General features: G+C 43.6%; 2 protein-coding genes across 5 annotated transcripts; both read left to right on the forward strand.

Moving 5' to 3' along the window:
• Window positions 1-9,772: 9,772 nt before the first annotated feature.
• On the forward strand, window positions 9,773-68,084 carry LOC135204669 (zinc finger protein 239-like). 4 transcript variants are annotated; one of them, XM_064234824.1, is made up of 3 exons: window positions 9,773-10,278; window positions 57,029-57,089; window positions 66,669-68,084. In XM_064234824.1, the coding sequence occupies exon 3, from the start codon at window positions 66,743-66,745 to the stop codon at window positions 67,838-67,840; it is 1,098 nt and encodes a 365-aa protein (XP_064090894.1). In that variant the 5' UTR covers window positions 9,773-10,278; window positions 57,029-57,089; window positions 66,669-66,742; the 3' UTR covers window positions 67,841-68,084. The 4 variants fall into 4 exon arrangements, with proteins under 4 accessions (XP_064090894.1, XP_064090893.1, XP_064090895.1 ...); XM_064234823.1 differs by lacking the exon at window positions 57,029-57,089 and adding an exon at window positions 66,078-66,190; XM_064234825.1 differs by lacking the exon at window positions 57,029-57,089 and adding an exon at window positions 66,078-66,107.
• LOC135204407 (tigger transposable element-derived protein 1-like) lies at window positions 22,082-57,693 on the forward strand. The gene is made up of 3 exons (XM_064234620.1): window positions 22,082-22,918; window positions 53,053-53,144; window positions 57,591-57,693. The coding sequence occupies exons 1-3, from the start codon at window positions 22,082-22,084 to the stop codon at window positions 57,691-57,693; spliced, it is 1,032 nt and encodes a 343-aa protein (XP_064090690.1).
• Window positions 68,085-144,179: the final 76,095 nt, after the last annotated feature.

Genomic DNA, 144,179 nt, shown 5'->3' on the forward strand with positions numbered 1-144,179 from the left:
TGTGGACATATGCCACCACCAGGGTGTTATCGCTCATCAACATCACGGAGTGTCCCATCACTCGATCCCAGAACTCTAGGAGGGCTAGGAAGGCCTCCTTGAGTGCTAGAATGTTGATGTGAAGGTGCTTGTCATGTTGATCCCACACTCTTGCAGACAACAACTCCTCCAAGTGTGCGCCCCAACCCTTGGTTGATCAGTCTGAGAACAGAAGCATGTCCGGAGGGGGAGTATGCAACTTCACACCTATTAAGAGGTTCCTGTCGTCTAGCCACCAGGCTAAATCCTTCCTCACTTCCTCCTTTAGAGGGATGAGGAAAGATTAAAGATCCAAAGCCTGTGACCAACACTCCTTTAGTCTCCATTGAAGAGACCGCAGGTTAAGACGCCCGTGAGGGACACTTCTCTAACAATGACATGAGACCGATCACGACTTGCCAAAGCTGAGCTGGATGTTCCTGCTGAGACAGAAACCTCTGAGCTGCCTTTCTGAACTTGTTGATTCTTGAGTCTGCGGGGAAGACCCTAGTTGCTGCCGTTTCGATCAGCATGCCCAGATACTTTATCCTTCGCTTGGGAACAAGATCTGACTTCTCAAATTTATCATGATCCCAAGATCGTGGCAAAAATTAAGAAGTCGATCCCTGTCCTGTAGCAACCAGTTGTCGAGATACCTCAACAGATGGCCCCGACTGATTGGGTATCTGGAAATACTCATCCCTCAGATTCACCAAAAGAATGAAGTAGTTCTCCCTGATAGAGGCAAGCACAGAATGTGCCATCTCCATCATGAACTGAATCTGGCAAACGAATCAGCTCAAAGGAGAGAGATCTATCACCAATCTCCAGGCCCCCCTGTAGCCTTCTCTGCCAGGAAGACTCGGCTGTAGAACCCTGGTGACAGATCTACAACTTCCATAGCTCCCTTGCTCAGCATTGCCAGCACCTCTTCTTTCAGTGCCAGATCCTTGGCTGAACCAGGGATGTAAGTCTGTAGACAGACTGGAGCTTCAGTGAAGGGTGGCCTCGACTCAAAAGGAAGAAGATAACCCTCCTGAAGAACATCCACAACCCAGGTCTCAGCTCCATAGAGCTGCCATGTTGCCCAATGGCTCGCTAGTCACTCCCCCACCAGTGGCAGCTACTGAGGGGTGAAATGCCGTCCCTAGTGTTTCCCTCCCCTCCTCTTTTGCTTACCTCCATTCCCCTGAGAGAAAGGGCCCAAAAACATTGTGGTTGGTCCCCTTTTAATGTAAAAGAAGAAGGCTGGGTCTTTCCTAGTGCCTCCTTCGAAGGAGGAGTCGTCTTGGAGGCAGAGGAAGAGCTAGCTTGGCTTGAAGGCATAGCCGTAGTTGCATGAGACAGCCATGAAGTCTTCGCAGTTGCCTAGTGTACAAGTCGATCATTGTCTTCAGCTCTTCGCTTGTCCACCATAGTGTCCCACCATCTCTCTTGGTAAGAGAGAGGAGGAACCTAGCAACGTTCAATTCCTCATCATCAATACCAACTCTGGCCCTATAAAGCTGGAGACAATTCAGGACAGCATCCTTCCTAAGCACCAGGTTGGCCTACAGGTTTGCCATCTGGTGGGCCAGGTAGGAAAGTCTCCCAAAAGCCAAATCTTCTCCATGAAATATCGGTCCCGAATAAGCAGAGACTCTGGATATTGTGAGGGACCATAGGAGACTGCTTGGAAAGCTGCCATAGTGTAACTTCCAAGGCCACTGCCTCTTGCTGTGTGAACCAAGAGTTCTTCGTAGCAAGGTACTGCAGCAGCAAACAGGGAGTGAGACAAATTAGCTCTAGGCCCGCCTGTTTAGTCGGCAAAGGGTACTCCAAGAGTGAATAGAAACGTCTCTGTTAAGGTAAAGAAGGGGGAAGCAGCTTGTCTGATCTGTTGGTCCTAAGTGAATTTCCTGCCCTAAGACAAGATTGTTCACCTGGTCCAACACACCTTCTTAGACCCCAGAACGACTGCAACTGTGAAGGGTGGTCAGAGGAAGCTACCATGGGCCCTTCCCCTAGGTCATTATACTAACAAATCAGTGTAATAACCTCTGCAAATATCCTCTGAATCTCAGGAATGACTACATCCTGCGGGGAAGGACCATCAAGTCATTGTAGGATGTGCTGCTCCCTCAACCTTCTTCCTTCAGAAGGAAGAGCCTCAATAGACCCCCATGACCTTCCCGAACCACTCAAGCCTCTCGGGTCCGAAGACCATGCTGAACCCTGAGAAGATCACTCCCCAGGTTTCCCCTTGGTGACATCTCCCCTTCCAGTGTATCCCAAGGAAGTTGAAGGGGCAGGTGAGGAAGATCAGACGCTCCTGCTCGCCCTACTAGCATAACTAACAGAAGAAGCAGGCCGCGGTCAATCACCAACCTACGGTGGTGTTTGAGTCACAGGTCTAAAGAAGCACTCTCCCTCCTCAGAAGCGCTTCCCAAGGTCTGGAAAAATGCTTACGCACGTCAGGAGAAGCGCTATCCGACACAGGGACTGGTCGATCATGCTCAGGGTGAGGAATAGTGTCCACCTGCGTGATGAGAGTGGGAACAGTCCTCACAACACATCCCAGTCCTCAAAGAGGTCGGAACCTATCAAGAGGACGGAAGGGGGCACCTCCTACCAGTCTCACTGCATGCACAATCTCGCGAGACTATCACATCAACCCTGGGAGCTGAGCGATCACCAGTAAGGCTTGAGTCATGTGAGTGAGTCATCCCTTTCATCCACACTGTACCCGAGTCCTGACAATGAGCGGACTCAGTGTCACCGACTCTATCTGTACGCTCATCGGTAGACATGCGTGCACTCTGCCAAACTTACAAACAAGAACCCGAGACAGTACTAGTCCTAGAGGCAGAACCTCTAGGAATAGGTGCAGAAGTACTAGCCAAAGCTTGAACTCCTACGGTCCCTGACCAGTGCATCCCTGGGGACGATGAGGCAGTTCCCATTCCTGAAGGACCAGCAGAAGGCCCACCCACCTCACCGGAATGGTGAAACAGACCCTTAGAAGTCCCAGATCGACACTTCTTTGTGGGAGGGGAAGAGATAACCTTCTTCTCTGGCTGGGAATCCTCAGAAGATGAAGAAGAGGAGGCAGCAGACGACGACGAAGATGATGACGCCGTGCACTTCTCCTTGGACTTCTTCGTTAACTTCCTCAGTGCAGCAGTCATATCCATCATCAGACGTGCTACTGGAGGGGCTGCTGAAGCAGCAGGTTCCAGAGCAGCTGGGACAGAAGGCAGCGACACCACAGCAACTCTCACACGATCAGGGACTGGTACAATAGCAGGCACTGGAACAGATGAAACAGACTTGAAGGTAACAGCTGAAAGATCCAATAGGGATGTCACTCTCTGAGGATGTTCATAAGTCGCTGGGGGAGACAAGACCGCATAACCTGGAGGAAGAGGAGGAGGGGGCAGGAATGGATCTACCCTCTATGTATGTGACGGAAGATACCAGCACCAAAGGCGTTACGGTGGTAACATGCTGGGTGTATACTAGATGAGGAGGTGCCACATACCAAGAAACAGGCAAGGTTGTTGTCGTCCATGCAGCCGCGCCATGAGTCACAGGGGCTGACGAGAAATGATGCATTAACCCCTGGAGTGAAGGAATACTTGGCAGCCCCAGCTTCAGCCAAGCTTGCTGCAAGTCCCCAACCACGGGGGCAGCCACACCTGAGGGAGCAAAAGTCGGGTTAGTAAGAGGAGCCCCTACTCGCCTCGAGGGGCGAGAAATCCCTGCTAAAGTGATCACTGCCCCTGAGTACAACTGCAAGTCAGCTCCCCCCCCCCACCCCCCAACCCCCACCGAAGAGGAAACAGCAAGGTGAGGAAGCTTACAAGGAGGGAGAGAGAAAGACAAAGGATAGGTCACCAATGGAGTCATTGGAAGTGTACAACCCTCCAGTGAAGCCTTGGAAGACTTCCCCTGAAGTGTGAGGATCAATTTCAATTTTGGAGCAAAAGCTATCTCACTTCCTGCCCCCAAACCAGGACAAAGGCGCTGAGAGAATAGGGGGTGCTTAAGCTTATGCGATTTTTGGGTTTGCATGTTTGCATGTTAGCAACAAGGAAAAACAAACAGGCAAACAAATCACACAAACACAAACTAAAAGGAAAAATCTCACAAAGTTTTGAAAAATTCTTCAGACGTCAACGATCAGGCAGATTGAAGGCACGTCTGTTCACCACGGTGGCCGACGGCAAAGTGGAATGTTTGTCCATTCGGGAGTCCGACAATTGGACAAGCAGTTACTGCCTAACTACCTTGTTGTTATTCTTCTACGACAGATTTTCAGCCTACGCTGAAGGGAATTCCTAATGGAAAGGACTGAGGGTTTGTATAACGTATAGGAACAAATGCACTTCTTGTGATAAAACTATTGTAAAAACCAGGTATAAACATTTTTCCCAGGTTTTCTTGAGTTTTAACTAACAAAATAGGCAATTTTAAGCATTTTTATAGAGGTTTTAACTACTCGCGGTTCCTAGCTATTCTCAGGGATCTGGTACCCATCACCTGCAAATACGGTAGGAACACTGTATAATGTTACTAAAGATACTTTTATTATTCTTTTTGCTGTTTTAACTAATTTAACTATAAGATATAATAAATAGAGAGATGGAGGAAATTTTAGCAGCCTGAAAAAGGTGACTTTTTCTTTCTCCCTCCCTCTCTATCTCTCCCTCTAGGGCAAGATTTACCAATAAGTTCATCGAATCTCACATTAAAAATTTGTAGAACTACCATGCAGTATGTGAAGTATAAAGATGGATGCATGCCAGGTTAATACACCCTCAGGGAAGGGAACTTAAACCCATTTCCTCTAACTCGCTCTTCAGCTCCTCACACTCTACCCTCAACCTCTCATTCTCCACTTCCAACCTTTCCTTAGCTTCCCTCGCCAACCTCAGCTCCTCCTTCAGCCTCGCCATCTCCTTCAACCCTTCCATCCTCACTTTCTCCACCAATCACACAACTCACCACCTCAATCGTCCTGCAGCTGCTGCACCAACAGTCCCTGTTCGGGTGGCGAACAATAATGTGGCGGGATCACAAGCTTAAAACACAAGTAGCAAAATCCGCCCCCCCCCCCCCAATAAACTTAATCAATCCAGGTACCAAACTCACCCTCAGTCACACTTTCCTCTTTACACTACTGAATACATGCAGGACAATTGACCTACCTACACACAGAACAAACAAAAAACACAAACACGTGTATTCACCCAACTGCAGATACTCAGGGCTATGCTGTGCTGTCTGCTGGTCGAGGTCGCGGATATACCAACAACAACAAAGACAACAACCAAGACCCACAACCCCACAACCAAGGAACACAATGCTACAACACAACAACCAAGACCCACAACCCCACAACCAAGGAGCACAATGCTACAACCCAACAACAACACAACAACCAAGGTCCACAACCCCACAACACAACAACAACACAACATCCAAGGACCACAACCCCACGACTCAACAACACAACAACAACCAAGGAATACAACCACATCAAAAGGCCACTGCACAAACAATCACTAACACTAACACAAAAGACAACACAAAAAGGCAACACAAACACCCACTTACAACACCAAGGAATCACAGTAACTCACCAACAACAACCCTCAACAACTCACAACCACACCAAGAAACTACAACAGCCTCCAACAACAACAACAACCCTCAATCATAAACAACTCACATATAACTCAACAGAAACTCACAAGCACAACAATCTAACAGCACAGGCACAAAGCAAACAACATCAAAATCAGCAACAAGTAAATAACAACAAAACAAAACACAAAACTCAACTGACTTTCAATGCCTTCAATAGGCTGCTGCCAACACTACTGACTATCACAGGCTCTAACCCAAGACTGACCAAAAACTGCCTCTAAAACACAGAGCACCAGCAGACAACTCAACACTCACCAACAGCCAATCCAATCACTAACTATCCATACAGCAATTGCAGCCCCCCCCCCACTCTCTCTCTCTCTCTCTCTCTCTCTCTCTCTCTCTCTCTCTCTCTCTCTCTCTCTCTCTCTCTCTCTAGGATGTTGTCAAATTTAACTCCCACAACTCCTCCATAGCTTTAACAAATGTATCGTATGAAAACCGAAATAGAAAAGCACATTAGAAATATAGGGAAAACAAATGAGATGCGATCAGGCTTTACTACACAAAGAAGAGGAATTGGTCATTTGTATGTCTTAGAATATTGCATATAACAAACATATACAGAGGAAAGGACCCATTATGTATTTGTGGTGTCAATACACGTCCAAAAAGCATTTGACCACGTTAATAGAAAAATCTCATAGAGGTATTGATGGCTAATATACTTTCATTTGCAGATCTGCTGAGGGAAAGTTGAAAATAGGAAAGAATGCATAAAAGAATTATGGTATTGCACAGAAAAAAACGAACATAAACAAAGGAGGAATAAAAACAATTAGGGGAGCCATTTCAAAAACACATTCCACCTACGACTACATCGGCCGGAATACTTATCATCATTTATCCTAATTATCTCTTGATAAAATAAATTATCCATATTTTTCCATTACTTCTCCCATGAATATATCCAACTTCCCATTTTCATCAATTGGGTTTGAAACAAAATATCAAATTCAAACAGGAACCGCGAACGAGAAGTCCTCAGGAGACGACGCCCAAAACGTAAACAAACCACTATTACCCGAATCCATTATTTGCCTTCATAATCACCATTAAATGATCCAGTTTATTAGTAAAGTATCTGAATTTTTAATTATGTTTCCACCGATTGACTTATTAGAATGAAAGAAAGCAACCGAAACCACTACTAAACCAGAACAGCCACAAACATAAACACTGCAAAATAGAAGACGCCCAAAATATCAACAAAGCGACGCTAGAAAGAAATAAACAAATAATAAGTGCCTTACATGTAGCCATAGAAAAATCCACAGACCTGCCTATGATAGTCCTTGGGGATTTCAATGGGCACTTAGGTTTCGTAGGGACACAAGAACTTGATCAAAATGGAAAATATGTTATGGACCTAATGGAAAAATATGACCTAACGCTATTAAATGGAGATCCCAGCTGCAAAGGAGAGATAACCTGGAGTAGAGGAGATCAGAACAGTGCTATAGACTTTGCCCTAGTCAACCAAAATATGTATAAAAAATATGAATGTATGGAGATAGACGAGGGAAAATATGAATATGATCTATCAGACCATCACCTCATAAAGGTCCAATTCAAAATGAACACTAAAGTAAGGAAAACATTCAGAAATGAAACAAAAGAAATCAAATATTTGAAAGTTACAGAAGAGTCTACCAGGAAATACCTTGAATATATAGATTTAAAGTTTAAAGTAAGCCAACAAGACAGAGATCTAACCCAGTTGGAAGAAACAATGAGTGAAGCAAAAACAAATAACTTAGAGAAGATAATCAAAAGAAGGTTAAAGACAGGAAAGCAAGGAGAAATAGAACCAGTATGGGTCACCAAAGAAATAAAGAAAGAAATAAGCCAAAGAAGGGTATATAACAAATTAAAAAGGAAAGCCACAAGAATAGAAGAAAAAAGATACTATGAAGAAGCATATCTTAAACAAAAACAAAAAGTACAGATAATAATAAAGAAAGCATATGAAGAATATGAAGAAAAGATTAGAAATGAGATAATGAATGATAAAAACAGACACAGGAAAATCTGGGAATATATAGACATGCTGAGAGGAAAGACCACATCAGAAAAAGAATGGATAAGAATATTCGATGAAAATAAGCACGAGATGAAGGACGAAACCCTAGGGAAAGAGCTGGTAAAATTCTGGGAAACAATATACCAAAAAGAAGAAAACAAAATAGGAGAGATATGGAATGAAAGCAAGAAAGAACAGTACAAACATGACATGGAAGCAATAGTGAAAAGATTAGGACAGCAGATGAAATGCCATATATCTTTAAGAGAACATATGCATGGAGTGTATGACCAAACAGAGACAGAGATTAGACCCATGGAAGAAATCCACATAACAGAAGAAGATGTAAAAAATCAACTTGAGAAAATGAAGACAAAAAAAGCACCAGGACCAGATGGAATGAAGCCAGTACTGTTCAAATTACTCTTACAAAGTAACAACCTCCTAAAAGAATTGGCAGAATGTTTAAATGAAATACTGAAGGGCAGGAAAACGCAGAAAAGCTGGTTTAAGTCAAAAACAACACTCACGCCAAAAAACAAACCCCACAGTCAAAGATCTAAGGCCAATTGCTCTAACAAATGCATCATATAAAATCTTCATGGGGATCCTGAGAACCAAAATAGAAAAACATATTAGAAATATAGGAAAAATGAATGAACTGCAATCCGGCTTTACCGCACAAAGGAGAGGAATCGATAATTTATATATCTTACAATACTGCATACAAGAAACTTACAGAAGAAAGGACCCATTATTTGTAGTATCAATAGACTTCCAAAAAGCATTTGACTCGGTTAATAGGAAAAAGCTCATTGAGGTCATGATGAAATACAGACTACATGCGGAAGTAATAAATACAGTTGCAAAGATATATACAAATGATGTAACAAGCCTATGCCTTAACAATATAGAACAAAAAGAACTAAATGTAACTAATGGAATAAGACAGGGATGCAATGGCTCAACCATATTCTTTCTATTAATAACGTACCTGATAATAGAAAAATTAGAAAATACAACAGAAGGTTTCAGAAATGAAGTAATAAGGATAGTGGCACTACTATATGCAGACGACGGGTTAATACTAGGGCACACACTAGAAGAAATAACAAAATCAATAAAAACCCTTATGGAAATCGCGGGTGAATGTGGCCTAAACATAAACAAGGACAAGAGTAACATACTAATAGATATAACGACTGGTACAGTATCGATGATGTGGAGAATATGGAGCACATAGAAGGAATAAAAATAGTTAAGAATATTAAATACCTAGGAGTAACAATCAACAACATGAAAGACTGCTTCAGAGAACAAATAAAAAGGGCCCAAATTAAAGCAAAGCAGATGGCAAATATGGCTAATGCAGTCATCAATAAAAGCTGTAGCAGGGTAAAAATAGGAAAATTGTACTGGAAAGGACTAGCGATGCCTTCATTCATGTATGCGATGGAAGTCATGAAACTTGACAGGAAAACAATAAATGAATTGCAGAAGATAGATAATAAAGTATACAGAGCAATATTGAAAGCGCCAAGTTACACAGCAAGTTGTGCGTTAAGATCTGAAATAGGGGCCTCTTCCTGCCAATCTAGAGATATCAAGAATAAACTTTTCTATCTGAAACATACACTAAAGAATGGTGAAAATAGGCTCCTATATGAGATAACAATGGATCAGTATGAAGAAAAAAAAAACCTGGATAATGCAAGTAAAAGAGTATATGAAAGAACTAAACATAAACTTAAGTAAAATTGAAGCAGTTAAAGACAAACAGTTAAGAGAAATAATAAACAATTGGGACAGAAAAATATGGCAGAAAGAAATGAATGAAAAGTCAACATTAAGAATCTACAGAAAATATAAAGAAAGCATAAGAGAAGAAATCTGGTATGATAACACAAAAAACAATGCTGATCAGTAGGCCCAGACTAGGTATACTAGGATTAAATGATAGAAATAGGATAAAAGGAGAAGATACAAAATGTTTATACTGTGAGGAACAAAATGAAAATTTAGAACATTACTTACTTTACTGTCCAGCATACAATGAAATTAGAAATAGATATAGCTTTATGCAGCAACCATATCAAGAAAATAAAGAGGAATTAGTAGCAAATATAATCTTATTGGTAGTACTAATGAGGGAGGAAGTGGAGAATCGGAAAGATTTTATAAAAGAAATGTGGTATTTCAGAGAGAAGAAGCTCAAGCAAACACAAACAAAGGAGGAATAAAAGAAGCAAGGGAGCCGTTTCAAAGGCATATCCCACCCACTACTACTACTACTACTACTAACGTAACTTCTATTCAAACGTCTTTTATCTATAATAATAATTGTCATCTTCATAACCGAGACAAATCGTAATTAATCGTAATAATTGATAAACTACCAATACAACTGATAATTACTGTAATAATGTGGGCCCAAAAGGACTGTGAGAGTCAGGAACGAAGAGTGCAAGTGGTGTCGGGCTTGGCGCACTCAATCAATCAATCATTCAATCATTAAGTAACAATGGGATGGACAACCTTTGCTTCGGTGAGTTATAGATGTTTATAGGGTGTGTCATTAACTTCTAGAGTCATGTTAGTACTCCTAGGTTAGCCTATAGGGGAAACAACCGCCTTGATTCCATCTTACTCTTGTAGATCACCCTTATTCACTCGGTATTTAAATTGGGGAAAAAAAGAACGAACTGGATATTGGTACGGCAGCCGTACCCCGATCGCTGTAGATATTGGTACGGCAGTGGATTTGCGCATGCGCGAACCCTTGTTTACCGCCTCAGGAATATCAATGAGAGCAAGAAAAATGGCAAGGGAACAGCATGAACTGAAAACCGCAGAGTAATACATTAGTTTTCGCCGAAAAACAAAAGTTTTCAGGCTTTAACGAGCTGAAGAAGCCATAGACATCTATGAAGACTCGCTTTCAAAAATTGTGGGTAGGTTTATATTATAATCCATTCCTCGGCGGCCTAGACTATGGCAGTTGCGATTTTTCTGTGGTTTTACCTCATGAAAAAGAATTTTAAGTAATGTTTATTCGGAAGACTGTAATTAACCCCCCGGGGCTCGTACTAAACACGGCGAAATACATTTGACGTCCCAATTCCTGGTGGCTTTCGTATTCGCGGGGACGAACGACGCGGAAGGCTTCAACAGAAATACCAAATTGTATATACGTAGGTCAAGAACGATCGAATCGGCCCTGAAACGAACTCCGAAGAGGAGATTAAAAGAGGATTTGAAATACACAGAAATCGTGCTCTGCTGTATTCATGTTGGTAAGGAAAACTACCAAAGTCGCTCCTCTGGTAAATGGCCAAATCAATCTTAAGTAATTGCAGCTGACGGAGAAAACGTTAGAAGTTACCAGCTAGTGAAATGGCAAAATCAAACAAAATTTCAGCACTATTCCATCAAAATTGAGATATTTTTGTTTTAGTAGCACAAAAACGAGGGGCAAAATTCACAATAGCAAACAACAGGCGGGGGTGGGGGACATTTTGCTAACTAAAAAGTGGGAAAGATGTTCAAAAAGCGGAATTCTGGTCTTATAATACAGAATGATTAGCAAACTGGTAAACGGATACAGATAATTGCTGTACCTACAGCAAGTCAAGAGCACAAAACGGCATCAATAACAGAATCTGCCGTACCCCCACCACACTATATTGTTTGTACGGCAGGAAGTCTGAAATTGACGCATGCGCAATTCACTGCCGTACCAATATCTACCGCGATCGGGATACGGCTGCCGTACCTATAACCTATCCGCGGCGGCCCAGACTGTGGCAGTTGCGGTTTTTCTATGCAGTTTTACCCACTGAACAAGAAGTTTAAGTAATATTTATTCGGACGACTGTAATTAACCCCCAGGGGCCAGTACTAAACACGGTGAAATACATTGGACGCCCCAATCCCTAGTGGATGTCGTATCCGCGGTTACGTTTCTTGCAGGGTAATTCTGAAGAATAGTTCCAAATGAACTGCAATGAACGTAACCGCGGATACGACATCCACTAGGGATTGGGGCGTCCAATGTATTTTGCCATGTTTAGTACTGGCCCCTGGGGGTTAATTACAGACGTCGGAATAAATATTACTTTAAATTCTTGTTCAGTAAGTAACATAGGAAAACGTCAATTGCCATAGTCTAGGCCACCGCGGATTGCTTCTGTAGAAATACCAAGAATACAATTACATCTTTAAGCATATCATCCGAAAGATTGAAGTTTCGTCAACATAATGTGGTATACTATGAAAGCGCCATACGAACTAAATTAAGCGTATGGAGTCTTCGTAAAATATGTTTTCAAGGCAGTTTTTAAATCCAATATGGCGTCTTTCGCATCCGGTCCCTTTCGTGTTCGGCATCGATACCACTTCCTTCCAAGCGCTCATTTCAACAATATTAGCATATATATGCAACGTTTATTAATTTTACTTAAGAATGCAGTTGTAATCAGCACAATAAAACAACCTTTTGTTGCCTATATTAATGAAAGTATGAGATGTCTTATTCCTGGGGTCATGGTTTAAACTGAAATTCATTTTTACCTTGTAATCGGTGGTTTGTTCATGAAACTTACCTGACAGATATATATATAGCTGTATTTTCTGAAGTCCGACAGAATTTAAAAATTCGCGGCACACGCAGTGGGCGGCCAGGTGGTAGTACCCATTCCCGCCGCTGGGAGGCGGATATCAGGAACTATTCCCATTTTCTATTCATATTTTTTTCTGTCGCCGGTCGGTAAACAACTGTTTACAGACCTCCGCCTAGGATTTTGAAACTTCATTAGCCACTTAAGTATCCTAATTATTCTTTCGATTATTAACTTGGATTTGTGGCTAGGCATACGCTATCGTAAATTTTTTCATTGCATTTGATGTCTGAAGCTAGTTAGCCTAGTTTCAGACTTTGTTGTCTGCATGGTAAGGTGAGGCTACCGTAACTTTCGGTAGACACTCGCTTAGTATATATGACGTTTACATGTTTTCTTTGCATAAGGTAATTAGTGTAATGTGTGACTGATTACGGAAGAAGGAGGATTCATTTACGCATTTTAGAGCGTGTTAGAATCAGGAGTTTTCCTCCACAGTAAACAGAAGTTAGAAATAATGAACCTTCTAACCTCCTGTAGATTTTATTTTGCCTAACCCTGTGGTATGGCTTACGAGCCTAGAATAAGTGTCTGCTAAAGGATTACATCAAGTAATCTTAGACTAAAGTGCTCGCTCTCCAATCAGTGTTGTGAAGTGTAGTGCCCCTTGTGTTGTGGAGGGGGCGTCAGATCGGCCCCATAATGCCTCTAGGCCTGGACCTCTGTCGGACTCCCAGGACTCAGGGAGAGGGCATGTCGAAAGCCGCAAGAGGGTTTGGTTACGGGGGCTCCCCACCGATCTGGCGTCCCTTCGGCAGAACCTGTTGACTCTTCCCAGGCTGCTAAAGATCGTGCACGTGCACGAATCTTGAAGGATTGCTTCTCGTCCTCCGAGGCGTCCTCCCCACACAGGGGTTTGAGTTCTCGGAAGGACTCGCGCCCCCTAAAGAAGCTTTAGAGAGACGCGTTCACGTCCTCTCTCTCGTCACGAGAGGATGAAAGAGTAAAGAAGACCACATTTTCCCTTTTAGAAGAATGCACTGGCTCTTTGCCTAAGGGACATTTAAGGAGGCTCATTCATCTTGCCAGAAGATGATTTGAGCCTCCTGCGAGAACGCTCATGTATATATCATTTATACATTATTAAGGAGGCTCATTCATCTTGCCAGAAGAGTGATTTGAAGCCTCCTGCGAGTGACCGCTCATGTATACATCATGTATACATTATTTAAGGAGGCTCATTCATCTTGCCAGAAGAGTGATTTGAGCCTCCTGCGAGTGAACGCTCATGTATATGAACGCTCATGTATATATCACTTATACATTATTAAGGAGGTTCATTCATCTTGCCAGAAGAGTGATTTGAGCCTCCTGCGAGTGAACGCTCATGAAGTTAGAGCTGTTTCAACCTCGCTAGCATTCCAAAAGAATTTGGTAATCAAGGACATTCTTGATTCCACCCTTTGGAGGAGCAACTCAGTATTCGTCTCCTCTCCTCATTGCGCTCCGTATACGTTATGTAACGTTCGCTTTACTTCGATAAAGCAAGCTGATAAGTTTGACGGCCGGCAAGCTGCTTTGCACAGTCAAACAACTTATGTCTCTGGTCGGCATAAGAAGGGCAATTTAGACGTGAGGAAGCTTTTGGAGGTGCTCGACGTCCTATAAGTAGAGACATTCTCCAGGACGCTCGCAAGCACCTTGCGGAAGACGAAAGCCATACGTCTCCCTTTAGTGTTCACACTCTTCAGGAGCAGCGTGCGGCTCTCCATGGAGACTCGCATGAGGATCGTCCCTTAAAAATATTCAATGTCATACGCAAAACGCGGTTCGTCATAACATTGAGATGTTGGCAAGGTCGCTCGCCAGGACGCCTCTTGGCGGGCCTTGCATGCATCAAGGCGCTCAACGAGTTCCTCTCTGAAACGTCGTTAGAAGACTTTGGTGTTCTCTGCTCAAACACGCTCGTAGCTAAGCAGGACGTTTTTTGAGGACGCTCAGCAGGACGCTTTCCAGGACGCTAAGCAGGACGCTCGGCAGGACGCTTTTGAGGACGCTCAGCAGGACGCTCAGCAGGACGTTTTGTGGACATTCGCCAGGGACGCTTCGGTGGAAGCTCGGCATGGACGCTTTGCGAGAGAAAAGACTTGTTGAAGGCGTCTTATTTGCTGTTGAGGACATTTCTTTACAGAAATTTTTAAAAGGATTCGGAGTTAGCGGAGAGACATACCCGAATTTTTTCTTCGATCCCTCTTTCCTCTTTCCTCTTCATCGATTTCTTTGAGAATCGGGAAGATTATATACTCGGATTCCTGGGTGACTTTCGGTCATGTTAAAGGGTTTTCCCCTATTAGCAAAGTGCTAATAGTTTTGTCAAGTCAGGACGTTTTCCCCATTGTCATTTAAGTGGGGGACCCCTCATAAATGGGGTAGTTCTCATTGACATAGATTTTAACGTTTTTATCGTTTAAGCGGATAAACTCATTAACAAATTTCGGAAGAGCTCTCATTCATTTTCAGAGGCTCATCCGGGGTTAAGAGAAAGACTTGTAGACTATCCAGGAAGTCTTTTGTCCAATATCATAAGAACATTGAACGGTCTTTTTCGATCCACGGTTCTCTCTTGATGATCTCTATTCGAATGTTACTCCCTTTTCTTGGAAAAGAGTCTTGGCAAAGAGTCAAGGAGTTCTTTTAAAAGTCTCGTTCATTAGAACGTGGACAGTCGTTTTCCTTTCTTTCTCTCTTCCTCGTCCAGGAAAGATGTAGTAGAGAATTCGATGTTCAAATTACTACAATACTACGTAGTTTATCTTTGCGTCATTTTGCTAACGCATGGGTCGAGTCATATACGCATATCGTATTTACCTCTGCGGATAGAAGCCGAAAGAACTGTTGTCTAAGAATGTATTTATTTGACACTCCCTTCAACCTTCCAAGAGTTTTCGGAGTAAGAACAACTCTTCAGGTATTGTTACGACAACACCAACTCAGCTTCTGTATTTAGCGAATTCTGTTTCGTTTAAATAGGCCTGCTTGAGAGTTTCCTTTTGCTCGATAATATCATACCTATTCCTTCGTAAAGGAGTAGCTGGCAACTCAGGCAGATAGTATTCTGTTCACCATTGAAGCTTTCCTTCGAGGAAGACTTCTCCTTCACTCTTTTTGATAGAGATCGAAGGTGGTCGATCTCCAATCCTTATTTTGTTTTCTTGAAGGTAAGAATTTAGGATGGAGATCGTTGTTCAGAATACTATAAATATACTACGTATATTAACCTCGCGACATGATTCTACTAAGCAGTTGAATTGTCCGAGGGGTAGGCCGCATATCCTAGTTATTCTACAGATTGCGACTTAGACGAGAAGTATTCTAATTGAACTGCAACATCAACTCAGCTTCTGTATTTAGCGAATTTTGTTTCGTTTAAATATGCCTGCTTGAGAGTTTCCTTTGGCTCGATAATTTCATACCTATCCCTTCGTAAAAGGAGTAGCTGGCAACTCAGGCACATAGTGCGAGACGATGATCAAGGCTGCTGTTACTGTGATCTACGCAGTACCGGCTAGCTCGGTGTCATGCGCGGTTGGTTACGTCTCTCTCCCTTCCGGGAATGGCTGAATAAACCGTCTCTCTGCCCTACAATCATGGATTTTAGCCTCGGGTTGAGGAAATTTCTAGTAATCTTGAATGATCATACCTGCCGTTTACTTAGAAAATTTCAACAAGATATCTCTTATACTTGTTAGGTGCGGGTTTACCGCACGGTAACATTCTGTACGAATCTACCGCGGCATAGCACTATAATAATGCTCTCCTGCTTATGCAAAGCGCAGCCTTATTTAGGGAAGGAAGCAGGCTGAGTGAGGAATGGATGAGTTTGCTGGGGACCATTTCCTCGCTGGAGAAGCTTGTTTTCCTGAATAAACAGCAATTCAGACCTCTACAAATTTTCCTCACGAAGAAATTGGAATAACATCAAGATCTTGTAATTCTAATTTTTCTCTCAACGGCTTGAGGATCACCTCGGGTGATAGCGAGAGGGTGCCAGACATCCGAACAGAGAACAGATGTTCTGGCACATTGTCTGAAAGAATTGGAAGCCAAATTGGTCGGCTCTCCAGTTCCTCGAAGGGTGAGTTTGGATCGAGTGGCCCAAATCATCTCGGATAATTTCTCAGCTCTCTCATAGCTCGAGAAGAGAGAATTGGTTATGGGCTTGGGCACGGAACGTAACGATCCTCAAGAGGTTCGTTAAACTAGTGCACGTCCGTGCGGGTCTTCTCAATCGAAGGCAACAACAACTGACGTCTGAGTAATCCTCACTTAGAAGTATGTCGAAAGTGAGGAGAGACTGAGGGTGTCCTTTCGTTAAGTTTTTCGTAATATTGAAGACGAAGGAGCTTCCTCTTAAGTTGTTCCCTTATTCATGATCCTAGAGGATTAGCTTTAGTCGCCACATGTTGGCCTCTAAGAGGTTGATTCACAGAGGTCAGGTAATTCAGAGAATTGTCCAAAGACCCTTCCCGAGAGAATCTGTGTAATCTAACATCGTCACTTAGTGAAGTATCTAATATCTCTCCTCTCTGACTCTGAAGGCGTTCAGACTATCGAGAAGCGATAAGAGCTTCAAGATTAATGGCAGTCTCTTGGCCAAGGCAAAGCAGTGCTGCCTATTTTCAGTTTTCAATCGGAGGGGGCCGTTTCTGGAGATAGTGAAGGGAAATGACTGTTCCTCCACCTCGACCTCTGTGAATTTCGTTATGGTTCTATCTTTCCGTATGAAGTATGAGATAGATAGAAGTCCTAACTGTTGTAGAATATGCAAATATGTTGTTGACGGCCTCTAGGCTCAGAGATTCGGTTCTGTCAAACAACAAAGCTTCACGATCTTTGAGGTCTGTGGAGATCTTGAAATTCTCTGGATCAAAGGTTCCGGCATGGAACTTAGACGTAGTCTGAGTTTCTGATGCCAAAAGCATTTCGAACCTATCCTTTCTGCGAACTTAATACACGTGACCAGAAAGGCTAATATTCTAACCGCTCTAGCCACGGCAAGGATGGGTTAGTGAGGTTTTAGCCATCATCAGAGGTTTTGGCTTTAAAGGACATAATGCGGTCTGTCCGCTAAGCCTTCCGTTCTTGATAAGAACGAAAACCTGTCTAACCATTGACCCGAAGGCTTGGAGACCAAGGGTATGGCACAAATTATTGGGCAAGGGCATTAGAGAGTCCTGTGCCCTGTAGGGTCTCTCAAGTTTTATCTTGATAAAACTATAGAAAGTCAAGGTCAACAGACAATCTGCGGTGTTCCGTAAAAAGACCAGACTAGTTCATGTCCAAGAACACCCTGGCATGATAGCCAAGGAGTTCTTTTAAGAGGTCTCATTCATTATGTTTGCATAAAGATTTGAGATTTTTCTTAATATCAATGCTCAAGAGGTGAGGGCGCGGCCTCGGAAGCATTTCAACAGAGCATGACACTCAGTAACATCCTGAGTGCCACGCTTTTGCGAAGCAACTCTGGGTTCGCTTCACACTCCCGACAATCTGCGGTGTTCCGTAAAAAGACAGACTGGTTCATGTCCAAGAACACCTTGGCATTATAGCCAAGGAGTTCTTTTAAGAGGTCTCATTCATTATGTTTGCATAAAGATTTGAGATTTTTTTTTTTTTTTTAATATGAATGCTCAAGAGGTGAGGGCGCGGCCTCGGAAGCATTTCAACAGAGCATGACACTCAGTAATATCCTGAGTGCCACGCTTTAGCGAAGCAACTCTGTGTTCGCTTCACACTCCCGACGGGATGTGAAGACGACATTTCAGATCCGTAAGTCGCTAGGACCATACATATCCGTAGATATATTATTGGGTGCAAGAAGCAACACGAATCCTATCCTATAGAAAAGGGATAGGTGTGCTTTTAACTTTGAAGGGTTGGTCGCTTGAGGCGCGTTCCTTTTCTTTAGCCTAGAAGTTATGGAACTAACTTTGATAGGTTAGGTCAGGTGGTGGTTTTAGCTTCGGTGCCCTCAGAAGTATGGTCATATGGTCTAGTCACATTGTGGTCACGCCCCCGTTGACAGATCATCTAGAGCGCACCAGCATTACAGGTCTCTACTCGCTGGCAACTCTAGTAACGCAGAGCAGACTTTGGTGACAGTAATCACGAAGTCGGCTATGCTAACAGGTCAGGAACCAAGATGTATATCATCTACTTAATTTAGTTTCCCAAAAATCCTATTCTGTCTCTTCCCACCATCCGAAGGTGGGATTCAGCTATATATATATCTGTCAGGTAAGTTTCATGAACAAAATGTTATTCTTATAATACAATTAAGTTTGTTCATACTTACCTGGCAGATATATATAATTAAAGTGCCCACCCACCTCCCCTCAGGAGACAGTGGCACTGATAAAATATGAATAGAAAATGGGAATAGTTCCTGATATCCGCCTCCCAGCGGCGGGAATGGGTACTACCACCTGGCCGCCCACTGCGTGTGCTGCGAATTTTTAAATTCTGTCGGACTTCAGAAAATACAGCTACAGTAAGTCCTCGGGTTACGCTGGTCTCGACTTACGATGTTTCTCGGGTGGTTACGAACGCGCCCCCATAAAAAATATAAAAAATAATATTTTGCGTCGTTCCGTCTTACGCGGTTTAGCGTCGTAAGCAACGTAAACAAACGCGAACTAGTTCCGGGCGCACGGCGGAAGAATACGCTTTGTGGGGGAGAGGACGGCGTCGCTTCGCTACGCTCATTCCTCGCCCATACGCCATTTTGGTTGTTTACACTGCCTCTCTCTCCCTCGTGTTGTATCGTTTTTGTAACTTTTTGCTCTTTGTTATGGCTCCCAAGCGCAAGGCGGACTCTTCTGATGGTAGCGCATCGAAGAAAAGAAAGGCCATCACCATGGAAATTAAAGTGGACATTATAAAGCGATCTGAGAAGGGAGAAACGCCAACAAACATTGGCCGCTCGCTTGGCCTTAGCCGTTCGACCGTTGCTACCATTATCAAAGATAAAGAGCGCATCGTTGAACATGTGAAAGGATCTGCTCCTATGAAAGCGACAGTGATAACTAAGCAGCGTAGTGGTCTAATAATTGAATCACCTGCCTCAGCATCTCCAGCAACTTCTGGAGGTTCTTTTTCTCTTCACTAACCTCCCCCAGTCTCTCCAGCACCGCAGCTTCCTCTCCAGTGTGCAAGCCAATCAAACTAATAAAGGTAAGGAATTGTTCTCTCGTTGTTATTGATACGTAGGTATTTACATTAAATCATGTGGTATTTTTCAATGTTCCGACTTACGCTGAAAATCGTGTTACGACGCATCGTAAGAACGGATCAACATCGTAACTCGAGGACCACCTGTATATATATATCTGCCAGGTAAGTATGAACAAACTTAATTGTATTATAACAATAACATTTTTATCCTTACTGCCATCACAAATGAAACTCCACAGTGCTTATTTGATTGTAATTATACATATTTTGTTCTTAATTCACTCCAAATTGCACTTGAAATACATTGAGAGAGTGTTGACGGCGAAGCCATGGCGGGAACAATTTTTGTCTTAATGTACAGGGTGTCTAAAAAAGGCTCAGTATACCATACTACATAGAGTAATGCAGTTTTTTGTAGAATGAAGTGTTCTGAATGTAGAATTGGGACTTTATAGACACCCTGTACATCTGGCTGCCAAAAGCACTGGTGAATAGACGACAGATTAGTGAATTGTTTACGACAAAAATTTTGCATTTTTTATAGCAATTTTCATTGATTCAAGTCTACATAACTATTTGGTAGATCTATATTACTATTCCGCAGTGGCCTAGGCTATGGCAGTTGTGGTTTTTCTATGCAGTTTTACCTCCTGAACAAGAATTTAAGTAATATTTATTTGGACGACTGTAATTTACCTTTGAACTCTATCCAACAGAAAAGGAGACCCCCCACTGGGAACCAGGGTTTTGGGTGGGGACAAAACACTGGGGAGCATTATGCCGTTCAACTCTATCCTACGGTAAGGGGGGCCCCCAGTGGGAACCGGGGTTTTGGGTGGGGTTAAACACTTGGAGGGAGGATTTGCCGTGTTATTGTGGTATTTCCCCTTATGTATGACATTTAAAGCACTAAATACAAAAAAATAAGCGATAACAAAAAAACCGATAGTGGAGCCATTTCACATCCAAAGTCCACCTACTACTATTACTACTATTACGACTCCGAATCCTATTATGCAATTTGTTTTATAATCATGTTATATGAATTCAAGTTTTTATTTCTGTTTCGTTTATCATAGTATTTGTATAATATGTGTTTTGACATATTCTCACTTAATAATTTTGCCCTATATACCTTGAAATATTATGTTATAATTGAGGGCAGACACCTGAAAATGCTTACATCGTGGGACTAGAAGTGGGTTTTAGGACGATTCGATACCTACCTTCCTATCGGTTACGTGAAATTGCAAGTTGCTTGGGATATTCCATACATGATTTATACATGATTTATGCACAACTCACTCCCTTCCCTTTCCAGTATTCACGTCTGACTGTTTGGGTTTCGTCATTAAGAATGCATTTCTCACCCATAACAATTTCTTTGTTAAAATTTGACCTTATTATTGGAACATCTATATATATATATATATATATATATATATATATATATATATATATATATATATATACTATATAATATATATATATATATATATATATATATATACAGTAATACTTTGGGCTACGAACCGATTAGTATACGAATTTTTTAACTTACGAAGTGACGCCCTCATTCTGGAATACGAATTTCACTTGGAATACGAATGCGCAAATTTCCATCATGGGGGCCGCCTGCTTTGTTTACATCGGACATCGGATGAGCGTGGGATCTGCAAACGCATTTTTTCGGCCAAAACTTAACGAGGTCACGTGACTTCCTCCCACGCATCCCTTGACCCTTTTTAAACCATAACTCTTTCACTATCTCGCTGGCGTTAAGATTGAACGCATCTGTCCGTGATATGCTCTCAAATTTGCTTAGTGATTTGTGCACGTGTTGTGTTTCCGTGATAGTGCTTATACATTACTATTACCCAAATACTAAAGACAATGGCTCTCAAGATGACGAAGGCAAGCAGCAAGAAGGAAAGCATAAGAAAGAAGGAGATGATTACAGTCGAAATGAAGAAGGAAATTATCCAAATGCATGATAAAGGCGAGCGCGTGAAAGACATTGCAGCGTAATTCAAGCGGTCGCAATCAACGATCTGCACTATTTTGAAGAAAAAGGAAGAAATTAAAGCCAGTAAAGCATCAAAAGGTGTCACAGTATTGACGAAACAACGGCCTTATATTCTCGACGATGTAGAAAATTTGCTCATGGTTTGGATAAACGAGAAGCAGCTGGCAGGAGATTCCGTAAGTGAGAGCATCATTTGCGAAAAGGCTCGTAAGATCTACGAAGATTTGAGTAAAAATGAGCCAGGCACATCAGCGGACAGTGAAAAAGACAGTTTTAAGGTGAGCCATGGCTGGTTCGAGAATTTTAAGAGAAGGACTGGCATCCACAGTTTTGTTCACCATGGTGAGGCTGCAAGCTCAGATACGAAGGCGGCAGAGGCTTACGTAAAAGAGTTTAAAAGGCTCGTGGATTCCGAGAAATACCTCCCCCAACAAGTCTTCAATTGCGACGAGACATGGTTATTCTGGAAGAAGATGCCCAGGAGGACGTTCATTACGGCAGAAGAGAAGGCACTTCCCGGTCACAAGCCCATGAAAGACCGTCTAACCCTACTGTTTTGTGCCAATGCAAGCGGGGATTGCAAGGTTAAGCCTCTCCTCGTGTATCACTCGGAAAATCCACGCGCCTTTAAGAAAAACAACGTGCAGAAGAAGCTGTTGCACGTTATGTGGCGGTCTAATACCAAGGCTTGGGTGACGAGGATCTTGTTCGTCGAGTGGATGAACGAGGGTTTTGGTCCCGAGGTGAAGAAGTGTCTCCGGGAGAAGGACCTCCCATTCAAAGCCTTACTTGTGATGGACAATGCTCCTGCCCATCCTCCATCCGTTGAAGAGGACTTACTGGACGAATTCAAGTTCATTAAAGTCAAGTTCTTGCCCGCCAACACCACTCCAATACTCCAGCCCATGGATCAGCAAGTTATCGCCAATTTCAAGAAATTGTATACGAAGGCTATGTTCCAGCGCTGCTTTGAGATGACGGAAGGCACCAACCTTACCCTCAGAGAGTTTTGGAAGGATCACTACTCTGTTTACAACTGCCTCAATCTGATTGACAAAGCCTGGCAGGGAATCACCAGGAGAACCCTCAATTCTGCATGGAAGAAACTGTGGCCCAACTGCGTTGCTGAACGAGATTTTGAGGGGTTCGAAACCGTCGAGAAGGGGGCAGTTGAAGACGAGATTGTATCCTTGGGCATGTCCTTGGGGCTGGAGGTTGACACGGACGACATCGATGACCTCCTGACTGAGCATGGGCAGCAGCTGACGACCGACGAGCTGTTGGAGCTACACAAGGAGCAACAGAGACAGGTAACGGAGGAGATCTCATCTGAGGAGGAGGGGGAAGACGCTGCACAGTCGCTTCCTTCGAGCGAGATCAAGGATTTTTTGAAACACTGGGAAATTGTGAAAAGTTTTATCGAGAAAAATCACCCGAATAAGGCTGCGTCAGGGCGTGCAACAAATTTGTTTATCGATAATGGGGTGGGTCATTTCTATAGAATTTTAAAGAACAGGCAAAGGCAAGCCTCCATAGAAAAATATTTTTTCAAAATTGTGAAAGACGACACAGTGTCGCGTAAGCGTAAAATTAGTGATTGTAGTGAACGGTGCTCTCTAGAGAAAGAACCAGAAAGTCTTCCAGAAGTGTTCACGGAGGGAGATTTCCCCCCCAAGCCCTAACCCTCTCCCCCTCACCCTTCCCCTCCTCCCGTCTCCGTCAAGCCAGCAGCCACACTCGCCAAAGGTAAAGTTCAGGTTTTACTGTGCATGCATATTAAATCTAGAGTTTATATTTAATTTCATTCTTCAATTTTATCATTTTATGTAATTCCTACACGAATTTTCAACCTTAGCGAACAAAAATAAATGGAAAAATATGAATTGAAATGGTCATTCATGGTCGGGTGGAACGCATTATTTGCTTTTTATAACATTCTTATGGGAAAATCCATTTAGGTTACGAATTTTTTAAGTTACGAAGCAGGTTCTGGAACGGATTAAATTCGTAACCCAAGGTATTACTGTATATATATAATATATATATATATATATATATATATATATTCCATTATATCCTTTTACAGACATCTTAATTTATACCTTTTTCTCCTTTCTCTTCCCATTATCCACTTCTGTCTATTTATGCTCATAATTTTACAATCCTTTCTCACCCATAACAAATTTTTGGATAAAATTTTACTAATTATTTTCATTCATTTATTCTATTTTATACATTTGCAAACAGGGTTGGTGGAGTTAGTATTGTATTCTAATTTATATGTTAGCCTTCCTTCAAGTTTATCATTATAGAAGGGGGATGGGTACAGGGGTCCGGAGCCCCCCGCCCCAGGTAACACATCAGGTTAGGTTAGTTCAGGTTGGTTATATGTTAGGCTACCTTCAAGTTTGTCTTTCTTTAAGGGGGGGGGGGTTACGGGGGGGGGAGTCCCCCTGGTCGGGTATCACGTTAGGTTGGTTAGGTTAGGTTGGTTATATGTTAGGCTACCTTCAAGTTTGTCTTCCTTTACCCAGTCAGGTAATATGTTCTACTAGGTTAGGTTAGGTTAGGTTCGGGTGCTAGGTTAGTATGGTAACGTTATATGTTAGTCTTCCTTCAAGTTTGGTCTTTCTTTAAGGGGGGATACGGAGGGCAGAGCCCCCCCCGTCAGGTAACACGTACTACTAGGTTAGGTTAGTATGCTAAATTATATGTTGGACTTCCTTCAAGTTTGACTTTTTTTAAGGGGGTGTGCGGGAGGAGCCCCCCCTGCTCAGGTAACATGTTCTACTAGGTTAGGTTAAAGAATATTCTTGAATCTTTATAACATCCATTCCTTATTCCCTACTTTAACCTCCAACTTGTATTTATTTTATAATTTCTACTTAAATCGCATATGTACATATATATTATGTATGTATATATATATATATATATATATATATATATATATATATATATATATATATATATATATATAATATATATATGTATGTATGAATTAATAACTTATTCAAAATAGGTGTCCCTTCCACAACATTTCATTGCATTGTTATTTCCTTTAATAATAATACACAATATCTTTAGTTTCATGGAAATAAAAGAAACTACATTTTACGATTTCAGAGTTCGCATTGTCTCTTCAACTGGCCTCTCTGATTTCTTGTACTGTCCGTCCATTACAAGATCCTTTTCATGTATGTGTTATGCAGTATTGCATATTTTTCTCTTTTTCCTTTTCTGAAAATACCACTTTAGTTTCCACATACATGTGAAAATCTTTTTTCCCCCCCCCCCCACCCCCCCCCCCCCCCCCCCCCCCCCCCCCCCCCCCCCCCGCAATTTTGACATGTACCCGCCCACAATTCTTCCGACCAATCAGAGGCCTCATCACCAATGCGCTGCTGATACCTTCCCCTTAGTAAACATATGGCTCCATGGTGGTTGCAGAGTTCAAACATGGCGGGTTTGTTTACATTTCTCTGCCCGAACCGAACACTTGTTAGATCTATATAACTATTCTACTGCGATCTAGACTATGGCAGTTGACGTTTTCCTATGTTATTTTACTTGCTTTACAAGAGTTGAAGGGAATCATTTTTTCGTTCCACTGTAACTAAACTTTTATTTGCCTTTGAACTCTATACGTCAGTACACTGCACCCGTTGGCATTGTCATGTAGTCTTCAAAGGTAAATTACTGTTTAGTTACAGTCATCCGAATAATTATTACTTTCAAATCTTGTACAGCAAGTAAAATAACATAGGAAAACATCAATTGCCATAGTCTAGATCACTGCAGAATGCTTATATAGAAATACCGACTATTTTGACTTTTTTATTTTTAATAATTGTACTTACAACTAAAATAAATGTAACCTTTAATGCTTGCATGCTAGGAATGGCAGAATTTCATTGTTGCCAATTTAGTGGCGCTTCACACATATGCTGATACATTTGCAAACTGTTTTTTCGTGAATTCTAGTTGTCATAGTAATGTAATAATGATAAAATTGCTCTAACATTTATGTATATATACTGCAAATAGATATGCTAATTTCACTCATTTCCACAGTTTTGTGTAAGTCTTATACCCAGTTTAGAGGGTAAACACATACCAATTTGCAACACTGATAGACAATATGGGAGCGCGAACAACGCCGTAGGTACTGTTCACAGCAAAACTGTTGATAATTGAGTCAGGAATCTAGTTACTTTTTCAACAACAAATAAGGGATTTTGACGTAAGGAAAAATCTATTTCTGGGCGATTGGCTCGTGTCGCCAGCGAAATATCCTTTAATCTATTATTTCTAGGGTAAATGTACTAACACATACCAGAGAATAAATAAAATAAAGAAAAAGGTCAGTATAACTGACTCGCTCACCCTCCAAGAGGGTGTCGGTATGAACACTAGGCGAGTGAGACCACTACCACGAGCCAAATGCCAATAGAAATCTCCCACAACAAAAACCCTCCATGAGGAGAGCCGACCCACAGAGTGAGCAGCTCGTACTACTACTACTCCATCCCATGCCGCCGACTGCTGCGCCTCTAGTGGCCATCCTGAAGTTAGCAGACAATCTTGGGCGAAGGGATGGGTAGGGTGGGATTTCGCTGGCGACACGAGCCAATCGCCCAGAAATAGATTTTTCCTTACGTCAAAATCCCTTTTCTGGGCTCAGCTCGTGTCGCTGCGCGAAATCGTACCAGAGAAATAGCACAAGATTGTAACAAAAGAAATAAAATAAAACAGAATAGGTCTCAAATAAAAAATAAATTAAATATAAAAAAGAGTATAATTGCTAAAAAGATACAAATACACAGTGATACTAAATAGAAATATGCTTAAATTACCCTTAATTCTAAACATGTTTCTTATCATAAGGTAATTACATATGTACAGAGGTAAATTGGCTTACATGTAACAAAATAGTATCTGTGTAAAGGCATGTATCAAAATATATAACAGCAATTAAAAATGAACAAATTAAACAACGATGATAATATGTAAGGAATGCATATGACTTAATATACAAAACCCGTAACCATCATAATCGAGATGTATCCCCTAGCATAAAAATAAGGGGGTAACATCCATGAGATCAAAATCCATAATCATCTGTGAGTGTCCCTAGCAAAAAATAAGGGGGCACCCACTACATCATCATCAAAGCAGCTAAGACACCAGGTGAATGTAAATGAACACGGTAGGAATAGACGAACTGTTGGGTGAAGCAGGTAGAAAGGAGGACTGAATCTTCTACTACAATTAACTAGAATCAGGGGAAACTATGTTTCCCGCTGCTACTGCTGAAAATTTCAGAGCTTCCAAGGACTTAAGGTAATGGCGTTTGAACACTGTCGGCGATTTCCATCCGGTATACTTTTTCAACTCATCGAAGTTCATGTGTTGGAAATAATTAATTGAGGTGGCTACTGCCCTGACATCATGTGCTTTCGGGAAAGAGTCAGGATTGGCTTGCTTAATAAAGTACAGGATTTGTTGCCTGATGCCTTTAATGGATAAAGTTCCACCTTTTTTCCCTCCTAAAGAGGGGACCCGATGAGGATGAGGAGGTCCTGGACAGAAAGGCTCGTAAGGTTGTAACTGGGCAAAGAGATACATCTTGTGGAAGGGGTAGTACCTTCCAAGGTTCCCACCTCATCAAAGGATCTTCATTCTTTGCTAAAAAGCTACGTTCCGGAGAAAGTAGTACTTCCCCTGTGGGAAGGAATTGAATATGATCCGGATCTCTGGATAAAGCCGACAGTTCTGAAATTCTTGCTCCTGAAGCTAAGCTTAATAAAAACAGGGTTTTCCTTAAGAGCATTATAAACGAGCATGTGTCATTATCGGTTTCTGAAGCCAGTTTTAGAACATCGTTTAAGAACCATGAAACTGACGTAGGCCTTACAGAAGGTCTAAGTCTAGCACATGCCTTAGGAATAGACGAGAAGTAGGAATCCGTCAAGTCTATGTTGAATCCAAATTGAAATATCTTTTTCAAGGCTGACTTGTTTGTCGTAATCGTGCTAGCTGCTAAACCTTTTTCAAATAAGGATCTGAAAAAGGATATAGCTGAATTAACTGTCATGATTCTAATATCAGATTCTCTCAGGAAGATTGCTAACTTTTTGACAGCAGCATCATACTGTCTCAAAGTTGAATCCCTTTTATCGGATTCCAAGAAGAGAATATTCTGAGGGTCAATATTCGCATCTCTTTTGCCGCAAACTTCATGAAATCCATAAAGTTAGGGTTTTGAGAATCCCTGAGGAAGCGAACACAGTCTTCGTTTGTACTGACTGGAGAGCCTGGGATTGGGGATCCGAAGAGGACGAAGGCCCAGCTCCAGAATTAGGGGATACCAATTGCTCTTCGGCCAGTCTGGGGCTACTAGAGCCACTTGACCCTTGAACGTCCTGAGTTTGTTTAACACTTTCATGAGAAGATTCACTGGAGGAAAGACATAAATCTTCTTCCAGTTGTTCCAGTCCAGAGCCAGGGCGTCCGTGGCATAGGCCAGAGGGTCCAGGTTGGGGGCTACGTAACAGGGGAGCTTGTGATTTGCTTGGGATGCGAAGAGATCCACCTGTAGCCCTGGGACTCTTTGAAGGATCCATTGGAACGAACTGTTGTCCAGAGACCATTCCGACTCTAGGGGTACTGATCGGGATAACGCGTCTGCTATGACGTTTCTCACTCCAGCTATGTGAGTGGAGGAGAGATGCCACTGAACTTGTCTGCCAGGGAGAAGATGGCTACCATCACATGATTTAGATGACGTGACTTGGAGCCTCCTCTGTTTATACAATGTACTACCACTGCGCTGTCCAGAACTAGCTTTATGTGGGAGTACTTTGGTGGGTGGGCGCAACCTTTTTAGAGTCAAGAACACTGCCATTGCCTCCAGTACGTTTATATGGAACTGACTGAACTGAGGTGACCAAGTTCCTTGAACCTTTTGGACCTGGGAATACCCTCCCCAACCGCTTAAGGACGCGTCTGTGTGGATGGTAATCCCTGGTGGAGGGAACTGAAGGGGTACTGACACTGACAAATTCTTGACTTTCGCCCACGGCTGAAGTCGATTCTTTAGAATCAGAGGGACTGAGGATAGTTTTTGTCCCTGGACCTGACATTTGCTCGTGAGCGCCAGATTCTGGTTAGGTCTTTCAGTTTGGCTTTCATTAAGACGTTTGTCACTGATGCAAACTGGAGAGAACCCAGGATCCTCTCCTGAGCTCTCCTTGACGCCAGTTTGTGACTTAGAAATTGCTTGACTGACTTCGCTATTTCTTTCCTTTTGGTTGATGGAATCGAACAGAGTATGGGAGGATAGATTCCATTGAATGCCCAGCCACTGAAAGTCTGACTCTGGAGTGAGTCTTGACTTGGTCCTGTTTATCTTGAAGCCTAGATATTCCAGGAACTGAATCACTTTCAGTGTGGCTCTGTTGCATTCCTCGACTGTTTGGCGCCCAGATCAACCAATCGTCGAGATACGCTACTACCATAATCCCTTGTGATCTGAGTTGTTGCACTACCACTTCCGCTAGTTTCGTGAACACCCTGGGTGCCACGTTGAGTCCGAAGGGAACTACCTTGAAGGAGAATGTCTGGTCTCCTATCTTGAAACCCAGATATGGACGGAAGTGTCTTGCAATAGGGATATGATAGTAGGCGTCTGTAAGATCGATAGAGGTGGTGACGGCCCCACGGGGAAGTAGGGTCCGCACCTGTGAGATCGTGAGCATCTTGAACTTGTCGCAGCGGATGGCTAAGTTTAAGCGGGACAAGTCTAAGATTACTCTTCTTTTTTGTGAGCCTTTCTTTGGCACGCTGAACAAGCGACCTTGAAATTTTAATCTCTTGACTCTCACTATAGCTCCTTTCTGAAGGAGGTCCTCTGCGTACTCTGTCAATTCCTTGGAAGGAAGTTGACGGAAAGGTCTGGATGGAGGTGGGTTCGTCAACCAGCTCCAACCCAGGCCTTTTGACACTATGCTCTGAGCCCATTCGCTGAAGTTCCACCGGTGGCGAAAGTGGAACAGCCTCCTCCTACCTGAAGTTCTTCATTGTTCTGGTAACCGCCTCGGCCTCCTCTGAAGTTGCTTTCCCCTGTTAAAGGGGCCTCCCGATCCTCTCCCACGAAAGGAACGTTTACCTCTGCCTCCTTACCCGAGCGGTCATACTTCTGTGAAGCTTGACTCTCGAAGGCTTGATTGTAAGCTGGAGAGATGGCGTAAGAGGTGGAGGGCTGAGGTTGAGGGGATATCACATAAATTGGCTGTGATTGAGCCTTAGAGGTGGAAGGTTGGGCTGTTTGCACTAAGGGCACCGCTGGAACTTGCTGAGGAAAGCGTGACTGCTTCTTCTGGTAAGGATGGAAGCGCCTAGGTTTCACGACCCTTACCTTTAGGTGTTAGGTCTTGTCTCCTCTTAGCTGTAAGGCCCCAACGGTCCTTAAGGCTCTGGTTCAGCCTCGTAGCCTCTGACTGAACTTCCTTCACCATAGCTTCTGGGAAGAGATCTGCTCCCCAGATGTTAGACGAGAGCAACCTATTCGGTTCATGTCGAATGGTTGCCTCTTGTAGGACATGCTTCCGACAATTCGTTCTAGCAGTGGCAAACTCAAACATATCCGACTGTACCGTTTGAGTCAGTGCTTTGGTCATGAGCTTAAAAAAGCGGTTCTGAGCCATAAGCTATGGTTGCTACCTCGGACATAGCCATAGAGTTAATTGATCTGGCTAGTCGCGATTTTGCGTCAAATTCAGCCTGAATAAGGCTATCTGGGAGCCTGGGTAGCTTTTCACCAAACTGCTCCATAGCACAGTCCGGTTTGAGTTTGCCAGCTGAGAAGGTGTTGGCAAGTCCTCCCACAATTCTCCGGCTGAGGGGAGCAACGGAGATGTGGGATCTGCTTCCTTCAATTGAGGCATGGAGTCCCCCTTCTGGGCCGCTGGGATGGTAGACCTCGCGATCTTTGTCAGGAACGGGAGCGGGGTACTCTCATCCATTGTGAAAATGGTAAAGGGACTCTTGAAAGGTTGTATCCTGGTATTGGAACAATCCATGTCTCTAAACATCTGAGCCATTCTCTCTGAGCCTGGTCTCGTGAATAGAGGACTGTCTCCTTAGGCACCCTATCATCCCGAACCATGGCTGAAGCTGTAAGCCTTGCGTAGCCTATGAACGGAGGCTGGAGGTCTACCGGGAAGAACTCGAAGTCCTCATCCTCCGAGTTCCGAATTCCGGTATGGAAATGAGACCGTCTTGGAAGGGGGCGTATGACGCTACTCTCCATGGATTGTTCATCGAGAACGGAGGTAGCGAGTCATACGGAGGAAGCTGAGTTCCACTCGTATTGGAAGTAAGGAGAGGCTAGAGGAACTTCTCTCAGTCCGGCTATAATGGAGTCCTGGGAAGTAATCCTATCCGACAGACGAGAGATCATTTGCTCCATGCTACTCTTTAGGGACCCAACCAGGTCGCCCACCTGTTGCAACAGGCCAGCATTGGAGTCCAAGGCCGGAGCTGCTGCGGTGGGGGGAGGGGTGGCTCTGAATCGGAACCAAGGGTAGCGGAACTGGTGACTCTGCCGGAGTGCGAGATCTCTCTCTGGAGGATTTACTCCTCGAGGACTTAGAGCCGGAGCTAGAAGTTTTAGACTTGTCTGCTCCGGGATTCGCAGCCGGAGACTTACGTGAGGAGGATGACGCCGAAGTCGACTTCTTAGACGACGACGACGTCTTAGACAAGGATTTCACTGCTTGACCCTTGACCTTAGGTCTAACCGAAGCATCAGGAGGAGTATATAATTCATCACCTGTAAAGCCTTGGAAGGATGGAGAGGTTGCAGGAGTATAGAAGAAACAGTCACACCCAAGGGTGACCCTTGGGTGTCCACCCTACTTACCTCGACCAACAGGTCGTCTACACCTACCATAGGTTCTACATTAATATCTAAAGTCGCGACGTCTGTGGAGATATCCTGGTCTTGATCAGTTAATGATGGCAGCCAGCTGTTGTTGGATGAAGGCGATAGTAGGGGCCGCCTCTACTGGGTCGAACGTATCCTGTCGCCTTGCCTCCGGGGAAGATTAACAGCGCCAACCGCTTCTCCAAGATGTAAGGCATACCCTTGGCGGCGTTCTTCCCAAAACCGCCGACCCAGGCCCGCAGGGTTGCCAGTGCGGTATCCTTCACTGCCGGCGCCTGGAAGAGAGGGCGTAGGTTAGATTTAAGAAATCACTTAAAACTAAAACTTAAATATAACTTAAACTTAGATGCCTTAAGTTAAAGTGGATGATGAAAACTTAAGCACTAAAATAGAAGCGGAGCAGCTACCGGAGATGGAATACTCACCCCTTCTAAAAGCTGGCTCACCAGATCGTAACATATGGTACACGTCTCATGGTACCAGACCTGGATGTCCCCGTGCAGAGTCGCGCATGAGCATGGACCGGCAAACTTCGTGTCCACATGGGGTCCCTGAAGTGTGGCGGCGCATCCCGGATGCTCACAGTTGGTGGCCTGTAAGTGGGAAGACACATGAGTATCTTAAAGAATAACACTTACAGGCTAAAGGACAGAAGAACTCCGTTGCATGCCGGAGCTCGGAAAAAATTTTAGCATAACCCCCCCCTGCCCCGCCTGAATAGGCTATAATCCCGGAGAATCCGGTAAGACATGTAGGGGAGGGGGTGGGGGGAAGAGGTTAAGGTACTTAAGATAAACTTATAGTTAATCTAATAACTCTTAAACCTAAAACTCAAACGAACCGGAGCAAGTCCAGTGCGTAGCGGAGTGTAGTAACTCAGCAATACGGTACGGTTAGCAGGGACCCACTGTATGTTCCGGTCCACCCTACTGGGTGGACAAACAACTTCCCGCTGGATGCCAGGACTCCGATCATGAAAGGAGACCTAGTAAGGTCGGGAAGAGCGAGGAGACATACAGGCTCGAGCGAACCGGAGCGACCAGGAAGCAACGGATGGGGGGAAAGGCCAGTACCCCCCATCACATCACCACCGGGCCTCGGACCGAGAAGCCGGAGAGGTCGCGTCCAGTCTGGGTCTGTCCCCGTCTCCCTGGCCCCTCCGCCTGGGGGGAGAGAGAGGGAGGCATGCTCGGGTATGAGACCGCGAGCGTGGGCAGACTGCCCCACCCTCCCCCGACTCTATGGAAAGAGCGGGAGGAGGGGGGGGAAGGGGACTGGGCAGCGTCTGGCTGTCTCGTGATCGCGTAGTGACCACGAGACGGTAAGGCTAAAATAAGACAACTAAACCTAGGACCAACCAACTGATCAGAGAGATGCTATCGGGAAGCAACTGAACTGAAAAGCGGTAGCATAGAGACCCACTGGGCCAAAACCGACTGATCAGAGAGATGCTATAGGGAAGCAACCGAACTGATGAGCGGTAGCATAGGCTCAGAGCATAGGGAAGCTCAAGGAGGCCAGGACCTAGGCTAAGCCAGACGCCCAACAAACTAACCTAACCTAACATAACAAAATACATGGTGATAAAATAAAATAAAAGAAAGAAAACAATAAAGTAGGAGAAAAAATCCAGGAGTGTACGACTAACCCGAAGGAAAGTCTACCACCCTCAAAGCTAGTCAGAGGCCGATACTAAGAGCCGGGTGACTAAGGGTTCTGGAAAGAAAAGGCATCCTACATAAGGTAAAAGACATGCATGCATGACAAACCTGAGTAGACAGTACCCTAAGTAAAACGGATAATAAATATAGAGCGTACATAGAGAATGGGATGTTCTAGGTATGGGAGACCGAGAACGAACCCACCACGCGGCAGAACCATGCTGCCATGCTTCCGACCCCGAGTACGTATTTATACCTAAAAAACGGCAAATACTGACCGAGGGCCGGAAAAAAAACCAACTAACCATAAATACTGAGTACTTAACTTAGCTGCTGCAATAGCTGCACGCTCCATCATAGATAAATCCAACGAAAGGGCACAAAAAACACAGAGAGAAAAATATCACGTGTGCTCGTGAGGGGCTAACTGAAAAGGATGGCCACTAGAGGCGCAGCAGTCGGCGGCATGGGATGGAGTAGTAGTAGTACGAGCTGCTCACTCTGTGGGTCGGCTCTCCTCATGGAGGGTTTTTGTTGTGGGAGATTTCTATTGGCATTTGGCTCGTGGTAGTGGTCTCACTCGCCTAGTGTTCATACCGACACCCTCTTGGAGGTGAGCGAGTCAGTTATACTGACCTTTTTCTTTATTTTATTTATTCTCATTTCTCTGGTATTGTGTTCGTACCATTTACCTAGAAATAATAGATTAAAGGATATTTCGCGCAGCGACACGAGCTGAGCCCAGAAATTTTCAAATCAATTATCATGAATATATAATAAATTTATGTAATTCATAACTTTACACTGATGTTTAACTATTTATTTCAAAATTATCCAGCGCACTCTTCTTCTTTCCTCCCGAAAAATCGCACGTTTCCTTGGACTCAAGAGCGAACGTCGTCATCGTTTAAGATTGTTGTGGAGAAAGTGTCCCTGCATCTATGGTTGTGTGTGGTGTGTGGATTTAACACATGAAATGGAAAGTTTATTGCCACAAGTGACTCCGTAAACATTGAGATGGGGTCAATCTTCTGCACATAAGATGTTTTGAGTAAAAATTTTGAAAGCGTCACGGACGTAAGTTTGCACTGCGCATGGCTAGACTGTCATTAACCTCTGTTTAATCTTAAATTATGACATTATTTTGTACTTTGGGAGAAAAATCTTATTTTGAGAGGAAAGTAGAGGTCTCGAGGTGTTGCTTCCATGACCGATGACTTGTGACTCGTGTCCATCTCTGGTGTCAGGACGTATTAAATAACTTTTTCTGGAAGGTGGGTCAACAAGCGGGCAAGATTGGCCCAGGTAGGCCACTCGGTTGTTCCCCCTAGACCTTAGCCTTCTATGGGGCCTTAACTTAAGACTAAGTGAAATGAGATACTATATTTTATGATGACATCTCAGTGATTGACTGAAAGGCTAATGTTAAGTTTAGGGTGTAAGTTTCGGTATATTCAAGTGTCTGTATGATCTCTTTACCGTAGGCTACAGGATGCCTGTATCCTGGCCTACTTTATCCTAAGACTGTCTGGTTCAATGATACTGTATGATTTCTTAATGATCTCATGGAAGGTTTGGGTGGCAATTTAATCTGTAACCTTAGAGCCTAGGCTAGGCTATAGCCCTATGTCTTAGGTTATTTTTTCAGTTGATCAAAAGACGAGAGTAGAGGAGGATTTATGTTACGAAATTGGTGCAAATAGCATCTATCACCAGTTTTTGTGGTTTCTTTTTACAGGTATTCTCCTACTTACGATGGGGTTAGGTTCCAAAAAACCCATCGTTTGTTGGATAAATTGTACCTGGAATGTAACCTAGCCTACACTGGGGTAATTAGTACCATCCTTACATATGTGGTAGCCTAGTCTATGATACACTGTATACTCTATGCATATGTGGTATAGTAATTATTTAAATCAGCTAATTCTCTAGGGTCGATGCTGATTGACTTATGATAATTCACTACAAAGAGAAATTGAATAGCACTAACAAGAGTTTGCCTACCGTATACTATGGTATATTGTATACATATACAGCACATTATATACTACATTTACATTATAGTAATTATGTATGTTAGCAAATACTGGAGGGTCATTGCATTCTGATGTATGATAATTTTGTACAAAGAGAAATTGAATAAAGAAAGAGAATTTGATCATATGATAATTCAGTATTAAAAGAAATTGAACATGAAACACTAATCAGATTCAGTACGACATGTCATAATTGAACGGTGTAAGGCTGCTGATGGCTACGTATAATTGTAAAATACAAACATAACACATATGCATCTTTTCATTGAATCTTTTTAAAAGTTATATATAACTTCAATGTAACCAGTAATATCATATGTATTCTCATATTATTGTATTGTAAAATACTAAGATAGTGGTCATTGTTTGGGTTTAGAAATCAGCTGATGGCAAATATGAGTTTATTTCGCCATATCCAAATCAATTCTGAGTATATTTTTTTGGTAGTTAGAGTAAATCAATATCTAGATACTTTACTTATATGGAACGAGGTCATTTGCTCCTACTAATACAAACCCTCGGTCCTTTACATCAGGAATTACTTTCAGCAAAGCTGGAAAATCAGTTGTAAGAGAATAACAACAAGGTAGTTAGGCAGTAACTGCTTGTCCGATGGGAGTCCCGCCCGACGTAAACATTCCACTTTGCTTTTGGCCACCATCATGTGCAGACGTTCTCTCTGCCCGCTTCAGTCGTCAGATTGTGAGGGCATTCTTTTTTGCTTTTTTGTTTATGAGTGTGTTGTTTTGTTGTTTGCCTGATTTTATACAATGCAAACCCAAAACTTAGATAAGCCTCTTCTCCCCCCATGTTTACCCTGGAGTGGGGGAGCAGGAAATGCGGAGGTTTCGCTTGAACGTGTATGATGATCCTCACACCCTTTGCGCTAAGTGCCGAGGACGTGAGTGTAATCAAGATAATCCCTGTGATACGTGTATCTCTTGGTCGATGGAGTAGTGAGTGAGGTACGAGGGGAGGAAGCATTTACGGGGGAAGTCTTCCAGGTCTTCTTCGGATGGCTACACCTCCCCGTCGACTCCGTTGGTGGCTAACCCTTTGTCTTCCTTTCTCCCTCTGCGTAAGCTCCCCTGTCTTGCTCTTTCCCCTTCGGGGGAAATATCTCCTTCCACCTCGCTTGATTCATCAAGTGTAGAGGAGGGGGTAAGCATGCTTACCAGAGATGTATTTGGGAACTACTCGCTCCGGAGGGGATCCTTCTCTTTCGGGGCAAACAGTTCTCCCCACTAACCCAATGTTAGGAACAATCGTTTGCCGATTGTTCCCTTGGCTGATTTGTTCCCTCTTTTGTTTTTAATTGCTGGTGAGTTGACGTCTGTTTGGATGGCGTCACAAACTTCGTCAGTCAGGTTCTGGAGGGAGAAAACAACCAGTCATGGTTCTTTTTGGGAGGGCAGAACAACAGTCAGGTTCTAGAGGGCAGAACAACTAGTCAGGTTCTGGAGGGCAGAACAACCAGTCAGGTTCTGGAGGGCAGAACGACCAGTCAGGTTCAGAGAGTCAGCGCAGTTATTGGCAGCAGAGCAGCGGAGAGTATCTGAGGACGAGTTGGTGGTTGTATCAACCCTGTCTTGATCGTCCAGCATTCGGGAGGAAGGACTCCATCCACTGTAATCTGAGGACGAGATGGTTGTTGCATCAACTCTGTCTTGATCGTCCAGCATTCGAGGAGGATGCCCATATTGTTTCCAAGGACGAGGTGGTTGTCGTATCGGCTCTGTCTTGATCGTCCGGCATTGGACTGTTGTCCTCATTGTTTGAGGAAATGTTCCCGTTTTGCTGTGTATCAGTATGCCGCTTCAGTGTTCATTTTAATTATGTATTATGCTGCCTATTTCTATTTAATACATTTACAGATTGTGTATTTTTCATGACTTTGTTATTGTAGGGTGGATTTTATTGATTCTTCGACTGGTTTACATATTATTATTGTTAGTTGATTATTTTTTGTGTCTTTGCCACCCAGAACTTGACTCACTGTAGTTTATGTATTTAACTCTTGTAAATAAATTAATTTTAAGGTAACTTTTTGGTTTTGTTATGCTACTCCCTCCTTTGTTTGTCACCTGTCGTCAGTCATTACAGCCCAATTGCTTATTATTTTTAAGAACCTGTCGATCTCGAGAGTCGAGATCGTAATATTGGCGACCTTAGGCCAGGGTTGGTTCTGTTTTGGCTGACGGGGGTGTGGCAGCATCGGGGAAGAGTATTTTGTTTGTAAAAAAAAAATTTTTTTTAATAATAATTTTTTTTTCTGTTAGGTGGGGAGGTGTTAGGAACAATCGTTTGCCGATTGTTCCCTTGGCTGATTTGTTCCCTCTTTTGTTTTTAATTGCTGGTGAGTTGACGTCTGTTGGGCGGCTGGCGTCAAACTTCGTCAGTCAGGTTCTGGAGGGGGCAGAACAACATCAGGTTCTGGAGGGCAGAACAACCAGTCAGGTTCTAGAGGGCAGAACAACCAGTCAGGTTTCTGAGGCAGAACAACCAGTCAGGTTCTGGAGGGCAGAACGACCAGTCAGGTTCAGAGAGGCAGAGTCTTGGCAGCAGAGCAGCGGAGAGTATCTGAGGACGAGTTGGTGGTTGTATCAACCCTGTCTTGATCGTCCAGCATTCGAGGAGGACCTCCATACTGTATCTGAGGACGAGATGGTTGTTGCATCAACTCTGTCTTGATCGTCCAGCATTCGAGGAGGATGCCCATATTGTTTCCAAGGACGAGGTGGTTGTCGTATCGGCTCTGTCTTGATCGTCCGGCATTGGACTGTTGTCCTCATTGTTTGAGGAAATGTTCCTGTTTTGCTCTGTGTATCAGTATGCCGCTTCAGTGTTCATTTTAATTATGTATTATGCTGCCTATTTCTATTTAATACATTTACAGATTGTGTGATTTTTCATGACTTTGTTATTGTAGGGTGGATTTTATTGATTCTTCGACTGGTTTTACATATTATTATTGTTAGTTGATTATTTTTTGTGTTTTTTCCCACCCAGAACCTTGACTCCACTGTAGGATGTATGTAATTTAACCTCTTGGTTAAAAAATAAATTAATTTTAAGTAACTTTTGGAGTTTTGTTATGCTACTCCCTCCTTTGTTTGTTTCACCTAGTCGTCAGTCATTACAGCCCAATTGCTTATTATTTTTAAGAACCTGTCGATCTCGAGAGTCGAGATCGTAATATTGGCGACCTTAGGCCAGGGTTGGTTCTGTTTTGGCTGACGGGGGTGTGGCAGCATCGGGGAAGAGTATTTTGTTTGTAAAAAAAAAATTTTTTTTAATAATAATTTTTTTTTTCTGTTAGGTGGGGAGGTGTTAGGAACAATCGTTTGCCGATTGTTCCCTTGGCTGATTTGTTCCCTCTTTTGTTTTTAATTGCTGGTGAGTTGACGTCTGTTGGATGGCGTCAAACTTCGTCAGTCAGGTTCTGGAGGGCAGAACAACCAGTCAGGTTCTGGAGGGCAGAACAACCAGTCAGGTTCTAGAGGGCAGAACAACCAGTCAGGTTCTGGAGGGCAGAACAACCAGTCAGGTTCTGGAGGGCAGAACGACCAGTCAGGTTCAGAGAGGCAGAGTCTTGGCAGCAGAGCAGCGGAGAGTATCTGAGGACGAGTTGGTGGTTGTATCAACCCTGTCTTGATCGTCCAGCATTCAAGGAGGACCTCCATACTGTATCTGAGGACGAGATGGTTGTTGCATCAACTCTGTCTTGATCGTCCAGCATTCGAGGAGGATGCCCATATTGTTTCCAAGGACGAGGTGGTTGTCGTATCGGCTCTGTCTTGAACGTCCGGCATTGGACTGTTGTCCTCATTGTTTGAGGAAATGTTCCTGTTTTGCTCTGTGTATCAGTATGCCGCTTCAGTGTTCATTTTAATTATGTATTATGCTGCCTATTTCTATTTAATACATTTACAGATTGTGTGATTTTTCATGACTTTGTTATTGTAGGGTGGATTTTATTGATTCTTCGACTGGTTTTACATATTATTATTGTTAGTTGATTATTTTTTGTGTTCTTTGCCACCCAGAACCTTGACTCACTGTAGTTTATGTATTTAACTCTTGTAAATAAATTAATTTTAAGGTAACTTTTTGGTTTTGTTATGCTACTCCCTCCTTTGTTTGTCACCTGTCGTCAGTCATTACAGCCCAATTGCTTATTATTTTTAAGAACCTGTCGATCTCGAGAGTCGAGATCGTAATATTGGCGACCTTAGGCCAGGGTTGGTTCTGTTTTGGCTGACGGGGGTGTGGCAGCATCGGGGAAGAGTATTTTGTTTGTAAAAAAAAAATTTTTTTTAATAATAATTTTTTTTTTCTGTTAGGTGGGGAGGTGTTAGGAACAATCGTTTGCCGATTGTTCCCTTGGCTGATTTGTTCCCTCTTTTGTTTTTAATTGCTGGTGAGTTGACGTCTGTTGGATGGCGTCAAACTTCGTCAGTCAGGTTCTGGAGGGCAGAACAACCAGTCAGGTTCTGGAGGGCAGAACAACCAGTCAGGTTCTAGAGGGCAGAACAACCAGTCAGGTTCTGGAGGGCAGAACAACCAGTCAGGTTCTGGAGGGCAGAACGACCAGTCAGGTTCAGAGAGGCAGAGTCTTGGCAGCAGAGCAGCGGAGAGTATCTGAGGACGAGTTGGTGGTTGTATCAACCCTGTCTTGATCGTCCAGCATTCGAGGAGGACCTCCATACTGTATCTGAGGACGAGATGGTTGTTGCATCAACTCTGTCTTGATCGTCCAGCATTCGAGGAGGATGCCCATATTGTTTCCAAGGACGAGGTGGTTGTCGTATCGGCTCTGTCTTGACCGTCCGGCATTGGACTGTTGTCCTCATTGTTTGAGGAAATGTTCCCGTTTTGCTCTGTGTATCAGTATGCCGCTTCAGTGTTCATTTTAATTATGTATTATGCTGCCTATTTCTATTTAATACATTTACAGATTGTGTGATTTTTCATGACTTTGTTATTGTAGGGTGGATTTTATTGATTCTTCGACTGGTTTTACATATTATTATTGTTAGTTGATTATTTTTTGTGTTTTTTCCCACCCAGAACCTTGACTCACTGTAGTTTATGTATTTAACTCTTGTAAATAAATTAATTTTAAGGTAACTTTTTGGTTTTGTTATGCTACTCCCTCCTTTGTTTGTCACCTGTCGTCAGTCATTACAGCCCAATTGCTTATTATTTTTAAGAACCTGTCGATCTCGAGAGTCGAGATCGTAATACCCAACTTTTGCTCCCTCAGGTATGTCTGACTCCGCAGTCAGGGATCAGCAGCAGGCATGGGTGAAGCTTGGGTTGCCTGGCACTCCCTCACTCCAGGGGCTGATGGATCATTTTCTGTCAGCCCCTGTGACTCATGGAGTAGAGTCAAGGACTACAACTACCATTTCAATGCCTGTGTATTTGGCACCACCTCACTTGGTATATATGCAGCACATAACCTCGGTTACACCTGCTGCGGTAGTATTGTTGGTGCTGCATACTTCAAAGGTGGAATCTTTTCTACCTCCCCCTCCAGGCTATGCAGTCCTTCCTCCTCCCCCACTTGGGTATGATCGTGCTAAAATATCACCCCTTGATCTTTCACCTGTCTGTCCCCATGCCTGCTCCCCCTGTTCTTGACCGTGTGAGTGCTGCTGTGGAGTCGGCGTCCCTGGTCCAGGCTGTTCTGGAGCCAGCTGCTTCAGTGGGGCCCTGGATGGGGGATTTGACTGCAGTGCTGAGGAAGCTTACAAAGAAGGAGTCAAAGAAGAAGTGAAAGGTGTCGTCGTCTTCCTCCTCGTCTTCATCTTCGTCATCATCGTCTGCTGCCTCCTCCACTTCTTCTTCTAAGGCTCCTCCACTGAAGAAAAAAGCCTGTCTCCCCTCCCAAGAAGTGTCGTTCTGGAACTTCTAAGGGTCTGTCTCCCCATGCTGATGAGACAGTTGGGCCTTCCGCTGGTCCTCCCGTTCTTTCAAGAATGGGAACCGCCTTGCCACCCTTAGGGGCGTGCATGGCGGGGACCGCAGGTGTACATGCTACCGCAGGTACATCTGCCCTTAGTTCTGGAGGTTCTGCCTCTAGAACTGGAACCATCTCAGGTGCTTGTTCGCGAGTTTCCCTGAGTGTACGCTCGCCTACTGTTGAGCATGCAGCTAGAGTCGACGACGCTGAGTCCGCTCACCATTACAACTCGGACATGGTGCGGGGAGAAGGTGAACGACGCTCAGGTGACTTCCGTCTTGCTGATGACCGCTCGCATAGGAGGCTATGCTTTTCTCCCTCTTATGAATTGGTCCAGAGGTCTGACCATTGGTCTTGCAGTTCTCACACTCCGATTAATTGGACAGAGGCTAGATTTCCCCCCTTGCTCTTACAGTCAGGGTGGGAATCTTGGTTTAGTGAATACCAGTCTGTTCACATGACTCAGATTCCTCCCACTAATCAGTGAGTCTTCCTTATGTAAAGGACCAAGCGTTTGTATTACGTGTAGGAACAAATCACAATTTTAGAAAGTAAATTGTATTTTTCCTAATTATACAAACCTGAGGTCCTTTACTATAGGCCCACCTCATGCCACCCCTCAATCTGTTCCTGGGCCTAAAGTAAAGTGGAATGTTTATGTCTGGTTGGGCGACTTACGACTAGCAGACAAGTTACTGCTGAAAGTAATTCCTTATGTAAGGGACCTCAGGTTTGTATCGTTAAGAAAAATACAATTTAATTTTAAAAATTGTGATTTTTCATTATACAATGTGTTCTTAAGTCGAAATATGACTTGAATATATATCATGAACTAAATTATTTTCTTTGTAATAGATTGCGTTAGGACTATGTTTATTGTGTAAAAAAAATAGCTTCCATTCGCAAATTTCACTTGATTTCATTGTGATAGGCGTTTTACATCTTTTTTCTTTAATCGGCGTGAAAACAACGGTAAAATGTGTTCTTTCATGCCAGGTACTTTTGATTAAAATAGTTTTCAATTGATTTTATCTACAGTTGTGTTTAATGACATCAAAGTTTATGGTTTTTTATCCTTGTTGCCAATGCACGATAATACATAGTCATTAGCAGCTTGAACATTGTTTTCTCAGCTTCAGCTACAACTTGGAGTTTAAATTTAACATTATATTACCGTGCCGATCTTTTATCCATAGCAAATAAAATTATTACATAGAAATTTATTAGTCCTTTTCTACATAACGTCACTTATAACATAACCACAGTAATTGTTTACTATCGTATCTGATTCGGCTATACTTAGCAATAAAGTAGTTTCTTGTTCAGTTGTTCATGGCTGTACACATTCATGCAACGAGTATAACGCTAAAACTTTTTATTTGAGATGAATCTTACCTACTATTAAATTTAGCTATATTTCCCCGCCGATTAGGTGAGTCGGCATTCAAACAAAAAATCAAATGGCTGCCTGGATGGCTGCCTTGTTTACCTGTTCTACACCAGGTGTGTTTCGAATGTTTTAGCTCTTGTCAGAATTCTCCTTGCCGCCATTGCGGCTAGGCGATTGTTGGTATTCTATGAAGTTTGGCTGTTTTACACCTGGTTATGGTATTGTAATTTCATTTTCCTAGGATATCTTCCACCAGAAGCAAAACCAATAACATCAGGCTATGTAGGAATGTTGAAATTGGAAGTTGATCAACATTCGGTTTGTACTTGCTAGGGTACAGAGTGTGATCTTGAACTAGTTGATGTGAAGAATGTAGGGAATTGTTCTGAAAAATTTATGCCTGAATATTTCAGATATAGGTAAGACAGAAAACTAATAGATTGCGAAAGCAATTAGTCAGGTCAGAACTTAAACCTGTCAGGCTATCCCTACTCAGACTAGGTATTTTGGTAGCGCTAGTATTGATTTCCTTTGTAGCTCCACCTTCTGCTCCCCATTCGGTTCAGGAAAAGCGTAACTAGAAGTTAGAACATAACATTAAACCTATTTTTAGTTCTAATAAAAATTAAACTCACTTCGTGACGGGAATGTTCCGAATCCCTCCATAGTATGCGCTCTTTTTTTGCATTCCCTGTTAGAAGTAAGGTGTTGGTCCCCTCGTCTGAACGTAGCCCGAGCCTAGGACTGCCCTGTGACAGTTGGTGATGTCCGCTGCTAGGGAACCAGGTCGGTTCTCAGGACACTGGGGTTTTGTGCCCTCCAATACCTACTTTGCCCTTTTCATGATCTGAATCTCGTTTAAAGCGTTCACCAAAGGACCGTTAAAGCGATCGCCTAAGGACTCGTAAGCATTCACAAAGGACCATTTCAGTAAGCGTTAATGCTTCCTTCGTCCTCTCGTCTTCAACACCTAGTTTGAGGTGTTAGCATGTATAGGTTTAATAATATATAGTACAGGCGGCCCACGGTTAAGGGTGCAATCGCTTAGAGGCGGATCAGTTTTACGGCTGTTGTCAAAAATATTCATTAAAAAAATATGACATTTTAAGGTATTTTTACGCCACAATTTTTGGTTAACAGCGCCGTTATGTCTAACGAGTTCATACATTTGTAGAAATGCCGTTCAGACCATAAAGGTTATGCAAATGATATTAACACATTTTATGGAGAGTTGTTACATAGGTATTAGGGTAAAATATATGCCTCTGATGCTGTTCTATGCCGAAAATATCGAGTTACATAAGTGCAAATTTAGCTATGGATGTGTCGATTGATAAATGTTCATGCATTTATATTTAAAATTTGTATTAAAATGTATTATGTATAGGGTATTTCTATTTCTGCACAGAAATATGATACAAAGGCAGCTTTTGAACTGCCCTTCATGTTATCAAAGAGGATGTTTTTTCATGTTCTTTCTTGTGAGCCGCCGCCTGCCGCTCTTCTGAAAATATCGAGTTAAAAAAAGTGCAAATTTAGCGATCGATGTGTCGATTTTATAAATGTTCATGCTTTTATGTTTAAAATGTGTATGAAAATGTATTACGTATAGGGTATTTTTATTTCTGCGCAGAAATATAGTACTAAGGCAGCATTTAAAATTGCCCTTCTCGCTATAAATATGTTTTTTTTCATGTTCATTCTAGTAAGCCGCCCCCTCCTGCCACTCTTCCGAAAATATCGAGTTAAAAAGAGTGCAAATTTAGCGATCGATGTGTCGATTTTATAAATGTTCATGCTTTTATGTTTAAAATGTGTATGAAAATGTATTACGTATAGGGTATTTTTATTTCTGCGCAGAAATATAGTACTAAGGCAGCATTTAAAATTGCCCTTCTCGCTATAAATATGTTTTTTTTTCATGTTCATTCTAGTAAGCCGCCGCCTGCCACTCTTCCGAAAATATCGAGTTAAAAAGAGTGCAAATTTAGCCATCGATGTGTCGATTTTATAAATGTTCATGCTTTTATGTTTAAAATGTGTATGAAAATAATTACATAAAGGGTATTTTTATTTTTGTACATAAATATGATACAAATTAAGGCAGTTTTTGTAACTACCCTCCACGTTGTCAGAGGATGTTTTTTCATGTTCGTTCTTGTCCACCACTGTTCCTAAAATGCATGGTGTTATTTTATTAATTTGGGAGCTAATTATAACTCATTTTGTTAATGAAACTTCAGCTTTTTGTTATAAGTTCTTATGCATTTATGTTTAAAATGTGTTTTCATACAATCAACTTACCTGTCAGATATATACATAGCTAAGACTCCGTCGTCCCCGACAGAAATTCAAATTTCGCGGCACACGCTGCAGGTAGGTCAGGTGATCTACCGTCCTGCCCTGGGTGGCAGGATTAGGAACCATTCCTGTTTTCTATCATATTTTTTCTGTCACTTGGAATGTAAACAACGTTTGCAGTTCCTCCTGACTTGATTTTTGGATTTCATCGCCATCGATCTTCTGGGCTATCTTTTGCAGGGAAGTACTGGATCTTTGGTTCGGCATACGCATATTAATTTGTTTTGATAACTTTGGCTTCGAAAATTTCGAAGAATTGTTTACGTGTAACTACCGAACTTTTCGGTAGACAATCACATAGTTTGCAAGAAGGAAAATTTTAATATTTATTCATAATAACGTGTAGTAAATGTTAGAATTGATTGAGCTAACTTCCTTCTTGACGATGTAAGGAAAGAATAGTTACGCTTCCTTTAGAAGTTTATATAGCTCTCGTACTAACGAGCAGTTAGAGCATTAACATTACTAGTAGTGTGGTATCCTCATCTCCTTCTTACTTCACAGAATCTTCAAATTCATATTGCAATTTGAAGACAAAGGAAGGTAGCTCTAAATACGAGCTATTGAAAGGTAAGAAGTGATTTTACTGTTAGTGCAGTGGAGGGTGCGTTCTGTTCGGCTCTGTTTCGCTCCCAGGCCTAGACCTCTTCCAAGCTCACATACCCAGAGGAGAAGGAAAGTCGAAAGCCTTACGGAGGTTATGGAGAATCCCCACCGATCAGGCGTCCCTCGGCAGGATCTGTAGATCGTCCCAGACTGCCAAGTTCGCCATTGGAAAGGCGTCCTAATTAGTAGAGGGTGCGTTCGATCGGCTCTGTCTCGCTCTCAGGCCTAGACCTCTTCCAAACTCACAAGCCCAGAGGAGAAGGAAAGTCGAAAGCCTTACGGAGGTTATGGGAGAATCCCCCACCGATCGGGCGTTCCCTCGGCGGGATCTGTAAAACGTCCCAGACTGCCAGGGATAGCCATTGCAAAGGCAGCCTTTAAAAAGTGCGTCTGTTCTTCCGTTTCTTCATCTTACATCCGAAAAGACGAAGAATGTACATGTTAGAAGTTCGGACGATCTGGCTCGTTCTCTGAATAAGAGAACACTGACTCACTGAGCGAGAGGCTGAGAGCCAGCCAGCAAGCTAGCGCGAGCCACGTTCCAAACAGCCAGCAGCGAGCCGCATTCCAACAGACTAGCGCGAGCCGCGTTCCATCAGACTAGCGCGAGCCTCGTTCATACAGATAAACGCGAGCCGCGTTCCAGCAACTGAGTGAGAGCCGCGTTCCAGAACTTTTTCTTGGCGCAAGGCGCCTTCAAAGAGAAAACAGGCGGCTTAACTAAGGAGCCTTATAGTAGAATGGCAATGAGAAGGATGCTTCCATTGAACGTTTTCTGGCAAGAGGCTCGTATAACAAGACTAGAGGCGCTCGGATCTATTAGGGCGCACGGGACCTTCCACGCAAGCGGAACGTTCCAGGAGCGAGTCTCCTTTCTAGCGTGCGGAACATTCCAGGCGCGCGGAACTATCCAGACGCTAGGCGCTAGGCGCAAGGATCCAGACGCCAGGCGTCAGAAGATTTCAAAAATCTTCATTAGAGAGAGAGGTCAGTCGCGAGACTCCTCTTTGAATTTTTAACTTGAACAACTTTCCCCTGGCAAATGTGCAAGATGTCGCACAGGCGGCCGTTGCTTTTGTCAGAAGGATTCTGATACTAAGAGAAGCCCCTTTTCATTATTCAGAAGACTCCTTTGTTAGGCAGTTCCTCTCAATGCGGACTCTCTCCTTCATCCATGTCTTCCTGTTTTGAGGAGGCAAGAGCTTTGGGAGTTTTTCTTAATAAGATCTCATCGATGTTTGGGTATGATGGCGGATAGAAAATATCTACTTCCTTCCGTAAACCCTAGTGATGAACAGGAATTCTGTCTCTTCCGCGATTTATGAAGAAATCACGAAGATTTAAAGAGTTCCTTGATTAACTTCGTTCCTTAAGGATATATATATATATATATATACTCTTTCTATCGTTCTATTAACGAAAAGAACGAAGATAGTAGAAGGTAGTAGAGTTTCTGCTGTATGAGAATACGATACGGTCAATTCATAAACACATACCGTAGTTACTTCTTTTCTGTGCAACTCAATTACAAGTATCCTTCTACGTCTTTCCTAGGAAGGACTACGCTTAAAGGGATTGTTAAGACTACACCTACTTAGCTTCTAGATTTATCGAAGTCTTGTTTCGCTTAAATATGCTTTAATAAGAACTTCCTGAAGTTCGATAATAATTTTATTAAATTCCTTTATTAATTGGAGTAGCTGGCAACTCTGGAAGAGTAAGCGGGGACTGCTTTCGCTGAGAGCCTGAGACCAACGCAGTACGCCTATGCCAGTTACTGTCAGTACCATGTAGGTGTCAGTCATGAGCGGTCGGGCGAATCTCTCTCTCTCCTGCGGGAGGGAATAACTTTCCGTATCTTTCCCCTACAATCGCGGTCTTAACTTCGGATTGAGGGGATAATTAAGCTAACATAAATAAATATTGTATGCCTTTTGCTAAGAAGCTTTCAATAAGAGAGATAGTACAACCTTTCAATGCGGTTTACCGTAGGTAACATTATTAAAGGATTCTATCGCAGCAGAACATTATATTATGTAATGCTCTCAGGCTTACGAAAGCATAGCTTATTAGAGTACCTGCTCAGAAGAAGATGGATGAGTCGGATGGGAAACATTCTCTTTGGGACAGAACTTGTTTCCCTGAATGGACTATACTACGTATATAAAGTTTTTTCCTACTAAGAACGGAATTAACGTGAAAGGATGTCGGGTACCATAAAGGCACAGCTGTTCTGGCACATAACATAAAAAGAATTAGAAGAAAGCGCCAGTCTGGCGCAACGCGCCAGAAGTACCAACCTGGCGCAATGCTCCAGAAGCGCCAGCCTGGCGCAAAATTTGCGCCAGAAGCGCCAGCTGGCGCAGTGAGCCAAGAGCACCATCCAAGATTTTTTCGTTTTAGCGAGTTATTAACCTAGGAGTCCAGTAGACTCTCGGACACCAAGCTCGGTAACGGCAAGATTCGTTCCTGATTTCGTTACCCATTTAATCACTTAGGCCATTTCCACGACACTCTCATATCGCATAGAGCATCGAGAATCTCTTTTTTCGCTCCTATTCGCGTTAACAAAGAGATCCTTCTCGATCGACGATAATAACTGTTAACATGTTTAACATTTATTGGGAAGAGTTGTGAGAAGACGAACAGGCTTCCTATAGACTGCTTCCTTTTCCTACTTCTCCCCCGATTGAAGATGACGTGGGAAAAGCTTCAAGGAAGATTATCTTGCCAGTACAAGAGCAACTGGCCTCTTTGGTGGGAGTGTTAGCGCCTCGTAGGAAGGACGTTGCGCTTCCAATCAAGAAGTCTCGTCCTCTCTCCCCTGCGAAGCGAGAGGCGTCATGCAGACGTGAAGCTTCCACATATCGCAGAGGCTTCGGTTTCGAGAGCGAGATCGGGAGAATCTTACGGAAGACACGTAACGCCAGAGAGACGTGAGACGTCGTCAAGACATGAATAGTCATTTAAAGCTGCTTTTAGACGCGAGGCTCCAACCAAAATTTTGGCGCCAGTTAGGACGCCTTTTGAGAGCGAAGCGTCTTCCACGAGGCGTCATCCAGACGTCAGCAGCCACACAAACGGGAGGCGTCAGCCAGGACGCTTGGCTGACTAGAAGCGTCATCCAAGCTGGAAGCGTCATCCATTTATGGAGAGAAGCCTGGGCTGTTGGCGCCTTCCAGGACTATTAAAGCGGGGAAGAGGAAGGAATATCATTCCCTTAGCCCCTCTCCTTTTAGGAGTTTGTCTCCTCCAGAGGAAAGACGTACTGAATTAGCAACGGAGACTCATCTAGACCCCGAGTTAGAAGTAAACTCGGAGGAGGAGTTTCAAGGAAGAGAAGGACTGTCGAACTATAATGTTTTGACAGCCTTGCTTCTAGAGGAGTATGGAGACGACTTGACTCCTGCCTCTCCATCCTTCTCCGCGCTCTCTTTTCTCGAGTGCAAAGACGAAGTAAATCTTCGTTTTTTTTTCTTAGAATGAAGCCCGCCATTTCGATGAAGAGGGCTCTTCAGTCTTTAGACTCTTGGATGAAGTTGAAGAAGGTGTTAGTTAGAACGGTCTTCTGCATGCCTCCAGCGAGACTAGCTGGTAAAAGAGGCATTTGATATCAGACGGGAGAGAATAGGGGTATTTCTCTTCCGTCTACGTCAGAAGCGGACTTTTCGACCTTAGTTGACGCTTCACGTAGACAAGGTTTGAACTCTGCCCGTATAACTTGGGGCATTTCAGAACTGGACCATCTCCTCAAGGGACTCTTTCATGTATTGGAAGTTTTCAACTTCTTAGATTGGTCCCTTGGGGTGATGTCCAAGAAAGCCCATGATTCTGAAGGACTCGAACCAGAAGTCCTTCTGTGTATTTTGTCTTGTATAGACAAAGCGGTTCAGGATGGCTCGGTTGAGATCTCCTCTTTGTTTGGAGCAGGTCTTCTTAAAAAGAGGACAGTATATAGTGTCTTTTTAACCAAAGCGGTCTCCCACGCTCAGAGGGCAGCGCTTCTGTACTCGCCTTTTTGTCTGACTTTTTGTTCCCTTCTCAGTAGTGAAGGACATTTCTCGTTCATTAACTGAGAAGGCGACTCAAGACCTTCTGACACAGTCAGTAAGGAAGAAGAAACCTGCAGACAGCCCCAAGAACACTGTCATTGTCTGATGAGAGAAAGACCGGGCCTACAACCTGACTCAGATGCGCTAGATGCGAACATATAGGACAGATAAGAGTGTCCGATGTGGACATTGCCAGACATCCTCGAGACTCTACCAAGCTCGAAGCTCCGGCAAGTGGGGAGGAGCCAACCAGGCGCGACGGCGCCAGGCAGGAGCGAGGCGCCAGGCAGGCGCGAGGTACCAGCCAGCGGCGAAGCTCCAGGCAGGCGCAAGGCGCCACTCCAACCGGGCGCAAGACGCCAGCCAGGCGCGAAGCTCCAGGCAGGCGCAAGGCGCCAGGCAGGCACAAAGCGCCAACCTGGCGCGAGACGCCAGCCAGGCGCGAGGCGCCAGGCAGGCACAAAGCGCCAACCTGGCGCGAGACGCCAGCCAGGCGCGAGGTGCCAGCCAGCCGCGAAGCTCCTGGCAGGCGCAAGGCGCCACTCCAACCAGGAGCTAGGACGCCAGCCAGGCGCAAGGCGCCAGCCAGGCTCGAACGCTCCAGGCAAGGCGCGAGGCGCCAGGCAAGCACAAAGCGCCAGCCAGGCGCGAGCAGCCAGCCAGGCGCAAGCCAGGCTCTAGGCGCGAATCTCCAGCTAAGACGCGAAGCGTCATCCAGATGCGAGGCGCCAGTCAAGCGAAAGGTACCAGACAAGCGCTAGGCGCCAACCAAGAGCGAAGCACCAGCCAGGCGCGAGGTTCCTGCCAGGCTTCAGGCTTCAGTCGGGTGAGATCCATTTCAAGAAAGCCCTGGTCTTCTTTGAAACATGGAGATCTCCTAAGCACTTCATTAGTGACTTGATTCCTTCAAACAGCTGAGAATTAAAAGCGCAGGAAGTGCGCGCTTTTGCAAATTCTTGTTCTTTACATAACAATATGTCATATAAGACATATTAGCTGTGTTGTACGGTAGAGGCAACTCTGTGTTGACTTCTCATTACACAAAGGATGTCAAGTTAACCTACGAGAGATCCTTCTCTTTTGGTTTATACGTTTCTGCGGATACGTTACTGGGATAAGGAGCCGACACTGATCCTTAACTTTGAGTTAAAGTTTTTTAACTTAGTGAAATTATTGGGGTTTTTGAAAGGAGTGTGGGGATAACTCTTTCCAATTTGAGCGCGAACCCTCGTGTTAGGATCAGGTGATCGGGATCGGTGTTGCGCTCCTTCATAAGGTGTATTGTCATATAAGTGGATCAGCACCCATTGACAAAGTCCTTTCAGGCTCTGCCGAGTAAGTGGATAAGACCCCTTCGGCAGACCCACAAGAACTCTTGGCCATAGATCACATATCTCGCTAAAGTTTCTTGAGGTGATGCAGACTACTGGGCAAACACCCACGAAGTCTACCACCTATCAGGTAGGAACCAAGGTTTTATTTATACCTACAACATATGTTGTTTACCTGTCTATTCCATATAGTAGCTGTCTCTTACCCTCCACCGAAGGGTGCCAATCAGCTATGTATATATCTGACAGGTAAGTTGATTGTATGAAAATGATATTGTTATGATACAATAAAGTTTCATACATACTTACCTGGCAGATATATACGATTAGGGCCCACCCAGCCTCCCCGCAAGGAGACAGGTGGAAGAGAAAAAATATGATAGAAAACAGGAATGGTTCCTAATCCTGCCACCCAGGGCAGGACGGTAGATCACCTGACCTACCTGCAGCGTGTGCCGCGAAATTTGAATTTCTGTCGGGGACGACGGAGTCTTAGCTATGTATATATCTGCCAGGTAAGTATGTATGAAACTTTATTGTATCATAACAATATCATATTAAAAAATATTACGGCAAATCTAAGCCAGTATTCCGCGAAGCGGCCAATGTTTTGGTTTGAAATCAGCTGATGGTGAATACGAATTTGTTTCGCCATATTTAAAGCAATACTGAGCGAATTTTCTTGCTTCTAGTTAGCATAAACGAATATCTAGATACTTGACTTATATGAGACAAGGTTATTTTTCTTTATACGACTTGTTTTTAGGTGGAAATATGAATTGATTATTTCTCGTTGTGATTGTGAACTAATTTTTTTTTTGTTAACAGATTACATTGGCAGCATGTTTTATTGCATAAAATAATTATGTGATTCCGTACGCAGTTTTCCTTTATATCATTGTAATACGAACTTTATGTTATTTATCTTATTTATCTTATATTGGCGTGAAACCAACAGTAAAATGTGTTCTTTCAAGCACAGTAGTTATGATTTAAAGAATTTTATCTCAATTTTATTTACAGTTGTGTTTGATGGCATACGTTTACTGGATTTTTATCCTTGTTGCCGATGCACAATAATAGTCATTAGCAGCTTGAACTGTTTTCTCAGCTTCAGTTATAACTAGGTTTAAATTTAACAGTATATTTCAAGATTGATCTTTGATCTATATTAGTCTTTGATCTATAGCGAATAAAGTTATTACATTAAGATATCTCAGTTCTATTCTACATAACGTCATTTATAACAACTACGGTAATAGTGTACTATTGTACGATGATTGAAATACAAGCGAAACGGATGTTATCCAGTTCGGTTGTACTTAGAAAAAAAAAGTTGTTTCTCGTTCAGTTGTTCATGGCTGTACATGTTTACGCAATTAGTATAACGTTAAAACCATACTTTCACCATTCTCTTTTGTTGTTTTTGAACTTATGTAACTAGAAGATGGGATGAAGTTAGGCTATTGTAATTTGGTCTCTCATAAAATCGGATTATCGTATGACTAATTATCATAACTTGAACACTACAGCTACCTGTACGCTGTATAAAACCTTATTATATCTTTACATACTCTAGACACCCAAAGGATTAAAGCTAGGCTTTTTTCACTTTACAGTATTTATAATACCATAATGTACTGTACAGTAAATTCTATAGTACTATACTGCATAAATATAATTTTACATATTGTGCCATTGCGGGATTTCGGCGCCGTTTGACTGGCCTAGGGCACTGTTAACTGGTCTAGTATTCCGAAAGGTGTGTGGCGGCTGTAGGCTTTAAAATCACATAACATCGAAAATCACTTTGCGTCGGCAGCCAGGAACGTAACACCTACCACTAACCGAGGGCTGCCTATATAGGTATAGACATTTTTTTGAGATGATAATGTATATGTAGCGAGTTTTACACATTTAGATATGTCGACTCAGTCGACTGTTTATCTCTCGTGTTTTGGTTATTCTAAATTCTCGTCTGCTAGAATATTCCTTTTTCTTCGTAATGCTCGTGTTTGTTCTTTGCCTGCTTTCTCTTCGGCTATCGGCAAATCTCCTACTACTGCTTCAATTAATGTTTCTCTTTCAAGTCTACACTGTCTGTAGTATCTAAAGTTCTCAACAAGTTAGATATTATTCTAGCTTCAGAGCTTTCTGAAGCTTCATATAAGAATGCTTTCAAGTATGTACGTTCGCTTTCGGATGAGGCGGGCGATTCGTTGTAACTCCTCTCCCACCACCTCCCACTGCTAGCGCCTCGTTTTCTTTCTCTCAGTCGACTTGTGCAGACGCAGTTGGCTCGTGCGGACTTGGCTGAGTCCTGAGTCTCTTAAACTGTCTTCCTCTCATTGAGTCGTGGTGGATGCGATACAGCACTCAGCTGCTGTCACCTCCTATCGACAAGTGTCGCATTTTGTCGCCAAGTGTTGTAGAGAAAGAGCAATCCTTTAAGCTCGTTTGTTTACCTCCTGTCGGTAGCTGTCTTCTCCCATCACCCGCTGGCAGAAGAAGAGTTTGATTGGAGTTGGAGGAACTTGTTTGGGCTGGTCAGCGTTTTTTGCAACATTACACCTTGCTGTATCCTCATTTTGTTGAGGGAAGAGGTCACTTAGAGAATACGTCTTGTATATTTCAGCGCCCTCTAAATTTTGGAGAAGAGAACCAATGCTTTCTCCTATTAGAGAGCATTTCGTAACTTTTCTTGTCCTCAGACGCACAAATCCCCCTTTGGGTCTGCTTTAGCTTGTCATCTTGTGTCTTTTAAAGTAGCGGAGAGCCGAAGACCTCCTCTTGCTGTTGAAATGCTCATTGGTCCTTTAACCGTCTTTAGTAGAAGTAGGAGGTTCGCTTTCTTTCTCTTTCCTGTGGGGAAATGAACTCAAGACTAACAGACATGCTGATGGAGTTTCAGTCTAGCTTGTTGAGTTATTACCTTTTACTTAGCTACGTTGCCTCGTCTCTGTGACTGCTTAGAGAGGTGGAGACACCAACACAGCAATTTTGTGAAGCCAGCTTTAGGGTTTGTCACCCGCAGGAGTTTTTAGCGAGGAAGGCAAGTAACTCATTTCTGATGCTACAGGGTAATGTCCTCATGCTTATACTCACTCGATAAGGGATTATCTATTGGTAGTCTTGTTTTATACCTTTCGGGGATAAGTGCAGACTCAGGTTCTGGGATATGGACAGTTGCAACCTCCTAACGTATGGATAGACTTGGGAGCAGTACGTTACATGGAGAGATGGTGAAGGGCAGTTGTGATTCTTTTTGGTTTCATCCACTGGTTTACTCTCCCTCTTATAGCTTCCTTTGTCTTCAGCAGAAATCTCTCATAAGGCTCTTTTTAGTAGGAGAGTTTACATAGAGGGAATGATGGGCCAAGGGTAATTTTTTAGGACAAGCTCCATAGGTAATTGGAGATATTCTTGGACGTTTGGAGACTGAATAACAGGAAGTGTCTGCCCACATACTTGTTGGTTTTCTAGCATGGTTTTAGTGCCTTTCCAAAGAACGGTGAGACTTGTGGTATACATGCAGAATGTATTCCACTTACCAATGCATCCACAGTCATGCAAGTTCCTTCAAGATGTTTTTACAAGAAGGTATTGCTGTTCTGTGCACTTTGTTTGGGTTAGTGTGCAGCCCTCTAAGTTATGTCAGGGACTTGTTGCCCATTGGTGGATGGTGTTGACTTTAGGAGCAAGACACTTCTACTGAATCAGTAATTCAAGTTGGCCAACTCTGTCAACCGTATTCCAAAGGCCAAGGACCTGTTGCTTCTTCTGGCCCAATTTCTATGCAATGTAAATTCTTTATATCCCCATTCTTATCTAGTGATGTGGGGATGATACTTAATTATGCATGTTTGTCGGTCAAGATGAATAGTCATGTGCTGCTTGAAGAATTTTATACCTGAAGGAAACTTCCTATACAGTAAGGGCTTTTCCTTATTTGGAAACATGGGCTCACTGTTAATCATGCTCAATTGATGTACAGTTTCAGCAGAAGAATTACGAATTACAAATAAAGTTCATTAAATTTGTAAGTAATCCAGAACCAACTTTGGCTCCAGGACTGTAGGAGGGGCTCTGTGACCAAGATTATTTTGGTCTTTTCCCTCTGTCATGCAACACAGAGTTTAACTAGTGTCATTACACTTTCATGTAATATAGAATGGCCAACACTACTGGTAAAACTTTTTAGACGTCAAGGCAGTGGAAAGACATCAGGATGCTTAGCAGGTTTATTTCTGGTCAGAAACAAAGTCTTTGTGGTAAGTTTGCTGCTTTTGAGTTAAATGAAACAACATATTGGTTTGATCATTCATTCTGTGGAAGGACAGTGTTTTAGCAATTGGGGATTCAGGAAGAACAAACTGCCTACAAGGGCCTTTACATCTGTCAGTTTGGCACTTGGTGTGGGATTTAAGGAGCACTCATTTAGACTTACTAGTATGTAGATGAACAGGGACATCCGAATGATTACTACTGCTTTGATGGCCCTCAGGCTTGAGCAGTGGATGTTTCCTTAAATTTGGCCTAATTCAGAGTCATAGGCCTGCCCCTCGTATCTACTCTGAATTCTATTGAGCAATTTCAAGTTCAAGAATTGCTTAGTGTCTCCTGTAGAGCCTCAGGGCAAATGATTTTCAGAATTTCTAATGCTCTCGGTAAATGTCTCATTCTTTCGTTGAGAAGAAATCAACTCTACCACACAATTCCCCTCCCAATAATAAGATTTTCAAGTTATCATAGGATCTGTCCTTAATTTTAAAACTGCCATGGCCTGGGGTCAGAAGTAGTGGTCTGTGTATTGCTGAGGGTGCCATTCTAGAGGAATTTTCAGGATCTGGAACCTTGTAGACGTCAATGTTTTCTGTTTAGAGATGATAAGACTTTTCATTGTCTACTTCAAAGGTTATTGTTCCATACATACTTTCCTCTGTATTACATTAAGTACTTTTAGATCTTGCTGAGGACCAGCACTGTAAGATGTTGAGATTGAAGCTCCTTCATCTCTATATCAGTCTCTCTCTGGAGTTTAGATGCGGGTCTAAACTTTATCTGAATTTACTGCAAAACCTTTTATTTAGCAGTGGTTAATAAGTAAATTTATTGTCAGCACCCTTCTTTAAGCTGGTGTAAAGGGAATGCTATTTTAGCTTTCTACTTTAAAGCTGAGGGTGATGTTAAGGTTATGCTTTACAGTGCCTTGTAAGAATTCCAATGTAACCCCTTAGGGGGGAAGAAGAGGAAACTTCTGCATCCTGTTGGGGCATTTAAATTTAAAGGTTAAACCTATAACATTTTTATCATCCTTTTAGAAACCTTGAACATCTTTGTCAAAGGTAAATGCTGGAAGAAGCAAAGTTAACCTTTGGTTTTATGGTTTTAAGAAAAACAGATGTTGTGGTAAGGTTAAGCCTGTAAGAGGCAAAAATCAACCTTTTGTTTTGTGGTTTTAGAAAACCTAGCTGTCTTTGCTAATGGTTAAGCTTGAAGGCAAAGTTAACTTTTTGTTTTGTGGTTTTAGAAAACCTAGAATGTATTTGTGAAGGTTAAGCCTGGAAGAGGCAAAGTTAACCTTTTGTGTTGTGATGTTTAGAAACAATAACGTCTTTATTAAGGAACACGAGGTCCTCTGTGACGTATTGGATAGGCTAGTGCATGAGAACTAGCTCCATATCTTCTACTTTTATTGAAGTTAAACATTCATAATGTGAGCAGCAGTTGTAACTTCATTTAGTGTTAAGTCAATTTGTCGCTCCAGAACAGGATTGATATGGCATAGTAGAAGTACAATTTGGTTTTTACCCGTTCACTACCTTAAGTATACAGAATTGTGTCTGAAAACAGTAAAGCCCTTAATCCACTACTAATAGTGGGTAGTCTTTTCCTGAACCGAAAAAAAGAGCAATTCTGCTCTTTTGTTTAAATCCTGGGTTTTAATATTGTTCCAACACCATATACAATCCCTCGGTCCTTTACATGAGGAATTATTTTTGGTGTAGCTGGAATTACGGCTGGAATTACACCTGCCCAGATGTAAACAATCCACTTTTCTTTCAGCCGTCTTCCGATGAAGACGTGTTTGTGAGTTCTTGCTGACTGGCCGTTGATCATTTTCCTGGTAGGATCTTTCATTTTTTATTTCTTGAATAAATATGTATATACTGTGTTAAATATTAATAATTGATTGAATTTAATAATTAATATGCAAACTCACTTTTTGTGATAGCCTTGATAGCCACCTTTCTACTTTGTGTTAAGGGTCAGTGGCAAAAGTATGCCAAAATCTTAATTATTACATACTTTCACCCTTTAATGTGAGGACAAGACATGTATTTAACATGAGGGCAAGACATGTATTTAACATGATGACGAGACATGTATTCATCCAAAATTTACGCTTACACTTGGGAATTACCGAGGGGAATTTCAGAGGTTTGTCCTTTGTTTTTTATTCTGATAATTCCTATTCTCCTTCATCCTTTCACTAGCTATCAGATGAAGAAAGAAGAGGGAGCGTGTGGTGTTGGTGTTTGGGGGATCTCTCATTTCGGAGGGCGGTGCCCTTGAATGTGAGAGGGGTCTCCTTATTACTTTAAGTCATATTTTCTTTATTTTACAGACTAACAGTGGTCATTGTGATTATAGCAGTATATGGTTGGATAGCTCTTCGTGTTGGTTATCCTAACCTTGGAATTGTACCTGTGACTCGTAGCATGCTGTGATATTGGTTCTCAAGTGTGTGTACTGATCCCCTGCGGGAAATCATATTCATTTACCACTGCTATCCTGGAGTTACGTCACTGGACAAAGCCTTCACCACTGCCCTGTGATGGTTAAATATTCCTGATGGTAAATATACCTCATCCTGTAGAAGCAGTCTCGCAGAATGTCGAGAAATCGAAGAGGAAGAAAGTTCGTCAAGTGTCGTCATCCTCCTCTTTGAGATCATCATATTTTCATCAGTCTCCACCCCTTCGACTCCTAAGGCTCCCTGCCATAGAAGGAGAAGGTAGTCTCCCCTCTTAAGAAGTCTCGTCACAGGACTTCCAAGGGTCTGCCTCCTCAAACTGAGGAGGCGGTTGGGTCTACCGCTGGCTCTCCCGTTCCTTCGGGGATGGGAACAGTCACACTGTCCTCAGGGCCTAGTATGTTGGGAGCCGTAGAAACTCAAACTTCGGTTCTCACTTCTGCTACTAGTCCTAGAGGTTCTGCCCCTAAGACTAGTTCCGTGTCGGGTGCTTGTTCGCGAGTCCAAGAGTGCACGTATATCTCCGGATTCGCATGCATCCAGAGTCGGTGACCCTGAGTCTTCTCACAGTCATGACTCGGGCATGGGGTGGAAGAAAGGAGTGAGTCACTCAGGTGACTTGCGCCTTGCCGATGATCACTCTCACAGTGATTGCTCAGTTCCCAGGGTTGTCGTGATGGTCCCGCAGGACCGTGCACGCAGAGACCGGTGGAGGCCCCCATCTGGTTCTATTGAGAGGCTTTGGCTTCGATGAGGACTTGGACGACTCGGAGGACGGTATCGGCTCTCTCCAGTCATGTACATGCTCAGCCCCAGCCAGACAATGGTCACGTTTGTGCGACCGACCGGTCTCGGTGGTAGCAGAGGCTTCGCCTGCTATACGAGAGTTTCATAACCCTTGGTGTGGCGTGATCACAAGCTCAAAAAAACAAGTGGGCAAAATCCCCCCCACATAAACTTAACCAATCCAGAAGCCAAACTCACCCTCAGTCACACTTTCCTCTTTACACTACGCAATACACGTAGGACAATTGACCTACCAACACACAGAACAAAAACACAAACACATGTACTCACCAAACTCCAGATACTCAGGGCTACACTGTGCTGTCTGCCGGTCGAGGTTGTGGAGATACCAACAACAAAGACAACAACCAAGAATCACAACCCACAACCCAACAAGAACACAACACCCAAGGACCACAACTCAACAATACAACAACAAAAAATGAACACAACCACAACTCAAGACCACTGCACAAACAGTCACTAACAAAACAAAACAAAAATCAACAACACAACAAGCCAACACACACACCCACTAACAACACCAAGAAATCACAACAGCTCACCAAAAACAACGCTCAACAACTCACAACCACACCAAGAAACCACAACAGCCTCCAACAACAACAACACCCCTCAACCACAATAACTCCGCCTCGACGAGGACTGAGACACGTCGGAGGATGGTATTGGCTCTCTCCTGGCAGGTGCACGCTCAGCCCCACCCAGGTCTTGGTGGCGGCAGAGGTTTTGCCTGCTGTACGAAAGTTTTGTAACCCTCCTCGGGAAAGCATTTTCTCCAGACAATATCACTTTCGTAGACTCGAGGAGCAGCCATCACTGTAGGTTGATGGCTGCCTGTGACTCACTTCTCCTGCTAGTTCCGCTAGCAAGGTGAGCGAGAGTCTCCAGTCTTCCTCCCCCATTCCCTCTAGTTCCTATTGCAACGCCGGGAGGGGCGAGGTGAATAGGAGGGATCCTGCAGAGTGCTCTCCGTAAGATTCAGCGTCGGGGGACTCTGTTCCTGGAGGGACCTTCGGGTCCTACCGGACGTATGCCCACGTCGTTGAGGGAGGATTTTATATGCCCGTTCCTCCTCGATCTTTACAGGAATCGAGGAGGGCCCCCACCCGATGATCGTCTGATGAAATTTGGTGGTTTTGCCGACCGCTTAAATTCTTTGGAATTTTTAGCACACACCGAGTGTTTTGGTCTTCTACAATCTGCAAACACTTGGGCAAGACAAGAATTCCTGGTAATTGTTACTACAATAACCGGGAATCTCGCCGAATGCTCGAATATCTTGGAATTTCTGGCGATTTCAGAATGTTATGGTTTTTCTGTAGTTTCTAAACACACTGTCGAGACAGACATTCCCAGTATTGTTATTACGAAAGTTGGGAGTCTCGCTAAGCCATTAAATTCCTTGGAATTTCTAGCTTTTGCAGGGTGATTTGGTTTTCTGAGATTTCCAAACACATATGCCCGACGATATTGCCCATGGAAGTGCAGCTGCTCTGTCAGGTCCTCCTTCCCATGTCGCACTAGGGCCTGCTGCTTCGGCAGTCGCCGCAGCCCCATCCTGGATGGGAGACCTTTCTGCTGTCCTGAGGAAGTTGGCGAAGAAGTCCAAGAAAAGAGGAAGGTTTCGTCGTCATCTTCTGCCGCCTCCTCCACTTCTCCTTCCAAGTCTCCCCAACCGAGGAAGAAGAAGGTGGTCTCACGCTCCTTAAGAAGTCTCACACAGAGACTTGTAAAGGTCTGTTTCATCATCTCAGTGAGACAGGTGGGCCTTCCGCTGGTCCTTCCGTCCCTCTGGGAACGGGAACCATCTCTCCTTCCTTAGGGAAGAAAAAGACGGGGACCGTATAGGTACCAGCTACTACCGGTACCACTGCTCCCGGTTCTGGAGCGAGAACCGTCTCGGGTGCTCGCCAGCGAGCTTCTCAGAGTGTACAGTCACCTGCTGGTGACCATGCAGCCAGAATCCAGGCTGCTGAGCGTGCTCACCGCCAGGACTCCAGCACGGGGCGGAAGGATGGTAAGAGTCACCCAGGTGACTCTCGCCTGACCGGTGATCATTCTCATAACGATCATCTGGTACCCAGGGTTGGCATGACGGCCCCACCGGACCATTCACGAGACAAGACTGGGAGGAGGTCCCCCAGGTCCCTGGGAGCAGCTTCGGCTGCTTCTGGAACCATGACACGTCGTGAGGACAGTGCTCGGTCTCACTGCATTGATGGACCGTCGATCACACCAGCGTAATCAGACGGTCCGAGCAGCTGGTAGCAGCTCAACTGATACAAAAGATCGACGCTACCGTCCTCGGACCAGCACTTCTCCACAGGGAGACCACTGGTCTAGACTGGCAGACCGGTCATCACTGCGGGTTGGTGATCGCCTGCAGCCCTCTCCATCCACTGGTTCTGCCGGTAGACAGACCAGGAGCATCATATCTGCCTCACCTGTCACTTCAACCTCCTTGGCGGGATACACGGGTAGAAGTGAGGCGACCAGGGGATATCGTGAGGAGTGCGCTTTTCCCGGTCCAGCCACAAGAGCCTATGTGTCCGGTTCAGTCTTAGAACCGGATAGGTCGTACGCTCAAGTGGTTAGAGGAGATCATGTGTGAGCTGGCAAGGTTCATCCTGCTGAAGGAAGAGTGTCTCAGGAGGGGCTCGGCCTGGATGGGCCTGACGGTCCGTCGCCTCAGTAAGCCATCGCCCCAAGATACAGAGAAGAGCGGGCAATAACAGTCAATCATCCTCCTCTTTTTTTTCCTTTACTTTCTGGTTATACCAGAATGAACTAGGAAATAAGAGGAATTCGGTAGAATCTACTCCTTGGAATTTTCGAACCCGAGAGACTATGTTTTTGGTTCAATCCTAGGATCTTACTGAACATATCAATCCGTTCAGGATGGATAGCACCAAGAGGTTTGAATGCCTCTCCAGTGCTACTGTTTTGGGAACATCCAGTTCAGCTTGAACTCGTCATCTTCGGTATCCTGTTATCACTAGAAGTCTCCCTCCGGGAAAACTTCTCCTTCGCTCTCTTCATTAGAGAATGAAGGAGGTCTGCTTCCAGTCCTTATTCTTGTTCCTCAAATGAAGGAGAATTAGACTGGAGTGTGAAGTATAGGAACCTACAAATATACTACATAGATTTCTCTCTTAATTCACCTGGAACTCATGACGGCCTTTTAGGCCCCCCAAGAGTTACCGGTTTCAATTTTGAGATAACTAGTGATATTGTTTACCAACAGCCCCACAGCATTTGCATTATCACCGAATAGGAGGGTTTTCTTCCCTCCCATTTCTGTTAAAATGCAAATGCTTGAGCGTATCTTTTTTGTGCTCGATGGTTCTAGCCGAATGCATTCCTTCATGAAATGGAATACCTGACAACTCAGGATGATGACAAGTCGAGCGAGTGGTGTATGACGCTGCCTCAGTACTGCTTGCTCTCCGAGATATTTCAGTTTGGTATTATTTCTCCTGTCGAGGATTGACTACCGATTCGAATCTCTGCCCGGCAATCACAGACTTTGGTCTCTGGTTGGCTGGAATTCTCGCATATGTGTATGCCCATCTCTCCTGCATCGCATTTTGCCATTGCAAGAATTTTCAGACAGATATATCTCACTTGACTCGTTACCATCTTTCTGTTTACTTCACAGTAACCAAAGTCTGTAGCCTAGTCTTCCGCTTCATCGCAACTGCTGCTGCGATGACGCAGAATGATATTCTTCAGACAATCTGAGATTGTCCTCTAATATATAAGGTGTTCAATTATTCTTTGTTCACCCGAATTTTAAATGAATACTGGAAGAATTCGCCTGTTCCCGCCCTGCCAGCTCTGCTTCCAAAGTAAATAGAAACGTCCTCCCTGATCCAACCCACGAGAAGCAATTCTTCAGGCAGTACAATACCTATGTTTTCTTTACTGAAAGATGCTCTGCTTTCATTGCAAACTCCGACTTTCTCACCGAACAGCAATGAAATAGCGGATTAGCTTTTTCAGTCCTCTGTAAAACAACAAGGATTAAAACTGTCTTCACTAGTTGGTGTCATCAATGGGACTTTTTCTATGATCAGAATCTTGAGTTTACTTCTCTCGATTCAACTGTGAAGATATAGGTCCGCATTCGCCTTAGTTATTCACTAGTAATATAATATTGTTTCTCCTTAGTTGAGATTCAACTACTGATGAGAAACTTGTCTTGCCATCACAGGGACCTTGGTCTGTAGAAGGCATTGACTATTGTCTGATGTGCACATGCCTTGAAAGAAACATCATCTTGTCTCCCAACATCGGTGGTGAACAAGATATGCGATTTGTATGATTTTTCTCAGCATAACCCTTCAAAAGGTGGGTGTCATGTTGTGACTACGTCTCAGATGCATGACAGTGCATTGAGTGGAGTCAGTCAGCATCTGTTGAAGAGTCCGAGTCCGTCATGAACTACGCTGTGGACTTTGTATTGGTTGATCCAGTTCAGTCATTACTTTGCCCTACTGGCGCGTTGCTGTACCCATAAAGGATCGACACCCAGAATGGAGTGTCGGTGTCTTTATCCGCTGCGAACTGCCATTGCAGAAGTGTCCGATGACACGTCTCTCCGAATCTTACGAGACAGTGAGAGACTTCTCTGCAATTGGATAGTCCAGTGGATGGGTACATTTCATCACTCCGAAGAATATGTCAGACAGGAAGATCGATGAGGTCTCATTGCGATTATGTTTATATCATTCTTCCTTCGGGTCTGCCCACAGGTCCTTGGAACCTTATTTCCTTGGACCAGTGGTAGATGGTTGCAGATTGTGTTTGCTTACCCGGCTCCTTCAAGAGGACAAGTTGCATCTCGCCCATGGTGTGCAGTTCTAGAGGTAAGAAGGATGTGAGAGTGACTGGCCTCTCCACCTTCCCCACCTCGTCCTTCTACTCCTCTTCCTTCGGGTTGAGGATAGGACTCGAACTTACACTTTCCGGTCTGGTGATTGGTGCGGTAAGCTTACACATCAAGCTTCCTTCCTTTTTTTCATATCAGAATCCTAGACGCAATCCCGCTCCTTCCTCTAGCAAGGGGAGGAAGAAGACTGGCAATAAGGCAAACCCTTCCCAGAACTTTGCATTAATGCCTCTGGCTCTAAAATATTCTTCCCAGCCCATTTTCAGATGAGTTACGATTCCTCACTCATTTCGAAAAGTTTGACTCTTGATCATGCAGTTCCTATTCTCCGATCAAGTTTTCAGAGGCAGGGCACTCCTCCTCGCTCTTACGACCAGGAGGAGTAGCCCAGGTGTGCAGAACTCCAATCAGTTCTAGAGGCTCACTCAGATTCCTCCCACCAATCATTGAGTCTTCCTCATGTAAAGGACTGAGGGTTTGTATATCGTGTAGGAACAAATCACAATTTTTAAAGTAAATTGTATTTTTCCTAACTATACAAACCTGAGGTCCTTTACATTAATGCCCACCTCATGCCACCCCTCAATCTGAACCTGGGCCAAAAGGCAAAGTGGAGTGTTTACATCCAGGCAGGCGGGCCTACCCGCCTGCCACACAGTAGTTACTGCCCAACCACCTTGTTCAAGAATTAAACTGCCGTAATTCCAGCTACGCCGAAAGTAATTCCTTATGTATAGGACCTCAGGTTTGTATAGTTAGGAAAAATACAATTTACTTTTTAAAAATTCTGATATTTCTATTTTCAGGTCTTGATTCTTATAAATTTAGTTTTCTTTCTTTTGCATCTACTCTGGTGTCCTATGGTATTGCAGCATCAATAAGTGTTACAACCTCCCAGGTTGCAATACAGGTTCTACTAGGTCTGTATATTCACAAGGACAGCAGTCAGTACATGTACCTCAGTGACAAGGAAGGACGGAAACAGAAACTCAAGAAAACTTAACAATATTTATCATAAACTAGAAAATTACTTAAGTCAACCTTGTAGATTAAATACACTTAATTGCACAGATAAATAATCAAGAGAACAGATACCTGGTTCTCGGGAACTCACAAGCTACCCTAAAGCTAATACACTAAAACCTAATCAAAGAAAATTTCAAGAGAAAAAACATACTTAATATATAACGAGTTGGATCCAAAATAAGGCTAGCCAAAATTATCAATAACCTAATAATAATAATAAGGTAGAAGGAAGGAGATGAAAACAAAGAAAACCTTTATATTCCTACCTACAACACAAAGCTAAGCAGTGTGGAACTCAGTCCACTAAATACTAACTCACATCAATTATGACAACATATGTAAATATATATACATATATATAAACAAATATCAAAATTGCCAAAAGCATATAACTTCACCTCAAGTGAAGTACCAGAAAAGGGGTCGAATCTTTGGTCCTAATCAATCCACCCAACTGTACTGTACACCAGGTATTAAAGGGCAACGCATTGTCCCGATGCAAAAGGAACAATAATACGTCTTACCTGGCGGCAGCCTCCCTACTTGTCACCTAACGAGCCAAGTTGCTCTCACTCCTGTATATAGCAGCTGGATGAGGATGACACGTAAAATAAATCCAAAATCCAGTGCCGGGATACAGCGACGACACTGGTTTTCCCGTCAAAATCCTCCAATGGGAAAAAGGGGCAGAATCAGCGGTCGCAGATGACAGCCTCTGTGAAACTCCCTACAGCAGCGTGAATGTCGCAGGTGACAACAGCACCTGCATACAATAACCGTGATCCAAGGACACACACACAACAGACGTATATTTGCGTCTTCCAGAATCCGTTAGGGAAATATCCAAGTGCGTGGTCCAAAAGGTAAAGATTCAAAGTCTTCCTCCAAATAAATCACAATATAAGTGCTGCGACGGGAAACAGTCCTGGTGAGACCTTGTCAAGACCTGAATTGTCATTGACCGGTTGACCAAGTCCACACAGCACCTTCCTGGTGTTTATAAACACTCAAAGCAAAAGAATAACAATTGTTAAAACTATAGTTCACTAATACACAAAGGAGGAGGAGGAGGCGCAAAAACACTGACAAACGATCGTAAAGCCACTTAACTCATGGTAACACAAGAGTAAACATACTCAGCAAAAAGTTAACTTAAAAGTAAACAAGGCTGATTTAAACCAACAAAAGAAATAATAATTTTACGTTAACCTAATAATAAGTGATTCAGTGACATCCCACCCCCCCACCCCCATTAGCGTTCTCCGTATTCGCAGACTCACAAATTCTTGGATTTCTCTCTCTAAAACATTTCCTCCCATTATTCACAGGAAATTCATGTATCCGCTGTATTTTCTTATGAGAAATATCCAGTTTTTTTATCAATTTCATCATAAAATGCACTTTTTGTGATAAAACTATTAAAAAACCAGGTATACAAATTTTTAGTGGGTTTTTCTTGAGTTTTAATTAACAAAATAGCCCATTTTCAGCATTTTTGTAGGGGTTCCACCTATTCGCGGGTTCTAACTATTTGTGGGGGTGTCTGAGGAAAACATTAATATATCTGTGAACTAATGTAACCCCAATACACTTCCTGTGTATTTATAATGACCACTTTCTCTATCCTGCAGAGAATTTGCAAAGCACCAAATGCAGACTTGGTGAGTGAGAGGTCCTTGGAAATTAAAGTTACGGTACATAATTATCAAAAAGGAACTCTGTTCCTTGGTCTTGTTGGGAACTTGTGAGTACTGTCGTTCATTTTATTTTGCTGCAAGTATTCAAAAGATTATTTGTACATTTATCAGTAATGTTGTTCATGTATGGTTTCAAGTTTAACTCTTGAAGTTAGAAACTGTCTAACTGTTTAAGCTTAGCTCTCTTGGCATCAGAATTGAAAAAAAAAAATCATTTGTTCCTACGAGCATATGAACCTTCGTCTGTTATATGAGAGCACAAACAGTCCCCAAGATATGACAGACCCTTTCATAATGTTTGTCATAGGTGGAAATCTGGCATAAGTCAGAGCCAGTTGTTGAATTGTCAACAACATTGGCCTGACTAAATTTGTTGCTTACAATGTTTTATTTATTTTGAGACAAATTGTGTCCAGATGATCATTGCATTGGGATATTTGTTTTCGTATGGATGCTTACTTTAAGAGTTGTTATAAACGGTGCCATTCAGAACATGTTGGTCTCAGATTGTTTGTTTTATTTCAGATTCTTCCAAACGGAGGAACTTTCCTTTGGATCCTAACTAGGATTGAGTATTGCACATAGAACATCCTGTGGAAATGGAAGCTGAAGAATCGTCACCATTGCTGCCACTCAAAGAAGAGAAAGAGGATCTGGAGGAGGGTCCAACTGAAAACACAGATGACAACTCTTCGTTTGCAGACCACTTCTTAGAAGTCAAGGCAGAACCGGAATTTTTTGACTATGGTGATTTTGATGTGAACTGTTCTTCTCAATCTAGTATTAAGTGTGAAAAGGACAGCTCTCCAAGCTGTGATGATGAGAGTGGAAAGAAAAATACCTGTATTGAAGAAGAAAATAAACATTTGGGTAGAAGTAACATAGCAGGGAAGCAATTAACTTGTGCTGAATGCCAAAGGACGTTTTCAAAACTTGACAACCTGAAATCCCACATGAGAACTCATACGGGAGAGAAACCATATACTTGCTCTGTATGTCAAAAAAGTTTTTCTATTGCAAGTACTCTCAAAAGTCACATGAGAACTCATACGGGAGAGAAACCATATACTTGTTCTATATGTCAAAGAAGTTTTTCTCTTCGAGGTAATCTCAAAATACATATGCGAACTCATACTGAAGAGAAACCATATACTTGCTCTATTTGTCAAAGAAGTTTTTCTGTTACAAATCATCTCAAAACACACATGAAAACTCATACAGGAGAGAAACCATATACTTGCTCTGTATGTCAAACAAGTTTTTCTGTTTCAAGTCATCTCAAAATACACATGAGAACCCATACAGGAGTGAAACCATATACTTGCTCTGTATGTCAAAGTAGTTTTTCTCAATCAAGTAATCTCAAAACACACATGAGAACTCATACAGGTGAGAAACCATATACTTGCTCTGTATGTCAAAGAAGTTTTTCTAGTTCAGGTGCTCTCAAATACCACATGAGAACTCATATGGGAGAGAAACCATATGCTTGCTCTGTATGTCAAAAAAGTTTTTCTGATTCAAGTACTCTCAAATGTCACATAAGAACTCATACAGGAGAGAAACCATATACTTGCTCTGTATGTCAAAAAAGTTTTTCTGCGTCAAGTAATCTCGCAAAACACATGAAAACTCAATGCATGAGAGAAAGCATTCCCTTAAAAAACAATCTCAAAAGACACGGGAATTCACACTAGACAGAAACTGTATAATTATCTCTGTCCAAGTAATTTTTATTAGATGCTTTTACATAACTGCTGTAATTTGAATATTGTTAAGTAACATTGGCAAGCGAAATTTTGTTTGACATAAGTGGACAAGAAAATGCTCTCTTTCTTTATTGGGGAACTTTTGCTTATGAGCTCAGATAAGTGCAGCAAGTTAAAAATGATTATATTTACCTTATGAAAAAAATGTTTATACGCATATATAAATATAAATTATATAATATATATATATATATATATATATATATATATATATATATGATTATTAGTTAATAACCACTAGTTCTAAGATAAAACACTGAATCACTACTATTTTAAGGTCTTGTCGATATTTTTATGATTTCAAAGGTTTTTATGTAACTGATTGTTCAGTTGAGACCAATTCATTTGTCAGTGTTATCAATAAATGTGTCGAGAGAACACTGAGAAAGGAGGAGAGTTATTGCTTATTGTTTCTTAGCACAAAAACTATTTTTTTTTATCGTCTACAAATTTATTTTTGCTGACAGAACCCTGGTTTTGGTCTCATTCTCAAGGGGAGTAATTGTACTTTATTTCTTTATACTTTTGTGTGAAGTAGTTTTGTGAAAGCAATGTAATTTAACTTCCATTTGTTCAGTGACTTACATGTTTATGCAATTGTGTCTGGTATTTTGCTCATAAACAGCAGGAAAATCAGGTAGTATTATTTTTCCTTAAACAAACATTTTCATACATTCAACTTCCCTGACAGATATATACTTAGCTAAGACTCCGTCTTCCCCGACAGAAATTCGAATTTCGCGGCACACGCTACAGGTAGGTAGGTCAGGTGATCTACCGTCCTGCCGCTGGGTGGCAGGAATAGGAACCATTACCTTCTAGAACCAGATTTTTCTCTGTCGCCGTATTGTAAACAAACTTTTGCAGTAACTCCTGACTTGATTTTCGTGTTTCATCGCCATCGATCTTCTGGGGTGTCTTTTGCAGGGAAGTACTGGGTCTTTGGTTCGGCATACGCTTTTATTAACTTTTTAATAAAAATTGACTTCGAAAATTTCCAAGAATTTATGAAGTGTAACTACCGAAGTTTTCGGTAGACACTCATATAGTTTGCAAGAAAGGGAAATATTAATATTTATTCATTAATACGTGTAATAAGTGTTAGAACTTGATTGAGGAAATATAAAACTCTAACTTCCTACTTTAGGAAGTCAGAAAAGCATATAACTTTTTTACGCTTCCTTTAGAAGCTTTAATAGCTCTCGTGCTAACAAGCAGTTAGAGTTTTTGCATCCTCATCTCCTTCTTACTCCACAGAATCTACAAATTAATAAATTTGAAGATAAATGGATGTAGCTCAAAATGCGAGCTCGTATAAGGTAAGAAGTGAATTTAGTGTTCCCTGTGCAGTGGAGGGTGCGTTCTGATCGGCTCTGTTTCGCTCCCAGGTCTAGACCGCTTCCAAGCTCCCTGGCCCAGAGGAGAAGGAAAGTCGAAAGCCTTACGGAGGTTATGGAGAATCCCCACCGATCAGGCGTCCCCTCGGCAGGATCTGTAGAACGTCCCAGACTGCCAAGTTCGCCATTGGAAAGGCGTCCTAAAATAGTGGAGGGTGCGTCCGATCGGCTCTGTCTCGCTCTCAGCCCTAGATCTCTTCCAAGCTCACAAGCCCAGAGGAGAAGGAAAGTCGAAAGCCTTTCGGAGGTTATGGAGAATCCCCTCTGATCGGGCGTCCCTTCGGCAGGATCTGTAAGACGTCCCAGACTGTCAGGGATAGCCATTGGAAAGGCATCCTTAAAAAAGTGTCTTCTTCCGTTTCTTCATCTTACGTCCGAAAAGACGAAGAATGTACATGTTTGGAGTTCGGACGATCTAGCGCGTTCTCTGAAAACTAAGAGAACACTGAGCGCCAACTGGACTACAAGCGAAGAGCCAGCCAGGAAGCCGCGTTCCAACAAGCAAGCGCGAGCCACGTTCCAACAGCCAGCAGCAAGCCGTGTTCCAACAGACTAGCGCAAGCCACGTTACTACAGACAAACGCAAGCCGCATTCCAGCAACTGAGCGCGAGCCGCATTCCAGAAAATTTTTCTTGGCGCAAGGCGCCTTCAAAGAGAAAACAGACAGCTAGACCGAGGAGCCTTATAGTAGAGTGGCAATCAGAAGGATCCTTCCATTGAACGTTTACGGGCAAGAGGCTCCTAAAAGGAGACTAGTAGGCGCTCGGAACTATCAGGGCGCACGGGACCTTCCACGCAAGCGGAACGTTCCAGGAGAGAGTCTCCTTTCTAGCGCGCGGAACATTCCAGGCGCAAGGATCCAGACGCCAGAATATTCCAAAATCTTCTTTTGAGAGAGGTCAGTTGCGAGGCTCCTCTTTGAGTTTTTAACTTGAGCAACTTTCCCCTGGCAAAGGTGCAAGATGTCGCACAGGCAGCCGTCGCTTTTGTCAGAAGGATTCTGATACTAAGAGAAGCCCTTTTTCATTATTCAGAAGACTCCTGTGTTAGGCAGTTCCTCTCAATGCGGACTCTCCTTCATTCATGCTCTTCCCTTGTTATGAGGAGGCAAGAGCTTTGGGAGTTTTTCTTAATAAGAATCTCATCGACGTTTGGGTATGATGGCGGATAGGAAATATCTACTTCCTTCCGTAAACCCTAGAGATGAACAGGAATTCTTTCTCTTTCGCGATTTATGAGGAAATCACGAAGATTTAAAGAGTTCCTGGATTAACTTCCTTCCTTAAGGAGATATATATACTCTTTCTATCGTTCTATTAACGAAAAGAACGAAGATAGTAGAAGGTAGTAGAGTATCTGCTGTATGAGAATAGGATACGGTCAAATCATAAACACATACCGTAGTTACTTCTTTGCTGTGCAACTCAATTACCAGTATCCTTCTAGGACTTTCCTAGGAAGGTCTACGCTTAACCCTTAAACGCCGACTGGACGTATTTTACGTCGACATACAAAAGTTTTTTTAAAATTCGCGGAAAAATACTTTTAGGCCTACCAGCCGAAAACTCTTGAATCACGCGCCTTGGGGGATGCTGGGAGTTCACGGATCAAGGTGTTGTTTTGTTTACAATCGTTACGCAGGCGCGCAAGCGCGAATTTCTTTCTTGCCGCACTAAAAAGTATCTGTGACACATCTCGGAAATTATTTCGTCACTTTGACATAATTTTTTTACCATTTTACATTAGCCGTTACATGGAGTATTATATATGAAAATGTGCGCAATTTCATGTAAAATACAAAAAAAAATACTCATGATTGTAGCTTTTATCAGTTTTGAGATATTTTCATATAAATAACGATAACGAAATGGTAAAAAAACGCAATTGTAAGCAAAACTCTTATATTTTAGTAATATTCAATCATTTACCTTAATTTTGCAACTAATTGGAAGTCTCTAGCACAATATTTCGATTTATGGTGAATATATGAAAAAACTTTTTCCTTACGTTCGCGCGGTAACTCTTCCGAAAAAAATTATACATGCGATTGTGGTAATGTTTGCACCATTTTAAATTAGCCGTTACATAAAGTTTTATATATGAAAATGTGTGCAATTTCATGTATAATACAACAAAAAATAGTTGAAGGTTGTAGCTTTTCTCATTTTTGAAATATTTGCATATAAATCACGATAAATAGAAAAAAACCACGTTCCGTCAAATTTGACTACCGAAATGGTCGAAAAACGCAATTGTAAGATTAAACTCTTACAGTCTAGTAATATTCAGTCATTTATCTTCATCGTGAAACAAATTCGAAGTCTCTAGCACAATATTTAAATTTATGGTGAATTTTTAAAAAAAATTTCCTTCCCTCCGCGCGCGGATTCTCCGCCACAAATCTCCGAAATGCGTAAGTCCCATTCTCGGAATATTTGCTCCGTTTCATATTAGGCATTTCATAGAGTTTTATATATGAAAATGTGCGCAATTTCATGTAAAATAAAACGAAAAATATTTGAAAGTTGTAGCTTTTCTTATTTCCGAAATAATTGCATATAAAAAAACAATATAAAAAAATTCGACATTCGGTCAACTTTAACTCGTCAGATATGGTCGAAAACTGCATTTGTAAGCTAATAGTATAGTAATATTCAATCATTTGTCTTCATTTTGAAAGAAATTGGAAGTCTCTAGGACAATATTTAGATTTATGGTGAATTTTTGAAAAAAATATTTGTTTACGTCTGCGCATTACAAATTCATGCATTATTTTGTGATAATATTTTCTCTGTGTTGCTTTTATCGTTTTACAATGTGTTATATACCAAAATGATTGCAATTTAGTGTACATTACAACGAAAAAAAAAGTAACTTGTTACCTTCAACCGTTTTGCGCACAGCGCGATTTGAATACAATTATATATGAAATTTCGTTTTTGCGCTATCATATATCGCATTATTTATATATGATAATGATAATATTTTTCATTTCTGATAGTTGCATACTAAACTTCAGGCAATGACAAAAAAAGGAGCCACAAATGAACTCTTAATCTTGGAAACTAAGCGCGCTGTGATTTTTTGAAAAAAATATTTTTTCCGCTTCCGCGCTCACTCTGAAACGTCTCCGGCACACGGGAGACATTTTTTTTTTTACCGCTTCGGCGTTTAAGGGTTAAACGGATTGTTAAGACAACACCTACTTAGCTTCTAGATTTATCGAAGTCTTGTTTTGCTTAAATATGCTTTAATAAGAACTTCCTGAAGTTCGATAATAATTTTATAGGATTCCTTTATTAAATGGAGTAGCTGGCAACTCTGGAAGAGTAAGGCCAGACGGCTAACGGAGACTGCTATCGCTTAGACCAACGCAGTACCATGTAGGTGTCGGTCATGAGCAGTCGGTTACATCTCTCTCTCCTGCTGGATGGAATAACTATCCGTATCTCTCCCCTACAATCGCGGTCTTAGCCTCGGATTGAGGGGATAGTTAAGCTAACATAAAATATTGTCTGCCTTTTGCCAAGAAGCTTTCAATAAGAGAGATATTACAACCTTTCAATGCTGTTTACCGTAGGTAACATTATTGAAGGATTCTATCGCAGCAGAACATTATATATAATGCTCTCATGCTTACGAAAGCATGGCTTATTAGAGTACCTGCTCAGGAGAAGATGGATGAGTCGGATGGGAAACATTCTCTTCGTGGCAGAAGTTGTTTCCCTGAATGGACTATACTACGTATATAAAAGTTTTTTTCTACTAAGAACGGAATTAACATGTGAAAGGATGTCGGGTACTATAAAGGCACAGATGTTCTGGCACATAACCTAAAAAGAATTAGAAGGAAGCGCCAGTCTGGCGCAATGCGCCAGAAGCGCCAGCCTGGCGCAATTTTCCAAGATATTTTCTCGTTTTAGCGAGTTATTAACCTAAGAGTCCAGTAGCCTCTCGGACAGCAGGCTCGGTAATGGCAAGATTCATTCCTGTTTTCGTTACCCATTTAATCGGAAAGGGGTCGCTTACAAGGAACGATGAAATGATTTATTTTAATCACTTAGGCCAATTCCACGACTCTCTCATATCGCAAAGAGCATCGAGAATCTCTTTTTTTTTCGCCCCTGTTCGCGTTAACAAAAGAGAACCTAGTTGGAAAACAGACAGGGAACGTAACGATCCTTAAGAGGTTCGATGCAAGATTTTGCATGTCCGTGAGAACCTTCTCGATCGACGATAATAACTGTTAACGTATGTCTAACATTTATTGGAAAGAGTTGTGAGAACCTGCGGAAAGTCTTCTTCATAGATCTCTTAGCAAGGTAGAAGACGAACAGGCTTCCTATAGACTGCTTCCTTTTCCTCGAACCAAGAGAGTTAGCAATATACGCCATCTTTATTTTATAGAAAGGGGAATAAACTTTAGTCTTTTTTCCCATAAATATAAATTCTTTACAGAATTTAAGATAAAGGGCATCAAAGAAAGAGAGGATAATACTTTATGCCTCATTTTGGCCTTAGAGAGGTTGGATTCACAGAGGTCACGTTCTTCTCACAGCATGTTTTGGAAGTCTTTTCCAAGAGTCTGGATATTCTATCAGCATCTATTATAAATGGACCTTAACAACCTCTCCACTCTGAGTCTGTCTGCGTGCAGACTCAGAAGTGGACATGAATGAGAGGATTTTTTCAAGGTAAATTACAATAGTCATGGCCAAGACATAGAATTGCTGCAGATCGTGCTAGAGGGAATGAGGAAACTGTCCTCTTCCGATACCTCTGTGAACCACATAGCGGTTTTTTCTTCCCTTTCAGGGGGAAGAATCACCTTTGTATATATCTGCTATCAAAGAACGCAGTAAAAGGCTATACTCTGTCTCTACAAAGGGAATTGGAGATAGCAGAGGATTAAGATCTTCGAGATCTTATACGATACCTCAATATGACAAGAGTAGGATATCATGTACTTCTAATGGGATCTTTTTTGTGGCCACAGATTCCATGTTCCGACAAGATGGAACTGCTCCTCATCAAACTTCTTTGAGAAATTTTTATGAGGGAATTCTTTGTTTCTCTTGGTCCTAAACGACCAGAAGACAAGTGAATTTTTTGAGCATTGGAATCTCGCATCAGATTCTATGGAAACTAGGCAATGGGTTCTTGCCAGCATAGTATGTCTGGCAAAAGAACTAAAACCCCCTATTCCTGATTCAATGTTTTCAGATAGAGGATTCGTTGTCCAGGCAGGGTACTTACGTTTTCATCTACAGTAGAATGGTTCAAACGTTTGCCTACAGAGTCTTTGGAATGCGATGACGGCTCGAAATGCTTCCCAGAAGGTGTTCAGAGGGATACAATAAAGAGCTAGAAATCAGGAGTCCTCCCAATTTCAGCTCGGAGTCTCCTTAGACTTCCAGGCTTCTTTCCTTCCATCAGGCAAGGATAGGGAAGATTCTGCAATGAGAACCCCCTTCAACATGTAAGAAGAGATCTCGTGAGCAACGGAAGTATTCAAGAAGGACCCTCCTCGGAGGAAGACTCTTATCTCTCGTACGGTTAGATATCCTATCGTCTACTGGATGTAGCTGACTACAATCACCTCCCCTTGCCGGAGAGGCCAAAGCTCAAAGGGGAAGAACTTCTTCCACCCTTCTCCAGTCTCCTGATAAACTATTGTGGATGTTCAGGACTTTTGGACAATGTAGCGCCAACCAGGTGCCATATGCCAAAACAGGCGTAAAAAACGCCAGAGGCAAACAGTCCCAAGAACACTGTCATTGTCTGATGAGGAGAAAGAGCAGGCCTACAACCTGGCACAGATGTGCTAGAGGCGAAAAAATCGGACAGATAAGAGTGTCCGATGTGGACATCGCCAGACTTCCTCGAGACTCTACCAAGCTCGAAACTCCAGCAAGTGGGGAGGAGCCAGCCAAGGTGCTAGGCGCCAGGCAGGCACGAGGCCCCAGCCAGGCACGAGGCGCCAACCAGGCGCGAGGCGCCAGCCAGGCTCTAGGCTTCATCCAGAAGAGATCCATTTCAAAGGAAGCCCTGGTCTTCTTCTTTGAAACAAATGTGCTCGCTAAGCACTTCATGAATAACTTGATGATTCCTTCAAACAGCTGAGAATTAAAAGCGCTTGAAGTGCAAGCTTTTATGAATTCTTGTTAGTTCCATAACAATATGTCGTGAAGGACATATTAGCTGTAACTTACGGAAGATGCAACTCGAGAGTTGACTTCCCTTAGCACGAAGGAGGTCAAGTTGACCTACGAGAGATCCTTCTCTCTTGGTTATACGTGTCTACGGATACGTTGCTGGGATAGGTAGCTGACACTGATCCTTAACTGAGTTAATTTTTATTTTAACATAGTGTTTTGTTCTTTGGGTTGTTTGAAAGGAGTTTGGGGATAACTCTTTTCAAATTAAGCACTAACCCTCGTGTTAGGATCAGGTGATCGGGATCGGTGTTGTGCTCCTTAATTATGCCACTAGGCATAGGTGTATTGCCACATAAGTGGATAAGACCCCATTGACAGATCTACGAGAACTCTTAGCCATAGGTCACATCCTCGCTGAGGTTCTGAGACGAAGCAGACTCCTAGCAATAGCTAGGAAGTCAACCCTTCGTCTAAACACATAGGAACCAAGGTTTTATTTATTTATTACCTACAACGTATGTTGTTTACCTGTCTAATCAGTGAATAGCTGTCTCTTACCCTCCACCAAAGGGTGCCAATCAGCTAAGTATATATCTGTCAGGGAAGTTGAATGTATGAAAATGATATTGTTATGATACAATAAAGTTTCATACATACTTACCTGGCAGATATATACTTAGCTAAGACTCCGTCTTCCCCGACAGAAATTCGAATTTCGCGGCACACGCTACAGGTAGGTAGGTCAGGTGATCTACCGTCCTGCCGCTGGGTGGCAGGAATAGGAACCATTACCTTCTAGAACCAGATTTTTCTCTTCCACCTGTCTCCTGCGGGGAGGCTGGGTGGGCCATTTATCGTATATATCTGCCAGGTAAGTATGTATGAAACTTTATTGTATCATAACAATATCATATTTGGTTTTAAAAGATATTAACATAATAATACAATAGGCTTAAAAAGATTTTGGGTTTTCAAAGATATCCAGATTTCATCACTTTGGCATCATCCACTTGGTTAATGTTTCCTAATGTTGTCCTAAACAGCTTGATAGTTTTGTCTAGAAATGATAATAACTTGAAATTATGTTACTGACATTTTTTCTTACTGGTATAGTTTATTTTATTACTTTGGTGCTGATTGTAAATTCTGTAGGTATTCTAAAAGTACCAAAGATAATATTGGACTCCTGGAATAGACGTAAACCTGCGTTAACATTGTAAATAAACAAATTGTCAGATTTCTTTTCAAGTTCTGTTTCTCTAACATGGAACGAAGTGTATTTTTGTAAAACTCAGGCAAAGTCCTTTTTGTAACTTTATCAGATGTGCTAAAGAGGGTCATTTAGTTTTGCCATGCAACCTAATTTTTGTAGAGAATGCATATAATAGATAGTGAGTCCCATTTTTATAAAGATAGAATCTCCAGAAAGCCAAATAATCAGTGGTAGGTCTTCTGACTGAGCTGCTTCGAGAATAGAAATGCCTTGATGAACAGAAGGCATCACACTGTTAAGATGCTTAAATCACCAAAATAGTAATGTATTTTATATATTACTTTCTTTGTTTAACAAATAACCTTTATATGTTCCCAAATGGATTGTATTATCAGGGAATATTTCTCAATATTCTGCAAGTTATATTTCTATGGATTTGATCTGATTTCTACACCTTTGTATATGTTTCTTAGACTCGGCAATTAGGTAATGATGCACTTATCTTAGCGAGAATGGACTATGAATGTACGTCTGTGACTCGAAGGCCTTTTTAGTTTGCATACGTAACATTTCCCCTCTTAGGACATGTGAGAGATTCGAGTATACTTTTTATATTAAGGTTCATGAAGACGCCTTAGAAAGGAGCCCAGTATTGTTCTACATCTCCAAGTTTCATGGCGAGTTGTGTTTCCGGATGTGCAATTGGCCAAAGAAAAGTGTAACATGCAAACAGATGTGTCATTTCTCACTGAAAACTGGCACAGAAACTTTTTTTTTTTTCATTGTTTCAGAATGTCTGTACAACTCTTGTTATTTCCTGCCATTATGTAGTACCAGAGGTGAAGCAAAAATGGCCTTGACTCATGAGGGTTGAGTCATGAGATTCATTTGTCAAAAGTTCCTGTGGAATGGATTCCTGAAAGTGGCCTAGAAGTGTCATTAAGAGCTAAACATAATAGATATCTCACAGCTAAGAACAATTCTAAGTAGTTCCTAGACTAAACTGACTTTTATTTTTCACTTGACATTCAAGACTTAAGTAAAAAGTATGGTATATAAACTGCTTAGCCATGTTTTGTCATTCTTCAGTCCCAAAGGAAAACTAAACTAAACACATTCCGTTCATTTATCTTTCTTCCACCTGACTTTCCACCTTCTCCAACAATTGTTTCATAGTGCCTCTTCTTCAACTGCTTTGAGGTTTTCCTTCTGTTACACCTTCCAAAACTCCTTAGTGTCAATTTCCCTTACAGCGCCGAATGACTTTACAGGTCCCAGCATTTGGCCTAAATCCTACCGTGTATTCTATTCTATTCTCGAAGCTAAACGCTGCAGTAGGAAGTAGGGATGTGCCCAAGTACCAGTATTGGTGGTATCGGTGAATTTCTGGCTGATACCAGCAGATACTTCTGTCATTAGTATAGGAATTTATTTCTAGGCTTCCTAAAATATCACAATTTTTTTAAAGTAAATTGTATTCTTCCTAACTATAAAAACCTGAGGTCCTTTACATTATGGATTACTTTCAGCACTAGCTGGACCGGTTGTAAGATTTAATGACAAGGTAGTTCGGCAGTAACTGCTTGTCCGATGGTCGGGAGTCCCGCCTGATTGGATGTAAACATTCCACTTTGCTTTAGGCCCAGGAACAGAGTGAGGGGTGGCATGAGGTGGGTCTATATGTAAAGGACCTCACGTTTGAATAGTTAGGAAAAATATAATTTACTTCCAAAAATTGTGATTTGTTCCAACACGTTATACAAACCATCGGTACTTTACATAAGGAAGACTCACTTATTGGTGGGAGGAATCTGAGTCTTGTGAATAGACTGGTGTTCACCCAACCTGGGTTCTCTCCCTGGTCGTAAGAGCAAGGGGGGGAACCTAGAATCTGTCCAACTGATAGCAAGGAAGAACTTCACATCATGAGTAAGAGGCCACATATAAAGCAGTGGGTTTGTCTCTTACTGTTGTCTGCTCCCCCCCACTGTTAGGGAAGGGACTGATAAAAGCTTTTATCTCTAACTAAAGATAGAATGGAGCTCAGTTATGTAGCTTACCTGCACCGTCGTCCTGTCCAGCATGTGACGACTGCTACCCTCTGCCTGCAGGAAGAAGGGAGAAAAGACGGGGAAGAGGGGCCAGTCACACTCTTATTCATTCTCCATTTATTCGATATCACGAGGACAAGATACAATCTTGTCCTGTTAAAGGAGCTGGATAAGCTACACAACTTGTTGAGCAGCCACCACGGGTCCCAAGGATAGTGTCCAAGGACCTATGGGCAATATCCCGAAGATAGAAGGAGGTCTGGTTGGACCACACCCCTGCCTTCAGCACCTGTACAACTGACAAGTTCTTGTGGAATGCAAGGGTTGGACAAATACCTCTAACTTTGTGGGCTCTCAGACGAAAGGTACTGGTGTCAGTACTCCTCTCGTATGCTTTCCTGATCACCTCACAAAGCCAGAAAGAAAAATCGTTCTTGGATACTTCTTTCTTGGTCACCCCGGTGCTAACGAAGAGGCGTTAACACTCAGGCCTGAGGGGTCGAGTTTTCTTCAGATAGCAATGTAGCACTCTACCATGAAAAAGTAGCATCTCTTCCGTATCATTACCAGTAAATACCAGTAAAGTCCTCTAGGGAGGGGATTGTGAAGGACTCAAACCTGGCGTCAGGGACCAAAGAGTTCTGAGTCTTCGCTACGAAATCAAGCGTAACTGATCCCCATCCCCTCGAGTGTTTGACATCGAAGGAAAGACCATTAAGTTCTCCAACTCTCGTCGTCGATGCCAGGGCCAGCAGAAAGATGGTCTTGAGGGTCAGATCCCTGTCTGATGACTCCCGGAGAGGCTTGTAGGGTCTACGAGTTAAACTCCTTCAGACAAGAGTCACATCCCAACCAGGGGGCCTGGGTTCCCTGGGTGGGCAAGACCTCTTGAAGCTCCACATCAGGAGAGATATTTCCATGGAGGAGGAAATATCAACTCCTCACAGCTTAAGGATTAAGGCCAGGGTGGCTCTGTATCCTTTGACTGCTGAAACAGAGAGAACTTCTCTCAGCGAAGGAAGATCAGGAAATCTGCTACCTGCTGAAGAGTGGCTCTGAGCGGAGAGAGGCCCCATCTACGACACCAACCACAGAAGATGGACCACTTTCCCTGGTATACAGCTGCAGAGGACTGTCTGAGGTATCCAGCCATCTCTGTTGCTGCTCGGTGAGAGAAGCCTCTCTCTCGCAAGAGATGGTGGATAACCACCAGCCATGAAGACACGGGGAATGTACTGCCTGATGGTACCGTTCTACGTGAGATTGCCACAGCAGGTTGTGCCATGGGGGAATCTCTCATGGTGCCTCCGAGAGAAGAGCCAGCAGGTCCAGATACCAAACTGCCTGGGGCCATTTGGGTGCCACCAGAATCATCCGAAGATTGCTGGTGACCAGTACCCAGCTGATCACCTTGCGAATCAGAAGAATGGGGGAAAGGCGTACACTACGAGGTTGTCCCACGGATGTTGGAACGCATCCTCTGCAGCCACCATGGGCCCAGCATGACTGAGAAGAAAACCTGAAGCTTTCTGTTGTGCCGGGTGGTGAACAGATCCACTACTGGATGCCCCCACAGGTCGAACAGCCTTTCTGCCACATCTGGGTGTAGAGACCACTGTCCCAATCACCTGATTCTGGCAGCTGAGCTTGTCTGCCACTACATTCCTCTTGCCTGGAATGTATCTGGCTGACAGCTCTACTGAGTGAGCTACGGCCCACTTGTGCACCTGCATCGTCAACTGGTGTAACAGGAGGAGGGACAATAGCCCCCTGTTTATTGACATATGCCACTACTGTGGTGTTGTCGCTTGTTGCTCATCAACACCACCGAGTGTCCCATCACCCATTCCCGGAATTCTTGGAGCGAGAGAAACGTGGCCTTCAGTTCCAGAATGTTGATGTGAAGGTGTTTGTCATGTCGGTTCCAAACTCCTGCAACCAGCAACTCTTTCAGGTATGCACCCCAACCCTCGGTTGATGCGTCTGAGAACAGAAGCATCTCCGGAGGGGGAGTGTGTAATGGCACTCCTATTAAGAGGTTCCTGTCGTCTAGCCACCAGGCTAAATCCGCCCTTACTTCCTCCATAAGAGGAACCAGGAAGGACTGTGGATCCTTCAGTCTCCATTGTAGAGACCACAGGTGAAGACGTCCGTGAGGGACCAATTTCTCTAGTGACAACAGGTAACCGATCATGACCTGCCACTGCTGAGCTGGCGGTTCCTGTCGTGACAGAAAACGACGAGCTGCTTCCCTGAACCTGCTCGTCCGCGAGTCTGCGGGGAAGACTCGTGCTGCTGCAGTGTTAATCAGCATGCCCAGGTACTTTATCTTCTGCTTGGGCTCGAGATCTGACTTCTCGAAATTTACCACAATCCCCAGATCACGGCAGAAGTCGAGGAAGTGATCTCTGTCCTGTAGCATCTTGTTCGCCAAGATACCTCATCAGACATATCCCGACCGAATGGGCCCAAGCCGACACCAGAGTGAACACTCGCGTGAACACCTGTGGGGCAGTTGAGAGACCAAAACAAAGTGCCCTGAATTGGTACACTGAGGTAGCTCCACTGACGCTCTGGTCCCTTCTTAGGTCCCCAGAATGACTAACCCTGATGGACAGTCAGAGGGGGAAACCACCGATCCTTCCCTGAGGTCGTTGTGCTGACAAATCAGTGCAATGAACTCTGCAAAGGACCTCTATATCTCGTTGGTGACCACGTCCTGAGGCGATGGATCTTCTGATCCATCCAGGCTGAGTACCTCCCGAGACTCTTCCCTCAGGAGGAAGAACCTCACCAAACCCCTCGTGGTCTCCTCTAACCAAGTGAGCACATGATCGGTCTGGTCCCAAGACCAAACCAGGCTCATAGGCTCTCGTGGCTGGACCGTAAGGAGTGCTGGACCGAGGATGGTAGTGTCGGTCTCGTGCATCAGGGGAGCTGCTACCAGCCATGCTGATGGGATCGACGGTCGGGCGACCGGTAACGTCCACTGACGCAGTGAGAGTGAGCACCGTCCTCACGATGCACCACGGTCCCAGAAGCAGCCGAAGCTGTTCCCGGGGACCGGGGTGACCTCTTCCCAGCCTCGACACGTGAACAGTCTGATGGGACCGTCGCGTCAACCCTGGGAACTGGTCGATCACTACACGAGCGATTGCTGTTCTGGTGAGAGTCACCTGAGTGACTCTTACCTTCCTTCCACTCCATGCCTGAGTCCTGATGTCTGGACCTTGGCTGCACAGTCACCAACAGGTGACAGTACACTCGGTGACGCTCGCTGGCGAGCGGCCGAGACGGTTCCCCTTCCAGAGGTAGAACCTCTAGAGCCAGGAGCGGAGGTACCAGCAGTGGAACGAGACAGACCCTTAGAAGTCTCTGTGCGAGACTTCTTACGGGAAGGCGAGGCCACCTTCTTCTTCCTCGGCTGGGGGGCCTTGGAAGTAGAAGGGGAAGAGGCGGCAGAGGACGAAGAAGACGACGACGACACCTTCCTTTTCTTCTTTGACTTCCTCTTTGCCAACTTCCTCAGGACAGCAAACAGATCTCCCATCCAGGCTGGAGCTGGGGCCCAGCTCCACCTGGCCATGAGCAACTGAAGGAGCGGCAGCAATTCCTCGGGCAGGAACAGGGGCAGCAGGCATGGTGATGGCAACAGGTGGAAGATCCAGGGGCGAGCTCTTCGGGCACTCGAAGTCAGGCAGAAGGACGAGAACAGCAAAACCTGGGGGAGGGGGTAAATACTCCCTCTTGGGTACATGCGGCAATGGGGCCTGCACCGCAGCCGTGGGGGTGACCATCGTCACGTGCTGGGTGTAGATTAGGTGAGGAGGAGCCAAGTACCCTGGGGTCGAAGACCTTCGTTGTCGTCCTTGACTCCACCCCGTGAGTAACCGGGGCTGCAGCCAGATGGAGTCCCTGTATACTTGGAGAGCCCGAAGACTCAGCGAACGCCACACCTGCTGCAGGTCCCCACCCACGGAGGCAGACACACCTGAGGAAGGAACAGTTGGGTTAATGGGGGGAGGGGTCCTGTCCGCTCAGAGGGAGAAAGATCCCCACCTGAGCGGACAGAAGACCCCAAGTACAACTCAATGTCAGGATGTCTCCCTCCCTCCTCTGCACTCGACAGATCAAGTGAAGAGGCGGAGAGAGACATGCCCCCCGAAGGGGAGAGAGCCATATGAGGGAGCTGACGACGGGAGGAAAAGAAGACGACGTGTCCGTCACCAGAGATGTCAAGGAAGAGCTTTCCAACGACACCTTGGCAGCTTTACGTGGCTTCTTCCTCTTCTCGTACCGCTCCCACTGCTCCTCCGACCAAGAGACACAACAATCACAAGTTAATACATGAGTGCAGTCACGCCCTCGGCACCTTGGGCAAAGGGCATGAGGATCCACATTTTGACTTGAAGGGAAAGCCCCACACTTCCAGCCTCCCACTCCAGGGCACACTCTCCAGTTGGATGGGGGTAGGTGGGTGGCGAGGGCTTATCCGAATTGGGGGATTGCATGATGATTGCACTGCAATACCAATAAAACAAGAAATACTTACAGAAATTCACACAAACACACTAAGATTTAGACTAAAAGCCAACAAGAACATTCATAATCTCACGACAGAAGCGGGCAGAGAGGTCAACACGTTTGCACCCGACCGCGGTCGAAAGCAAAGTGGAATGTTTACATCCAGTCGGGCAGGACTCCCGACCATCGGACAAGCAGTTACTGCCGCACTACCTTGTCATTAAATCTTACGACCGGTCCAGCTGGCGCTGAAATTAATTCCTTATGTAAAGGACCAATGGTTTGTATAATGTGTCAGAACAAGTACTATATATTAACACAGCCTACCAAATAATGTTTGGCATAATATTAATTTTCTGTACCTCTTTTCAATTCTAGGATAATTATATTGAATATTATCTTTAATAGAATTATCATTTTAACTTGGTTCAGATGGCCCAAGTCCAGTATGAGTTGGAACTTGTAAAGGGATTTGTGCTTTTTTTTTAGTTAAGTGTTTTGTTGATCTATACCTGAGAAACAAACTCTTAATCTTATATTTATTTATGTACCGGTATCTCATTTTTCTTGGGATTACTTAATAGAATCAATTTATGTATTGTAATGAGGCAAAGGATTAATCCCTCCATAATCTAAATGAGTCTGTTAACCCTTAAACGCCGAAGCGGTATTTTAAAAATCGTCTCCCGTATGCCGGCGGCGTTCACGAGCGCGCGCTGAAGCGGAAAATTTTTTTTTTCAAAAAATCACAGTACGCTTAGTTTTCAAGATTAAGAGTTCATTTTTGGCTCCTTTTTTTGTCATTGCCTGAAGTTTAGTATGCAACCATCAGAAATGAAAAAAATATCATTATCATATATAAATATTGGGTTATATGACAGCGCGAAAAAAAATTTCATATATAATTGGATACAAATCGCGCTGTGAGCAAAACGTTTAAAGCTAACGAGTTAATTTTTTTTCGTTGTATTGTACACTAAATTGCGATAATTTTGGTATATAACCCATTGTAAAACGATCAAGGCAACACAGAGAAAATATTATCACAAAATTATGCCTGAATTCGTAACGCACAGACTTTTATAATAAAAAAATGTTTTCAAAAATTCACCATAAATCAACATATTGTGCTAGAGACTTCCTGTTTGTTGCAAAATGAAGGTAATTGATTGAATATTACTAGACTGTAAGTGTTGTAGCTTACAATTGCATTTTTCAACCATTTTGGTCGAGTTAAAGTTGACCGAAGGACGAATTTTTTCTATTTATCGATATATATATGAAAATATTTCAAAACTTATAAAAGCTACAACCATGGGTTGTTTTTCGTTGTATTCTATATGAAATTGCACCCATTTTCATATACATATAAAACTTTATGTAACGGCTAATTTTAAATGGTGCAAACATTACGACAATTGGACAAAAAAATTTATGATTTTTTCGGAAGTTACCGTGCGGACGAAAGGAAAAAGTTTTTTCATAAATTCACCATAAATCAAAATATTGTGTTAGAGACTTCGAATTTGTTGCAAAATAATGGTAAATATTTGAATATTACTAGAATGTAATAGTTTTAGCTTACAATTGCATTTTTTTACCATTTTGGTAGAGTCAAAGTTGACCGAAGGTTGAGATTTTGCCACTTATCGTTATTTATATGAAAATATTTCAAAACTGATGAAAGCTACAACCATGGGTTGTTTATTGTTGTATTCTACATAAAAATGCACCCATTTTTATATATAAAACTTTATTAATGGCTAATTTAAAATGGTGCAAACATTACGACAATTGGACAAAAAAATTTCTGATTTTTTTTGGAAGAGTTACTGCGCGGACGTAAGGAAAATGTTTTTTTTTTTTTATAAATTCACTATAAATCGAAATATTGTGCTAGAGACTTCCAATTTGTTGCAAAATAAAGGTAAATGATTGAATATTACTAGAATGTAAGAGTTTTAGCTTACAATTGCGCTTTTTGACCATTTCGGTCGAGTCAAAGTTGACCAAAGGTTGAAATTTTGGCACATCGTTATTTATATGAAAATATTTCAAAACTGATAAAAGCTACAACCATGGGTTGTTTTTAGTTGTATTCTACATAAAATTGTGCACATTTCCATGTATAAAACTTTATGTAATGGCTAATTTAAAATGGTGCAAACATTACGACAATCAGACGAAAAATTTATGATTTTTTCGGAAGAGTTAAACGCGGACGTAAGGAAAAAGTTTTTTTCATAAATTCACTATAAATCGAAATATTGTGCTAGAGACTTCCAATTTGTTGCAAAATGAAGGTAAATGATTGAATATTACTAGAATATAAGAGTTTTAGCTTACAATTGCGTTTTTCGACCTTTTCGGTCGAGTCAAAGTTGACTGAAGGTTGAAATTTTGGCACTTATTGTTATTTATATGAAAATATTTCAAAACTGATAAAAGCTACAACCATGAGTTGTTTTTTTTTTGTATTCTACATGAAATTGTGCACATTTTCATATATAATACTCCATATAACGGCTAATATGAAATGGTGCAAAAATTATGTCAGTGACAAAATAATTTCCGAGATGTGTCGCTGATACTTTTTAGTGCGAGGAGAAAGAAATTCGCGCTTGCGCGCCTGGGTAACGATTGTAAACAAAACAACGCCTTGATCCGTGAGCTTCCAGCATCCCCCAAGGCGTGTGATTCAATAGTTTTCACCTAGTAGGCCTATAACTATTTTTCCGCGAATTTAAAAAAAACTTTTTTATATCGACGTACCATACATCCAATCAGCACCCAACAGACAATTTATATCGACGTTTAATATGTCCAATCGGCGTTAAAGGGTTAACTGTTTCTAGCCAATATATAAATTAAAACTCAGAATAAGAAAGAAAACTTTTCAATCTTCAAAATCTAGACAAATTTTACACATTTCTGTCGTTACATTTTATCAAAGTTGTGCGATAAAATGGTCACATTAAGATTTACCTGTAAACCCTGTAAACATAACACAATTTTGCTTTTGTATATAAAATATTTGTATAAATGAACATACCCGAAATATTTACATAAAACAAATAAGAAAATATGATCAGTGTTTGTCCGCTGAGACATTCTTTTTGGACTAGGCCACCCATGGGTGGGCTAGAGTAGACAGTACCATTCCCAATTTACCTTTTGGCCCAGGTTTCAGATTGAAGGGTGGCACGAGGTAGGCAGTTATTGTAAAGCGTAAATAAATTGACCAAGGTAGAGCGAATTGGATATTAAAGGACATTTGTAGCTCGATGTATGTATTAGGGCTTGTGCCTTGTATGATAAGGCGCCCTATGAGGTAATGTTAGACTAGCGATAATCTATACGCTAAGTCGGTTGGTATTGCACTTCCATCTTCAATGGAGTGTCTGGGGTTTTGTAGATCACTTACGAAGTCGGTATTATCTTTACGACGATGTGTTAAACTCATGGTTCGGTGAGGTTCTTGTAGAAAACACTAAGTATAAAAAATTATATATTCTTCTGAAGTTTTACATGGTGAAGATCAGGTATGATTGTACAAGTCTTCTAATAACGATAGCTTGATCGCTTCTGCCAATGATGATGGCTAATCCTATTCCTCTACATGATAAAGCTTAGGTAAAGAGGTACAGGTCTTCTAATGACGATAGCTAACTCTCTTCTGCCTGTCTACCATCTCTGTTACAAGTTATGAAGGAACAGACAGTAGTTCGAACATATGAACATACTTACAAATGACATAGTTTCATACGAACACACAATCAAATGAGACACGCTACAGATCACGTAGGGGGTAGTTGTCTCAAGCAGGGAGCTTGGACTAATGTTTATAAACAATTGAATGACTACAGGTGACGGCATGTCAACTTAGCCTACTACTTATTGTATACGTCATCTTTTAGCGTCTCTAGTCTGATCACATTCCTGCAAGCAATCTGGTCTTTTATATATATGGACTAACATTCCATATTTTTATTATGTAAACACTTACATTAGCTCGGTCAGCTACCAAAACCAACCACTGAATATTACTCAAACTTGACTTGCATTTGACTTATAGGAGTGTGATACAGACACTATGTGAATATATATATATAAGTAAATAAAAATTCATGGTGTACATAAATTGATTCAAGTAATAAAATATAAACCAATGATATTGGTAAATAATAGTGATCACGTGATATATAATGATACAGTTTTTTCACTTCATTTCATTAAGATACATATGCTACAGAAAATACTAATGTACTCTGATAATTGCATAGAATGAAGATTAACATGATAAAAATCATATTTTAACTGATAAAAAATTTCATATATGAATTGATAAAATTATTAATGTTTATGGTGATTGATTCGTTGATTTTTATGCTAAATGTTATATATCTGATTCATTAATTCATATACTAACTCATAAATAACTGCAGATAATTGGTAAGATATAACGGTAACAGATTTGATTATAGGCCTACCTGATTGTTTATACATATGTATATGGATTCATATAATTATGATTAATATATGTGCACTTTAAATAGATTCCTATTGCGTACACGCAAAGATATAGTTAGATTCTGTTATTTATGATCATTTATATATAGATTCCTAGTGCGTACACGCAAAAAATATATTTCGATTCTGTTATTTATGATCATTTATATATATAGGATACATGATACTTTATATATATAGGATACATGACCGAGGTTATACTACTTCACTTTTAACTAGCGTTCGAACAACTTTTCGTCCATTACACAGTTCCAGACAACCACCTATAGCCAATGAAACGGCCTTTTTCAATGGTTAAAACAAGGGGAAAATTTGCCTGGGCGGGTCCAACGTTCTATATTTGCGCTCATACTTATTCTCTGCATCCTAAGCTACACGATTACGTTCGCGATGAATAAAAAAAAACATCCCCAGCACGAATCCGTCGCCAGCAAAGTAGAGTTGAATATCCTTCGGGTCGAAATTTGTCGGAAGTATGTCCCATTCGTAGTCGATTCCGACACCCGCCGGAGCATTCCGCATTAAAACGAGATTAACGACGAGATACGGTGTCGGTCGAGAAGTCCATGAAATTCCTTTCACATTGTAGGCGGTTGTTGCTTGACTGTAGTCGTCCGCTGCGACGAACGATTTTTTGAAGTTGCGATGTGAAACTTTCGTACTGCAGGATACTGTAACCAGGTTCCATTAATCAGCCTGCAAGTGAAATTATACTTGTCACAAGGGCAAAGTAAATTCAGACGACATCCAAATACAGGGGAGGGAAGAGAGCCATTTAGACCAGACTTAACCCACATGAATTCGCTGATATTTTGGAATTCAGAAGAGTCCGCTGTACAAACTTTTTATGCCATGCATTAACAATGAGTGAACCTATCCAGGTCTATGGATGACTCGTAAAAATATCCATAATTATAGAAAATAAATAGATATCAATACGAATCTCAAAGAAAATTCGATATTACGGGTAGATAAGTTACTCGACCAAGAAGTGGAAAATGGAGCTATTTGTAAGATTGCCAGGCAGCATAAGAGTCAAAGAGAATATTAATCATGATTCTATGTGCCCTAACAAAAGTTTCATATTCAATTTTCTCGTGCGCATCCTCTGAGGTTAATTTTTTTAAAAACTTTATTAATAGGTAGGAGATGCAACGAAAAAAAAACCCACTATGTAACTAATTTCTAAATAAACTTTGGGTTTTTCAAGAAAATGTGACATTTTCCCATGAATGTTTTATTTACTTGAATTGTAATAGGCTAATGTTGCAAGTAAATATTTCATATTCATATCGTGATACTTCCAAAATGTCTATGAGGTTCAGAAAAAATTAATTCATTTTGATGTTATAGAAATTCTATTTCCTTATTTTGTTTTATTAATTTTAAAATGATTGCAAGTGTATTGCCGCACACCGATAGACACTTGTACCTAACGTCTGCCTTGCCATGAGAAGTTCGGGCTAGGCATTCCTTTCTCCAGTCAATCTGCTTTTGCAAGCGCAAGATGAAGCCTGTGCAAGCAGATATTTGAGGTTAAGGAATCACTGCTGATACGGCAAACGCGACAGACCTTCTCAGAACTGATGACGTCGTCACCAGCTTTAAGAGTTACGTTACTTGCTGTAAGAGATACGACTTTAGGATAAATTTATTATCTTTTAATACTCGACCCACACGAAAAGAATGTCTGAAAAAAAAACAGTACCAAAATTGAACAATATATTAGTTTCATGCTGGAAATCTGCATAATTGTAATTATGTTAAATTAAATATTCCTTATTCAAACTAATGAAAAAAGGTTTCCATACAAATTCTATATATATTATTAGCCCTGTATAAGATTCATATAGGATTATTTCATAGATAACATTTTCACTTCTAGACTTCCTGACTTTAAAATCTCTTTTATTTTATTTTATTTATTTTATTTATTATTATTTTATTTTATTTATTTATTTATTTTTATTTTTTTTTTTTTTTCTCATTGACTACGAATATAAATCCCCGGGACAGACAATATGTCAGTAGATTTTGGATATGTGTTTGAACTTTTAGCTTATTTGTCATTACTAAAGCGTTAAGTTAGAGTTCAAATCTTTACGCATATATATTTGGATATTTAATTATCTATGGTTACGTTTTGCTTATTGATTTTATCGTGATTCCTTTTTTATTATAATTTGTAACCCTTTTCCGACTTCTTACGGAGTGTATTATATTGACTCCACTTGTATCCATATTTATTTTATTTTTTTTTATTTATTTATTTATATATTATATATATTTGATAATTAATGGTTGGCTTGAATATGTGGAAAAGTGTTCTAGCGGCGTAACGTATAAGGCTACTTGCGGCATCAATTCTATAGATACAAGATATAAATGATAAAGGTATTTAAAACCGCGAGAACCGCTATAATCCAGTTCGGATCCAATATCACGAGTTGTAACTCGTAAGACATTGACACTTCCTATTTAATTATCCGGTATTCTACCAAACCGATTGACTCTGGGTGATAAAATATATTATTGCCGTTCTTAATGGAAGGAATTCACACTACGTGTTATGGAGATTATTATTGATTTACACCACCCGAGTCAGATTATCATGTGAATTTCCATGTTTACTGATTTAACACTCATAAATATTCCTGACGCACTCAATTGCGGTGTTTGTTTTTAGTGCTATTAATTCTATATAACGTGTCAAGGAACAAACTATTAACACTAAGAAGTGTTTATTCCCTCTGTCAGACTCGTAACTCTGTTTAATAATTCTAAGTATATTCTTTCAAGGATTGATTTGGCACAGGATAGGCCCTTAACTGACAGGTGTCTTAGTGTGTCCCTTGTTTTCATGACACGTGTTACAATCAGTTATGTGCTTTTTATATCTGTAAGCATTGTAGGCCAGTAAAACAGTGATTTGGCTTTCTGTGACATAGTAGGGAACCCTGGATGACAGAATGCAACCAGTTTATGACGATTGGTATGAAAGAGATTATTACTACTACCTGGTCGTTAGTCATCTGCTGTGTTCTTCGGATTTTCCTCGTCATGGACCTACATATAATACTACATTTGATTACATTATTCTGATACACATACTTTAAATATACTTTTGCTTTAGGGTTTCTGCTCGAAGTGTTTATTGTTTTTGCTTAGCCGCTGACCCTGTTTCCGTTCGAAGTGTGAGAGACAGCAATGTAACCTTCGACTTATAAGGGGTGTTCAAAAGACTCAAAAGTGTTTATTGTTTTTGCTTATTGCCGCTGACCCTGTTTCCGTTTCGAAGTGTTTATTGTTTGGTGTTTATTGTTTTGCTTATCGCTGTTGACACTTGCTTTGTTCAGTTTGTAACAGTTCTGCGCTCCGACCCAGATATTCAATGCTCGCGATCTCTTGGGTTAAGGAATTTTCTTGTTTAGATACGGTTTTAACAATAGGCACGGATATTTCTATATTTTTTAGTCTAATTAATGGTTCTTTGCAGTATGGTGCGGGATTTGCGGGATAATGCGTCAGCTATGATAATTGCTTTCCCAGGTAGATATCTTATCTTGGCTCCAAAGACCTGAATGATCATTTGTCACCGAGTTCCTTTTGGACTGTGATTAAAGCCTTTGAAAAAAACTCGGTAAATGACTCATGGTCAGTAAGGATTTTATCAGGATAGCCATAGATTATGAACTTAAAATATACTAGTGAGTTAAAGATACCTAGCCCTTCCTTGCCTATTACTGTATATTTACTTTCAGAGGGCTTTAGTTTACGTGAATAAAAAGCTATAGGGAAGAACTGTTTATCATATTACTGAAGTAGTATCCCTCTTACCCCTTGGTCTGAGGCGTCTGTTGCAATAAAAAAAAAATTCCTTATTTAAATCAGGGATTTTTAAGTTAGGTAAGCTGCATTTTCCGCTTTTAAGATATCGAACGCCTGTTGATGCTTTCCAGACCATAATAAATCTACGCTCTTCTTCGTAAGATCTGTTAAAGGAGCTGTCATGATTGAAGAGTTACATATTTACATACGATTGTAATACCCACTACAGCGCAATAGTGCTGTATCCCCCTTTCACGTTAATAAGTACCGGAAAGTTATGAATAGCAACACCTTACCATGGACTACTTTTAAGACCTTGACCAGCACATAAAACCTAGATAAACATGTTCGGTTTTTAAAAAAACTCTCATTTAGATATGTTACTCTGAGATTATTTGTCTTGTCTCTGTAGCACTAGCTCTACTTTATGTGAATGTACTTCTAAGTATTAGAAAAAGATTACAAGATCATCCATAAAGGCATGTAGGTTATCGCCTAAAAATCTCCAAACACTATATTGTAATTGGGGCGCAACGTAAGCCGGAGATGTCGTCGCTACATGGCACTGGAAACTATCGGAAGTCGTTTCCTTGTTTAAGCGACAGAAATCTACGCAGATACGCCAAGTCCGATCTTTTATGGCATGATGTTTGAGGGAAAAATTATATATGGGCTTATTTGATTTCCTAATGGCTCCTATTACTAACATTTTTCAACTTCGTCATTTATCTCTATTTTGAAATTTCATTGAGAGTCTACACGAAGGTACGTATATAGCTTTATGTTTGTCCTAGACCGTAGTGTGTTAAATTACATCCGTTTTTTCCAGAGATCACTCGCCAGTGGAGAAACTTCCTGGTATTCAGGTAAAAGATAAAAAAAAAAAAAAAAATTTCTGCTGAATCACCTCTGCTTGAATGACTTTACGGATATTACTTTAGATAGATTATCAGAGAAATTATCCACGACCGGTTGGGCGTGATTAAAAATTAAGCAACAATAAAAAATGCGATATATTATTCCGTATCCACGATATGTATACTTTTAGGGCTTTGTTCGCGGAAATCGTTATTTCATTTAGAGTGTCGGGAAGATTAAAATTTCATTTCCCAGCAAAGTCTTTTTAAAACACGCACTAAGACATTCGAGGGTGCATGCTTCTCGAGATTTTGCGTGCAAAGTGCGACTGCGGTTGTGGAGAATTCTGTTGGGTCATTTTGAACAATGTTACGATTTATGAGACAAATGTATTTGTTCTTTTATATAAGTTATTATTTGATTAACTGTCTCATTTTTGTTCAAACGGATTTTAATATGTTTGAAGGTTTATAGGATTTTCCTTTGATAAAACACGCCTTATTTTGCAGGATGTAAGATAATATTTTGTATCACCCCTAGATGAATCTTACAATTACACTAGATACAGATCAATGTTTTTTTATAACTATAGAGGTATCTGTAAACGCTCGCTTATCCGGACTTCTCATTAGGGAAGTTCGAACAAACAGACGGTGAGTCCGTAAATACTGGTAATTAATTGTACTAAAGGAATAAATAAGATATTCTAATTTTTACGGCGCGTACAGTCAGGCTTAATCCACCACTACTCATAATAACTTATGTATTAAAAAAAAAACGAAAACCTGCTCTGATTACTTTATACGGTCGTGTGATGCATAGGGAAATTCCTTTTTAATTTTAAAAAGCGTATTTTGGGATGTATGATCCAACATCGCTTTTCCCCACTCTGCTAGAGTCGCTTATTGTGTGGAATTTGCTTTGCTTTGAAAACGTCGGCAGTTTTGACTGACCTTGACCGCTTGACTAGGTGACACAGTCACCGAGTTTGCTTGTTTGAATTCTGAACGGGCTACTGTTTCTATTTCTTTTTGTAATAATTAGGATCCTTCTCTTTATTACCATCGGCAACATATGTGTGTTTTTAGCATTATGTTGCTGGTTACGTATAAAGCAATGAATGACGAACTATAGGAACTGAGCGATTACTACTAAGACAAGTTATCACTACTGCATTCATATTAACTGTTTGTACTTCATTCTTTGCTAAAATTTGAAATAGTGAGGGATCCTGGTCAGCGCATTTAGCCTGATGAAAGTGTTTTACAGACATGTTATTCCTTGCAATCCAGCCATATTTTTAAAGTTAAGTTTGAGTCATTGAGGTTCGATATTTATATAACCTCAAAAAACTCAAGGCTAAAACTGCGATCGGGACTTTGCAAAGGAGCATTTAATTGTCATGGCCCGAAATAGTGTTACCTCTAATGTATCTTGATTTGTACGGGTGTTCCACTTGTTTTTGTGTGTTTTCTAATCACTACGGTGCTTTAACGACCCTATCCATGCATCTGATAAATAACAGAACGTCCACTGCGTAAACACATATTCATGTTTAATATTGATTTGTTACGTAAGGGATTAATAATCACCCAAAATGATAAAATTAACATAGTATATGATTATGATATTTCAGTAGAACTTCTGGAAACAGACACTCAAGTATAAAATACCTCGCAGTAGCGAAATCTCAATGATGTAGATAATTTCTGTAAAAAGTAAAGATTAAGAATGTCTTGTAACTTCAGCCACGGAATAACGAAATTCGACCCCTGCAAAGGAAACACTCAAAGTTACTACCAAATGATACAAAATTGTACTTAGCTTGCTTTTGTGGAAGTCACGGTGTTCCGATAACGACACAACGGCCTTGGTCTCCTTCTCTGGTTTAGCGGATGACCTGGTTTGGCTTCAGTTTCCCCCGTGCGCGTTGTTTCGATGATTCGAGCCCTTGAAAGATCCGATGCTGCAGACCGGCGTTCGGTTTGTTTCTTGGAGTGCCAGGAACTCTCACTAACGCGTGTTTTCTTGAATGATTCTAATGAGAGACGAAGCTTGCGTTGTCGTAGGAAAAAGACTCGTCTGTTTTGTTTTCTTGAAGTTATTCACTAAACGATGATACTAAGTTGGTTGAAGAATCTGTTGCTTTCGTCGTCGTTGAAGAGTTCTTATTGTTTTCTGAAGTCGCTTACTAACGATGATACTAGGTTGCTTGAAGAATCTGCTGCTTTCCGTCGTCGTTGACTTCTTATTGATACATGATTTATTATTCTGGTTTTTTCTTCGTATGGACGTTGTAGAGTTCTTCTGGTACGCTGGCCACCAATATTAGGGCTTGTGCCTTGTATGATAAGGCGCCCTATGAGGTAATGTTAGACTGGAGCGATAATCTATACGCTAAGTCGGTTGGTATTGCACTTCCATCTTCAATGGGGGGTCCGGGGTTTTGTAGATCACTTACGAAGTCGGTATTATCTTTACGACGATGTGTTAAACTCATGGTTCGGTGAGGTTCTTGTAGAAAACACTAAGTATAAAAAATTATATATTCTTGCTGAAGTTTTACATGGTGAGATCAGGTATGATTGTTACAAGTCTTCTAATAACGATAGCTTGATCGCTTCTTGCCTTGTAAAGATGATGGCTAATCCTATTCCTCTACATGATAAAGCTTAGGTAAAGAGTACAGGTCTTCTAATGACGATAGCTAACTCTCTTCTGCCTGTCTACCATCTCTGTTACAAGTTATGCGGAACAGACAGTAGTTTCGAAACATATGAACATACTTACAAATGACATAGTTTCATACGAACACACAATCAAATGAGACACGCTACAGATCACGTAGGCGGTAGTTGTCTCAAGCAGGGAGCTTGGACTAATGTTTATAAACAATTGAATGACTACAGGTGACGGCATGTCAACTTAGCCTACGTACTTATTGTATACGTCATCTTTAGCGTCTCTAGTCTGATCACATTCCTGCAAGCAATCTGGTCTTTTATATATATGGACTAACATTCCATATTTTTATTATGTAAACACTTACATATGTATCTGAATCACGGTAATGTGATATGGCTCATATAATGGCTACGTGCGGACAAAAACACTTCAACATTACCGAGGTCGAGGTGGGTTGATGACGACTCCAATAGCACAGACGTAATAACATTAATAATATGATATTTTTATTTTAAGATAAATTTTTAAATATACTTACCTGGCAGTTATATACATAGCTATATTCTCTGACGTCATGACGTCAGAGAATATAGCTATGTATATAACTGCCAGGTCAGTTACATATTTAAAACTTCAAGTTATTTACTGCATCAATCGCATGCATCAGTGCTGCATTTCACGAGGCGAATTTGCTTTCTTGTTAGTGAACTTTGAGAAGGAGAGAGAAAGTGGGTGAGTATAGATATGAGCAAGACTCGATAAACCTGTTCTCGAGATCTTTTTGTGTCAAGAGATTTAATGGTACACTTTGAAAACCCTCCTGAATTTCAGCCAAGTATAAACTTTATATATATCAGCAAGCAAAGAATGTCAGTAGTAGAGATCCAAGTTATAATAGTCTTCTGGCAATTTATCAAGCTATTTTTTGGATGTTATTCCAGCAAACGTCAACCCAACACTTGACGTCTTCAAAGTATCAAGTGAACAGACAGTTGTCAAACACCGTATAGGCATATATATAGACCTATCTATATTTTATTTATAGTCATACCACACAGGTCTCCAGTTCAGAGAAAACGCAGACATGTCATGAGAGTTATTCTGGGGTCGTTTGCAACTAGAGAAGGCTCTTATGTGATTGTAAATCCAGTTCCATAGGGACAGAACCAATTTTCGGGGGACACTCAAGTATAATGAAGTTTACATCCTTTTTATTTATGATAATTTGATGGTCTTGATTTGTTTGTTGGTAAATAAAAACGCACTTGCAGTCATTTTTGGGGGGGTGGTTGTCTCCTTCATTGTAGAAGGCATTAATATAAATATGAAATTACTGTACATACTGTATTTTCATTATAAATATTGATAATTTTAATGTATTTTTATATAATAATACAAAAGATCCTGTAATATAAATACTATAGCAATTATTTTCACAATTAGATATCTGGGATCTGAAATCTACATATAATTGAAATTATATTACATAATATATACCATTGAGACTTCAATATGCAACTACAATTCTCTTGCACACTTCAGAAACTCATTCAATTTTCTCTTTCACACTGCATAAGCATATTAAATATTTCTCACACACTTGATGAACCTAAGTTGATAGTGTGTGAGAGAAAACCGAATAAGTTTATGCAGTGTCCGAGGGAAATTGTAATAGGTTTCTGAAATAAAAGAGTGAAAGAAAGAGTGCAAGTGTCATATCAAGTGAAAAGGGTGAAAGAGAAATAATAGAAATGGAGAGAGTGAAAGAGAGCACAAGTGTGAAAGAAAGGCAAAAGGGAAAGTGAGAAAGTAAGTGAAAGACACAGAGCCAGAGAGAGTGAATGAGAGAAAATGAAAGGGATTGAAAGAGAACAAAAGCTAGTGAATGAGAGAAAGAGAGAGAAGATTTAATTTCAGTTTCGACTAAAATTGGTGAAAGAGAGCAAAAAAGAGAATGACTCTTAGATGTGGATATGCCCTATAGACTGTACTATTCCCTTGTCGCATCTTCTCTCTCATCATTTTCTATAAAAACTTTAGAATATATTTTATAAAAACACATCCCTCCTGTTGTTCAACAGCGGCTGCACAAGACACAGCACAGCACAGAACCTGAGCACCAAGGTTCGCTCCAAAAGGCACCGCTCTAATCATGCCCGTTGTCTGAAGGTACTTCTATCTCCCTGGAGTTGCAGAGCAGACTTGAAGGTCGTCACCTCTGACCTGTAAAGAGGACGAATATAAATGACGGTGTACTGAGTTATGGTGGAAACTAAAGTCAGTAAGGCCTATTTCAATGAATTTCATACAGAGGAAGATAACCTGAATGTAAGTATTTAACCTGAATAATTAAAAACTTACAGACTCAATTTTATTCAATAAAATTGAGTGACTTGTAAATCAGTTCAGTTCACAGAGAGTTTAATAAATTCCCAGTAACGGTTTGCTTATTAAACTTCTATCTTAGTAAAGCCAAACGAAAGTTTCAACAAATGGCAGTGAATGTGCCCTTTAGATAGACCTATAAAAGCTAGGTCTATGAATTATGAAGTACAGTTGACCCCCATTATTCAAAGGGTATAGGAACCACAACTACCTGCGATTACTTGACACCACGCTAAAAATGCCATTACCCGAATTTCAGCAATTTATGGTGCTAATATCCGGTTAATGGTACCTCTCTTATGGCGCCATAACTCTATTATCAGCACCTCGGTTTGTTATGGTACCATAATACCAGATAACCATTAACAAAGACCCCTTCTGATAAAACTTACAACTGCCTATTTTAACAGTTTTATCAGAAAGATGTATTTATATGAAAATCAGTAATTAGTGAATATTTCTCTTGGAAAAATACTGTGAATAGGCGATTTTCCCACGAATAATGTGGAGATATGTTCCACAAAAGTCTGTGAATAGGTGAAGGCGCAAATCCTGAACCATGAATAAGCAGGGTCCACTGTATACGCTAGCTGGCCCATGCCTTTCTCCACCAGTTTAACTTTAAGCTGAGCTCAATTACTCCTTTATAACTGGGTCAACTGAGTGAGCGGCAAGTGGGGATAGACCCTCAGACCTTCCAAATATAAGCTATGCACTCTACCACCGAGCCATGATAATCCTAATTATTATAATTGAGAAAATCTCTATTAACTAAAACGGAAAAGTTTGGAAGAAACACATTATAAATTAAATGGCAAGTTATAAAAGTTTATATTTAAATTCATAAAATCCTTATCAAATATTTTCAGTAAAACTTTGAGCCTCAAATTAACTGAAATCTGTTATAAAAATGGGCAAAAATGCCCTTAAATAATATTGAATTAAACAAAACCATTTCAAAGACAAACTTGCATTTTGTAGATACAGTTAACTCTCGTTATCCGCATTTGATAATCATGAATTGGGTACAATACGATAAAGGTAAATTAAACTATAAATTTCATAAATGCGAAAAATCGCTGAACAACGTGAGTCTATATTTTTTTATAGGGAAAAATTGCAAAACAGCGCAATTCGAAACCCGAAAACTGCGCTCAAAATTTTGTGTACAAGTTAAAATGCCTGATAGTTCCAATAATGCTCTTCGTACTTTGTTTACAAATTATTTTACTGAATTAATACCTCTCCCGAATATATTTTTCTGGATCATTGTACCATCCTTGGGAGAGTATTAACTCACGATGTCACCTTGGGGGACGGGTATAGCTTAGACAAGTCCTTCAAAGCAAACTGTGGATAAAAGGATGCAATTATGTGACAGGAAGAAGCTGAATGAAGTGGAAATGAATGTATGGAGCCCTTTAGCACTCCACAGAGTTGCTTATTTGAGGTGCAAATAGAACAGACTTCCTAGTAAAAAATAATGGCGTGTATAAGAAATTTGGAACAAACCTTTTCAATGACGGAAAAACAGACATTAGTATTAGTTACACAATCAACAGGCTAAAATAAAGAACTATACAGTGTTTTTAAATTAAATTCCTGGAATTTGGGCTAAAAACGATAAGCGCTACATACATTCAGCCAATTCAGCGCTGAAGGAAATGAAAAAGGAGTTGGAGTGGTTGGACAGCAAGATAGAAGAGATTCAGGAAATAAAATATGGAGAGGAGTCTCAAGGTGGATTGAAGGAAGGAAGTGAGAACGGAGATAAAACTATCTTTGAGGGGTTCAAGGTATCACAACTTTGCTGGGAAACACAAAATATAAGTCAAATAGCCACTGGGGACATGGAGAAACATTTTTTTCTTTCTTTAAATCTTCAGCCGAAAGAATATTCCTCACGGACAGAGTCAACAGACCATAATAAACCAGAGAGGGCTCCAAAGAGAAATCAGTCTGCAAAGAGAGAGAAAGTGAAGGGTTAAGAATTTGCTGCTCTTAAACATCTGGAGATCAGAAGATTCTACAACTGGCCCCAGCAGACTATTCCACGTTTTAGTTATAACTTAGATAAAAACTATAGCAAACTGAGTACTAGTATAAAACCTCATACTAGTAAATGATGCAATCTTTGTGTCAGCAGCCTGCCTAGCATTGCGAACAAAAACAGCAGATTCTGGTAAATAAGAGTGTCTACCTGGAATAGACGTTCTTGCTGCTCTTTCTACTGAGGGCTGACGAATGTCTGGAACTTTGTACGTGTTGGACTTAAACTATTTCTTAGCTGTCTATTCTGACATTTTATTTGGCTGGCAATAAAATGCTTTCCCATATTTTGAGAATTTAGTTTCAAGTCTGACCAAGTAGTTGGTAAATCTGATCTACGAATTTAAACAAAGATGGGATGTTGATGTTCGATCTTGATAATGGGAAAACTTGCAGCTCTCCAGGTGCATTACTATGAATGTTTTTATCTTCTGTGACACCACAAGAAAGTGGGACTCCCTGAGCTTACACCTGTAGCAGTTCTCACCAAATACATTTAACCAGCAGCACGGAATGACCTCCGGAAGAATGATTTTCCTTGGAATGAGTTTCTGTGAGGTTCAACAAAGTATCTCGGCTGGAATTTAGCAGTTTCTATCTGTAAGTTGATTATTCTGATAGACTGTCTCTGTAAACAGAATTCTAGTTATTTCTGGTGTACTTTCGTACGGCAGCAGGAAGGATCTTACTATTCAAGTTTGTTTATTATTACTTGAATATTTGGTACAGCCTACTGTGCTTCCTGCCGCCATAATGATAGTTGGCAATTATCTGACTCCTCCTCTCTTTGTATGATTGTTGTTTCCGAGGGAGCGTCAAGACCTGCTGATACCAGAGGATAGATTCCTGAGGGCAGTTGAGTCGAGCCAGTCTTGAGTCTTCAGTTGAGCCAGTCTTCAGTATGAGCCGGTCTCTGATGATATTACTAAGTCAAGGGTCCCTCACGAGGCATTTATAGATATTCCTGAGACTCCATATTTTGGACGGAATATTTTGTGGCCACCTGGATGTGCTCTGACCCCAACGGCTTATTGTTCATCACAGTCTCGGACTTCACCTCATCTCCTTAATGGATGATTCTGTCGAGACATGACGTTCTCTGAAGCATTAGTCAGTCACTTCTTCCTTGGATGAACTACGGTAAGTACCAAGTATTGTATTGTTAGGGGAAATACTAATGGTAATCGTAGCCATCTTTTTGAGCCTTTGTCGCTGCCTCTAATGGCTTTCCTGCCTGCAATTGGTTGAGGACGATTATACGTATTTGTTTATTACATTTTTTTATGATGAAGGATTTTTCTTGTTTTGAAGCCTACTGAAGATGCCATTCTTGATAATATTGTATACATAGTGGTAAGCTTAGATTTCTTTTTCATCGTCATTGAAGAATCTCTGTATACGTAACTTATGTGCATGTTACACCATTTCGGGATAGGGTTATCCAGCGTTGTGAAATGGTCATCTGGCTTAGTTTTTCCTGTCCTTGGCCTACTCACAGTTAAGGTAACACGTTTACTTATTCCTATATATAAACTCTTATTGTAGTATTCTTTTTATAGATATTAATATTCGAAGGCTTTATCATTTATTTATGGATATTTTCCGTATTTCCAATACAGGTATGGAGGAGAAGCTGATCCTTGAAGAGGAAGACCCCTGTGTTATGCATCCGATATTTTCATGTTATTAAATATTAATAAACTACTTTAAATTTTCCAAGTGTATAAATTAACTTCCCTTCAATAGCACGGATTTTACAGTTTTCTATATTGTCTGTATTGAAAGATTATTTTCTTGAGGAAAATCTCTCTACCTAGTTGCTCATGAACGCTCTCTGGTGCGTATGTGCACATGCTCAACCACAAGGGACTTCTGTGCAAATGCCGCCTTCTAACAGACCCCACATTTGTATGACTTCTCCCTGGTGTGCATCCGCATGTGTCTAGTGATTTTCAAGTGCTTGTCATATAGTTTACTGCTGAATTGCTACACTCCAGTGTGGCCGTTCATGTGACTGGTTAGGTAAACCCTAACAGAGAAGGCTTTCCCACACTGACCACAAGCAGACTTCCTTCCCAAGTGGACTAATCTCCCTGTAACCAGTACTGACTTGCTACTCTAGAGTTTGCCTTAAGAGTTGCCAGAAGTCATTTGAACATTTTTCATGTAAAATTCAATCAAACTGTATTGCGCGAAATGTCAATCGTCAGGGGACGACACCCGAAAATCACCCTAAAGCAATAAATAGTTGACAGTTGACGCCACCAGGTCACAAAGGCTTAAAGAAAAACATAGGCATGAATTTCTCCCATAAGGTATCACTCTCCAAGATCACTATGACCACCACCGTATATGGTATGGTATGGTATAAAGAACAAATCATAGTCAAAAGACAAATAATAATAACATTGAACAAAAGAGAATCAAGGGAGAAAAAGAAAAAAAAAATTAATTCATCTAACAATAATAATAATAAAGGGATTTTGACGTAAGGAAAAATCTATTTCTGGGCGATTGGCTCGTGTCGCCAGCGAAATATCCTTTAATCTATTATTTCTAGGGTAAATGTACTAACACATACCAGAGAATAAATAAATAAAGAAAAAGGTCAGTATAACTGACTCGCTCACTCTCCAGAGAGTGTCGGTTATGAACACTATGGCGAGTGAGACCACTACCGCGAGCCGCTTGCCAATAGAATTCTCCCACTAACAAAATCCCCCAAGAGGATGAGCCGACCCACAGAGTGGGCAGCACCTACTACTACTACTCATCCCGTGCTGCCGACTGCTGCGCCTCTGGTGGCCATCCTGAAGTTAGCAGACAATCTTGGCGATGGGATGGGTAGGGCGGATTTCGCTGGCGACAACGAGAAACCAATCGCCCAGGAATAGATTTTTCCTTCCACGTCAAAATCCCAATTTTCTCCTGGGCTCAGCTCGTGTCGCTGCGCGTAATCGTACCAGAGAAATAGCACAAGATTGTAAAGAAATTAAGCAAAATAAATAAAGAGGTCTCAATAAAAGATAAAATAAAAATAATCAATATAATTGCTAATAAGGATACATATACACAGTGATATAAAATAGAATATTACTTAAATATCACTTAATTCTATAATATTTCTTAACTTACGGTAATATACATATATACAGGAGAAATATCATATGGTAGCAAAAATGGTATCTGTGTAAAGCTATATAACAAACATTGTAAAGCAATTAACAGAAAAAGTTGAATAAAAATAAACTCAACAATAATAATATATAAAGGAATGTATATGACTTAATATAACAAACCCGTAACCATTATAATAAGATGTATCTTCCTAGCATAAAATAAGGAGATGACATCCACGAGATCAATAACCATCATACATTGTGAGTGTCCCTAGCAAAAAAAAAAATAAGGACACCCACTACTCATCATAAAAGCAGCTAAGACACAAGGTGACCGTAAAAATGAACAAGAACAGAATAGACGAACTGTTGGGTGAGGCAGGTAGAAAGGAGGACTGGATCTTCTACTAAAGATTAGTCAGAGTCAGGGGAAACTATGTTCCCTGCTGCAACTGCTGAAAATTTCAGAGCTTCCAAGGACTTTAAGTAATGGCGTTTGAACACTGTCGGCGATTTCCATCCAGTATATTTTTTTTTCAACTCATCGAAGTTCATATGTTTGGGTAAATAGTTAATTGAGGTGGCTACTGCCCTGACATCATGTGCTTTTGTTTGGAAAAGAGTCAGGATTGGCTTGTTTAATGAAGTACAGGATTTGTTTGCCTGATGCCTTTAATAGATAAAGTACCACCTTTTTCTCTCTTAAAGAGAGGACCCGATGAGGATGAGGAGGTCCTAGATAGAAAGGCTCGTAAGGCTGAAAACTGGGCAAAGAGATAGAATCTTGTGGAAGGGTAGGTACCTTCCATGGTTCCCACCTCATCAAAGGATCTTCATTCTTTGCTATAAAGCTAACGTTCCGGAGAAAGTAGCACTTCCCCTGTGGGAAGGAACTGAATATGATCCGGATCTCTGGATAACGCCGACAGTTCTGAAATTCTAGCTCCTGAGGCCAAGGCTTAATAAAAATAGGGTTTTTTCTTAAGACATTCTAAACGAGCATGTGTCATTATCAGTTTCTGAAGCCAGCTTTAGAACATCGTTTTGGGGAAGAACCATTGATACTGACGTAGCCTTACCGAAGGTCTAAGTCTAGCCACATGCCTTGGGAATAGACGAAGAAGTAGGAATCTGTCAGTCTATGTTGAATCCAAATTGAAAATCTTTTTCAAGGCTGACTTGTTTTGTCGTAATTGTGCTAGCTGCTAAGCCTTTTTCAATAAGGACCTGAAAAAGGTTATAGCTGAATTGATTGTCATGATTCTAATATCTGATTCTTTCAGGAAGGTTGCTAACTTTTTGACAGCAGCATCATACTGTCTTAAGTTGAATCTCTTTTATCGGATTCTAAGAATAGAATAATTCTGAGGGTCAATATTCGCATCCCTTTTCGCTGCAAAGCTTCATGAAATCCATAAAGTTAGGTTTTTGAGAATCCCTGAGGAAGCGAACACAGTCTTCGTTTAGTACTGACTGGGAGAGCCTGGGATTGGGGATCCGAAGAGGGCGAAGACCCAGCTCCAGAATGAGAGGGTACCAATTGCTCTTCGGCCAGTTCTGGGGCTACTAGAGCACTTGACCCTTGAATGTCCTGAGTTTGTCTAAGACTTTCATGAGAGATTCACCGAGGAAAGACTAAAAATCTTCTCCCAGTTTGTTCCAGTTTTAGAGCCAGGGCGTCCGTGGCATAGGCCAGAGGGTCCAGGTGTTGGGGGCCACATAACACATGGGAGTTTTGTGGTTCGCTTGAGATGCGAAGAGATCCACCTGTAGACCTGGAACTCTCTGAAGAATCCATTGGAAGGCTAACTGTTGTCCAGTGACCATTCCGACTCTAGAGGTACTGATTTGGGATAGAGCATCTGCTATGAACGTTTTCTCACTCCAGCTATATGAGTGGAGGAGAGATGCCAACTGAACTGTCCGAGAGGGAGAAGATGGCTATCATGACGTGATTTATATGGCGTGACTTGGAGCCTCCCCTGTTTACACAATGTACCACCACTGCGCTGTCTAGGACTAGCTTTAGTGGGTGGGAGTACTTTGGCGGGCGTAACTTTTTTAGAGTCAAGAACACTGCCATTGCTTCCAGTTACGTTTATATGGAACTGACGGAACTGAGGTGACCACGTTCCTTGAACCTTTTTGACTGGGAATATCCCTCCCCAACCGCTTAATAAGACTCGTCTGTGTGGATGGTGATCCCTGGTGGAGGAAACTGAAGGGGGTGGGGCACTGACACCGACAAGTTCTTGACTTTCGCCCACGGCCGGTAGACGCTTCTTTAGATCGAGGGACTGATGGATAATTTGTCCCCTGGACCTGACGTTTGCTCGTGAGCGCCAGATTCCTGGTTAGGTCTTTCAGTTTTGGTCTTTCATTAGGATGTTCGTCACTGATTCAAACTGGAGAGAACCCAAGATCCTTTCCTGAGATCTTCTTGATGCCAGTTTGCGACTCAGAAATTGTTTGACTGACTTCGCTATTTCCTTTCTTTTGGATGATGAATCGACAGAGTATGGGAGGATAGATTCCATTGAATGCCTAGCCACTGAAAGGTTTTTGACTCTGGGGTGAGTCTTGACTTGGTCCGTTTTATCTTGAAGCCTAGATATTCCGGAACTGAATTACTTTCAGTGGTTGCTTTTTGTTGCATTCCTCTCTGACTGTTGAAGCCCAGATCAACCAATCGTCGAGATACGCTACTACCATAATCCCTTGCGATCTGAAGTTGTTGAACTACTACTTTTCCGCCAGCTTCGTAAACACCCTGGGTGCCACGTTGAGCCCGAAAGGAACTACCTTGAAGGAGAATGTCTGGTCTCCTATCTTGAAGCCCAGATACGGACGGAAGTGTCCTTGCAATAGGGATATGATAGTAAAGCGTCTGTAAAGATCGATAGAGGTGGTGACGGCCCCACGGGGAAGTAAGGTCCGCACCTGCGAGACGTGAGCATCTTGAACTTGTCGCAGCGAAGAATGGCCAAGTTTAAGAACGGACAAGTCTAAGATTACCCTTCTTTTTTTGTGAGCCTTTTCGTTTGGCACGTGAACACGCGTCCTTGGAAATTTTAACCTTTTGAACTCTCGCTATAGCTCCTTTCTGAAGGAGATCCTCCGCATACTCCGTCAATTCCTTGAAGGAAGGTTGGCGGAAAGGTCTGGATGGAGTGGGTTCGTTACCAGCTCCAACCCAGCCTTTTGACACAATGCTCTGAGCCACTTGCTGAAGTTTCCACCGATGGCGAAAGTGGAAACAGCCTCCCTCCTACCTGAAATTCCTCATTGGTTTCTGGTAGCCTCCTCGGCCCCTCCCCTTGAAATGTTTTCCCCTATTAAAGGGACCTCCCGATCCCCTCTCGAAAGGAACGCTTACCTCTGCCACCCTTACCCAGAGCGGTCATACTTCTGTGAAGCTTGACTCTCGAAGGCTTGGTTGTAGCTGGAGAGAGGGGCGTAAGAGGTGAGGGCTGATGCTGAGGTAGATAACGTAAATCGGCTGCGCTTGAGCCTTTGAGGTGGAAGGTTTGGCTGTTTGCAACCAAAGGAACAGCCGGAACTTGTTGAGAAAAGCGTGGCTGCTTTTTCTGGTAGGGCTGGAAACGTCTAGGTTTCCTGTGACCCTTACCCTTAACTGCTAGATCCTGTCGTCTCTTGGCCGTAAGACCCCAACGGTCCTTAAGGCTCTGGTTCAACCTCGTAGCCTCTGACTGAACCTCCTTCACCATCGCTTCTGGGAAGAGGTCTGCTCCCCAGATGCTTGACGCAAGTAGCCTATTCGGCTCGTGCCGAATAGTTGCTTCTTGTAGGCATGCTTCCTACAGTTCGTCCTAGCAGTGGCAAACTCAAACATATCTGACTGTACCGTTTGAGTCAAAGGATTTGGTAAGAAGCTTGAAGAGCGGTTCTGACCCATAGGCCATGGTAGCCACCTCGGTCATAGCCATGGAATTAATAGACCTGGCTAACCGCGATTTGGCGTCGAATTCTGCCTGAATAAGGCTATCCGGAAGCCTAGGTATTCTCTCACCAAACGTGCTCCATAGCACAGTCCGGTTTTGAGTTTGCCAGCTGAGAAGGTGTTAGGTAAGTCTTCCCACAATTCTCCGACTGAATGGAAGTAACGGAGATGATGTAGGATCTGCTTCCTTCAGTTGAGCATGGGATCCCCTTTCTGGGCCGCTGGAATGGTAGATGTTGCGATCGTTGTCAGGAAAGGGAGCGGGGTACTCTCATCCATCGTAAAGATCGTGAACGGGCTCTTGAAAGGTTGGATTTTCGTATTGGAACAATCCATTTCCTCTAGCACCACCTGAGCCATTCTCTCTGAGCCTGGTCACGTGAATAGAGGACTGTCTCCTTTGGAACCTTATCATACCCGAGTCATGGCTGAGGCGTGAGCCTGGCGTAGCCGATGAACGGAGGCTGAAGGTCTTCCGGGTAGAACTCGAAGTCCTCAATCCTCCGAGTTTCCACATTCCGGGATAGAAATGAGTCCGTCTTGGAATGGGGGCGTATGACGCTACTCTCCAAGGGTTGTTCATTGAGAACGGAGGTAGAGAGTCATACGGGGGAAGCTGGGCTCCACCTGAGCTGAAAGGTGGAGGAGAGGCTAGAGGAGCTTGGCTCAGTCCGGCTATAATGTTGTCTTGAGAGGTAATCCTATCCGACAACCGAGAGATCATTTGTTCCATACTATTTTTCAGAGACCCCCCACCATGCTCCCACCCCCTGTTGTAACAGCCCAGCATTGGAGTCCAAAGCCGGAGCTGCTGCGGAGGTGGAGGGGTGGCTCTGAACTGGAACCAAGGGTAGCGGGACTGACGACTCCGCTGGAGTGTGAGATCTCTCCCTGGAGGATTTACTCCTCGAGGACTTAGAGCCGGACCCAGAAGCTCTAGATTTCTCTGCTCCGGGATTCCTAGCCGGAGACTTACGAGAAGAGAAGACGCCGAAGCAGTCTTCTTAGACGACGACGACGTCTTCGTCAAGGATTTCACTGCTTGACCCTTGACCTTGGGTCTAACTGAAGCGTCAGGAGAAGTATATAATTCGTTACCCGTAAAGCCTTGGAAGGATGGAGAGGTTGCAGGAGTAGAAGAAGCAGTTGCACCCAAGGGTATCCCTTGAGCGTCCGCCAACTTACCATACCTCGACCAACAGGTCGTCCACACCTACCATAGGTTCTACATTAATATCCAACGTCGCGACTTCCGAGGAGATGTCCTGGCCTTGGTCAGTCAACGAGGCAGCCAGCTGTTTGCTGGATGAAAGCGATAGTCGGGCCGCCTCTACTTGGGTCGACGTAGCCTGTCGCCTTGCCTCCGGGGAAGATTAGGACCGCCAACCTCTTCTCCAGGATGTAGGGCATACCCTTGGCGGCGTTCTTCCCAAAACCGCCGACCCAGGCCCGCAGGGTTGTCCAGTGCGGTATCCCTCACGGCCGGCGCCTGGAAGAGAGGGTATGATTGATTTAAGAATAACTTAAAACTAAAGCTAACTTAAAGCTTAACTTAAAATTATAGGGGCTATAAGACCCCTTGAATTTTACCTTAAGTTAGAGTGATTGATGTAAACTTAAGCACTATAACCAATGAAAACCAGCTACCGGAGATGGAATACTTACCCCGTCTAAGAGCTGCTCACCAGATCGTACAAATGGTACACGTTTCATGGTACCAGACCTGGATGTCCCCGTGCGGAGTCGCGCATGGAGCATGGGACCGGCAACTTCGTGTCCACATGGGTCCTGAGAGTGGCGGCGCACCCCGGATGCTCACAGTTGGTGGTCTGTAAGTGAAAAGACACATGAGTATCTTAAAGACTATCACTTACAGGCTAAAGGACAGAAGAACTCCGTTGCATGCCGGAGCTCGGAGAAATTTGAGCATAACCCCTCCCTTAATCGCCTGAATAGGCTATAACCCCGGAGGGATCCGGTGAGACAAGAAGGGAGGGGGGTGGATGGTTTAAGGTACTTAAGATAAACTTAATAGTTTAACATAATATATCTTAAACCTAAAAACAAAAACTCGAACGTACCGGCGGACTACGTCCAGTGCGTGGCGGAGTGAGTAACTCAGTGAAACGGAGAGGTTAGAATGGGACCAACTGTATGTTCCGGTCCACCCTGTGGGTAGACTAGCACCTTTCCGCTGGATGCCAGGTCTCCGGTGGTAAAGGAGCCCTAGTAAGGTGGGAAAGAGCAAGAGGGCATACAGACTCGGGCTAGTAACGGAGCGACGGGGTAGTAATGGAGGGGGGAAAGGCCAGTTCCCCCCCCCCCACCTTACCATCCGCCGACCGAGAAGCCGGAGAGGTCGAGTCCCAGTCTGGGTCTGTCCCGTCCCTCTACCCCCTCCGCCTGGGGGGAGAGAGGGAGGCAGGCTCGGGTATGTGGAGCGAGCATTGGGTAGACCTACCCACCCCCCCGACCCTATAGAAGACGGGAGGGGAGGAAGGTGACTGGACAGGCGTCTGGCTGCCTCGTGATCACGTAGTGACCACGGGGTCGATAAGAACAACAACTAAGCCTAGAAACATAACCAACTGATCAGAGAGATGCTATCGGGAAGCAACCGAGCTGAAGAGCGGTAACATGTAGGCCCAATGGGCCAAGACCTAGGCTAAGCAAGCCAGACGCCTAACTAACCTAACAAATATCACATAAATAATATAAATGAATAATAATGAAAGAAAGAAAACAATATTAGCAGGAGAGAAATCCAGGAGTGTACGACTAACCCCCGAAGGCAAGTCCTACCACTCAAAGCTAGCCGAGGCCGATACTAGAGCCGTGGCTAGGGTCTGGATAGAAGAGCCTACATAAGGTAAAAGACATGCATGCATGACAAAACCGTGTAGACCGTACCCTAACAAAGCGGATAAACAAAATAGAGCGTACATAAGCAAGGGGATGTTCTGGGTATGGGCGACCCAGAACGAACCCACCACGAGGCAGAACCATGCTGCCATGCTTCCGACCTAGAGTTCGTATTTATACCTAAAAAACGGCAAATACGTGCTCAGGGCCGGAAAAAACCACTAGCAATAAACACTGAGTACTTAACTTAGCTGCTGCGATGGCTGCACGCTCCATGGTAATAAAATCCAAAGGAAAGGGCACAAAAAACACAGAGAAGAATGGCACGTGTGTATCGTGTGCGCTAACTGAAAAGGATGGCCACCAGAGGCGCAGCAGTCGGCAGCATGGGATGGAGTAGTAGTAGTATGGTGCTGCCCACTCTGTGGGTCGGCTCTCCTCTTGGGGATTTTGTAGTGGGAGAATTCCTATTGGCAAGCGGCTCGTGGTAGTTGGTCCTCACTCGCCATAGTGTTCATACCGACACTCTCTGGGAGAGTGAGCGAGTCAGTTATACTGACCTTTTTCTTTATTTATTTATTCTCTGGTATGTGTTAGTACATTTACCCTAGAAATAATAGATTAAAGGATATTTCGCGCAGCGACACGAGCTGAGCCCAGAAATAATAATAATAATAATAATACTAATAATAATAATAATAATAGTAAAGATAGAAAGTCATGAGGAGAATGATATCACTGGATGATTTTTATCCTCTTCATAATAATATTACATATTCATAAGAAGAATGACAAGTAGGAACTAACAGAGAGGGAGAGAGAGAAAGGGGGAGAGGGAGATCAAAAAGAGAGAAAAAGTGATAGAGAGAGAGAGAGGGCGAGATTAGGGACATCTTCTGAAAGCGCAGTAGAGAGAGGAGTTACAACGACTCTCCCGCCTCATCAAAAACCGATCACACATACTTGAAAGCATTCCTATATGAAACTAAGTTAGAAACCTCTGAAGCTAGAATCTCTAACTTGGCAAGAACTTTAGGTACTACAGACAGTGTAGACTCGAAAGACAACCATTAAATGAGGCAATAGTAAGAGATTTGTCGATAGCCAAAGAGGAAGCAAGCAAAGAACAAACACAAGCATTATGAAGAAAAAGGAATATGCTAGCAGACGAGAATTTAGAATAACCCATACATGAGAGAGATAAACAGTCGACTAAATGTGTAAAACTTGCTACAGATACATTATCATCTCAATAAAATATCTATACCTATATTGTATATTATTAAACCTATGCATGCTAACACCTCAAACTAGGTGTTGAAGACAACAGAATGTGCCTTATGCGAAAAATGACAATTTGTCCAAAATTGCATTTTTCCTAACTATACAAACCTGAGGTCCTTTTACAATAGGAAGGTACTAGCGGCAGCTGGATAGGTCGTAAGCTTTCGAACAAGGGGTTCGGTAGTTAACTGCTTGTCCGACAGGTGCGCGCGCGCGACTGGGAGGTAAACAAATCACTTTTGCTTTTGGCCCAAGCAAAAACTGCAGAGTGAGGGGTGGCATGAGGTGGGACTATGTGTAAAAGGACCTCAGGTTTGTATAGTTAGGAAAAATGCAATTTTGGACAAATTGTCATTTGTTCCGACACGGCATACAAACCTTCGGTCCTTTTACAATAGGAAGACTCACTTCTTGGTGGGAGGAATCTGAGTCTTTTGTGAACAGACTGGTGTTCGCCCAACCTTGGAATGCCTCCCTGGTCGTAAGAGCGAGGGAGGGATCCAAGCCTCTGTCCGATTGATCGGGGTGTGCACTGCAGGATCAATGGTCAGACCTCTGGACCAAGTACTAAGAGAGAGGCAAGCGTATCTCTTCGTACCAGCAAACAAGAACAAGTTCCTATTTGCAAGAGGCAACATAAAGTTATGGTTTGTCTCTTGTTGGCATCCACTTCCCCCCCCCTTGTAGGAGGAAGTGGTGGATATTCGCTCCCATCCCTAGTGAAAGGGATAGGATGGGGTGGGGCTCTGTCGAGTAGCTCACCGCATCTCGTCCTTATCCAGCAAGGTGATGACCGTATCCCTCTACCCACAGGTAGAGGGGGTGGAGAAAAAGATAGGAAGAGAAGCCAGTCACTCTCTCATTCACTTATCTATTCTTACAGTCACACCAGGACTCGATGCTGTTCAGCCTGCTAGGGTCTGGGTTAGCTACACAACGTGTTGAGCAGCCACCACGGGTCCCAAGGAAAACGATCCAAGGACCTGTGGGCAATATCCAAAAGGTAAAAGGAGTGCCAGTGGTCTGGTTGTACCAGACCCCTGCCTTCAGTACCTGCGCCACGAGAAGTTCTTGTGTAACTCTAGGGAGTGTACTTGGTCTAGGTCATCTTGGTGCTGACGAAGAGTCTTCAACACTCGCCTGGGATGTCGAGTTTCTTCAGAAAGCGCGGTCCGCGCTTTCACAGGACAAAGCAGCATCCTTTGCATCGAAGGCGGTGAAGTCCATTAGGGAGGGGATTGTGAATGACTCTAACCGATCGTCAGGAACCGAAGGGTTCTGAGTCTTCGCTACGAAGTCGGTACGAAATCGAGCGTCACGAATCCCCATCCCCTGGATGCTTGACTTTGCAGGAAAAGTCATGCAATTACCTCAGAGGAAAAGAAGGGAATGGTCGTATGACCTATCCCTCTTCTCGACTTCGGTGATGTCCTGTACCCATACTGGTCTATCCGTCTGCAGCGAAGTGTCTCACATTCTCCTATCCCCAAGCAGTGAAGTTCTTCTTCTCGGTAGTGGATAGGACACCAACACTCAATGGTGGGTGTCGATGGTATGGGTACTGTGACAAGCCGTTAGGACGAAGAAAAGACTGTTATGGAACAACCGAACTAAGTCCACAGCGAAGTTCGTAACAGACTTGGGCGCTCTGACAGCTGCCGACTGACTGCGTTCGGTAGGAGGTAAGTTGTCCAAGCACCCGAGAAAGTCACGTGACCTTCGCCTTAAAAGGGTTATGCCAAGAGACTAAACAAATAATTTGTTCGTCACCGATGCCAGATGGCGAGGTGATGATTCTCTTAAGGCATGTGCCCAACAGGCGAAAGTCAATTGCCTTCTAGAGACCGAGGTCCCTGATGGCAAGATATCTCATAGTATAGTTGATTCTCAGCTAAGGAGAAACAACACTATGTGTCGTTGAAGACGAAGGTGTACAGAAAATGCAACCTACGTCTTCACAGCTGAACCGAGAGAAGGATTCCTCAAGATTCTGAACCTGTGCTACAAAGACTGAGAACGCAAACCTCTATTCATTGCTGTCCGGTGAGGATCGTAGTTGCAATAAAAGCGGAGCGCTTTTCAGTAATGAAGAGACAGGGAAATACTGCCTGAAGAACTGCTTCTCATGGGCTGAACATTTGGAAGTAGAGCTGTCAGGTCGGAGAGTAGGCGATGTCTTCTGACACATCTGTTAATTCGGGGCGAGCAATGAATAATTACACACCTACGAATACGAGATATTTTGAAGACAAACTCAGATGTCTGCAAAATCATTCGCATTATCGCGGTGCGATGCAGCGGGAGACTAGTACAGACTTCTGTTACCGTGCGGTAAACAGAAAGATGAAAGAGTCCAAGAGATATCTCTGTTGAAAATTCTCGCAATGTCGAAGGCGATGAAATCGAGCGTCACGCAGTAGATGGTCCTTCATTATTGCGAGAATCCCCGTTAATCAGAGACCTAAGTCCATGATTGTTGGGTAGAGATACGGTTCGGTAGTCAATCACACCAGGGGAGAGAGAGACGTAACCGACCGTGCATCTCCGAGACCTAGCTGATACTGAGCTGCTATCAGGCAGTTCAATACGCAGTAGCTCTCGGTGACTCATCATCCTGAGTTGCCCAGTTAATCCCTTCCAACGAAGGAATGCGTTCGGCTAGAACCATCGAGCATTAAAGAATAACGCTCGAGCAATTATATTTAAACGAAACGGATTTCGGTAAATACAAAGCTGATTTGGTGTTGTCGTGACAATACCAAGTATCTAAAATCGAAACTGATAACTGCTGGAGGTTGCAGGCAACCCCGAGTTGCAGTTCAATTAAGATACAATTCGTCTCGGTCACAAACCGTAGAGTTAACTACGGTCTGTGCCTACCCCCCGGACAATTCAACTGTTAAAAGAATCATGTCGCGAGGGTAATATACGTAGTAATATTTGTAGGTTCTGTAACACGACCTCCATCCTAAATTTCTTTTCCCCTCGAGGAATGAGAATAAGATTGGAGATCGACCGCCTTCGTTCTCTAGTCAAGAGAGTGAAGGAGAAGTCTTTCCCAAAGGAAAGCTTCAATGGTGAACAGAATACTAAGACGATAGTTCAAGCCAAACTGGAAGTTCCCGTCCGTTCTTCTCTATTCCAGGTTAATCGCCTACTGTGAGATACTCTTCTTTCAGCAGCAGTCTCCTTCCAAATGCTAGAAATTACAGGAATTCGAGCATAAGCGAGGTTCCCGATTATCGTGTAACAATTATTGGGGATTCTCGCTCACTTTGGACCGTGGTCTCGCCTAAGTGTTTGGAGATCGTAAAAAACTCGAACACTCTGAGTGCGCTAGAAATTCCATAGAATTCTAAGCACTCTGCGAAACCCCCACCGAATTCGTCAAACGATATCGGCTGGTGGTCCTCTCGATTCCCGTAGAAATCGAGAATGGGGCAGGATCCCTCCTCAACGACCGGGCTTACGTCAGATAGGACCCGAAGGTCCCCCCGGTAGCGCAGCCCCTAACGGTGGGATCTTACAGGAGAAATCTGTAGGATCCCTCCCCTTTCCCTCGTAGCCGTAAGGAGAGAGGGAATGGGGGGCGGAAGGAAATTGGAGATTACTGCGGCTCGCCTTCCCAGCGGGAACTAGCCGTTGGAGTAAGAAAAGGAGCAGCCATCACCTTACGGCGATGGCCTCTCAGAGCCTGGGAAAACGTATCGTCAGGATAAAACGTTTTCCCGAGGAGGGTTACGAACTCATACTGTAGGTAAGGGTCTGCCGCCACTGTGAACGTCGTCTGGGTGGGGCTGATCGACACCTGACAGGAGAGCCGATACCGTCCCTCCCCGACTCATTCCAGTCCTCGACGAGGTCGAAACCTCTCAGGAGGACCGAAGGGGGTATTCAATACGGTGTCCGAAGACACGTTAAAACGCCTCTGTCGCAGTAGAGGAGGTGGAAGTAGCTTGTTCGACCGGCCAGAACTGAGAGAGCCTTCTTGTCCGGAGACGAGAGACTACCTGGTTCAACACAGTCGGCAAGCTCCGATCGCGGCAGACCCACCGTCGATTTGGGTTCCCTCTCGGGCCCCAAAAAGACTCGAGCCGAGACGTGGCTCTGCTGGTGGGAGCGGCGATCCTTCCCCGAGGTCGTTGTGCTGACGAATCAGCACCATAACCTCGGCAAAGTTCCTATGGATCTCGGAAGTCACAGCATCTTGCAGAGTAGGACCGTTAAGCCCTTCGAACAAGAGCATATTCCGAGAACCTTCCTCCTAAGAAGGGGGGGGGAACAGCGACAGCCCTCTCGGTCTTCTCCATCCACTTGCGCATACGTCCTGGCCGGTCCAAGAACCGTGCCTGGCACGTAGGGCGTCGTGGTGGGATCATGAGGGGCGCACCCCTCACGATCACTCCTCAATACCTCGCTCCTCCGGTGTAACCCGAGGAGGTTGAAGGTACGGGAGAGGCAGACCTGACGCTCCCTCCTCGCTCGCTGGCAGAACCAGCAGGCTTGGAGGGCTGCAGGCGATCGTCAACCCGCGGTGGCGATCGAGCTGCAGGCCTGGTCGAACCGTCTCGCTGTGGAGAAGAACGGCTGGACTGAGCACAGCGGCCCCAATCTCGAGTGTCAGAAGAGCTTGGTGCTGGTTGCCGTACCCGATCGCTCTCTGTGAGAGCGACGGTCAGGCGACCTGCAGGCTCCACTGTCACAGTGAGAGGCCGGTTGCTTGTCCTCACGGCACATCACGTCGCTGGTTCCAGCCGTGGCTGGCACTGGCGAACGGGGGTACCTCTTCCCAGCCTCAGCCCGTGGCCGGTCGTGGACCGTCACGTCATCCCAGGTAGCAGCTGGTCGCCGCGAGGAGCGAGAGCTGTTTCTGGTGAGAGTCGCGTGAGCGGCTGTCACCAGTTCTTCTTCCGCTCCGTGCCGTGAACCTGACGCTGAGCGGGCTCAGAGGTCTGGTTCCTGGCTGCACGGTCGCTGGTAGGCGACCGTACACTCAGTACCTCCCGCGAACGAGAGGCCAAGACGGACCCTGATGCAGTGGCAGAACCACTGACACCAGGCGAGGAAGTACCGGTGTTAGCCGGTACCCCTCTGGTCCCCGTAGTCTTCCTCCTTGCGGAAGAAGAGACGGGCCCCGCTCCCGAAGGAGCAGGAGGACCAGCGGAAGGAACCCTCCCGTCCCACCGAGGTGAGACGGGTCCCGAGAAGCTCCCGAGGGAGACTTCTTAGGAGGGAGGAGGCAACCTTCTTCTTCCTCGGCGTGAAGCCTTAGAAGTCGAAGGGGAAGAGGCGGCAGCCGACGACGATGAAGAAGATGAAGACGACGACGACGACACCTTCCTCCTCTTCTTCGTCAGCTTCCTCAGGACAGACGTAAGATCTGCCATCCAGGGCGGAGCCGGGGCTGCTGTAGCCGAAGCCACAGGGCCCGGACGCAACTGTACAGACAGACCAAAGTCTGGGGTAGTACCACCACGAACAGGGACGACGTCAGCAGGTATGGGCATCTCAGGAACAGCAGGCACAGCCAGCACAGCATTGGCAGGGACAGCCAGCGCAGCAACGGCAGGGACAGCCAGCGCAGCAACTGCATGGACAGTCAGTACAGAATCGGCAGGTACGGCAGGTAGCACCGGAAACACAGGAGGTGGAGCAGCAGCCAGCAACATCCTGGTACCGGCGGCAGGTCCAGGGGCGAGCTCTAGGGCAGCGGAAGTGTGGTCGCGGCAGCGCGGCAACCACGAGCGGCAGCGGCACGCCCCCCTCTCGGTACGGTGAACGGCACTTCACAGCGGCTGTAGGCAAGACTTTTACCACGTGAGGCGAGTAACACCAGGTGAGGAGGGACGTCGTCCACCTGGAGTCGATATCGTTTGTCGTGGTCACCACCCCATGGGTGACCGCAGCAGGCCCAGACATAGAACCGCCGCCCCTGGACACTAGGCACGCCCTGCAAATCGAAGGACGCCCATACCTCACCAAGGTCCACCCTCGTGGCAATAGCACCTGCGGAAATAATAAACAGTAGTAGTGATTAGTGGGGGGCGGGTGGGGGAAGTCCCCTCGCGCGGGGGGGTGAGCCCCACACCGAACGAGCGGAAGACCCCGAATACAATTGTACATCGGGCACCGAGCGAGTCCCTCCCCCGCGCTCGACGGATCGGGCGAGGAGGAGAAGAACCCAGATAACCTCCCCCCCCGAAGGGGAAGGGCCATCTGTGGGAGCTTAGCGGATTCTCGTTCCCCACCACGCACAGCACCCATGTACCCAACAATAATAATAAGAGCCCGAGAGCAATTGTGCCCTCGGCACCGAATGCAAGGGCAAGAGGATCAATTCCCTGACTGAGCGGAACTTGAACCAAAATAAATATTGATGCAATCAATAATAAAAGGAATAACATGAAAAAGAATCTTGCATTACGATTCACTTTACAATGAATAAGGGCTCGGAGCGAGCGCATTTGCGCCCTCGTACCGAGCGCAAGGGGTAAAAGGAATCCAATTCCCGATTATGAACGGAAACCTTGATCCATAATAAATTGATGCAATCAAAATATATATGAAAAATGAAAAAAGAATACTGCGCTTGCGATTTCACTTCATACAAAATAAAAATGGGAAGGATCAATTCCCGGGAAATAGCGAAACATTGATCCAAGTAAATAATGCAATCTCAATAAAATATGAAAATGAAAAAGAACTGCACTTGCGATTTCACTCATTCAAATAAAAAGGGAAAGGATCAATTTCCGGGTAAGAGCGGAAAACTGATCCAAATGAGTATTGCTACAATCAAAATAAATATATGGAAAATGAAAAAGAATACTGTACTTGCGATTCCACTTCCATACAGAATAAATTTTCGTGCCGAGCGCATTCGCTCGGCAACGAGCATACAGGTCAAAAAAATATAAATGAAAAGGCACTTACTTACGATTTTCATCTACACATTTTCCAACCAAAATATAAGCTCGGAGCGAGCGCTCTCCCGCCCTCGGCACCGAGCATACACAATACGAGGATCATTTCTGGAAAAATGAATTCCCGCACTTACGCCCTTCAGTCTCGGCACTCGGGTAATCGGGAGGGCGTGGAGAAACCAAGATCCTTTAATTCACAATTGAATTTAATGGAAATAAATATGAAATGATTGTACTTACAATTCAGTTTCACTAGATAAATAGAAAAAGAAAAACACAACCATGCGAAAGCAACGACGATGAAGCGGGCAGAGAGCGATGATACACGTCTACACGCCAGCAGGCCGAAAGCAAAAGTGGTTTGTTTACCTCCCAGTCGTGCGCGCGCGCCTGTCGGACAAGCAGTTAACTACCGAACCCCTTGTTCGAAAGCTTACGACCTATCCAGCTGCCGCTAGTACCTTCCTATTGTAAAAGGACCGAAGGTTTGTATGCCGTGTCGGAACAAACAGTCCTAGGCAATCTCTTTAACAGTCTTTTGGCGAATGCTTTAAACGAGAGTCAGACCATGAAAAGGGTGAAGTAGGTATTGGAGGGCACAGAATCCTATCGTCCTGAGAACTGACCCGGTTCCCTGGCAGCGGACACTACCAACTGTCGCAGGGCAATCCTAGGCTCAGGCTACGTACAGACGGAGGAACCAACACCTTACTTCTAACAGGGAACGCTAAAAGGAGCACACACTATGGAGGGATTCAGAACGTTCCTGTCACAAACTCAGTTCAACTGGTATTAGAACTAAAATCACAATTTGTCGTAAATTGTATTTTTCCTAATATACAAACCTGAGGTCCTTTAACATATGGAATGTAATCAGCGCCAGCTGGAACCGGTCGTAAGCTTCAAGCAAGGTAGTTCGGTAGTTAACTGCTTGTCCAGTAGTCGGGTGTCCCGCCTTGCTGAGAGGTGAAGTTTCACTTTGCTTTAGGCCCAGGAGCAGAGTGAGGGGTGGCATGAGGTGGGACTATGTGTAAAGGACCTCAGGTTTGTATAGTTAGGAAAAATACAATTTACGACAAAATAGCAATTTGTCGAAAATCGTATTTTTCCTAACTATACAAACCTGAGGTCCTTTAACAATAGGAAGGTACTTAGCGGCAGCTGAACCAGTCGTAAGCTTCGAACAAAGGGGTTCGGTAGTTAACTACTTGTCCGGCAGTTGGCGGTCAGCTTGACTGCGAGGAGAGGAGTCACTTTGCTTTAGGCCCAGGAAATGCAGAGTGAGGGGTGGCATGAGGTGGGACTATGTGTAAAGGACCTCAGGTTTGCATAGTTAGGAAAAATACACTTTTCGACAAATTGTTATTTGTTCCGATACCTATACAAACCCTCGGTCCTTTAACAATAGGAAGACTCACTTATTGGTGGGTGGAATCTGAGTCTTATGAACAGACTGGTGTTCATCTTGGTTCCCTCCCTGGTCGTAAGAGCAAAGGGAGGGATCCTAGCCTCTGCCCAGCTGATCAGGGTGTGCACCGCAGGATCAGTGGTCAGACTTCTGGACCAAATTTATAAGAGGGAGGCAAGCGTACCTCTTATAAATAGCAAAAACACAAGAACTAGTTCCTACTTCAAAGCCAAGATGAAGTCATGGGTTTGTCTCTTGTTGGCTTCCACTCCCCCCCCCCCCCCCCCCCCCCTTGTTGAGGAGTGGTGGATAAATACTCCTATCCCTACTGAAAGGGATAGGATGGAGCTCAGTTATGTAGTTTACCTGCATCTGCTTCCTGTTCAGCGTAGTGACGACTGCGGCCCTCTGCCCACAGGTAGAGGAGGAAGAGAAGCCAGTCACACTCTTTCACTCGTCCATTCATGCAGTCACACAAGGATGCGATGCTGTTCTGTCCACTCGGGTGCTGGGTAGACTACACAACTTGTTGAGCAGCCACCACGGGTCCCAAGGAAAAAGGGTCCAAGGACCTGTGGGTAATATCCCGAAGGTAGAAGGAAGAAAAGGTGGTCTGGTTGGCCCAAACACCTGCCTTCAGAACCTGCGCCAGGGAGAAGTTCTTGCGGAACGCAAGGGAAGGACCAATGCCTCTGACTTCGTGGGCTCTCGGACGAAGGGTACGGATGTTGTCGCTACCATCAGCTTCGTACACCCTCCTGATCATCTCACGCAGCCAGAAAGAAAGAGTGTTCTTGGAAACTTCTTTCTTGGTAACCCCAGTGCTAACAAAGAGGCGTCGACACTCAGGCCTGAGGTGTCGAGTTCTCTTCAGATAGCGCCGTAGCGCCCTCACAGGACAAAGCAGTATCTCATCCGCATCATTAGCGGTGAAGTCCTTCAGGGAGGGGATCATGAAAGACTCGAACCGGTCGTCAGGGACCGAAGGATTCTGAGTCTTCGCTATGAAGTTCGGGACGAAATCGAGCGTTACGGATCCCCATCCCCTGGAATGCTTGACGTCGAAGGAAAGACTATGAAGTTCCCCTACTCTCTTCGCCGATGCCAGGGCCAGCAGGAATAGGGTCTTGAGGGTCAGATCCCTGTCTGACCACTCTCGGAGTGGCTCGAAGGGTCTGCGAGTCAAACTACTAAGGATGAGAGTCACATCCCACCCTGGGGGCCTGAGTTCCCTGGATGGGCAAGACCTCTCGAAGCTCTTCATAAGGAAGGAGGAAATATCCACTCCTCGCAGTTTAAGGACTAGGGCCGGGGCGGCTCAGTATCCTTTAACTGCAGAGACGGAGAGGAACGTCTCTCGGCGAAGGAAAACAAGGAAATCCGCTACCTGCTGAATAGTGGCTCTGAGAGGAGAGAGACCCCGTCCACGACACCAACCACAGAAGACAGACCACTTTCCCTGGTATACAGCTGCAGAGGACTGTCTGAGGTACCCAGCCATCTCTATTGCTGCACACCGAGAAAAGCCTCTCGCTCGCAAGAGATGGTGGATAACAGTCAGCCGTGAAGACACAGGGACTCGACCGACCGGTGATACCGTTCTACGTATGGCTGGCGCAGGAGGCTGTGCCCGGGGGGAATCTCTCTCGGTGCTTCGGTGAGCAGAGCCAGCAGGTCCGGGTACCAAACGGCTTGAGGCCATTAGGGCGCCACCAGGATCATCCCAAGATTCGAGGTGATCAGCGCCCTGATCACCTTGCGAATCAGACAGAATGGGGGAAAGGCGTACACGAAGAGGTTGTCCCACGGGTGTTGAAGAGCGTCCTCTGCAGCTGCCCATGGGTCCGGCACAACTGAGCAGAAAACCTGGAGTTTTCTGTTGTGCTGGGTGGCGAACAGATCCACGACTGGACGCCCCCACAGGTTGAAGAGCCTTTCCGCCACGTCTGGGTGAAGGGACCACTCGGTTCCTTTCACCTGATCCCGATGGCTGAGCTTGTCCGCTACCACATTCCTCTTGCCTGGATTGTAGCGGGCTGACAGCTCTACTGAGTGTGCCACGGCCCACTCGTGCACCTGCAACGTCAACTGATGCAACGGGAGGGACACTAGGCTCCCCTGTTTGTTGACGTACACCACTAACGTGGTGTTGCCACTCATCAACACCACTGAGTGTCCCACCAGCCGATCTTGTAACTCTTGGAGAGCAAGGAACGCTGCCTTGAGCTCCAGAACGTTGATGTGAAGGTGCCTGTCGTGATGGTTCCACACACCCGCAGCCAGCAACTCCTTCAGGTGTGCGCCCCATCCCTCGGTCGATGCGTCTGAAAACAGCAACATCTCCAGGGTGGGGGAGTGCGAAGAGGCACTCCTCTTACGAGGTTCCCGTCGTCCAGCCACCAGGCTAGGTCCTGCCTCACCTCCTCCATGAGGGACACGGGGAAGAAATGTGAGTCTCTTAACTGTGACCAAAACTCCTTTAGTCTCCATTGAAGAGACCGCAGGTGAAGATGCCCGTGAGGGACTAGCTTCTCGAGAGAAGACAGGTGACCGATCACGACCTGCCACTGCTGAGCTGGCTGCTCCTGTAGGGACAGGAACCATCCTGCTGCCTCCCTGAACCTGCTGATCTGCGAATCTGTGGGGAAGACTCGCCCTGCTACCATGTCGATCAGCATGCCCGGGTACTTCATCCTCTGCTTGGGCTCGAGATCTGACTTCTCGTAATTCACTACGATCCCCATATCGCGGCAGAATTCGATGAGTCAATCTCTGTCCTGTAGCAACTGTGAGCAGGAGCTCGCCAGGACTAACCAATCGTCGAGATACCTCAGAAGACGTATCCCTACCAAGTGGGCCCAAGCCAACACCAGCATGAACACTTGCATGAACACCTGTGGGGCGGTTGAGAGACTGAAACAAAGTGCCCTGAATTGTTACACCGTCCCATCGAGGATGAAGCGGAGGTACTTCCTGAAGGATTGATGGATGGGTATCTGGAAATATGCGTCCTTCAGATCCACAAAAATCATGAAGTTGTTCTCCCTGATGGAATCGAGCACTGATCGTGCTGCTTCCATCGTGAACCGAGTCTGGCGAACGAATCGGTTCAAGGGAGAGAGATCTATCACCGGGCGCCAGCCCCCCAAGGACTTCTCCACCAGGAAAAGTCGACTGTAGAAGCCCAGCAACTGATCCCATACGATCTCCACAGCTCCCTTGCTCAGCATGGCTTCTACTTCCTGCCAAAGCGCCACGTCCTTGGCCGAACCAGGAACGTACGTCTGATGATGGACCGGGTTGGAGGTGAGGGGTGGCCGAGACTCAAAGGGTAGTAAATATCCCTCCCGAAGGACGTTCACTATCCAGGTCTCCGCTCCGTAGCGCTGCCATGTTGCCCAATGGCTCGCCAGGCACCCCCAACCCACTTCCGGCAGCAGGTGAGGGGGAATGCCATCCCTAGCGTTTTCCTCCTCTCTTTGACTTCTTCTTCCCGGTTCCTCCTCAGGAGAAGGACTGGGAGGAGGGCTGGTTACGGTCACTCCTTACAGACTAAGTTGAAGGCAGAGTCTTTACTCTCAGCTTCGATGAAGCGATCGTCTTAGCCACAGAGGAAGTGCTAGCTAAACTCTTGGGCTTAGCCGCAGTCGATCGAGGTTGCCCAGCCACCTTCGAGACTGCCTGGTGTACCAGACGGTCACTGTCATCAGTGCGTCGTTGTTCCACCGCAGCGTCCACCATCTCTCTGGGGAAGAGAGAGGAGGAACTCCGCACCGGTCCGTTGCGAAGACCCAAGGCCGCCTCTCGCCCAGCCACCCTGGTCACTTGGGTGAGGACAGCGTCCCTACGCCTCAGAACCAGGTTGGCCCACAGGTTAGCCGTCTGGTGGGCCAGGTAGGAGATAGCCCTACCTTCAGACTGGCACAGTCTCACAAAAGCTGGGTCCCCTTCAGGAGTGATGCTTTCAGAGGAGGCCACGGCTTTCGACACTGTGAGGGACCACAGGTCGATACAGGAGACTGCTTGGAATGCTGCCATAGCAGTAGATTCCAAGGCAAGTGCCTCTTGCTGCGAGAACCAGAGGTTCTCCGACAGGAGCTGCTGCAGAGACACCCCCGGAGTTAGCCTAGCTAGCTCCAGGTTAACATGTTTGGGCAGCAGAGGGTCCTCTGAAGGCACGTAGAAACGCCTCTGTTGTTGTAAAGGTGGGGGAAGGAGCTTGGATGACCTACCGGACCAAAGCGAACCCTCCTGTCTGGAGACGAGAGCGTCCACTTGGCTCAGCACACTGTTGGCCAATGCTGATCGAGGCAGACCCACTGTCGTCCTGGGTTCCTTTTTGGGTCCCCAGAACGACTCCAAACCCGATGTATGCTCGGAAGGTGGGAGCGGCGATCCTTCCCCGAGGTCGTTGTGCTGACGAATCAGCGCAATAACCTCGGCGAACGACCTCTGGAACTCGGGAGTGACTGCGCCCTGCGGAGAAGGACCGTCTAGCCCGTCCAGCGAGAACGCCTCCCGAGACCCTCCTCCTTCCACAAGAGGAACCACAACAGACCCCTCATGGTCTCCTCCTGCCACTTGCGCGTACGATCTAGTCGGTCCTAGGACCGTGCCAGGTTTGTAGGGTGTCATGGCGGGATCGCGAGACCACGCCCCTCATGATCAATCCTGATTGCCTCGCTCTTCCCGGTGTAGCCCGAGGAAGTTGAAGGGATAGGAGAGGAAGACCTGACGCTCCCCCAACGCCCACCAGCAGAACCAGTGTGCTGGGGGGGGGGGGGGGGCTTCAGGCAATCGCCAACCTGCGGTGACGATTGAGCTGCAGGCCTAGTCGAGTGGCTGGACCGAGAACAGCGGCGATGGTCCCGAGCATCAGAAGAGCTGCTGCTGGTCCCCCTCTCCGCCCGGTCCCGGTAGGGGGACCGACAGAGTCTGCTGTCGCGGTGGGAGCGAAGCCTGTCCTCACGCCGCTTCACGCCGCTTGGACCAGCCGAGGCTGGTTCAGGTGACCGAGGGGACCGCTTCCTTGCCTCAGCCCACAGCCGGTCTGTTGACCGTCGCGTCAACCCTGGGTACCAGGGCTGCACGGTTACCTGCGGGTGACCGTACACTAGGTACCTCTCGCGAACAAGAGGGCGAGACGGTACCTGGCGCCAAGGCAGAACCTCTGGCGCCTAGCGAGGAGGTACCGGTGTTAGCCAGCGCTTCTCCGGTCCCCATCTTCGGAAGGAGAGACGGGCCACATTCCCGAAGGAACAGGAGGACCAGCAGAAGTCCTAACCGTCCTACCGAAGTGCGACGGACCTTTAGAAGTCTCAGCGCGAGCCTTCTTAGGGGGAAGGAGACTACCTTCTTCTTCTTCGGCTGTGGGGCCTTAGAAGTCAGCTTCCTCAGGACCACCGTCAGGTCTTCCATCTAGTACGGAGCCGGGGCAGTTGCCGAAGCAACAGGGCCCGACTACACCTGTCCGGAAGGACCTGGGGTGGGGGCAGCAACACCACAGGCAGGAATAGGAACAACAGCGGCAGGAACTGGTACTGGAACTGGAGCGGCAGCAATCTCAGGAACAGGAGGCGGGGCAGGAACCAGCGGCATCCTCTGTACTAGAGGCAGGTCCAGGAGAGAGCTCTTGGGACACCGGAAATCAGGGGCTGAAGCAAGAGTGGCAAAACCAGGTGGCAACGTCACAGCATACGTCTTCACCTCAGGCATTGGCGCCTGAACAGCAGCTGTCGGGGTTACCATGGCAACATGCTGGGTATACACCAGGTGCGGCGGAGCAGCGTAGCCAGATGACTCAGCAGCCCCTGAACACTCAGTGTCCCTTGAAGCCCCAGCGAGTACCAGGCCCGACCGAGATCGTCCACCGTGGCAAGCAGATCTGAGGAAGGAAACAGAGTCGGGTTAGTAGGTGGGGGGTTTCCCCTCACCGGGGGGGACGGGGGGGGACAGTTCCCACCCCGAGCGAACGGACAACCCCGAATACAACTGAATGTCGGGGTACCTAGCGGCCCCCCCCCCCCCCCTCCCTTCACGCTCGACTGATCGAGAGAGGAGAAGGAGCGAGATACCTCCCCCGAAGGGGAAGGAGCCATACGAGGGAGCTGAGATGGAGGGAAGAAGGAAGAAGACGTGTCCGTGACCAAGGAAGCAACCGGAGATCCCCCCGATGACTCCCCAGCTGGCCTATGCGGTTTCTTCCTCCCTCCATAGCGCTCCCACTGCTCCTCCGACCAACCACAACATACATCACAAGGCTCGGTGCGAGAGCATTCTCGCCCTCGGCACCGAGTGCAAAATTCATGAGGGTCAACATCTACAGATGACCGAAAGGCCCCACACTTACAGCCCTCCACACCAGGGCACAATCTGCGGCTGATGGGGGGTGGGGTGAGGGGGTCTCTCCGGCTCTCAGGATTCCATAACAAATCACGAAAATCACTGTATCGGATATACAAAACAGACACGTACTTACGTATAGCCTTGCACATACACAGAAAGTAAAAGGGAAAGAGAAAAGCCTTCACGCAGTGAAGAAAACAAAGCATACGACTTGAAGCGGGCAGAGAGGCGAGCAACACGTCCATCCACCAGCGCGGCCGAAAGCAAAGTGACTCCTCTCCTCGCAGTCGAGCTGACCACCAACTGGCGGACAAGCAGTTAACTACCGAACTCCCTTGTTCGAAGCTTACGACCGGTTCAGCTGCCGCTAAGTACCTTCCTATTGTTAAAGGATTGCAATTTGTAGTTGTGTAGTTAGTTAGAGTGACATCACCTTTTTATATCATTGTTAAGACAACCATACAAATGAAAAAGCCACTTCGACAGGGTCTAAGAACTTTCCGTAGTGTCACATCCATCTCCTTAGTTTATCAGTCTAGTTCATCATCAATTATATCCAGCATTAATTTTAGAAACCAAAATGACAATGAAAATGCAACCGCTACTGACCAAAAAACCTGTAGTATTAAATAATATTTACCATGGCTACATTTGCATCCTGGTTGCAGCATCCAAGAAGGATGTGTGGATTATAATTGGAAGCTTCAAGGCAGGCCATGGTTAGGACTGTCCTCATGTCCTTAAAGCAGACGGCCCAGTGGAATGATGTGGACACTATCAAGAAATGGTACTCTGGTGGGTAGAGAGGGCATCACTTCCTGCCCAGGCCTGATAGGTGGATAGAGAGGACATCACTTCCTGCCCAGGCCTGATTGAGAGTTCTTGAGGAATCATTGCCATATCTGATCCACTTGCTTAGATATCTTGAGCTTCTGACCTGAAAAGCAGAAAGGAATTGTTAGATATTGTTAACTTTCTCTGTATCTGAAAATTGTCCTGTTTCTCTTTAAAAGTATTCCACAATCACTGTTTTTTACCTTTAACATCCCAAAGGCTTTCTGACCAAAATTATGAGACCCTTTCGTAGAAAAAAAGAGAAGAGCCTTTTTTTCATCTAAAACATTACTGAAGACATTGTAAAATAAGCCTTCCTAAATGCTACAAACATCGTACACATTTAAAAGGCCTTTTTTTGATACAGGAAATATTAGAGAGGCCTTTATGTATATAGAAAATATAGCAGGCCAATTTTTATATGTGAAACTGTGAAAAACAGGCCTTTTTATTAAATGGAGAAAACCAGCCCATTTTTATATATGAAAAGGGAAAAAGTAGGAGTCTGGCAACAAAATAATCTTGAAGAAGTAGGAGTGTCACATGGATGTAATATATTTCAATCAGACATTTTAAGCATTTAAATGCATACACGAAGTAATGTTTACAGTTAATAATCAGTTAGTACAAGTAAGCAGGTGTTACTTGCTCCATTACATTAAATAAACTTTTGTTTTTTGAAAGTGGGAAACTCCACCAATGCCCACCCCTGACCAACCTAGTAACAAGATGTACTCTTTTTCTAGCTGCTTCAACTAAATATGAAACAAGTATGAACACTGATGAAAGCTGTCATAACCTTGGGTACTCATTTAGGTTAGCAAAGCCTACAGGATATTTCTGAACCTTGCTTATCCTTCTCCTTTAGTTTTTTTTCCGCTATTATATTTGTGCTGACATCTACAATGTTTACACAAAAGTACACAATATACCATTATTAGTTTTTCTTTACATTAATGTTACAGAAATCAATTCTAATCTTGCCTGGATGCTCATTACAGATATTTAAGTCTGTATTGGGCAAAAGTGTTCAAAGAATTGCAGGTGGTCTCAAACAGATCAATTTAAGTAAACTAAGTGGTAATTAACACAGTATACAGTAGTGTGCAAGCTGTTTTTCATGATATTCAGCAATGTCATGGAACTGTAAGTTATGCTATCATCCTCACAAGTAGTTTGAGAATGTCTAAATTACAGTTTGAAAATGAGGTTACATCATCACACCATGTAATATGAGATAAGAGCTTTCTGTATGAACACATTTCAGCATGTAACTGCTATGTAGACTGTATTTACTATGCTTTCAGCATATGCTATGAAGATAAAAGGCCCATAAAAACACTATGTACTCTTTACAACATATTTTGAATACCAATACATACTGTTGCATTGTCTCACCAGTGATCAGGAATACATAGTAAGTATTGGTAGTATTCAGAATACCTACATGGTTGCCATTTGTAAATCATGTTTTTATGGGCCTTCTTATCTTCATAGTAATTTGCTAAATTTCAGTAAAAGACATTTATGAGCCTGTATTATGCTATAAGCTGTAATTATGCATTCTGACATGTGCTGTAATCATGCAGTTTGGCATATTCAATTACTATGTAATTCTGATAGTGTGCTTTGGTAATGATGTAGTGTTATGAAGTATGAAATAACCATTATTGAACACTGTTGGAAAAAGTAAATTTCAACAAGACTAATAAAGTCACAGAACCAGAAATAATCTTTGCCACAGAAGGACTTGAGAAAATTCCTTGGTCACTCTTGTTACCAAGTCCTTATTTTCCAAGTTCTACTTGGCTTACTTGAGAGCATAACTGCCTCTGAAACGACTACCTGAAGTAAATTGAATAAAAGACTTGAAACTCACTCAGTGATCCAAGACCAATTTGACAATGTATTTTCAAAATGCCTCCTACTTAACATCCTGACTTTTAAGAATACTGTAAATGAAAATTACATTAAAATCAAGACCAGATCTTGGATAACAATACTACGAAGCTGACTGGTGTCCTCTTCATGAGATGATTTACAGATGGTCAGTTTAGTTTCGCTACATATCCCAACTCCCATAATGCAATGCATAGCATAGAATCAAGTCCAGTTCATGAAGACAGAATATTCAGAAACCTGTAACATTAGCCATAGTTCTTTCACGCCTCTTGGAGAGTGAGGACACTCATAACAGACCTCCATTGTCAAGTAAACATTTCCATACGTTTACGATAAAGCGTTTTGATTACTATAAGGAGAGTAGTTCACTACTTTACCAACAGAGAGATCTCCTTAATTTGCTCTGAATATGAACTGCTTTTACGTGTTTGCTCAATCAGACACCAGAATTAGGTGATAAGGAATAAATTCATGTAGTTTATGCAGTAATAAACTTGAAGTCTATTTATACCATTGGGTCAGTAGAACATTTCAAAGCTATTTGAAGCTAACAAAATGAGTACAATACTACTAGGTCTATATCTAGGTAAGGATACTTTTGTGAATATTTTGACGTATTTATTACATTACCTTTACTGTTCCATATCTTGTGTAATCTTAGTTCCACCAGACATTAATATTAAAAGCAAATAAAAGAACGTGAATGAAATATCATTAATGCTCAGGCAGTTTTAGTTTCCTTAAACATCAACCAAGTCACCATTGTACGCAGGAGTCCTTATTTCAAGTACAATTCCTTATACCAAGTTACCAAAACCTCCCCTGAAAGCCGCAAGACCAAACGCACGTCCAACAGTTGACATTCATCGGATGCTTCTCCTCGTATGAGCAAGAGACTCGGGAAAAGGGGATGGCACCAATGCAGGGTACGTACTACCTTAACACCCTGAAGCTTCACTCCAGCCAACAGGTGTCAGATTGGAATGTTGTCACAATCCCCTGCATTCAAGAGTTAGTATAGGCAGCACCCACACAATGGTAAGGCTCTGAAGGACATACCATACCAGTGGTATTAAAGGTAACCTTAGATACCAGAATGTAGTATTCAAATACCTTCCACTGCAATGCATCCATGGAAAGTCCAGCAATTCTAATTCATCATGCCAACAGGAACCATGGACATTCGCACAATGCAGACCATGTACCAAATGTATGGCTGCTGGGAATTAAAATGCAATGGTCCCTGCCTCAACTTGTGGATGAATATATGTACCACGATAACCCAAGTTTGATTTTATGCTATGACACACAATGACATTTTCGTCCAACCAAAAAAGGTGGCGACTGACTTAAAATTCAAGACGATTTCAAAGAACATTATGGTGTTCATTCGAAAGAAGTACCAAAAGGTAAAGGGAAATAGAGAAAGAGGAGATCAATTATTTGATAAACAGATAAATTAACAAATTAATAAATAAAAACAAACAAGCAAGATTTGCTTGGTTTGGTTTCTTTTAAAATTAGAATATAAAAAGACAAGCAAACTCATTGAATACCTAAAGAACTATGTATTAGATTTAGTATGATTTGATGATGCCTTCATTTCAGACATCATAGGACACTCTTCAATGACACTCTTCAATGCATTGCGTTTTTGACAGCTTTTAGCTTCTCCAAGTGTGAGCATTCAAATGCTACAACTTCCTTAAATTCTCAAATAAGCGATGTTGCTATTATTTTTCTCCTTCGTTATTCTGCTCTGTGTTAAAACAGTTATTATTTTTCTCCTTCGTTATTCTGCTCCGTGTCAAAACAGTTAAGTCATATTTAAGATTACAGATTTTTCAAAAGGAAAGCTCGACAAAAATTATGTATACATTTCTTCAAGGCTAACTCAAGACTTGCATACATATAAGCTAACCCGTTTTTGAAAGTTAAAACAAAGAATGTGCTATAATAATAATACATAATAATAATAATAATAATAATAATAATAATAATACTAATAATAATAATAATAGTAGTAGTAGTAGTAATAATATGATATTGTCATGTTACAATAAAGTTTTATACATACTTACCTGACAGATATATACTTAGCTATAGACTCCGTCGTCTCCGACAGAATTTCAAATTTCGCGGCACACGCTACAGGTAGGTCAGGTGATCTACCGCCCTGCCTGGGTGGCAGGACTAGGAACCATCCCCGTTTTCTAATCAGAATTCTTCTCTTTCCACCTGTCTCCTGCGGGGAGGCTGGGTGGGCCATTAATCGTATATATCTGTCAGGTAAGTATGTATAAAAACTTTATTGTAACATGACAATGTCATTTTATACATTCAACTTCCTGCCAGATATATACTTAGCTGATTAGCACCCATTGGTGGTGGGTAAGAGACAGCTAAACTACTGAAATAGACAGGTAAACAACATATGTTGTAGGTATTTATAAACCTTGGTTCTACCTTATTAGGCTGAAGACTCGCGGCTACTGCCTTGGAGTCTGCTTAGCCTCAAGAGCCTCAGCGAGATAATGATCTATGGCTAAGAGTTCTTGTGGGTCTGCCAATGGGGTCTTATCCACTTACTCGGCAGAGCCTAAAGGCCTTTGTCATTGGGTGCTATTCCACTAACATGACAATACACCTTGTTCAAGGAGCACAAAACCGATCCCGATCACCTGATCCTAACATCCATGTTAGTTCTAAGATTGTAAGGAGTTATCCCCGAACTCCTTACAAACAACCAAAAAAACTCGAAACATAATTACACTGTCATTACAAAAATATACAAAAAAAAAAATTTTGTGACTCCCTACTAGTCATACATACCCTTGATATCCCCTACCAGCAATGACACTCTGCTCCAGTGCGACAGTAGTGAGCTTGCTACTAGAAAACCAGCACATATCTGACAAGAGGGTTTATGTACGATAAAAAAACACAAAATTAAGGATCAGTCTTTGCTCCAAGACCCAGTACTGTATCTGCTGATACAAAAGGACCTAGCGAGAAGCACTTCTCATAGTCACTCTCACATCCTTCAGATAATGAGATGCAAACACTGAATTGCACCTCCAATATGTAGTCTCAATGATATTCTTTAGAGACATATTCTTTTGGAACGCCAAAGACGTTGCTACTGCCTTACTTCATGAGTCTTGACCTTTAGAAGACCGAAGGATTCCTCGAGCAGTTCTTGTGAGCGTCCGTAAATAACGCTTCTCACAAAGAAAGCCAAGCGTTCTTGGACATGAGTCTTTTGGGGTTCTTCACCGCACACCAAAGACCTTGTTGACAAGCTCCCATCTGTCTCTTCCTCTCTAAATAGGGTAGTTTAATTAATACTCTCACTGGACAGAGAGATCCTGCCTTATCTATCTCTGCCCTACAAGGTTAGATAGGGCCCTTTTACCCCTCTCAAAAACTTTCTGGGCCAAGGTTTGGATTTGGGATTGGGGTTTTCGTTCTTTGCCAGAAACATTGTCTGGAAATAACAGATAGGCAGCATCTCCTTTAAACCCCACCGTGGGCAATCCCTGAGCGTGTAATTCGTCCGTTCCTCTTGGCTGTCGCGAGAGCCAACTAGGAAAAACAAGCATTTCCTAGTGACGTCGCGGAAGGACTCCAGTGTTAAAGGCTCGAATTTAATCCGATGAAACGGAATTTGCAGGAACCACGTCTAGATTCCCAACTAGGGTTGTTCTAGGAGTAGCTGCTTTCGAAGTCTCAAAAGAATCTAATTAGATCGTGTAGGATCTTTGTCGTTTAGCAAATGTCCAGGCCTCGATTCCTGAATACTGAAGGACAGCAATGCCTTCGGTATCCTTTTATTGTCGAGGACAGATAGGTGGGTGATTCCTCTCTCAGAAAGAGGTAATGGAAATCGGCAATATTTCCTCACTATAAGAGGGTACTGGAGGAGGACAGCTTCTGGAACCCTTACAACCACCTCCTAAAGGACTTCCCACTTCGACTGGTATACTTCTTCTCGTCGAAGCTCTGCGGGCCTCTAGCGATAGAGCCTGCAGCCTTGCGAGGAAAAGCCCTTCTCGCTCTGACCAAGTCTTTGTCGATAGTCCGAAAGGCAGTCAGAGTCTGAGACCTGGGGAGGTTGTGATGAAACCTCTCGAAGTGGGGTTTGTTCTGAGTTAGATCGTTGTCTGTTGGAAGCGATCTGGGGAAGTTCCACTATCCACTCCTCAGTACTCCAGGTGAACCATTCCCTGGGCTGGCCAAAAGGTGGGGCTATGAGTGGTCTAACTTCGTGCTCTTCGAAGCTAACGAACGTTCCTGAGCCACTTCCCCCAGGATTTTGAACGGGGGTAAAAGGGACAAGGCGTATGCGTTCCGACACCCGACCAATCCATGAGAAACGCTCTTATTGCGAAGGCTCTCGGATCTTCCACTAGAGAGCCAAAAGATCTTCTTATTCTTTTGGAGAGGAACGTCGCGAAACATGTCTATGGTGAGGCGTCTCCCCCACGGGACCAAAATACTTCGGACACACTTCTTCGTGAAGAGTCCCTTCTGTGGGAGGACCTTGATTTTCCTCCTGCCTCAGTCTGTCCGCTCTCACATTCTTGATCCCGTTGAAAAACCTTGTTGTGGACGGAAGTTTATGCCTCTTTCTTCCGTCCAGGTTAACAGGGTGTCTTGTCAACTGATAGAGGGAGAAAGAGTGCGTTGCCCCTTCCTGGCTTGCGTATGTAAGCCAGGAATCCAGTGGTGTTGTCAGAGTTTATTTTTTTCCCTGTTTTTAAAACTTTATCACCCCAGTCCTCTGGACTAGCTTTCTTCGAAGAACTTTAAGGCTAGGTGATTATGGACCAACAAGTTCCTTGCAATTGATGTGCCTAGGACACCTTTGTTCCTTTGGTCCAGGTGCCTGACCCCATCCCTTCCTTGCTCCATAGCGTCGGCTCCCCATCCCGACTCCGAAAAGCGTCGGTTAAAAAAGTAACACTTGGTCTGGGATTCTGCCAGAAGCAAGCGATAACGCCTTCGTTCTTTTTTGGAAGCGGAGGGATCCACCACCACTTTCAGATGCTTTTTCTTTTACTTCTTGTGGAAGGTTGGAAGATGTCCGATGAGTTGACCCGTCATTCCAACTCCACCCTCCTTTGTTTGGAAAAAGGAAAACTGAAGAGGCTAAGGTGGTAAGTTCTCCCTAGCGAAGAATAACTTTTCCAAAGAAGGGTCCCTAAGGGTCCCTAAAAGGCTCAGGTAATCCCCTCGCTGAGCTGTTCTTTATCTCTCTAAGTAAGCCTCGAGATTCTCGACAAACCCTCGCGCGATTCTTTTCTCGCGAAGGTTATGATACCCGCAAAAACCCCGCGAATCCATCTGAATCCCCAGAATAGACCAATGTTCTGGCTGGGGATCAGTTGTGACTTCCTCGGAGGGTTGACGAGTAAAACCCTAGCGCTCTATCATGTTCCTTGTTACTTCTAAGTCCCCTCCAAGCATCTTGAATCTTCGAACTTGGCCCTGATCAGACCAGTCGTCCAGGTAGAGGGAGATGTTTATCCCTCTAGGTGAAGCCATCTTGCTACCATTCGCCATCAGGTTGGTGAATACTTGTGGGGCTGTAGACAGGACCGGAAGCACAGAGCCCACCTGAACTGAAAGATCTTGTCTCCTATTACAAAGCGAAAGATATTTCTTTGACTTGACCAATGGTTGAATGGGAACAGTGGAAATATGCGGTCTTGTATGGTCCAAGAGAGATCCCAAAATTCCAATCCCTGGACGAAGAGCCTACATTACAGAGGCGGACGTTTCCATGCGAAACTTCTTTTTCTGTAGAAGCGATCAGAGCGCTTACGTCCAGAAACTGGCCTCCACCCCCCGATGCCTTTGGTACTAGAAAAAGGCGATTGTTAAAATCCCGGGGAAGTGTGGATCCTGCAGCAAGTTCGATTGGCCTCTTTTTCCCACATTTGCCTCCACCTATTTGAAGGAGCGTCTTTCTCATTAACGGGTTTCTCTGTTACCTCGCTGACAGATTCCCCAGGCGTAGATGTTAGGGGGGCGGGCTGTCGCTCGAAGGGGATTACCATATCCCTTCTTCAAGGACCTCGACACTGACCAAGGGTCGGATCCCCCTTTCTTGCCCATAACTCCTGGCAAAGTTCAGGAGTCTGGCCGCCCACTGGTGCTTGGTAGGAGCAACAAGTCACTTTTGATTTCTTTGAAGGGCCCTAAATAAGAAGACCTTCCTCTCTTTTCAGGAGCTCTTCTTTCTGGCAGGGGGGAACGAGCCGCTGCCCCACCTCCACGAAACTGGGCTGCTGCAGTAGGACGAGATTCCTTCTTTAACCGTCGACACTACCAGGGCGTCCTTTCTTGGACGTTTGCGTTAGTAGGTCTTGTGTCGCCTTCTCAGTTAGCAGAGCGAGATATATCCGTTCACTAACCTGAGAATGGGAAACAGATGATCTGATAGATGGGGCGAACAGTAAGGGCCAGTTCCTCTGGCTCGGATGAAACCCCTTTCGATAAATAGGATCCATTTACACTGATGTCCCTCTTTTTTTCAGGAGACCAGCCCAAAGTCAAAAGGGAAGCCGCTTCACCCGAACCGGTCCTGTAACTGCCGTTGTCCATGCAGGACAGTACGGCTATTGGCGAATTTCTGGGTTTTTCAGAAACTCCTGGATCCTTTTATCCTTTAATTGTTGGCCAGGAACTCCGAGTCGGTATAGTGACCAATCCAAGAAAATTGCAACACCTCTAAAGTGAAAAAACAAAAAGTCCCACCTTTTAGAAAGTGTTCAACTCTGAAGTGCTCCAACGTCGCTCCTGGGACCGATCCTAAGGAGTGACGTCTATCGGACCTCCAAACTAAAAGTTGGAAAACAAGTCAAGGCCATCTGCAGAGGCAGGTAGAGAAAGGACCCAATAGTCTCTCCTGTCCCATACCAAATACCTCTCCTTCCCGTGCAATCTGGAAGGAGTGGATGCAGGAATACCTGTCCTTTCCTAACTCCTTTTCTTCTTGTCCCATCCAAGAATCTAAACAGAATGGAGTGTCCTTCTTCAATTGATATCGCAGGCTTCATTTTTGTAAAAAGGCCGACGATTTAGGCCGTTAGCTGAGTCTCGCGAAAGGGTCGAACGAGGAGAAGGAGGAGCTGCCGGGTACTAATAGAAATCCCTCCAAACTCTTGAAAGTAGTAAATGAAGGGCCAAGGACTTTATAAGCTAAAAGAAAGTACCCTCATTAGCAGGAGGTTCGTCCGTCAGACAACCTCGTCTAACCCCTCGATCAGACCCGAAGGAGGAAAGTTCACGTTTGGAGGGAAGAGTCCTTTCCAAGACCTCCTTATGTTTACTGAAAGGAGGGAGTAGCTCCTATTTGGAGAAGAGTCAAATCTATCCAAGGCCTCAGAGTCCCCGACTTCTTGCCTCCTGGCTCTTGAATCTTGCCTCCTGACTCCTGCCTCCTGGCTCCTGACTCCCTGGACTCCTGACTCCCTGACCTCCATGCCTCCTGACTCCGGGACCCTCCGGCCTCCTGACTCCGGACTGTCCTGGCTCCTGCCTCCTGACTCCTGCCCTCTTGGCTCCTGGTCTCCTCGCCTCTTGGCTCCTGCCTCCTGCCTCTTGCCTCCATGGGGCTCTTGCCTCTTGCCTCGGATGGCCTCTACAACTCCTGGCCTCTGGGCTCCTGCCTCCTGGTTGACTGCCTCACTCCTGGGACTCTTGGCTCCATGCCTCCTGGGTGACTTCCTCACTCCTGGCCGCGGTGCCAGACATCTGATTGTTTCATCCAGGTTCGTAACGGAAACCTCACCTCGAGTAGGAAGTAATCGATCCTGGATGGCAGATACCTCCCATAACGTCTGGAGGATCTTTTAATAGGAAGGGAAAGTGTCTTTCATCTAGGAGGCTCCTTTGACAGGGACTCCTACAAACTACGAAATCTGTTCCTTTCCCTGCATCGCCATCATGAAACCGCTCTTTGTAGCCTCCTCTTTATCCTCTTCGGGAGGAGGGGAATGGAGGTGAAGGGGAGGAGTCCATAGTCCTCCACCTCCTGCCTCCTTTCTCAACTTCTGGTTGAAAAGAATGGCTCTTTCTTGCCTTTTCTTCACCTCCCGATGGAGGACTCCATCATGGAAGTTTTTTTCCCCCCCCCCAGGGCTCGGAGGTCAATATTCGGAGCCTTCCAACTCCTCTTGAGAGGCCGGAGAATCGATCCTGCTCTCTCCAATCACGTCTCGGTGATTGAAGATCCCGACGACGAGGAAACACTCAACGTAGGACGAACTTTTTACAATAGCGGTCCTTAGGCAGTTCTGGGGTTAGTTCCAAAACCAGCCAACGCCGAACGGACACCTTGATCTAGTGGGGATTCTCCACAACCTTCCATTTCGGCTTTCGACATTCCTTCTCCTCTGGGCAATGTGAGCTTTGGAAGAGGTCTAGAACCTAGGAGCGGTTGCTGAGCCGACCAGAATTGCCCCCTACCACTTACACTGGGGACACTCATATCAACTGTTCCACTGAAAAATCACTAGCCTTACCTTGTTATGGCAGCCAATTTTTTTTGTTTTCCATCAACTTGAATTGCTGCCTTTTAAGATCCGCAAGTTCTTTTGCGGTGGATCTACATCTTCTGCAATAGGAGAAGGGGCTGCAATGGAAGGAGAATGTAGGCCAATACTTACCCGTTGGGGAAGATTCCCAAGCTTGGAATTAGTTCAGATTCTAGAACTACTTAAACCTTCTATGAGAAGCCTTCCTCACTCTTCTCTTTCTAACTTTTTTGTTTAAATAATTAGTTAGAGTTCTTCCATTCGTTCCTCCAGTTCAAGTTCCACATTCCTTACAAGTATTAGTAAAAGAAGAACATTCATTACATCCCTGCCCACCTCTGTCCATACCGTGGTGATGGGTCTACCGAAGGCTTTCGGCAACCTCCCCTACCGCCAGCCTAACATTCAGCACCCAACGTCTCACCAAACCATTACCAGAGTCAAGACATTATTAAACAGAAAAATTCCAAAATCAAGGTCGCCAAAACAGTCCACAAAAGCGTATGCCAATCCAACAAATCCAGATACGTCACCAAAAAGTCGGTCCAAGAAGATCAATTGCCGGGAGTGAAAAAAAGAAAAAACCATCGAGAGGAACCAAACAACAATGTTGATGGTCCAGGGCGACATAAAGAATTCTCTGGATTAGAAAACGGGGTGATGGTTCCTATTAGTCCCTGCAACCCAGGGCAGGGCGGTAGATCACCTGACCTACCCTACCTGTAGCGTGTGCCGCGAAATTTGAAAATTTAATTCTGTCGGAGACGACCGGAAGTCCTATAGCTAAGTTATATATCTGGCAGGGGAAGTTTGGAAATGTAATAAAATAAATTTTCAAAAATTAAAATTTATTAATTGGATACTTTAAACAACTCGTACCATTTAGCTATATCTCCCCACCTGATTAAGGTGTTAGTCGGCCATTCAAAAGAAAAAAAAATAAATCCGAATGGCTGCCTGGAATGACTGTCTAGCTTTACCTGTTTCCTTCCACCAGGTTTTTTGTTTACGAATTTTTGTTTTCTCCTTGAAACAGCCTTAACTAAGGTTATTAGGAAGACTGGGCGGTGGGTCTAACTTTAACAGTAGGTAAGTTATCCAAATAAATCTTATGAAAATTTATATCATTTGAAATGAATCTTAAGTACAGTTAAATTTAGCTGATTCCCACATTAAGAGGAGGATGGTGGGTAGTGCAGCTAGACAAAATTCCCCTCAGCCATTTGAGCTAAAGGTTTCTAATACGAAACCCAAAACATTCTCACCTGATCTGGAATCCTTGGTGGATTTTACTACCACCAGAAGTTGGATTCCATCAGGGAGCAAGGCTCTCATACGTACGTAGCAAAGAGCAGCCTTGCGGAGAAAACCGCTTCGATTCAGCCAGCATGAAACGCAAGCAGTATGAGGGACCCCTGTGCCTGGGTCCAAAAGCCCTATATGTAAAACGACAGTCACTTAAAATAAATACCTTTACATTATAAAGGTACGCTCCTATACAAAATTTGTACCTTCACGCTCCCAAAAATATTAAAACCCAGGATTTAAACAAAAGAGCCTAAAGAATTGCTCTTTTTTCGGTTCAGGAAAAGACTACCCACTACTAGTAGTGGATTAAAGGCTTTACTGTTTTCAAACACAATTCTGTATACTATTTAAGGTAGTGATTGGGCAAAAACTGAAATGTACTTCTATTGTGACACATCAATCCTATTTTGGAGCAACAAATTGACTTAACACTAAATGAAGTTGCAACTGCTGCTCACATTATGAATGTTTAACTTCAATAAAGGTAGATATGGAGCTAGTTTTCATATACTAGCCTATCCAATGTGTCACAGAAGTCCTTGTGTTCCTTAACAAAGACGTTATAAGTTTCTAAAAATCACAACACAAAAGGTTAACTTTGCCTCTTCATGGCTTAACCTTCACAAATACATTCTAGGTTTTCTAAAACCACAAAACAAAAAGTTAACTTTGCCTTCAAGCTTAACCATTAGCAAAGACAGCTAGGTTTTCTAAAACCACAAAACAAAATGACATTTTTATAATAATATAAAGTTTCACTTATACTTACCCGGTGGTTACATATAGCTGTCGTCTCCTGACGTCACGGCAGAATTTGAAATTCGCGGTAGCGCTAATGGTTTGACAGTGATCCCTCTACTCCCGCCCTCTACCGGGTACCGGGAACCATTCCAACAATAAATCAGAAGTTTCATGCCTACCTGTCCATATGAGGGGAGGAGGGCGGGCTTCGTTATGTAACCACCGGGTAAGTATAAGTGAAACTTTATATTATTATAAAAAATGTCATTTTCACTTCTATATAACTTAACCCGGTGGTTACATATAGCTGATTGACACATTTAGGTGGTGGGACAATGGCAGCTAAAATAACTGTTGGAATTATCCGAAGATATAGGTTCCTTACCTTTAAAGACCGCTGACTCAGTGGTTACTGCCTCTGTAGTCTGCTGGCCTTTATTGTACCGACAGGATATATGGATCCGTGCGTCGGACACAATAATAAGTACTTGCCGTTGAGGACGTGACCGTAACGGACAAGACTATAATGCCCCTGCTCAGGGCGCAGTACAAATCACCACAAAATACAATGAAAAACGAGGGATCACCACAACCGTTTAAGAAATACACCAGACATTAAAAGACTGAAAGATACTCAAAAAACTCCCTGTATCTTCAGACAACCTTAAAAATACAAAAAACATAATCAAGGAGAAAAGTTAGTGAGGATGGGATACATCCTTCTCTCCCTCACCCAATTACCGTGTCAGTCACAATGAATGGCCCCAATGTACTGCAATTTTCATGTGGTTTGCAAATCTGTCAGATAATGAGATGCGAAGACAGAATGCTTCTCCAATATGTAGATTTAATAATGTCTTTCAAAGACAGATTACGTCTAAAGGCCATAGACGTAGACACTGCTCTAATTTCATGAGCTTTGACTTTAAACACTTTGATATCTGAGTCCTGACATTGTCCGTGTGCCTCAGAAATCAAACTCCTTAAAAAAGAAGGAGAGCGCATTTTAGAAAGAGGACGAGAAGGATCTTTCACTGAACACCACAGGTTATCACTCTTACCTCTTATACCTTTGGTTCCTTTGCACATAATGTCTAAGTGCTCTCACTGGACAGAGAAGACATTCAGGCTCATTAGGCCCCACTAACTCCGAAATGTTCTTTATAGAGAAAGAACGAGGCCAAGGACGTGAGGGATTTTCATTCTTAGCCAAAAAACCCCCAGCATTGATGAGCAAATGGCATTGCCCTTAGCGAATCCAACTCTCTTATCAATAGCATGCAGCTCACTGATTCTTCTAGCTGATGCTAAAGCACAAAGAAAAAGGGTCTTCCTGGTCAGATCTCTAAAAGAACTAGAGGAGATCGGTTCGAATCTATCTGACATCAGCCATTTAAGAACTACATCCAGGTTCCAAGCTACTGTTCTTGACTCCTTTGTCTTTGGTCGTATCAAAGGAAAAACGAATCAGGTCTGAGAGGTCTTGATTATTAGAAATGTCTAATCCTCGATGTCTGAACACAGAAGACAACATAGCTCTATAACCCCTAATCGTCTGGGTAGAAAGCTTCTTCTTCTCACGAAGAAAAAGAAGGAAGTTAGCTAACTGAGCTATAGAGGTCTTAGAAGACAAAATTCCTTCTTCTTTGCACCAAGCTCTGAATTGGACCCACTTAGCTTGGTACACTCGATCAGAGGATTCTCTTCTGGGTCTAGCAATAGCCCTTGAAGCTCTCTTTGAAAATCCTCTCTTTCTGAGGAGATGCTCGACAGTCTGAAGGCGACTAGTCGAAGAGCGGACAAGTTGTGATGGAACCTCAGAAAGTGGGGCTGTCTGAGTAGATCCTTCCTTAACGGTAACTCTCTCGGAAAGTCCGTCACAGCAGTAGTAGATCCGGAAACCATTCCCTGGCCGGCCAAAAGGGGGCTATCAGAGTCATCCTGACGTTCTGATGACCTCTGAACTTTGCCAGAACTAAATATTAGCATTTTGAAAGGTGGAAAGGCATACAGATCCAGATTTGACCAGTCCAGAAGCATGGCATCCACTGTAAAACGCCCTCCTCGTCTGGAACTGGGGAGCAATACAGTGGTAGACGAGCTGTCTTGTTTGTGGCGAAGAGATCCAACTGAGGACATCCCCAAATCCCCAAAAGCGTTCTTGCATATTTGAGGATGTAACGTCCACTCTGTGGAGAGGACTTGTCCTCTCCTGCTGAGAATGTCTGCCTTTACATTCTTCGAGCCTGAATAAATCTTGTGCTCAAGACAACCTTGTTCTCTTTCGCCCAAATGAGTAGGTCTCTCGCCGCCTCGCACAGAGAGAACGAGTGTGTCCCCCCCTGTTTTTTGATGTAAGAGAGAGCCGTGGTGTGTCTGCTTGAACCAGCACTACTTTCCCTCTTACCTCTGTCTTGAAGTGCATTAGAGCCAAATGAATCGCCTTCAACTCTTTTAGATTTATGTGCCAGCTTTTCTGATGAATCTGCCAAAGACCCGACACTTCCTTTCTCCCCAGAGTAGCTCCCCACCCTTTGTCCGATGCGTCTGACAAAAGAGTAAGGTTGGGGCTCAACTGGCCTTAGAGACAAGCCTTCCTCTAGCCTTCCTTCTGATTTCCACCAAAGTAGGTCCTGTTTGATTCCTTCCGAGATGGGGAACACGAAGGAGTCTGGGAACTTCTTCCTTTGCCACTTCTGCTTCAAGTAAAATTGAAGTGGTCTCATGTTGAGCCTGCCCAGACTTACAAATTGCTCTATGAAGCCAAGGTTCCTAAAAGGCTCATCCACTGATTCGCCGAGCAAGTTTGTCTGACGAGAAAATTCGTCTATTTGTTCAGGCAAGAGTCTATCCTTTGGCGAGACGGAAAAGCCTGAAAAAGAACTGAATTCAGTCTCACTCCTAAATAAACTATCTCCTGAGAAGGAGTGAGACATGACTTTTCTTTGTTTACTAACAAACCTAGGCTTTCCGTCATCCTTAAAGTCTTTTGTAGGTCCTCCACACACTTCTGTCTGGACCTTGCCCTGAGAAGCCAATCGTCTAGATACATGGATATTCGTATCCCGTCTAGATGAAGCCACTTTGCTACTGACGACAGAACTCTGGTGAACACTTGTGGAGCTGTCGACAGGCCGAAGCAGAGGGCCCTGAACTGATAAATGCGGCCCTGGGAACACGAACTCAGGAATCTTCTCGATTCCGAATGAATCGGAATATGAAAATAAGCGTCCCGAAGGTCTATGGGAAACCATTCCAATCTCCAGGATGAAGAGCTGCTAATACCGATTGGGTCGTTTCCATAGAAAACTTCGTCTTCAGGCACAAAGACGTTCAGGGCACTGACGTCCAACACCGGTCTCCAACCCCCCGTGGCCTTCTTTACCAGGAAAAGGCGATTGTAAAATCCTGGTTCCTGCGGAGAGTCCACTAACTCTATGGCCCTCTTTGCCAGTAAGGCGAGAACTTCTTGATGGAGGGCAGCAAATTTTTTCGGAGTTCTCCGAGTAGGCTGACAAATTCACAGGAAATTCTGTGAGGGGGGTGCTTGATGAACGGAATGGTGTATCCTTCCTTCAGGACCTGGACCGTCCAAGGATCCGCTCCGAGATGAAACCAGGTCTGCCAGAAAAGGTGTAATCTGGCTCCTACTGCTGTGTGGAGGACTACGGGCCTACTTTTTGATGGAAGAGGGATGGGAGTGGTTTTAGAAGAGGCTCTACCTCTCCCACGAAACCTGGAGGAAGATCGAACGGGAGCTCTCCCTCGAATGGTTTAGGAGCTTCCGTGGAGGGAGCACTCCGAGAACGCAGAAAGAACCGGAGCTATCTTCCTGGGCTTCTTCACTGACTGTGTTAAAGATCCTGGGTCGCTTTCTGTGTTAAAGATTGAGCGATCTCGCTCACAAATCTCTTGCGGAAATAGGTGTTTTCTTGTCCAAAGGAGAGAAGAGCAAGGCAGACTTCTGGTTCGATGAAACCCCTTTCGACAAGAAGGAGCACCAAAGCTGTCTCTTCTTCAACACTCCAGAAGCGAAAATGGCAGCGAGCTCGAAGCTCCATCACAGATGCCTTTATCGATACAATCCAGTACAGAGGCAAAATCCTTCAACTGCTCCTCCGAAAGTCCAAATGACTTGACTTTCCTGGCCAGCGAAGCAATGGACCAATCCAGGAAGCTAAACAACTTCGAAAACACGGAAAACACTCTTGCAAAGATGCTCCAGTTCATTTGTTGAAAAGAAAATCTTAGCAGTATTAAGGGCTGCTCTGTGGGAAGAGTCCACGAGACTAGAAAAGTCTCCCTGAGCGGAGGCAGTCACACCCAGGGAAAAAACTTCTCCAGTGTCATACCAGACACGGCTCCTTGACGAAAGTCTCGAAGGGGGAAGACAAAAAACATTTTTCCCCTGTTCCCTCTTCTCCAAAAGCCAAGCGTTAACTTTCTTGATAGCTTTCTTAGCCGAAATCGAGAGGACGAGACGCTCGCGCTGAACGAGGACGAGGAGTCAGGCTTACTGTCCTTTTTCCACTGCGAACTAGGAGAAACTGGAACGGAAGGCGCAAAAGAATCTCCAAAGTTGTCAACGAAGGATCGTAAAAGGAGTTTATACCCGACAAATGCTTGTCTTTTTCTGTAAGTCCTTCTCTTTCTTCCTCCAAATCCGAAGCTTCCTTCGACGAAACTGGCGAAAATTCCATCGGAAGAGGAATCCTGTTCGGCGAAGTCGCACCCTGACGCGTCCGAGGAGGGTGTGAGAAAGCAGGAGAAGACGTCTGAGCCTGTACTGAGACGTATCCGGGCGGCTGAGCTGGCGGCTGCGTTGGCGGCTGAGCTGGCGGCCGCGCTGGCGGCTGAGCTGGCGCTCGAGCGAGAGCCTGACGTGGGCGCCATAGACGGAGTCAGGTAAAGGTAGTCCGACCAGGCGCCTGAAGTGGCGTCTGAAGAGGAGTCACATGGAGAGTCTGAGCCTGAAGAGGCGACTGCAAAGGAGCCTGCGAAGAGGACTGCACAGTAGTCTGCGGAAGATGTAAGGCCGGCGGTCGGGAGCGCATTCGGGGACGAAAGAGACTTGCCAAAAAGCTCCAAGATACTGCCTAACTTGGCATTCATCTGTTCAAACACCGAAGGTTGAGGATCCACCGACGTAGAAGGCGCGGGAGGTGTAGAAGGATGATCCACAAACACGTCTGGAGCCGCAGGAGTTATCGCTTTGAGGAGGCTCTGGGAGAAGGCTCCGAAGGAGTGTGCGTGTTCGGCTTCTCCACTTCTATGAGAGAAGGGCGATAAATCGAAACTGCCGGAGAAAAAAGCTTCAGGCTCCTCCCAAAAAACTACAAGAAGGTTTCGGCAGCCGCC

The sequence above is a fragment of the Macrobrachium nipponense genome, chromosome 47, assembly GCF_015104395.2.
Source record: "Macrobrachium nipponense isolate FS-2020 chromosome 47, ASM1510439v2, whole genome shotgun sequence".
In the NCBI taxonomy this organism is placed as follows: Eukaryota; Metazoa; Arthropoda; class Malacostraca; order Decapoda; family Palaemonidae; genus Macrobrachium; species Macrobrachium nipponense.

Bases quoted from the DNA above. Each gene is read 5' to 3' on its own strand.
- LOC135204407 (XM_064234620.1), top strand. From the start codon at position 22,082: ATGCCCAGGAGGACGTTCATTACGGCAGAAGAGAAGGCACTTCCCGGT. The intron at 22,919-53,052 runs GTAACGGAGGAG...TTCTCTTTCAAG, and splicing joins ACAAGGAGCAACAGAGACAG to TCTACACTGTCTGTAGTATC. The intron at 53,145-57,590 runs GTATGTACGTTC...TTTATTTTACAG, and splicing joins TCATATAAGAATGCTTTCAA to ACTAACAGTGGTCATTGTGA.
- LOC135204669 (XM_064234824.1), top strand. From the start codon at position 66,743: ATGGAAGCTGAAGAATCGTCACCATTGCTGCCACTCAAAGAAGAGAAA.